Consider the following 144,179-nt stretch of genomic DNA (forward strand, 5'->3'; position numbering starts at 1 on the left):
TCTATTTTAAATATAAATAGCTAGTGCAGGATAATGTGTAATTTTATTGGACATTAAATGGAAACTGCAACCATAGGTAGGTTTAAGACCTCGGAGTATCAAATAGTATAACATGCTGGAAGAATGCTGCTCATTGTTCCAAAGATAGTAATATCAGATTCCTCCCGGTTTCGTTTACAACATAAGTCGATACAGAATACAATGCAACCAATATGAACATTGATTTAACTCATTGCTGTGGTATCAAGTAAACGAGACTCTGGAAAGCTTACTGTTAAATTCCATCATATGAAAGGCGAATTGTGTCATTTGTATAGACGAGAAACCTTTAATCGTCTGGATTGTGTAAGCTATTACGTATTACGAGCTAATCCCACTTCTCGATCGACTCCCCATGATGACTGAGTACCTGTAGGAGCTACAACCAAAATCCCCACCTGTCAATAATTTAACTCCTTGTTCGTACTTAAATGTTTCGATATTTCCTCGTTGAATTGCATTAGAAGAGAATGGACTAGTCTGTATTAGCTTTTATTTTCAGAAATGAAAAGAATAATCAAACCATTAGGTCCACTTTATCAAATTATCTAAAACACAAAAAGTATCTATGGATACAAGTAAGTAGACTTCATAGTGTAGTTATGAGTACAACGGTCAAGATATTTGTTTACGATTTGCTTTACGTCGCACCGACACAGATATGTCTTATGGCGACGATGGGATAGGAAAGACCTAGGAATTGGAAGGAAGCGGCCGTGGCCGTAATTAAGGTACAGCCTCGGCATTTGCCTGGTGTGAAAATGGGAAACCACGGAAAACCATCTTCAGGGCTGCCGACAGTGGGGCTCGAACCCACTATCTCCCGATTACTGGATACTGGCCGTACTTAAGCGACTGCAGTTATAGAGCTCGGTATTTATTAAAATAAGTACGGTAGGTATGTAATAAGTAATAACTGTTTGTGAAAAGAAAATTCTGTCAATTCTTCGTCGCAAGCCTTTACTCGTGTGTTAGAATAATAATAATAATAATAATAATAATAATAATAATAATAATAATAATAATAATAATAATAAACTGCATAGCTATGAAAAATTGCAGGAGGAAATCTCGTAACAAAACTCAAAGAAATTATGGATGAAATCTGGCGAACTGAAAAATCCCTGCAGAATGGAAGAAGGCGATCATACATCCACTGTACAAAAAAGGAAGCAAGGCAGGCCCCAACAATTAATGCCTATCGTAGAATTTCAGCTGGCAAGAGCCTATAAAATGCAATCCAAAACTCTCTTGAAGCGTGCAGAATCTCGACTGAATCCAGAAATCGGCGAATATCAAGGTGAATTCAGAAAAGGACGATCATGCGTGGAGCAAATTAAAAATCTAAAAAACTCTATGGAATATTTCCACAGTTCATCAAACAGGAATTATGTCATCACATTCGTCGACTTCAGAAAAGCATACGACAATGCAGATAGAGAATCACTTTTTCAAGTATTAGCGGTATTTGGACTTGATCAATAAACAACAAACATTATCAAAGGGACGCTTCTTCTTTTGCTACCGCTACCCACACCTGTGGGGTCGCGGGAGCGAACTACGTCAAATATGTGGATTTGGCCCTGTTTTACGACCGGATGCCCTTCCTGACGCCAACCCTATATGGAGGGATGTAATCACTATTGCGTGTTTCTGTGGTGGTTGGTAGTGTGGTATGTTGTCTGAATATGATGAGGAGAGTGTTGGGACTGACACATACACCCAGTCCCCGAGCCATAAGAATTAATCGGAAGCAATTAAAATCCCCGACTCGGCCGGGAATCGAACCCGGGACCCTCTGAACCGAAGGCCAGTATGGTGACCATTCAGACAACGAGTCGGATTATCAAAGAAACACTTACGGAAGCCAAATCCAAAGAAGTTTATGGGAGAATTGAACACAGAATTTCAAGTAGACACATGAGTACTACAAGGCGATGAACTATCCCCGTTGATCTTCAATTGTGCGCTTGAGAAAGTTGTACGAGAATTGAGAAAAGCTGGTGCACCAACCCACCGACTGGGGCCAAAACTGAAAGGCATACAATTGGACTGCTTGGCATTTGCTGACGACATGGCACTAATTGCCCAAGATATCTCTCATTGTTTTAGTAGTTTAATAAAAACACTGGTCTTGTAAACCAATATTAAGATTAACAACTTAAACTACTACAAGAACAAGTAGCGAAAATTGTATTACAAATCTCGTTTGAAAAAACAAAATTTATGGCCGACATCAAAATCGCATCAAATGAACTTCTAATTGGCAATAACAAGATATTTAGAGTAAACGAATTTAAGTATTTAGGTGAAGGGATTACAGCAAACTGTAACGAAAAGAAATCTATTGAATCCAGAAAATGGAGATTGCTCTTCAGCTAACAAACAAATATCTACAACAAAGAGAGCCTCTCCTGGAACTGCAAAATCCGACATTATACAACTGTAATCAAACCTGAAGCACCGGGCAAAATGGCCGTCCGGTTAGGGCCGCCCAGCTGTGAGCTTGCATCCAGGAGATAATGGGTTCGAACCCCACTGTCGGCAGCCCTGAAGACGATTTTCCGTGGTTTCCCACTTTCACGTCAGGCAAATGCTGGGGCTGTACCTTAATTAAGGCCACGGCCACTTCCTTCCCACTCCTAAGCCTTTCCTATCCTATCGTCGCCATAAGACCTATCTGCGCCGGTGCGACGTAAGAAAAATAGAAAAAACTGAAGCACTCTATGCTTCAGAGACACTCAATCACCAACACAAAACACTAAAACAGCAAGTAGAAGTGAATGAACTTAATGAGAAAAATCCTTGGGCCAAGAACCAAAGACGGTGTAGGCCTACGTTATTCAAAGCCTACCACAGAAATATGTTTTAAAAATCCCAAAATCACAGCCACAACGCGAATGCGAAGAATTCATTTCATGGGTCACTTAGAAAGAATGGACCCGAACAGACTAACGCACAAAGAACATATCATTCATAAAGAACAAGGCTACTAGATCGGATTGGTACAATGTTACAGGAAAAGACCTGAAGGCATTAGGATCACCAAACCTACTTGACCGGAATGAAATCAGGAAAATCACTCACACACGGGGTTTAGAGGAAGAAGAGAAGACTACGCAACATACATGGTCAGAGCAACGAAAACAGATTCAATCGTTGTACATGAAGGAATACTAGGCCATCAGGAAGGCTAGAAAGTGCTGATTCCGCGTGGTCCTAAGCGACCCATTCGCGAAGAAGGAGGAGAAGAAGAAGAAGAGGAAGAAATAATAATAATAATAATAATAATAATAATAATAATAATAATAATAATAATAGATTTAAGTCCCACTAACTACTTTTACGGTTTTTGGAGACGCCGAAGTGAGGGATATTGTCCCGCAGGAGGTCTTCTACGGGCATGGGGCTGACTTATTAGAACACCTTAAAAAATTCCACAAAACACTATAACAACAAGTAGAAGTGAAAGAACGTAAAATAATGAGAAAAATCCTTGGGCCAAGAACCTGGCAACTTGGACTCAGAAAGGCAGCGCCTTAAGTATCTGAGCCAGTCAGCCCGGCTGTGCTAGAAATTTATTCATCCTGCTTTCAGTTGCAGTTTTTATTCTTGATGCAAATTAACACTTATAGCTTTTGTTATTAGTCTTGCTTTCGGTTACATGTTTTTTTTTTTTTTTTTAAATGTTAAAACTTCTTACAGCTTTTGTTGTTCATGAAAATCTCGTGGTGCCATGCCACGAAATGCACCTCCGTGTCAGAGATCTTCCTCTAGCCGTGGTGTCCAGATAAAAAGATCTTTGTAAAGGCTGAATGGATAAACTGCACTGCATGATTTGGAAACGTTTGCTGCAGTGTTCAGACATTCTCAACTTCGGACTCGACATTGTTTAAACACCTAAATTCACAATGAGAAATGCAACTTCTTTGATTAAATGATTAGTGCAGTACAAAGAGTGTTTTAGAACTTAACATCACACGTCCTAAGGATGACTACGTACACCAAAACAAGTATTATGGTACCGGAGCGGCCCGGGTTCTTTAACCAGTCATTCTGGAAACTCGATCGGATATTAAGCTTGTCTGCCTCATATCTAAATCGCGGCTGTATGCTGTAGAGATTATCTATGCACTGGTGTATCTTCACACAAATGAATCAGCTCGTAGTGGTTGTCAAGTGTTGTGTTATCGTATGTTCAGATAGGTCTTCTTCTTCTTCTTTTCTTCTTCCGTATTTCCCACTCTGATGGGGCCGCGAGTGCGAACAGTGTCGCACGTGTGAATCTGGCTCGGCGTTATGGCGTTTTGTCAACACTGAATGAGTCTATTTGCTAAATGAAGACGCAGAGAGCAGTGTGTTCGATATGTCGACCAACATGAAAACAATAGCTATCTGACTCTACTCAGTAATGAATCTCAGCAGTTTAACTCACACGCCGTATCTGTCATCTTTCTTACGAATACCGCTACAGCTATCAAATTATGTATCGGCTCGAAATGTCTCGCTATTGTCGTAGGCTTTCACTCCAATCCCTTTGCAGTATTGGTCTAGATTTAGTTCGTACTCTTCCTTGCAATATTCTCACACAATCGGGTTACTCCAACATACGCTGACACTTTATGTGATGAACGCTCATGAACACTATGGGTTTCACGTCGTACAGGCACAGAAAAGGCTCAAGGCGACACTGAGATATGGCAGGCTAGCACTGGGAAGGAAGCGACCGTGGCCTTAATTAAGGTACAGAACCAGCATGTATCTGGTGAAAAGGGGAAACCATGGAAAACCGTCTTTAGGGCTGCCGACAGTGCGGTTTGAGCCCACAATTTCCCGAATGCAAGGTCACAGCTACGTGAATCAAACCGCGTAGCCAACTCAGTCGGTTATTTCATCTGTTCATTACTAGCGAGGAGGCCACCGAACAAAGCACGCGATGTAACATATTGACTGGTAGCGAACCAAGATTATATAAATGTTCACGTAACAATCCGACTGTCCTATTGCGTATTCGGTTTTAGACCCATATCATCCTGTAACTGTGGAAATAATGTACGTAACAGTTCGATGATGAGAGAGAAAGGAAGTTAAAATGATCGACATTGTATCTCTGCAACAGTGTACGAGAAGAAACGGCTTAAAGTAAAGCGTTACTCACCAGATACCATTGTTCCTTGAAGAGTGGATCGGGGAATAGGTTGTGTGGTCCAATCCCGCGGTACTGAGGCTGGTGCAACGATCCGGACTGAACCTGCCCTTCATGTTCTGGCGACCCAAAGAAACTAGGGTAGTCGCTGAAGGAAGGAAAGCTAGGGTCGAAGTCACGCTTCCTTCGTTTCTTTTCATGTTGTTGTTGGACCCACTGCACCTAAAACATTAAAACCAACATCAACTTAGCATCTCCCTGGCTGAGCATCATAACACATACTGTAACACACTTTAGAGTAATTGAAAACGGACATAACCAAAGAAAAACAAAAAATAAACTGGAGAAATTATGTAACGAATTAAACGGCCTCTATGGAACATCAAGGTTTATTTATCGGAATTCAAGGTGTGTCCAGTAAGATCCCACAGAGACCGGACTGTGGCTTTCATCGCAGTCTATGACTATTAGGTAACGTCTTGGGCTAAAGGCAACAAGAATAAAACACATTCTTCGAATAGCTCATTTAAGACAGGGGTTTCAAGCCTAAGTTGGACCGTTCAATGAATGTGTCTTCGCAAATGAGTTTATCGATTTAAGATATCTTAGAGTAAGCACGGGAAGAATTACAAGAACTATGTTCATAAATCATGTATGATCATAGAACAAGCACAACTGCAATCTACACTTCTCAAATACCAATAACGTAAAATTCCATTTACGTAGCTTACGTAGCTATTATTAGGAACTACCCATATAAGGCTATGCGAAAGCGCAGTGGTTTTGTTGCTAGCGTACCAATCCACGCGACAAGGGTTTGAATTTTCGAAACATCACATGGTAATATATTCAATAGGAGCTTCACGAGGCAACAGGAAGAGCTAGGGGCCTTAAATTTCAGAAATGAGCTGAAGTGGCCCGCGACCGTAAAGAGGAAGCTGCCATCTTAGCCACCGGAATTACGTGAAATGAAAACATAAGTTATATAACAACAAAAATACAAGAAAGTACATAACGAAAAAATACACGAAAAGAAATAAAAACGCATCAAAATTAAAAATTACTAAGATTAGTGTAACATACGAATTACAATCAATCGCATAGGAATTCGGGCAAACTTAAAATATTCCCTTATAGGGAAATTAACATAATTAAAACCTAGCCACCAAGGAATTCATGCAAAATTTACAAAATTCCATAACAAGTAGTGTAGCATAATAATGCATACTGCAAAGCTACAGAATTCACACTTATTCTTCTCTTTACTCATTCTTCTTCGACTTCAGCTTTTTCCCCACACTGGTTGGGTCATGGGTGCGAACTGTGTCACACACATGTTGACCCGGCCTGGTTTTACGGCTGGATGCCCTTCCTGCCGCTAATCCTAAGAGGAAGGAAGTATTCCCTATTGCGTTTTTTTTTGTGGTGATTTGCAGTGTAGTGTGTTGTGTGAATATGAAGAAGAATGTGTTGGGAAGAACATAAACACCCAGTTCCCGAGCCGTACGAATTAACTATACACAATTAAAATCTCCGGCCCTGTCGGGAATCGAACGAGGGGCCCGCTGACCATTCAGCCACGGAGCCGGAGTAAGATAAGAGCTGTAACCTCTATCAGTTGCTGAACCTGGCATGGGAATTGATAGCAATGATGGCCATATACTGTAGCAGATTTACCTACATTAATGCATTTTAACAAGGAATCAACAAAGCTATTTCGGAACCGTATTTACCAGCGCCTGACAGACTAACACAAAGGAGAAATAGAGAACACCCCCATAAACTTTCCGGGATGGAATTAGCTGGGAAGGGCAGCCATGCGGAAAGGAAGAGGCCACTGTGAACGGGAAGACGGGACAGGCCGGTTCAAGTGATATGGAGCTGTGGCTAATTGTGTTGTGGCCGGTCACAGGACGCTGGCCACACACCGCAGGGCGTCTAGACCTCATCCCAATGCTCTCAAGGCAGATGACTACAGCCCAAAAAGTAGTTCAGTATATGTTGTAGAAAGCATCCGTCTAAGTTGATATAAATTGATATTCCTAACGGGGTGATATGCTAGCTTCATGGGTTCATAACATTATGCATTGTCCAGATGAAGGCCTAATGTCATTTGGAGAATGGAGTATACAGAATTATGAGGCACAGATGAAAAGTGGAAAGCCCTGGGATGTTTTCTTTCTTGCGAACTAAATACTTCATTTGAAAGAATAAGCCTAGTGAACTTGATAATCTGCATTAGTGGGCCCAAATACCTTAAAATGTCTTGTACTAAACTAGCAAATAAAATAACAACTTCTAGAATGTTTCTCTTATTTCCCAGATCAGCTCACATTGCCCATGTGGCTAATTGTATGGTAAGGATGGTTAGAAATACGTATATTACAATTATTGAAGTTTTAGGTCCATTAAGCACACACATATATATATTTTTGCTAGTTGCTTGACGTCGCACCGACACAGATAGGTCTTATGGCGACGATGGGACAGGAAGGGGCTAGGAGTGGGAAGGAAGTGTCCGTGGCCTTAAATAAGGTACAGCCCTAGCATTTGTCTGATGTGAAAATGGGAAACCACGGAAAACCATCTTCAGGGCTGCCGACAGTGTGGTTCGAACCCACTATCTCCCGAATACTGGACACTGGCCGCACTTAAGCGACTGCAGCTATCGAGCTCGGTTATTATTATTATTATTATTATTATTATTATTATTATTATTATTATTATTATTATTGCTAGTGGCTTTACGTCGCGCCGACACAGATAGGTCTTATGGCGACGATAGGATAGGAAAGGCCTAGGAGTTGGAAGGAAGCGGCCGTGGTGTTAAAAAACAAAAACAATAATACAATAATTTTGTATTATTATTATTATTATTATTATTATTATTATTATCATCATCGTATTTCTACCCCCTCTCCATCCGCGTTTCTTAATATGGGATCAGGAATGAAGTGAGTTGACATTTTATGGCATGTTTTACGGCCGGATGCCCTTTTTGAAGCCAACTCAGTGACATGAATTATGACGAGCGAAACCAAATGAATAGATGGAAGGAATCGATTTTGGCTTATGAATAAGTACTTTCCTGGAAGTGAAAATGGAAAACTACAGATAACCATTCTCAGGACAGCCGACGGTGGGGTTCGAACCCACTCTTCTCCTGGAATGCACAGCTATGCTCACCACGAGAAGAAGAAAACTAGAAATATTAAACATTATGATGAATGGTTATAATATAGGTTTGGAAGATCAGCTATCATACCTGGGTGTCATACTAGACAAACACTTAACTTTCAGAGAACACCTGAACAAACTGCAGCTGAAATCTAGTAAATTATCACAAGGCCTATCGATTGCTTGCAGAACATCTTGGGGTCTTAACTCGGAGGTTCTACGAGTAATTTATTACACAGCCTACGTTCCACTAATTTTGTACTGTGTTTCGGCTTTTCGAAGTATTTTGGAAAGGAAATGGGCTCAAGTTAAACTGCTACAGATTCAAAAGGGTTTTGCCCTTCGAATCTCACGGGCCTACCGTACAACATCTACCGAAACTGCTCTGGTAATTGCAAGAATTGAGCCATTATTTCTAATTGGAATCGGTATAGGTGAATTGACTCTGTGTAAAAAAAGCAAAGTATCAATTCTACCAGTTTTAAACACTGTTGTTGAGAGAAAGTGTCATTTTCTGCAGTCTGGCCATCCCAGCTATTTCAAGAAACTTGTTTGCAACAATTGTTCACATTTTCATGACAATCATCTATACAAACGGCTCGCGTATACTTCATGCTGATGGAATTCACAAAGTTGATGTGCCTATTTAGTCTAACAGGATAGTGTTGAAATTTTTTCAGCCCAGTATAGGCTTTCAAATAGCTGCTCAGCTTTTCACGCTGAACTCTGGGCCATAAACAATGCAGTGCTGTGGTGTAAAACTAACAACAAGAATGTGAAGATACTCAGTGACTCGCAAGCAGCTTTGTGCTCCATTGACAACAAATACAATATGAATCCGATAGTAGCTAGTACAAGAGCAGAAGCAGAAGAATATCCTCACATCTGTATGTCTTGGATTCGTGGTCATACAGGATTTGATGGAACTGAAAGAGCAGATTCTACAGCAAAATTAAGCCACCACATCAAACATCGGAATTACATATGATGAACCTCCAATGTGCTATGTTAAGCAACAAATCAAGAAATATATTATACATCAATGGAACAATAGCTGGACCTCTAGCTTGAAAGTATCTGTTATATAGAACTATTCTACCCCCAAGTTACAGATCGACTTCAGAGTAAAGTATTGGTGCCTAAATTTGTCCTTACACAATTTCTATCGGGACATGGACAATTTAAATCTTACCCTGAGCGATTTCAAATCCAAATTACAGATGGATATTTATGCTTTTGTGGTTCAGCTCAAAAAGTGGATCATCTACTTTTCTCCTGCGCCGTGTTTGGAATAAAAAGGCATATTTTAGTACCACGTGAACAGTTGTGATCTTGTATTTTCCAAGCAATTGCGTGATATTTTCAGGAAGCCTTGTTGTTATAAGCAATTCTTAACATTCATTTTGCATATCTTTAACAAACTGAACTCTTAATCTTTCGTTTTAAAATATTTTAAGATTATAAACTACAGCCGTAATGTACTCTTGTGAAATAGGGCTCCATGCTGTACTGGATTTTCAATAATAATAATAATAATAATAATAATAATAATAATAATAATAATAATAATAATAATAATAATAACCAAATCTACCCACATGCGAACCATGTGACCTTGCCGCGGTAGGGAGGCTTGCGTGTTCAAATGAAGCAGACAGCCGAGCCGCAGGTGCAACCATATCGGATGGGTATCTGTTGAGAGACCAGACTAAGGAATGGTTCATCGAAAGGGGGGTAGAAGCCTTTCGGTAGTTGCAAGGGCGGCAGTCTAGATGATTGACTGATATGGCCTTGTAATAATACTCAACATGGCTTAGCTGTGTTGATACTGCTACACGGCTGAAAGCAACGGGAAACTACAGCCGTAACTAACTCCCGAGGACATGCAGCTCTCTCTGTATGAATGATGTACTGATGATGGCTTCCTCCCGGGTAAAATATTCCGGAGGTAAACTAGTCCCCCATTCGAATCTCCGGGTGGGGACTACAAGAGAGAGGGCGATCATCAGGAAGATGGATACTGACATTCTGCGAGTCGGAGCGTGGAATGTTAGAAGTTTGAATCGTTGTGGTAGGTTAGAGAATCTGAAAAGGGAGATGGATAGGCTAAAGTTAGATGTAGTTGGTATAAGTGAAGTACGCTGGCAGGAAGAACAGGATTTTTGGTCAGGCGACTACCGAATTATCAACACAAAATCAAACAGGGGAAATGCAGGAGTTGGTTTAATAATGAATAAGAAAATAGGGCAGCGGGTAAGCTACTACGACCAGCATAGTGAAAGAATTATTGGCGTCAAGATAGACACCAAACCCATGCCCACCACAATAGTGCAGGTCTATATGCCTACTAGTTCAGCGGATGATGAGGAAATAGAAAGAATATATGAAGAGAGAGAAGATTTAATACAATATGTAAAAGGCGACGAGAATCTAATTGTGACGGAAGACTGGAATGCAGTGGTAGGCCAAGGAAAAGAAGGTAATACAGTAGGAGAATTCGGATTGGGACAAAGGAACGAAAGAGGAAGTCGGCTGGTTGAATTCTGCACTGATCATAATTTAGTCCTTGCCAATACTTGGTTCAAACACCACAAACGACGGCTGTATACGTGGACGAGAGCTGGAGACACTGGAAGGTATCAAATAGACTTCATTATGATTAGGCAGAGATTCAGGAACCAGGTGTTAGATTGCAAAACTTTCCCAGGAGCAGACGTGGACTCTGACCACAACTTGTTGGTCATGAAATGCCATCTGAAGTTGAAGAAATTGAAAAACGGAAAGAATGCAAAAAGATGGGATCTAGACAAGTTGAAAGAAAAGAGTGTGAGGGATTGTTTCAAGGAACATGTTGCACAAGGGCTAAATGAAAAGGCTGAAGGAAACACAATAGAGGAAGAGTGGATAGTCATGAAAAATGAAGTTAACAGGGCTGCTGAAGAAATGTTAGGAAGGAAGAAAAGATCAACTAAGAATCAGTGGATAACTCAGGAGATACTAGACCTGATTGATGAACGACGAAAATACAAGAATGCTAGAAATGAAAAGGGAAGACAAGAATACAGGAGATTAAAGAATCAAGTGGATAGAAAGTGCAAGGTAGCTAAGGAAGAATGGCTGAAGGAGAAGTGCAAGGATGTCGAAGGTTGTATGGTCCTGGGAAAGGTAGATGCTGCATACAGGAAAATCAAGGAAACCTTTGGGGAAAGGAAATCTAGGTATATGAATATTAAGAGTTCAGATGGAAAGCCACTTCTAGGGAAAGAAGACAAAGCAGAAAGTTGGCAGGAGCATATCAAACAGTTGTATCAAGGTAAAGATGTAGATAATTTGGTTCTGGAACATGAAGAGGCTGTTGATGCTGATTAAATGGGAGACCCAATTTTGAGGTTAGAGTTTGACAGAGCTGTGAGTGACCTAAATAGGAAAAAGGCACCTGGAATTGATGACATTCCTTCTGAATTACTGACTGCCTTAGGAGAAACCAACATGGCAAGGTTATTCCATTTAGTGTGTAAGATGTATGAGACAGGAGAAGTCCCATCCGATTTTCGGCAGAATGTTATTATACCTATTCTCAAGAAAGCCGCTGCTGACAGGTGTGAAAACTACCGCACCATTAGTTTAGTATCTCATGCCTGCAAAATTTTAACACGTATTATTTACAGAAGAATGGAAAAACAAGTTGAAGCTGAGATGGGAGAAGATCAATTTGGCTTCAGAAGAATGTAGGAACACGTGAAGCAATCCTGACTTTACGTCTGATCTTAGAGGATCGAATCAAGAAGGACAAGCCCACGTACATGGCATTCGTAGATCTAGAAAAGGCATTCGATAATGTTGATTGGACCAAGCTATTTAAGATTCTGAAGATGATAGGGATCAGATACCGAGAACGAAGTATTATCTACAACCTGTATAAAAATCAGTCTGCAGTGATAAGAATCGAGGGCTTTGAAAAAGAAGCAGCAATCCAGAAAGGAGTGAGGCAAGGCTGCAGTTTGTCCCCCCTCCTTTTCAATGTGTACACAGAACAGGCAGTAAAGGAAATCAAGGAGAAATTTGGAAAGGGAATCACAGTCCAAGGAGAGGAAATCAAAACCTTGAGATTTGCCGATGATATTGTTATTTCATCTGAGATTGCAAAAGATCTCGAGAAGTTGCTGAATGGTATGGATGAAGTCTTGGGTAAGGAGTACAAGATGAAAATAAATAAGTCCAAAACTAAAGTAATGGAGTGCAGTCGAACGAAGGGAGGAGATGCAGGAAATATTAGATTAGGAAATGAAGTCTTAAAGGAAGTAGATGAATAGATAGATGAATATTGTTACTTGGGTAGTAAAATAACTAACGATGGCAGAAGTAAGGAGGACATACAATGCAGACTAGCACAAGCAAGGAAGAGCTTTCTTAAGAAAATAAATTTGCTCACTTCAAACATTGATATAGGAATTAGAAATGTTTTTGAAGACTTTCGTGTGGAGCGTGGCATTGTATGGAAGTGAAACATGGACGATAACTAGCTCAGAAAGAAAGAGAATGGAAGCTTTTGAAATGTGGTGGTACAGAAGAATGCTGAAGGTGAGATGGATAGATCGAATCACGAATGAACAGATACTGAATCGAATTGGTGAGAGGAGATCGATTTGGCTAAATTTGACGAGAAGGAGAGATAGAATGACAGGACACATCTTAAGACACCCAGGACTTGTTCAGTTAGTTTTTGAAGGAAGTGTAGGTGGTAAGAACGGTAGGAGTAGACCAAGGTATGAATATGACAAGCAGATTAGAGCAGATGTAGGATGCAATAGTTACGTAGAAATGAAAAGGTTAGCACAGGATAGGGTGGCATGGAGGGCTGCATCAAACCAGTCTATGGACTGATGACTCAAACAAACAACATCCACATCATTTGCTCATTTACGTGCCTAACAAACTATTTTATAACTGTTAGGTTATTCAGCCTGTCGAAACTAATTTCGAAATAAATAAACAAATGTAAAAACTATATGAAAATGAAAACATATGGTAACTGACTTATACCTGAAAGAGAAACAACTTCAGATAAAACACACACACAACTGTGTTGTGTGCAACAGTATTCCTGATGAACAGCTTTACTCCACACTCTGCCTTTCGCTTTTTAACTCCTGTTAAGGACACTTTACAACCTCGTACCTCTTCCTCGTTAATTCCCATTAACCGAATATCGTTAACTCCTAACACATCCAGAATCTTCCTTTTTGCTGACTCAGCAAGGGTTACTTTATTTCTTTCTTTCTTTCTTTCTTTCTTTCTTTCTTTCTTTCTTTCTTTCTTTCTTTCTTTCTTAACCTACAATAATATTTATAGCTCCCTATCGAATTTCATTTCATTCGCCAAGTTGTTTTCAAGCGGTGCCTCGCCTGTCAAATGGAAGTGGGACTCTGTTACTCCCATAGGTCCGAGGCTTGCTTAAAGCGTTCTGAGCGTATTTGTAAAAAACATTCTGTGTAGCAAATGCTACCCTACTTACATATAGTCCTAATGAAAAACCTTTCTTCTAAAGGGTCAAGGACCACCGGTGGGACTCGATATACACTCTCCCAGCCTCCTAAACTATTCTTCGGTTTGTGGCAGAGTCTGTCAGGCAGGAAGCTGGTATGCTAACCCAGCACCGAAATAGTATGTATCTGCACTGAGCTGAGGAAAATCCGAAGAGAATCTTCACTTAGGATGGTCATAATTAGTTGCTAAAGAAAAACTTGAGACCTTTCGTCGAACTGCACAACTACAGCTCTTCAATTTAGAGATAAATTAATTCTTAATTAAAGAATCAAAACAATTTTCAACATTTTAAAATCTGAAGATATAATTGAAAAAGTTCCACTTAAGAATACATATCTCTCTGTAAAGTATGAACGCCCAGACAACAGCAGTACACTAGAATTTGCCATAAGCGAGATGAGGGATGTTTGCCGCTAAAACAGCTGGTCGAATCGCAAACCTTATCCTACTCGATTTGTGGAGAAATTAATCAAGACTCATTTAACAACCAAAAGTATACTTCGTTATTTGTAAACGAAAGAGATGTCATTTACAAAGTTGGACTTTGTACGCTATCACCTCGTAAAGAGCGATTCCCTAATGACGGAAAAAGACTTGCTTTTACCAAGAGTTGAGGAAGAACCAAAGGATATCACCATTTACGATGGACATTATTAGCATCTAAATTCGACCTTCATGACCGTGATCAAATAGCACAACTAGAGTTCCTTCATTCAGGGAGCAATTAATCAAGTCCAATTTTAAATCCAGAAGAATCATCCACTATTTAGAATCGAAAAATGTCACCTTAGTTGTTTCATTTGAAGACTTTCTGTCAACCCGCAAAAGAGGAGGGGGATGAAAATATGCAAATTACTATCGTCCTTTGAGTAAGACTAGTGAAAAAAGAGACGTTCTTTGAAAGCTAGAGAGATAAAAACGAAATCAACCTTGTCTGAGAGTATGAGAGCACACGTGCATGAAAAACTTGTAGCGATAACGTTTATCAGCTCCGCTCATCAGTTTCCACCGCAATTTCGTTTCACAGAAGCGAGCACCAGAAGCCGATGATATTGACAATATTCTGTGAAAGAGGAAAAGTTTCCAACTTATATTAACGAGATGTATCGTAATAAACACGCTGTTTATACAAAAAGAAAAGGTCCTACGTAGGGGGGAAGTTAAGACACCCGCCTATATTACAGTATATAAGGAGAAAGAGGATTGAATGGTGAACGGTAATTTATTTTAGCAGAAAATGTTCCTACATCACCTTTACCACCACCACCACCACCATCGAAACTCTGTCGGAAGGCCTCTTTGATAAAATGAACTGTGGGAGGTAGCCTACTAGTGAACATCTTGCGAAGGTGCACCGATATAGACGTGAAAAGCAAGGAAATGAGCTTAATTAACAAATTTAATGAAAAGTATTCTCTTTCCCTATGTTCATTACAATACAGTTCATACACACATACTTCATTTCCCAGGAAATCGAGCATGGGAACTAATACGTGAAGTCGTACAACCGCCCTTTAATTAAACTTGCAAATTAACTCACTGCCGAGTGGTTTCATTTAATATTTCCGCTGAACAGAATTTTGTTCTCAGAAAATCATTGTAATTGTTACTTATGCGACCAGGTGTAACTTTGATGTTCTCCGGAAGAAAAAAAAGAGCTTCCAACCCCTGGTTTCCACCATAAGGTGGAGGGTAAATGTGGTAGAGACTTTACTAACAGAATAATTACAATTGTAACGCTTGGCCGGAGAACAACGCACAACATAAACAAAGAAATGTATGGTTGGATGAAAAACTGCAATACTGTAGCTCAAAGAAGTCGCAAAAGCTTTGTATACATTCGAATCGATTCACCGAGGGAGGTTTATACTCTCCATGTAAGTTGGAGTGCTACATAATTCTGAACTTTAATTTTGAAGATTAATGAGTTAAAGCACAGCGAGAAAATACTGTATAATCACACAATACAACTATTTTAATAAGGAATAATAAAAAAGGCAAACTAGGCAAACTATAACTCAGTTTCCAAAATTCAAGAGACAAGTCTACAATTTAAAGAAGCCAGAATTTAACTATTATTTTTATTCTCTAAAGTTTTTTTGGCAATTGTGACAAAAAAAAGGTCAGAACTGGGAAGAAATGGGGCCACAACTCATGATACAGTCCCAGCAATTGCCTGGTATGAAATGGACACAACGGAAAACTATCTTCAGGGCTGTTGATGGTGGAGCTCGACGCGTACAGCTACACAACTCGTGCTATGCAGCCAACTCGCTCGGAATAAATAAAAGACCTTTCATAATTAACTAATGTATTTACATCACAAATGCTACGCCGGATTCGATTCCAGGCTCAATGATTTTAATCCTGGACTAGGGGTAGTAACGGTGTTCCTCATCCTCTTGAGACCTACTAAGGAGTAGCGGAACCGGTCAAGAAAGTCGAGTCACACCGGCTGCATGAGATTCCAATAAATGTTGTTCATCTAGTCGAGAGCAGTCATCCTGGCACGTGGCGGTGATGGTTATCGTTGTAAAAGAAAGTACAACTAGAAACCCGTCTAACACCTACCAGAGAGCCCCCTCGGAGGATCAGCAGTTGAGTGTTGACAACGGATACCAAGATCACTGATAGACTTTTGAGTTTTGAAGGACAGGTCTGTTCTCGACACTCCATGTCGTACGATGTCGTCACGTAAAACATGTTTGGCCGACAACATTAATTAAATCTCAGCCACAGATTACCAGATCTCTACCGAGTTTAACATCCAGTACAGGACATGTATTCTCCCTGTATGGTAATATAGTAAGTGAGATTGAATCAAGGTGCAGGAAAGCTAATGCACTGTGCTCGCAGTTGCGATCAACAGTATTCTGTAAGAAAGAGTCAGCTCTCGAACGAAACTATCTTTACATCGGTCTGTTTTCAGACCAACTTTGCTTTATGGGAATGAAAGCTGGGTGTAATCAGGATATCTAACTCGTAAGTTAGAAGAAACAGGCATGAAAGTAGCGAGAATTATCGTTGGTACAAATAAGTGAGATGGCACGAAGGTACTCGGAATGAGGCGATAAAGGCTAAGTGTTGGGACAGTGACTTTCTTATATGTTTATTTAGACAATTGTTTTTATTGCATTTGTTGTGGTATTTGTATTATTGGAGTGATTGTTGTGTGTTCCGCTTGGCTGCTCTGCTGGACGCCCTTAACAGTGGGCTAGAGAGACTGTTGGACTTGTCTTGGCAACAATGGTCGATTGTAGATGTGAGGTGTTTCGCTTATCGCGCAGTTAGCAATGATCGCCGCGCGCTATTGTGTGCCTTAACTTCTTACGTAATTAATTAATTAATTTCGTGTCACTATTTCTAGCCACATGCAGCCCTTGTAAGGCAGACCCTCCGATGAGGGTGGGCGGCATCTGCCATGTGTAGGCAACTGCATGTTATTGTGGTGGAGGATAGTGCTATGTGTGATGTGTGAGTTGCAGGGATGTTGGGGACAGCACAAACACCCAGCCTCCGGGCCATTCGAATTAACCAATGAAGGTTAAAATCCCCGACCCGGCCGGGAATCGAACCCGGGACCCTCTGAACCGAAGGCCAGTACGCTGACCATTCAGCCAACGAGTCAGACAACTTCTTAAGTATTTGATGTAAATATGGTTAATAGTATTAATTGTCTTCCGTATATGTTTAAAAAAATTAGCTACCAGAGAGATGTTGTTTTACCAGCAAACAAACACTAAGATAGGAATGAAATCGACTGATGGAGCTGTACGCATTAACAGGCCTCGGTGGTGGGGTCATGTGAGGTGAATGGAGGAGGATAGGTTACCTAGGAGAATAATGAACTCGGCCATGGATGGTAAGAGAAGTAGAGGGAAACCAAGACGACGATGGTTATACTCAGTTTCTAATGATTTAAAGATACTAGTATAGAACCATAGGAGGCCACAGAGTATTATGGCGACATTCAGTAAATTCACTGAGGCTTGCAGACTGAACGCTAAAAGGTATTACAGTCTATAATGAAGATGCATGTATGTTAACAATTTGCTTTACATCGCACCGACACAGATCTTATGGTGAGGATGGGATAGGAAAAGCATAAGAGTGGGAAGGAAGCCACAGCTATTGCATTTGTCTGGTGTGAAAATGGTAAACCACGGAATACCATCTTCAGGGCTGTCGACAGAGGGGATCGAACCCACTATCTCCCGAACGTAAGCTGACAACTCCGTTACCCAAACCACCCAGTCACTTGCTCGGTATATTCTTTTCAATGCATTTCTAAGCCGTGGTGGTGGTTACGGATGTTTGAAGAGGAAATGCGAGGGTATTATTAGGTATCTTAATACTAGTCATAAAAGAAACTAGAAGTAGTCCAATGATTTTAAGAATAAAGTATCGGCTAAAAATAAGGGTAAGGTAAGGGTGTGTTCTGCCCGAAGGCAGGTCCGAACCTCCGCAGAGGTGTACCTGAGCCGGAGTTTACGTACGGTAGGGTGCCCAGTTCCTTTCCGCTCCTCCATTCCCTTACCCCCACCAACAGCGCGTGGCAACCCATCCATTTCTCGACCACGCCCAATGTTGCTTAACGTTCCTTAGCTACGGCCGTTGGCGGCTAAAAATAAGAAAGAGTGAAAATGAAGGAAGATTGAACGCTCCCTAACATTTCTTATCTCCTGGGGTAGACGAACGTAAGAGTTGGTCAAAGGTCGGACATGAAAAATGAAATAAAGGGAGCAATGCAAGACCCAAACGGAGTCCCATATTAGATCCCACTCTGCCAAGCTGAGAGCCTTTGGAAGACAGGTAATTCACACCATTAAGTGTTTACTTATTCACAAAAAAATGAGAATTTTCATTTAGTTGTACTTGCCCTTAAAACACTGATTAACCTACCACAAAAGTATTAAATATTTCAATAGTATAACTCTGTTCAATCGTTTCCCATTCTGGTATCTGGTTTACGTGTTATCGATACAGACAGGTCCTATGGCGACGATGCGACATAAAGGCCTAGGACAGGTAACGAAGCGGCAGAGCCCTTAATTAAGGCACAGCCTCAGCATTTGCCTGGTGTGAAAATGAGTAACCGTTGAAAATCATCTTCAGGACTGCCCACAATGGAGTTCGAACCCACTCACTACCTCTACAATGCAAGCTGACAGCTACGTGACCCAAACTACGTATCCAACTCGCTTGGTAGATCAAGTATCTGTGCTCCTAAGATTGCGAGAAGAAGTGCTATGGCCAAAAATGTAATAAATAATTTTTTTACAGTTTGAGAAAGCCACGTAGCACTTCTCTTTTTTCCGCTGAATACTGTTCACCTGTCGACCAAAACACTTCACAGGAAAATACGAATGACTGAGATCGTGAAGCTTGACGGTATTGTAAAGTCAAGTTCTCAACGAAGAGATTTAATAAAATCTTCAAGCAATGTGGAGCATGTTTTGAATTTATATCTTTAAAATCCAACAAGAGAGCTCTAGAAATGATTAGCTTAATTTACTTAATCCGTGTTAATAATTATATTTTTACTTCTTCCTTCCACGAATTGAGCTCTCCAGCTTAAACAGATCCAATCTGACAACTCAGTGATAACAACAGAGTAAATCTTTTGCATTCATTAAACGATTTCCATTTTAAATGAAGGTTATGTCGAGCTTCCCACGCTACATCAGAGACTTGCTTTGCCCGTGTCACGATGCGCAGAGCAACGAAGTGCATGACATGTCGTAAGCGAATATTGTACATAAATTGCTTCACAATACTGCATCATAAACGGCTTGGAGATCATAATATAGGATTGTTAAATCTTCAGCAAATTAAGAATAATGCTCCTCATCTAATGCTTCACTAGTTTTCTCGAAGAGAGATTCCATTTTCTCAATAATCCAAGAACACAATTACTGACTACCTACTGATTCAATCCTAAACCCCATTATGAGTATTTTTGCCACGCAACTTCTTGCGTTTCTGTATCGTGTAGCTCGCATAAAACAGGTTTCGAGCAATGTAAATTACAGCACAGCAGGCTATCGATTATTGGTTTGAACCACCTAATTTTACAGTTTTTGAAAACGCCGAGGTGCCGGAATTTTGTTCCGCAGGAGTTCTTTTACGTGCCATTAAATCTACTGATACGAAGCTGACGAATATGAGCAGCTTCAAATGCCACCAGACGGAGCCGGATCGAGCCCACCAAGTTGGGGTCAGAAAGCCAGCGCTCAACCAATCAAGCCACTCTACCCGGTATCTTAGGTCATCAGTCCCATGCCTTTTATGTATAAAATCAATGGTTAACGATTATCATTTTGATAACTTCATAAAATGCGACTATAATTATGGCTATGGCCCGAAAAAATGGCAAATGACCAAAGAAAAACATACAAGACAGACCTGTATAGAACAACAAAAGAAGTAGCTCTCGTAAGAAATTATCCCAGAAACAGCCTCTTTGTTTTGTTTTATGTCACACCGATACAGGCAGCTCTTATGGCGACGATGGGACAAGATAGGGCTCGGACTGGGAAGAAAGAGAACGTGGCCTTAATTAAGGTGTGAAAATGGGAAACCACAGGAAACCATCTTCACGGCTGCCGACAGTGGGGCTCGAACCCACTATTTCCCAAATGCAAGCTAACAGCTACGTCTGTTGACGAGTGATATCGTATATGAACTATTATCAGTTGCGTGTTGTACAGTGTTCATGGGCTGTCTATGGCCCTGCTGTCCAGTATGTATTGGCTGCTGTCTGTTGACTGATAATGTGTTGTTACACTGCTACAGTCTACGGCCTTAGAGGCCGATGACCTTAGACGTTGGGGCCCCTTTAAACAACAAGCATCATCATCATCATCAGTCTACGGCCTGGTTTCGAGCCGTAAGAGACAAAGTGTGCTTTGAAAAACGAGCAGTATAATTATACAAGTGTTAAAATCAACGAGTGGCTAAAATGGTCAGGTGATCCGACGTATCGGTGGAACAATCTCTGAAAATCGTGTATGTTGCACCACATATAGAAGTGCGTTGTTATCATAGTTCAATAGCATTACTACAAATATAAGTAAATACTAGTGTTTGATTTCCCACGTATTTATTACAACTTGAGTTTTGTGTTTATAATATGTTAGTGTGTTAGGGGAAAAAATTCTTTTTTTTTTTTTTGCTAGGGGCTTTACGTCGCACCGACACAGATAGGTCTTATGGCGACGGTGGGATAGGAAAGGCCTAGGAGTTGGAAGGAAGCGGCCGTGGCCTTAATTAAGGTACAGCCCCAGCATTTGCCTGGTGTGAAAATGGGAAACCACGGAAAACCATTTTCAGGGCAGCCGATAGTGGGATTCGAACCTACTATCTCCCGGATGCAAGCTCACAGCCGCGCGCCTCTACACGCACGGCCAACTCGCCCGGTGGGAAAAAATTCTAGTCTTCCGATAGTTTATTTGGAAAGATTGTTTATGTATTCGTTGGACGGGTTTAATGAAACGGAACTCCGGGGATAATGCCATTTTAGAATATAGCCAGTTTTTTCCAAGTCAGTATGGAGTTTTTTTAAGCACATAATCTTGGTTTAATCGTCTTCAGAAGGTTAGTAAGGCCCCTAGCGGATATACCAGTATACGGCCTTATGTACAAGCCCTGGGATAGAAGAGCAAATGCTCTATCTACATTCCACGGATCCGCTTTGGAGAGCTCTGATGATCAAATTACGGACATTTCGGATTATTATGATTTTTTAAAAAATTTGAAGTAATTTCAAATTAAGAACTATTGTTAAGGTTACAAATGACGTTTAACTGTAAGACAAGTAGAATCAGTCAAGTTCCAATAGTGCCACAATATCTGAGAACAGGAAGCTATGAAGGTCATAGAACGCTGTAAAATGTTGCCGTTCCATAATACCTCACTCCGTTTCAACTGGACATTTCACTTCTTAAAAGCGGTACGCTCAGTCACGACTCATGTTGGAAATTGCCACAAGTGAACTTCATACAATCTTATAATTTGTGGGACAGGATACCTAGAGCAGATTTCACCGCAGAGAAGACAAAATTTAGAGCGTAAGGTAACGGTTATCGTTTAAATTAGCGTACATTTCCGTTACATTAAAATCTCGTGACAGGAAATGCCGATTTACTGCCTCTTTCCACAAATCTGATGCCTTGTTTGTCACTGCACTTCATGAAATTGCGTTATCATCGGGGAGTCTAACTTAAAACGTCGAAGATAAAATATTCATGAATGCTGGGAAGCTGCTGACATTTATAATATATCTTGTAGAGGCAATGGAAGTTAATATAGACCGGGATGGAGTTAAGACACGTCGCGTTGAATGACAGGGGGAGGAGGGCACAACCTTGGGCTTCGTTCTTAGCATAGATACAAAACCACTCAGGCTCGTACTTCCACAGAAAAATTGCCAACTTGAGATCAGAAGGCCAGCGCTCTACCGTCTGAACGACTCAACCCGGCTTTTCTCACATTTTCTTTTCTAATCAGCATTTCATTATTCCATCGTTCGTGGTCCTTTCTTCTCTTGATAGCCTACTCTTCAGGAAATTCTCATCATCACCATCATCTTCAGTCATCGAGCTGATTGCCTCCAAATCAGTCCTCCATAAATGAAATTATCGAAGATAACACGAGAATAAAACCGGTGCTAGTGAAATAATAATATTAAGAAGGAGAATAAAAATATGCACAGTTCCTTCAGCAACGAGCGAGCACGCATAGTTTCGTTGTAAAAGTAATCTCTAGATCTTCTTAAGAACATACTAACTTGTAAGTAGCACATTTGAGACAATAAGGTGTACCTTTTTCACACTAATTTTATTGTCCTAATTGTTAATGTTGTTGTTGATTCGTCTCGGGAAGTTGTCCGTGACTGTCGTTATCGTGATCACGGTCATGTGCGCGGAGTGTAGACGTACATGTACCATGTAGATTGCACTGCGTTAGAATAGAAATATTAACACTCGAGTTATACAGGTACTCTTTTTTCTTTATAGAAAGAGTTTTTAAGGAAAGGTATACATTTAGTAAAGAGAAACGTAGATTAATTTCAGATCTCTACAGTTGTTCGTGGCAGGCTTCAAAATCAAACTGCAGTGAGACTTGTCCTAAGCACAACGAGCTCATCACTACGTAACGTAGACGTAGAAGGAGGCAGAAATTATCGCACTTACATCGTACACGCAGTGAACATACAATCGTTTAAATGCATGTGGAAATACAATCGTTCAGATTCATAAATGGGAAGTAGAGTAGGAGGGATATGATCCGTGGAGAAGGCAAATAAAGAATATATAAAGTAAAAGGGAAAGAATGATTTATTCATTAAGTGAATGCTGATTTCAGATATTCATAATTTAATTCCTCCCAGAGAACGAACACTAAACACTTTAGAATTACTTACATAATTTGGTCAAAACCGCGATCCCTTGTAATGACTAGACAAGAGCATTAAGTGCCATGAATATGAATTAACAACTTTTTACAGGGATATTTTCTTAAGATGATATATAAAAGCATTAGTCTTATTAACGAGAGGTTCACTCTTATCAAACAACATAGGTTTGGTCTGTCATAGTCACGAACGCTACATGTTGCCATGGACAGAGGATACTAGTCCACAAACAAGCCTAATACATTAAATAAAATATAATCAAATAGTAGTAAGCACTGGCTCGTTCCAATGCATTGCAGTATAAAGACTAATGAGATGAGAGGCAAACCCCTATTAATGATAACATTGGCATAAATAGTGACACAAATGCCTAAAACATACGGTTTGGAAAATACGAATATTTACAGGCTTTAAGAAAGTGCCTTCAGAAATAAATAATACTGAGATGATCTATGTCTGATTTTATAAATTAGTTCACAATCCTTATCAACATTCGTATTACGAGGAGTAATCTTAATTAAACTTTAGAGTTCTGTTGAAGAACTAAGCCTATTTTTTAAAGGATCTCAGGTACATAAATAGCTGTATCAATACATCCAATGGGAACTATAGACGTAGTTTTACAAGCTTTGTTTACAATAATCCAGCTTTCAAGAAGAAGGAAAATATTCTTTCCACATATAATTTATTCCTCAAGACTACTACAAAAGGGATGTAAAGTGAATTGGGAAGAAAATAAAGCAGGGGGAATGAAAATCCTACAACTCAACACACCAAGAATAAATATAAGACCCTTGGATAAAGAGCTTCACAGAGTTCTTGGTTCGAATCCGCATGAGGTAATAGGTACAATACTTGTGTCAGAAATTCTATCCGTAATTTCATGCCCCCAATGTTACATTTTAAGGTACACGTAGAACACTCGTAATTGACCGCAATATTCACAATTGTACCCGCATCTCTAAATGCCCATATTTAATAATAATAATAATAATAATAATAATAATAATAATAATAATAATGCTATTTGTTTTACGTCCCACTAACTACTCTTTTACGGTTTTCGGAGACGCCGAGGTGCCGGAATTTTGTCCCGCAGGAGTTCTTTAACGTGCCAGTAAATCTACCGACACGAGGCTGACGTATTTGAGCACATTCAAATACCACCAGACTGAGCCAGGATCGAACCTGCCAAGTTGGGGTCAGAAGGCCAGCGCCTTAACCGTCTGAGCCACTCAGTCCGGCAATGCCCATATTTAAATGAATGTTTAAGAAGAAAGCAATTTCATGAGAGGAACCGTAAATTAAATTAGAATCATTATGTAGTGGCTCTCTCAATCTCTCACTCAGAATAAGGATGCTGAAGAAGACGGAGCAGAGATCCAGCCTCTCTCCGAAAGCAAGTCTGCTCTGGTCGAACACCCCACAACATTGGATAAAGCTAACTAAAAAAACTAACTACGAAGTTAGTGGACACACAAAACCACAAATGTTCATTCTCACGCGCCACAACAAGGCCTCCTGCTTCACGTGGAAATCGAGTCCCATCGACGTGGGGTGCATTTCAAGAACCCCACATGTACTGGCCAGGATAAGAACCACGGCTCTTAAGGTTACCGCCTTCCTAGGGTCGCCGCGCCGAAACGAATAACTGAGAAAAGGAAATTCCGACAGGTACTTCAGAGGACTTCGCCCACCTGAGCGCTCCGCGCTGAAATGGTTCGTCTAGTGAAATTTTCTTTCTGCCCTCTCTCAACTCCGTGCTTCTCGTTTCTCATCACAAACTCTTTAGCTGTTACATACGTTTCGTAAAGGGAATACATTGTTTTTTTTATTATAATTTTCTTTTAAACAGTTTTTCTAACTGTGGGCTCCAGTTCAGAAGAGAATATTTTTTATTGCTGCACTCCTTACATCTGAAGGAGAAGAAAAAGAAACTTGAATCGAAAACAAAGCGCGTGAGTTCATGAAGTCAATGGAAAAAGGGAAATTAATGGAAACTTACATCATTTGTTTCCTGATCTATTAAAATACTATCGTAATATTTTCATTATTGTCGGCTATCACCAGGTAAATACCAGAAACTTCTCAGATCAGTAAAGCCATCCATAGAATGAGAAAATACCAAATGTCATCGTTCTGCTCCATGTGACGAAAGCCTTTTCACCCTTTCGATTCGTTCCACAGCTAACAACCACCTGACCACGCCGAACCGAAACACTTCCACTCTAGAAACTTCCAAGACTCAATATGGAAATTCTCTACGGCATGTCGGCGTGGTTCTACCAGGTGGACGTCATGCATTTATTTTAAGAGACAGGCATCAGCATATTCTCCAGTTTGATTCCGCTCGGCGCGGTACGCTAGGTGGGCGATAAGTTTTAGTGAGAATTTAATTGGCACCTAAATGCACCTAAACTCAGCTGTTCTGGTGTTATTATATCTCTGCATTATATTTTGCTAAGTATATTCGAAAAAGGAGATTTCAAAATACATTTCAATACATATATTCTTATGAACCGTAATGCGGAATATACAAGGCGTAACAAAAATGTCCGGCACAAATTGCAGGACACATTCCTTACACATAGACAAAGAAATTATGTTATATGACCATGGGTCCGAAAACGCTTTGTTTCCATGTTAGACCTCTTTTCTCCAACTCATTAATAATGGGAAACACACACGAACAGAACGTGGCAGCATACCACATGGCACTCTTTCTCACAGGAAATGTTAAATCAGTGACCTTGATACATGCTTGCCAAGATCGTACTGATCACTGAAACAGTTGATGTTACCCGTAAACAAGTAATGAAGTAAGTCGCATGGCAACAGGGACATGTAAAACAAGACACTGACGGTACACCTGTGGTAATGACACCATAACCAGACGTAACCAAGAGTCCATAGTACCCATGATTCTAACGTTCTGTTCTCATGTGTTTCCCATGGTTAATGAATTGGAGACAATGAGGTCTAACATGGAAACAAAGCGTTTCCGCAGCCACGTCTATACAACATAATTCCTTCGTCTACGTGTGAGGAATGTGTCTTGCAATTTGTGCCGTATACAGTATATTTGTTACATCCTGTATAGAAATAATATTAATTATTGTAGATGGCATATTTTATTATGGACTGTTTGGCCTTTGAGCAATTGGTCTGTGAGCCTCTGTATCCAACTTTCTTCCTTCACTATTGTATTATTGTCTTTGCATCAAATCTCATGTGTTTCCAGGGTATAATTCTCGTTCGTGGTTTTTATTCGACTGTATTGACATTGAACAGTTGCACTGTTTTCAATATTATATTGTACCGATATTGTAATTGTATTAGGGATATAATCAGCTCCGCGACTATAATTAATTATCTTTCCCCGATGCATCACACTTATAATCATCACAAAACATATTTACCGTGATGGTCTCGTTCACACGGTAAGACAAAATGTATTTAATCAGCCTTATGCAGGAAAAGAAAGACTAGTATCATGTGAGAAAAGGAAAGGTCATTATAAGAACAAAAAATAAGATCCTATGCTCGGCATAAATTACGCCATAATCAGAAGGGGAAAAAATGACAAAGGAAATTCGAGCAGGAAAATAATGCAAAGTAAGTGAACGTATCCCTGGATTCTGTAGAGTCTCTTATTCAAAAATCACGTCTCACTAACAGTGAATCCCAAGGAGTTAGTGGGGACATTATATTTTTAGAAAGAACAATTTCAACAAGAAGGAATAATAATCAAAAAGGTTACGGCTCCGAATGTCGTATTTCAACTCACCAATAGGATGGTATTTTTATAAGCTATATCCGGTTTCCGTTCACTATAATCACTTTAAAAATGTACCTGACTACAACTAAATACATAAATCGATGCATCGACTTAGGCTCCGCTCAAATTAAATCTACCTGGCTGAGTTAGTTCTGAGACAACGGTAGCGAGAGGGACGTTCACGAAACAACACCGCTAATAAAAGTAACCTCTTGAAGGGACAGCAGATTTATGGCGGCAAATTACGCGGTGAGCGGTAGACAGGACAGGACTATAGGTTTCACACAAGAGTTATTGAAGCTCTCCGGTCGACCTCGTTCTTTACTATTGTCTTGTTCTCCGACTGCTATACAGAACAAAAACATCGCCAAAATACATTTGTGGCCGATGAAGGAGATCACTTGCTTGTCAGTGCTACTATGTTTTTTGTGTCATCAGGACCCAACATCTAGCGCCAACTCGACGCGCATCATATGTCGTGAAATCGACCTACACTACAATGCTGCTTCTCGCTTTTCCATTTAACCTATCAAGATACATTTCCTGCTGCTCCATTTTTATGTTTCTGATGGCTTAAATATTTTCTTTTTTCTATCTTTCTTTGCTTCCCTCATTTCTTTCTCAGGCTATAGTGTCAGAATTTTCAAACCACTGTTAACGAGTTTGTGACCTGGGTACACAATTTCGTACACCGAACAAAGAAATAGGGCGATCCTTTCGTAAGTTAAAATCAGAGAGGTGCTAACAATTTCAGGCATCAAATTACATGATATTCCGGTACCACGTAATGAATGCCATTCAAGATCTTGAGGACTGAAAATTCCAAATATTCACATTTCAGCGCTCTATCCATTAGTAAGACGCCAACAAATGAGCACAAATAGCTACTAAATTTGATCAAACTAAGCAGTACTTCCTCATTCACTCAATGCGAATGCCAGGAGGGTACTTATGTTCAAGTGATAAGCTACTATAGTGGCATCGTCCGATGTTCCGGGTCGTCTAGCTAGAAGTCGCATGGATGCGGGGTTAGAGGTGCGAAGGGAAAGTATGGCTGCCGCGCACGCGCCTATCTCAAGCCTCAAGTCCTGACAATACACATCTCTTCCGTCCGCGGCATATCTTGCGAACTGAGGTGCTGTCGTGAAGTTTCAAAGCGGTAGTGCAATTGTGCTTTAGTTGCACATTTACTGTATGTACCGCACAATGAACAGTTTGATAATGAATATGCAATGATTCAAAGAGCTCGCACAGTCTGTCATGACTGATGTTTGTAGTATCTGTTACTCGTGCCGTACCTACAAGGTGCTGCGACTTCTCGACAGACGCAGTAGTATAAAGTGTGTGTTCCTTCTAGCCGATGGGGATGTAGACTCGTGGCCTCATCCCGAGGTCGTGCAGCTCTTTTCAACCACACCCCCAATAAAGGTAAGCTGCATGTACAATTTAAACCACATACCAGCCCTCCTGCCATTCTTAAATTTCTAGCAGTATTGGGAATCGAACCCGGGCCACCGATGACGGCAGCTAATAATACTAACCGTTACGCTACGGAGGCGAACGATGGGGATGTAAAACTTGCATAGATCACAGAAGTCAGGCGGATTTCTTCGAATCACGTAGGGAGTGGTGATGATTGTTGATGTGAGCCTGTAGACTCGCCAGATCTTCGGAAAGGTAATGGTACAAAACTCGTACTCAACAGCAATATAAACATTTTAGTTATAAGATAATACCAACACATGTGCTATCTTAAGAGGACTGATCTTTTCGCGGGAGCTTCTACGACGAGGAATATTCACTTCCTACCAATACAACCGAAAGGGAGAGAAGGAAGGAAGGAAGGAAGGAAGGAAGGAAGGAAGGAAGGAAGGAAGGAAGGAAGGAAGGAAGGAAAATGAAACGGCGTATGGCTTTTAGTGCGGGAGTGTCCGAGGACAAGTTCGGCTTTCCAGGTGCAGGTCTTTTCAATTGACTCCCGTAGGCGACCTGCGCGTCGTGATGAGGATGAAATGATAATGAAAACGACACATACACCCAGCCCCCGTGCCAGCGAAATTAACCAATTATGGTTGAAATTCAGAACCCTGCCGGGAATCGAACCTGGGTCCCCGTGACCAAAGGCCAGCACGCTAACCATTTAGCCATGGAGCCGGACTGGAAGGAAGGAACACAGAGAAAGAGGGACATGAGAGGAGTTCCCAGTAAAGTGAGTAAATTAAATAATTAGGGTATCAATCAAAATAAAAATTATTGTCGACATGAAGTGCGTGTTAATTGTTCTTGTTTAATTTTAGAGATTTATAACACAACATTGTAGTCAATATCCCCATATAATTACAGCGTGTGAAGTCAGTCTGATAACCTGCACAGCTGTAGAGTCTGTATTAGGTATTGACATAAAATGACTGATTAAAGACTTTCGCTTCCTACTGAAAGGAAGATAGTTTACTAATTAAATAATATTTTACCAATGAGGCAGTGAAAAAAGTGCTGGCATATAAGGTGAAAACAGTTGAAAGTAAGAATAACGGGAAAAATACACACCAGTTGCTGTTGTTATGCTGTTTTATATCGGACAAAGAGAGAGAAAGAGATTGATTAATTAATGATTACATACGTAGGGCTAAGATGCCCACTTAATCCACTCTCAAATTCTACACGGTAAAATAGTAACCATAACAATACAATACAACATATATATATATTAAGGTAAGTGATGCAGTATAGCTTAGCATAACATTCTGGATTGGAACAAATAGACTGAATAGGTATAAGGATGATACACTTCATGATGTACTATTAATTACCTTAGTAAAAAAAAATGCACATCCAACCATGGAGGGTGGAAGGTATCATACACAACCTGCGATAGTCTGAAATCATTCACAATGCAGTCTCACATAATCTCACGTAAGTATTGTATACACAGTTATATACTGGTGTAATGCAGGCTATGTAATACTGGGAGAAGAAAACTATGATAAAGATCACAGTTAGACCAATGCAAAACGTAATTTTTAATTGTGGTGTTAAGCATAATATGAGATTAGAACATTATTAAGGTATCTCTCTACTACCGAGCGGCGAAAGCTTTCACAATTTATTATATAAAATGAAGACGCTGTATATGCGTGCCGCAGAGCAATTAAAGGAATTATTGTACTTCGATGTCCGGTGGTGCATTCTCCGCATTGTACTACGTGTGAGGAGAGAGAGAGAGAGAGAGAGATCTGTCTTCTGTTCAGAAATTGAGCCAATACATTCGTATTTTTCACTGGATAAGCAGAAAGGTATCAGAAAGAAGAAGAAGAAGAAGGCATTATTATTTGTTTTTTTTTTGCTAGGGGCTTTACGTCGCACCGACACAGATAGGTCTTATGGCGACGATGGGATAGGAAAGGCCTAGGAGTTGGAAGGAAGCGGCCGTGGCCTTAATTAAGGTACAGCCCCAGCATTTGCCTGGTGTGAAAATGGGAAACCACGGAAAACCATCTTCAGGGCTGCCGATAGTGGGATTCGAACCTACTATCTCCCGGATGCTATTATTTGTTGGGACTGTGGAAAATGTCATGGAAACAACCATGTAGACATCAATAGAACCACCAAGAGATGCCAAGGGACGGGATCAAACCGCTCAGCACGGCTACTTGGGCCACTAATGGTTCGTGTCTTACAGAAGATCAACGAACCTTGACAAGCACTACGGCACGAGTCTTCAGAGGCTTAAGTTTGTTTATTCGAACGCACAATTCTTTGCAATAAACGAAACAAACTCATTTGTAGAGCAATTAACCCTCCCTGCAGAACCCAGACAAGGAGGTACTCGGCTGTTTACGCTGGCAGAAAAGTAACAAGCATTTCGTGTTCCTTTGCTTGCAAAGGCACCAGCCTGTTACAGAGCTAAATAAGCTTATCACTTCAAAGAAAGCAAGCCTCTGCCGGGTGGGCGGGGGAAAGGAAAGGAGAGGACGTCGCACTCAACTTGTAAATCGCTTGTTGCGTCTATAATCTACTGCCTTTAGAAAGAGTGTTTGCCACTGACAAACATTTCACGCCCACTATATTCCAGGGTACACATTGTCAAACAAGAAATCCGCTGAATTTTCAACACCACCGCTAACAACGAATTCTCCACAGTTTTGCTATTTGCCCTCACAGCTCAGTGAACTGATTACAGCTCTCCCTGCAATACACTCTGATGTCCACGTCGATCGAACAATCTCAAGGGAATCGTACTAATTTACTGTAAACTTTATGATACTTAGACAAGTCGTAAAATGTTTAATCATTTCTGTCTCATTTCCTCTTTGAGGAAAGAAAAATAAAACTCATTCAATTTTTCTCGATAATATCATATATCAAACACAGCATACTGCGAAGTCCATAAGGGCTTTGGCAATCGACATTGTAACAGTCAACGGCTTATGCGAAGAATAACTGCAGCTGATCGTGTGCGGTAAGCGGAGAAGCTCTAAATAACATACATACATACATACATTACATTACATTACATTACATACATACATACATACATAATCTTCATTACAGACTGTTACGTCTTTCAGCGTTCACTCTGGAAGCCTTTGTGAATTCTCCATAATTCTCTATTTGTAACTAGCTTTGTGAACTCGTTTAGTTCCATATCTCTTATATTTAAATCATTAAAAACCGAGTCTAAAGATGCTCAGCTTGGTCTCTACTTCTCTTACCCTTCATCACATAGTCTATTATTCTCCTACCGTACCTATCCTCCTCCATTCGCTTCACATAACCACACCACCGAAGACGGTTTATGCATACAGCTTCATCAATCGAGTGCATTCCTCCTAACTTAGCCTTTCTCTCTTCGTTCCAAGTAACTTATCCTCCGGGCTTTGTTCCCACCTGTTTGTACCAGCGACCATTCTCGCTACTTTCACGTCCGTTACTTTTAACTTTAGATTAAGATATCCTGAGGCCATCCAGTCTTCACTCCCGTAAAGCAAAGTTTGTCTGAAAACACACCGATGTAAATATAGTTTCGTCCGGGAGCGCAACTGCATTAGCTTTGCTTCAACTTGATTCAATATCACTTACTATACTACCATCCTGGGAGAATTGATTGATTGATTGATTGATTGATTGATTGATTGATTGATTGATTGATTGACTGATTCTTGTTGTTTAAAGGAGTCCAAAATCCAAGTCACCGGCCCCTCATAATGGTACTTATCGCTAGAGAAGTACAACCACGGTATTTGTCATGTTGCGGTACTAATCAAGAGTAGCGTAGATTCGCGGTATTCCACACATTATGGTACTACTCACAGGTAATGAAATTCGTACATGTATTACAGACGTACTGTGTTTCGCACACTGCGGCGCCATTGACAGGCAACGCAAACCTATGGTGTTCATCACCTAAGTGTACTAACCACAGGAACTCGTACTATCCCGTGGTGTTCCTCATATAGTGGGTACTAATCATAGGCAAGTCAGAACCATGGGTTCCGTCATACGATGGTGTCGCTCATATAGTGCTACTAATCACAGGTACTGTAAAAGCTCTCGTTTGCTACTAATCACAAACCTATGTGGTACCTAACATAGTGGTACTACGCGCAAGTAAAAGGACCCGTGATGTTCCCCGCGTAGTGGTACTAATCACAAGGAGTTTCATGGTCCTAATATAATCATCCCTTGGTCGTCCCTTTTAGTCGTCTCGTACAACAGGCAGGAGATACCGTGGGTGCATTCTTCGTCTGCATCCCCCACCCACATGGGGTTGTGTGTTTGGTCCACGAGAGGTATTTTATTTCCCTCAAGTCCGCCGGCAAGCCGGTTAGAACCCCCCTATCCGCCACCTGGGACGCGCCACGTGGGAGTATCACCTCTCCCCCTGCTACGCCAGCGTAGTAGGTTCGTGGCCTGAGAGAATTAACATACTAAATGCTTGAAATGATCTACCAGTTCCAGTTTTATATTTCCAATCTAACGTTTAATTCTCTTTTGTTTCTTCCGTAATGATTTCAATTTAGTCTTGGAAAGGCTAATTTTCATATCATTGCACCTATTTTCAGGTTTCAAGATATTACATTGCAGGCTTTCAGCACAGTCTGCCACAAGCAGAACATTGTTATTAATTTTCATCATATTCTGTACAATTCTGACAGTTCATTAAATATATTTGCATATAATAGGTAGTTATACTTGACTTTTGGATGATGATGATAATAATAATAATAATAATAATAATAATAATAATAATAATAATCAGCATCATTGCAATAATAACGATGGGTAGCGGATAGAGACCCTCTCTGCAGCAGCTCTACTTCAGGATTTGGTGACCCTGTCCACATGCGACCCAAAACACACTGACCCTGCGTGTAGCACCTGGTACTGGTCGCAGCTAAGGGTTACGAATGAAGACCTCAACAGCATCAGCATCTGCATCTGAGAAAGTGAGCTTCGGTATGGCATAGATGGCGATGGAGGTAACCCAGGGTCAGGGTGAACATGGTCAACGTTTGTGAAGGCGGAAGAGGAAGAGGAAGAGCACGCCCAACGGCAGATAAAACGAAGCAACTATCTTCAGTTAGCAACGTCTGTTCTTCAGTGAACCGACTGCGAAGGGTGCGTAGTTCCAGAGGAGCGGCCTGTTATCAAGCTCGGGGCTTACAACATCAGTTCTATTATCGAGAAGGAATTATCCGACTCACGCTTGCTTGAAAAACCAGTATTATCGTATTATCGAATGTCATCAAAAAGACATTCGCAGTAATCCACTGCTGCTCCTAGAAGTGCAGCCAGGCCTTTGGATTCTGAGGAGCCTAAACCTAGAATCTTAGAAGACATGATCGGAGGTACGAAACTCAATACTCAATACGAAACAGAATTAATACTTAAGGACGCTGAACCAATTCACTATTGAAAGGTGGGAAACCGACGATAGTGATGGCTTGACCATCTAAGCAACAAGATACCTTGGAAAAGACATAATGGACAAAGAGGGATATACAGGATCCATAAAGGCACAATGAACAGCTACCACGGCTTTAAGATGGTCTCAAATTCCAGAAGACGGAGGGAACCTCTGCCCGAAGAGCACAAGAAGGCGATAGTTGATGGGTTCAGAAAATACTGGCAGGAAATCAAAGCCAGAAGAGGAACAAGACTTAAACATTAAAGTGAAATTGGTTGTTGCCACGTAGCCTATAGCTACTCAATTCGATACACAATATAATAAATAATAATAATAATAATAATAATAATAATAATAATAATAATAATAATAATAATAATAATACACAGTTCAAAAAATTATGGGAACAAGTTTTGTAACGTCTGGTATGGGAACGTTAATTTGGTAGATGGGGTTCCAATGGTCGTAACGTACCTTGAGACCTTAGCTACTCAGGGCATGTCAAACAGAATTTATACTCCATCTGTAGGCGAAGCCATGAATTAAACTGGCAGGTGACCCTTCAAAACGAAGTGAATAGCACAGACTACTGCGGTCATTTGAGTACGTTGTACGTAAACCAGCACATCCCATCAAACATCTTACTGAGGTTCAAGTCGCAAGGGCCGTCACTTCGATCCAGGAAGGATGGACATTTCGCCGTGTTGCTGTGGATCTCAATGTCTCTCCGTCAGTTATTCAACGCTTGTGGATTCGCTACAATGAGACAGGTCAGTTCACAAGGAGGTTTGGACAAGGTTGTGGACGCATGACAACTCCACAGCATGACCGATACCTGACGATCTGTGCCTTGCGGCGTCGTTCAGCAACTACCAGAGAACTGCAGCAAGACCTCAGGAGGGTCACTGGAGTCACAATGTCTGAGCAGACAGTAAGGAACAGGTTAAGAGAAGTGTCCTTACGACCCAGACGTCCTGTTCGAGTGCCCCGTTCAACGCAGCAACATCGCGCAGCTCGCCTTCTGTTTACACGTACCAACGTCAACTGCCGACTTCGCCAATGGAGATCTGTATTGTTCACAGACTTGTCGAGATTTCCCCTGACACAGCGTGATGGACTTCAACGTGTATGGAGACTTGACTTGACATAATTCCTGTTGTTCCTTGTGGAACATAGGGCATCAACAAAGCATCTCCATCTGATCCTGTTGCCAGCCAACCTCTTCACCTCTCTCCAGGTCTTGACTTCTTCCATTGGTTCCATGTGTACAGATCTTCGCCACGTTTGTTTGGGCCTTCTTCTCCTCCTTTTACCCTGCGGGTTCCAATCCAGTGCCTCTCTCTCAATGGCTTCATTCTCTTTCCTCAACGTATGCCCTATCCATTTCCATTTCCGCCGCTTTATCTGTATGGCCATCTCGGTTTCACTGTATGGAGACGCCGTTGCATTTTTAAGGCAACCGATTCGGATAATTTTCTATGACAGTGTGGGGTGGCATCAGTATTGATGGCCGTACGGATTTTGTCATCGACCATGGTAATCTTACCGCAGTTACTGCTACAGCATGTGTTGGTTGCTGCATACGGTGTGGCGCTGAATTCGTACTCATGCACGACAATGCCAGGACTCATGTAGCGCGCATCACCAGAGCTGCTTTGCGAGAACTGGACATTCAAGAGATGGAATGGCCAGCAGTGAGTTCCGACCTTCATCCTATCAAACAAGTGTGGGATAGGCTTGACAGAAGTGTTCGTGGGCGTCCTGTTCCACCACAGACTCTCCAAGACCTCGGAACAGGCTCTCACTGTAGAATGGGACCTGATACGCAACGTGACCTCCGTCGACTTATACACAGCATGCCACGTAGGTGCCAAGCTGTGATAAATGCTCGAGGAGGACATACACCATACTGAAGCTCTCCAACTGTAATAAAAATCTACCTTGGAGGACTGTTTCACTTTGTTTTCGCCACTACTTGAACATTTCCGTTTGTGTTCTGAAAATGAACGCGAATCCATCGATGTTCTTTTGTATACTTCAACGGTAAAGAACAAAGGTTTAGCTGGTAATATACCTGGGTGTGAGGTATTGTTTTGTGGAGCATGGCATACGTACAAAAATATGTTCCCCTAATGTATTTGAACTGCGTGATAATAATAATAATAATAATAATAATAATAATAATAATAATAACAATAACAATAATAATAATAATAATAATATACTTGTATCTTCCTTATGGACTCAGACTCCTTGCAGCATTCGGTCTGCTAGGTTCTGTGAATGAACTATGCACCTCCACAATCTTCTATTTGTTACTAGCTCTGTGGCGTCGTCTAGTGTAGAACTAATTTGAGACTAGGCTGTGGAAAGTAATATTTTGTGTTTTCTTCGCTTTGGAAAGGTGCTCTAATACAACAGCCTCGTGTCTGTAGATTTACCGACACGTTAAAGAACTCCCGGGACAAGATTTCCGTCCTTCCGCGTCGCCGAAAATACTGGGACGTGAAACCATTATTATTATTATTATTATTATTATTATTATTATTATTATTATTATTTAGTCTAATATCTTTGTAGCTTAAAAAGAGGTGAAACGAGTATGCTATGGAAATTAGCATTATCAAGACTAAAGTGATATCGGTTGAAAGAAACCTAAGAGGATTGAGTGTCATGCGGGGAAATCGACATATGAACAGGTGGATCATGATTAGTACTTGGGATGCGTATGTTCCCAGGATTGAAGTAGAGTAAGTAAAGTCGAATAGAAAAGTAACAGAGCTCGTAGTTGCAATCACCGGTAATTTGTGTAATAAATAGAAAAACAGTTCTCGGACGAAATTATCTTAACATCGGTCTGTTTACGGACCGACTATGCTGAACGTTCTATAATATGTCTCGCAAAGGATTCCAAAGTAACGCAAAGGCCAACCAATTTCTTAAAACTCCTGCCTAGGTTACACACAGGGTGTTGCTAGACAGGGTACAAAGAAGAATATATGTTTACAATCGGGAAGTCCGTACATCTCCCTTCATTAATCATAAAATTCGGACAAAGAAACTGAATAACCAAAGATGACACACTATCAAAGCTTGGTTACCGCCTTCGTGGACCCGATGATGATGATGATGATGATGATGATGATGATAAGTGCATTCTGTTCCTTGAACAGGTGATTGCCTTACAGAGATGCCGGCGTACCGTGATACAGAGCCATGAACGTAATGTTTAAACGTGTTAGCAAATCTAAAACAAGGTTCAATCTCACAATCTTGAACAAGGTAGCGATCGCCGAATCACTGCATTATTTAACTGGCCTAACCATTTAAAAAGAGTAAACGCAAAACTGAATAAGAAAGATCGTATTTTTATGTAACTGTTGATTTGAACGTAGCCTCAGGACCTCCAGTTCTACGTGGAATTTGAACCACTGGGACGTGACTTTTCATTTCAATAATCCCACGTGCATTGGCTGGAGTTCAAGCCACACCCACCTTGGCTATCACACCCCGCAAGTAATATGGAATTATACTTTATTTTGATCTACATTATACACTTCTGCATCCAAGATATTCTGTGACTATCAGGAATAACACCACAGAATGGAATATTCATCCCAGTTCCCAACTGTATTTTGTTACAGCACGTTGCGTGTTGTCGGCGGCAACCTTTGGCCAGGTACACATCTTAAACTTTATTTATGTCCCGAGCCCTGCACGTCACGCGCCCTGGCTAATGACTGCTCTACATTTTTATAACATGAGTACACACGGAGACACGGCACACCCAGTGGAATGATCCCCAGATGGATACTACCGTACAGAAGAAGCCTGTTGCGTGCGAACTGCTATTAAGAATTTACATTTCTCTAAACAACGTACGGAAACAAATGAAAATATGTTAAGGAGATACAATAGGCGTTTGTGTAGAAGGCACAAATCTGGTAAGCGTATGTCAGGAAGGAACTGCTGAAAACAAATCCATCATCATCATCATCATCATCATCATCATCATCATCATCATCATCATCATCATCTCCACATCTCAGTATTTCGAATCCATCACCTGCGGGCTGTACTGACATCTCCTACTTATTCGATAATATTTGACAATAATTCTAGGAATCTTCTTTAACACATTCTCTCGGCGTAATTCTTCCACGGCTCTTTATAATTTCAGCCGTTCTGCTTTGTTTAGATGCTCAATATTTTAAAAATTCTTCGTTCTCTTTTAAGACTTAATCATATAAATTCTGAAATAATAAGAAAACATAAAACTTATCTCTAATTTTTTCCTTCTTGTCTCAGAGCAGTGGTTTAGAATTCCACAGTCGTTCACTTGCGTGGTTTTTCCTCCTCAACACTGGGTGCATGCTAGGATGTTGCCCTTTTTTTTTTTTTTTTGCTTTACGTCGCACCGACACACTCTTATGGCGGCGATGGGATAGGGAAGGCCTAGGAGTGTGAAGGAAGCGGTCGTGGCCTTAATTAAGGTACATCCCCAGCATTTGCTTGGTGTGAAAATGGGAAACCACGGAAAACCATCTTCAGGGCTGCCGACAGTGGTATTCGAACCCACTATCTCCCGGATGCAAGCTCACAGCTGCGTGACAGCACGGCCAATTCGCCCGGTATGGATGTTGCCCGTCATACAGGCCACGGTCGCTTTCCTCCGCCCAGTTAATTACTACAGGTTAGAAGACATTAATATCATACTGTACGGCTCATGCTGGAGCGAAGAAACTAATTCCTAACTACTGGTCACAATGATACGTAATGAGACAATAATTAACTTGAGGCATCAACGCAATGAAAAATGCAATAACCATCTTAAAACACCACAACTGTGCCACCAGTATTCATTTTATTTGATCGTAAATAATAAGTTCGTAATTTTTTCGCAAATACATTTAATATTATTATTGTATTATTATTACTGCTACTTCCTAGCCTTTTCCTTATTTACTTGGGTTTGAAAATAATGCTAATTAATCACAGTTTCACAGCCGGATGCCCTTCTTAACGCCAATCCTATGCGGAGGGATATTCACTATCGAGTGTTTCTGTGGTCTTTAGTAGTAGGATGTGTTACAGGTAAATTAATATGTTCATTAAGACTGTAATAAATACCCAGGCCCCGAGCTCGGCCCGTTTGGGAATCGCATCCGGGACATTATGAACCGAAGGTCACTCCTCTGACCTTTTCGTCAAGGAGTCCGATATTCTTGTAACAAAATTAATTATGTAATTACAGGTTTTTTTGTTTGTTTTCGGAGCACTGTCGCGAAGAGCTTGATTGGTGTTCTTTGCTATTTTCAAGGGTGTGAAGAAGAAGAATAAAGTTAAACACTACATCAATACACGTCACTGGGCAAGAAATCTTTATAGACGCTGTATACGGTGGTGATGATCAACAGGCCCAAGCCCCTAATATGCAGCAAACCTATTACTACTACTACTACTCACTAAAGAAAAATAGTTAAAATCCAAGATATACTGAAGAACCTTTCTATCTCATCTAAAGGTAATAGTATCAATACATCTTGCATTAAAACATCGTCACTCAGAACATACACAGAACAGTGTTTCAAGCTGAAACATTTCAGTGTTATGTACAATTTTGTCAACAATATACCCACAAGATGATCTCTGCCTATCGCTGGCATTGATAAAGTTGTTCCACTCAAAGCAAAACGTCAAAGTGTTTAGTTCTGAACTAAGTATGAAAGGAATCCAAATGTGACACTTCAGTGCTCTCGGCAACTTCTCATCCCGAAATTATATCAATTCTCATTACCTCTTTAGCGCCTTCTGGGGAGGATTTCTCCAAAAATTCGTTAAATACTTTAAGGTAACATCAGATTGTCACGCTTACCGTCAACAAGACTGTGCTAGAACTGCTATTTTCAATGCTTTAAAATGAAATAAGGCGATCTGCGGTGGATTTCTGAGCAAGAGATTTTTATTAATATATAGGTGATAAAGGAACTATAATAATCAGAATGAAGATGCAAATCATCTCTCTCGATTGTGCGACTCACTGCGTAGCATAGTTAGGTGTTCACCTCCTTTGCCCAGGATAACGGGATCGAAACTGGGCACAGCTAGTTGGCATTTAAGAGTGCTCAAATACGAGAGACCCGTGTCGGTAGATTTACGAGCATGTAAATTTAGTCGAAAATTTGGTACTCTCGTAAGACATAAAACAGTTTAGAAGATTCAAACTTATGTGAAATTAGCAGCAATAACACTCCTTCGATAATCACTAGACAGTAAATTCCAGAATGGATCGCGATGCGTGCTTAGGAGGTTAATGAGGAAGTTAGAAAAAAGGTAATTGACGGAAACATTTACCGCAAATATAAGTGACTGCCACAGGTTATAGTTCCTGCACGTGTAGTTCCAAATCCATTTTGAAGGTAGTTCATAGTAGGCCTATTCATTTACCAATTTCCGTGCGCATTAGGTGATTGATTAACCCTTATCTTCCTTATTAACGAGATAAGTCTATGGCTCAGTAGTTGATCTTCAGGTTGCTGGTTCAAAACCGGCAGAAGCAGTCGGATTTTTGAAAGGCGGATACATATTCATTCCGCACTCCATGTCGTATGATGTTGGCCTGTAAAAGATATCTGATGACACAGGCGGTGTTTGCCCGACAAAATTAATTAAAACTCAGTTGTATATCGCCCAACAGACTTCCGATTTCTCTGACATTTGGTGGAGTAGAATGGAACGTCATCCTAAATAGTGTCAAATTGAAATGTGATGATGTTACAAACTTTCAGGGATGATGGAGGACGGCAAATGGATCGAGTCAAAAGTTAAACAAAATTCTACTCGTCTGCTCGTCGGGTTTGTCTCCCCTATTGTACACTTTTCTTTTCTTTCTTTTTCTTTCTAGTTGCTTTACGTCGCACCGACACAGATAGGTCGTATGGCGACGATGGGACAGGAAAGGGCTAGGAGTGGGAAGGAACGGCCGTGGCCTTAATGAAGGTACAGCCCCAGCATTCGCCTGGTGTGAAAATGGGAAACCACGGAAAATCATCTTCAGGGCTGCCGATAGTGGGGTTCGAACCTACTATCTCCCGAATACTGGATACTGGACACACTTAAGCGACTGCAGCTATCGAGCTCGGTATAGTGTACTCTTAGCACATGCAGTATACAGTACAGTCGGAGGTATCAGACCGATTTTTGCTTTAACTTTTGACTGCCGGTCGCAGTGGTGGTCTACTAATCCCAAGGTAACGGGTTCAAACCTGACTGAGGTCGGTGACTTTTAAGGGTGTTTAAAGGTGATAACGCCATGTCATTGGCTTCCGGCACGTTAAAGAACTACTGCGGGACGAAATTCCGACACCCCGGTGTCTGTTAAGAACGGACGGGCGTTAAACAACTTGGATTAATAACTTTAGACTCGAACGTTTCCGGACTACGGTTCCTTATCTCAAATTGATCCATTTGTCGTCCTCCATCATCCCTGAAAGTTTGTAACGCCATCATGGATACACCTTGTGTAGTAGCCATTGCCAAAGAAGCTTTGGGTGTCCCCTGAGTTGCATCTAGAAGTGGCACAGAATGAAGCATGAATTAAGATGAGAAGCCTGGTAATAAATCACCCCACAGATATTCAACGTACAGAGAGACGTTCTTGAAATATGGTAATCCATATAGTGAGTGCATTACTGTACGTACCGCTCTCACATGTCCGCAGTTATGACGCTTGTATGATATACGGCACCGTAACACACAAATGGCACTGAAAAAAGAGAACGACTGATGGAAACACGATGCAGCACCATTTAGCTGACAATTAAGAAGAACCACAGCAGGGGCAATATATTCTCAAAATATTGAGTTTCGAATCTATAAATCTTCAGTGAACGTCAACATTGATGAAATATAGAGACAAAGAACACATTTCGCACATTAACTATGTCTACACGGCTAGAATCATAACAAAGTATAATAATAAGAGAATCGATAGACGAGGAAAGGAACAATGAATAAGAAGATTATTGGAGAAAATTAATTTTCTCTTACTAAGTTCTTGGTCCCTCATCCCCACCAAAACCTCTGAAGTGGAGCCATGTTTGTCCAAGTGGCTTAAAGCAATCAATCGCATGCTCGCGGGAGGGAAGAGCCACCACTTCAGGGTCGACTTTGAGAAGAGGAAGTAAAGAAGTGTTAAAAAAAAAAAAGGTTATTTTATTCAAGAGAAGAGCTTCATAAAAGTAATCAAGGTGGAGCAGCTTCATTAAATGCATTCCAGCAAAAACACACATAAACACTGAAATAATGCATTCCAGGTTTACGACGATAATTTTGAGTTATTACTGCGGGAAGAGAGAACGTAACTGTTATGGTGGCGTTTCTTGTTTTAAAGGGCAACGCAAGGAGATTAGATATTATGCTAAATACGTAAAAGGAAGCAAATAAACACTCAGATTAAAAGTTAGTCACCTAATTAGGAGTCCGGCTCCATGGCTAAATGGATAGCATTCTGGCCTGAAGGCTAGGGGTCCCGGGTTCGATTTCCGGCCGGATTGAGGATTTTAACTTTCATTTGTTAATTCCTCATGCTCAGGGGATGGGTGTTTGTGCGCCTTCAGCATTAGAATTCATTAGAGGTAGGGCCCCGTCTTCACAGACAGGTAGATCGCCTAACGGCGACGACTCGAAAAACCTGCATCAGGCCCCTGTGGAGGCCACACGCCATTATTATTATTATTATTAGAAGGAAACTACTCAGTGAAATATTACAATTGAATACGGACATAAACACCGACGGTAAGGTTTAACTGGACTGGATTATTTTAGATCACGGTCGTCATGTCAAGTAAATTCCAACTCTGCGATGACTTAATAACAAAGCAGCAGTACCTACTGAGCAGCATCTACAAAAACTTTCCGATTACCGTACAACTTTCCCATGCGTGCTACACCATAATGGCATAAATCAAGTTGCAATTAATCGCCAAGAAAGGAAAATGAGAATAAGTAGCTGAACACCGAATTTGCATAGATAGAAACAACAGTGCAAAGATAAAGTGTATAATCGAGTGCCTGTCTTCCCTTTGACAGCAACATTTAGGAGTAACAAAGCAAGAGAAACAACTGCGTGACGACATGACTGTTATCTGCAAACAGCTCTTCCAACTCCAGTGACAGGGAGAGTACACAAGGGACAATGCAGTTCTAAAGCAAGCACACGTACGTCTTAATTCAGAGCACTATACGTGCTAATGATAACACTCCAAATGCAGCCCTTCAGGAACACATTAACGCATACAATCAGTCTCCACCATGCAGCATCTCGCGGGGCGACATTTACTCGGGAGATTATTCACGGTTGAGTTCATCTTCTTGTACAGTCGAGGATCGACGACAAGCTGAAGGTATGGCGGGGTGAGGTTTACCACGCAAATACTACGCGAATAATCACTTCTGGAATTTCGATTATGAATGCCGTCCTAAATAACGCTCGTGTTGTAATGATAGCTGCTTGAATATCACAACTATGTCAATTTCGGTATGGATAGCATTAAATAAATTTATGCCATGGCATCGTGGGTTCAGATTTAAGGGATGTAGCAAACAAACGACGCCTGTAAAAGATGCAGTGCGCCAACATGTATAAGAACAATACTTATTATTTTCTAAGTTTGTAATAGTAATTTATGTTACAAGCGCCGAAAGTGAGGTTTTACGTACGAGTTGAGATAGAAATTACGAAATGAATACGTGGAACACTTTCGCTGCTGTAACACACCATATTTTACTTCATACTACGTTGATTTTTTAATTTAATGATATTAATTATGCCGAGTTCAGGCCCCATAATGCCAACACACGACGCCATCGATGTCAATCTCAGAATCAGTCGATAGGTGTACTGACTCTCCCATATGACGCTGTATTGTCATCTGTTAAGTATTTAGGTACGGTAACTGTTTTATGTTGGTACAAGTTGAGTGCTGTAAGTAACTACTCTCCCCAAGTTCCATATTATTCTGAAGAATAAAGACATGAAATTAGGTATAGTATGAAATAAAACATGTTTCGGCTTAGTAACAGTTACGCATAAGGGGCTGCCTAGCTGAGGTGGTAAAGGCCTGCTCAGTTCATGCGGAAGGAAGGGAGTTCGATTCCCCACCAGGAAGTCTAAATATATAAAAAACGAGATTTCCACTTCCGGAAATACATATGTCCCTGAAGTTTACTCAGCCTACACCAAACATGAGTACCAGCTTACTTCCTGGAGACAAAGGCCGCCGGCCGTCGAGCTAAACCCTCTACCACAACAAGTGCCGAGGTTACGGATAGTGGAAGCCTTTAGCGTCCACCGCTCCAAGAGCCTTCAAGGCCTGTACGGAGATGACTACGTTGCTTTGCAATAGTAACACGTAAGAACTACTCAGACTGCTTCTTCGTGTTCTACTACTACTACTACTACTACTACTATTACTACTACTACTACTACTACTACTATTACTACTACTACTACTACTACCGCTTTTCCCATACTTGTGCGGTCGCGGGTGCGAACTAAGTCGCAAATGTGGATCTGGGCCAGCTTTACGGCCGCATGCCTTTCCCGACGCAATCCTATTTGGAAGGATGTAATCACTAATGCGTGTATGGTGTGTTGTCTGAATATGAATAGTATTGGGACAAACACAAACAGCCAGTCCACAAGTCAGACGAATTAATCTGACGCGATTAAAATCCCCGACCCGGCCGGAAATCGAACCCGGGCCCCTCTGACCCGAATGCTTCAATGCCGATCATTCAGCCAAGGCTACTCAGACTTATTTAACAACAAAAAGGAATTCCGAAAGCTATAAACGTAATTTGTGAAATGTAAAACCAATAGTATAATTACAAAACCAAGGTATATTCCGGGATTTGGTCATTAAAGATCACAGGCTGAAGTTCATTCTCAAGAAACGTAAAAAGCTACGTTTATTCGGGTGATTATTCATAGTGATATTGATCAAAGAGGCAATCGGATTAAGATGAGATGGGATGGGATAACGTTTAATTTAAAATACAGATTGCATGAGTAATGTATCTATGTGAGGAATTTCTACATTTCTATCGCGCCTTCATAACAGAAGTATAATACTTGATCTGGACCCTCTCTCACTATTGCTGCCCATCACTAATCGACGTAGTACAATTTATCTGTTGTGACCAGCTCCAAATTTCAGAATCCGTCTTTACTGGTCAGAAACACAGATGTAATGATGGAATTTATGGCTACATGCGGAGACCAGCTGCAGAAAAAAAAATATTGTGATGGATTTCCTGCTCTCTCTCTCTCTCTCTCTCTCTCTCTCTCTCTCAGTATAGAGTACAGATATCAGAGAGAGCCGGAAGAGTCCTACTTCGTCACTCTCGAAAACGTATAAAATAAATAAATAAATAAATAAATAAATAAATAAATAAATAAATAAATAAATAAATAAATAAATAAATAAATAAATAAATAAATAAATAAATAAATAAAAATTTGCATAAGGAGACACAAATAAATAGGAATATTCGCATATTAAGGCTCCATTAACAAGTTAATTTTTTTCTCTTAGTGTGTTGTAATATAGGGTAGGTGGCGTACGTAGTATAGTGACGTAGTAAGCAGTATACGCAGACAGAAGGTGATGGGGCCCAGAGGATAAGAAAAGGTTAGAATAGAGAGAAATAGAATATTAACAGTAGAAATACATATTTTTAATGATCAACAAGAAATATAACTTTCAAGGGCTAAGTTTTGTTTTTTTTTTTTTTTTTTTTTTTTTTACAAATTGCTTTACGTCGCACCGACACAGATAGGTCTTATGGCAACGATGGGACAGGAAAGGGCTAGGAGTGGGAAGGAAGCGTCCGTGGACTTACTGAAGGTACAGCCCCAGCATTTGTCTGAAGTGAAAAATGGGAAACCATAGAAAACTATCTTCAGAGCTGCCGACACTGGGGTTCGAACCCACTATCTCCGGAATACTGGATACTGGTCAATGGATAAGATTAGGACACCAACATGAATAAGCAAAACAATGTAAATCGTAGGAACAGCTCTGAAGCCAAGCGAAAATATGCCACATTTACAAAGTCATACGTAGTGGAAGTACATCCAATTAGTAAATATAAATTTGGGGATGATACAGATATAATTACGTTAGTAGTGAAGGAACTCCAAATAAAAGGTAAAAAAGAAAGAAGCAGAATGATTCGATGGAAATACATGGAAAGGGGAGCGAAACTAGGAGGAAGAGATTCTTCGCCGGGGAGCTTTATTTTCTGGATAATACGAGAGTTGATGAACCAGTAGGTATTGCAAGCACGTAAAATAGGTGGTTTCAATTAATGTTCTTTTGTCCAGAGTATCGTTGCCATAATAAGTTAAGCTGAAAAGAATTAAGTTTGCGTACTGAGTGTTAACACTGACACTGGCTGGAAGACAGAAAAGTACATAAGAAACCAGATATAAAAAAAGAAAATAAGGCCAGACAGGCCAAGGAAAAATCTAAAAGTCAAAATAACATTATGATTTTTCTTGCTCACCAAGCTGTCTGATGTAAATAGGCTAAGATGGTAATGGCCAAATATGATGATGATGATGATGATGATGAATATGCTTGTTGTTTAAAGGGGCCTAACATCGAGGTCATCGGCCCCTAATGGAACAAAATGAGACGAAATGTTAAGACAAATTAAAAGTCCAAAATCCTCCACTGACCAGAATTCAAAGCATGAGGACGAAAAATGAACGAATGGATGGATATGAATTTAAAACGATCAGTGGAACCGACCCACAGTGCCTCGCTGGCACAAAACAATAGTATTACTGACCAAGGGACTGCTTCTATACCACGATGCTGAATCGATTATGTTTGTAGTCGAAACGGCTCCAAAATCCAGGTCATCGGCCCCTCATAATGGTACTTATCGCTAGGAAAGTAGAACCATGCTATTTGTCATTTGCGGTATTAATCAAAAGTAGCGTAGACTCGCGGTATTCCACACATTATGGTACTATTCACAGGAAGTGTAATGCGCACATGTAACACAGGCCTACGGTGTTTCGCACATTGCGGCGCTATTTACAGGCAAAGCAAACCTGTAAAGGTAACGCAAACCTACGGCGTTCCTCACATAAGTGGACTAACCACAGGGACTATCCCGTGGTATTCTTCACATAGTGGAAACTAAGCATAGGGAAGACAGAACCATGGTGTCGCTCATCCCATGGTGTTGCTCATATAGGGGTACGGTCACAGGTACTGTAAGACCCTCATCCTGATTCACACACTGTCGCTACTAATCACAAACCTACTGCGTACCTAACACAGTGGTACTACGCGCAAGTAAATGCGACCCAAGGTGTTCCCTGCGTGATGGTTCTAATTTGATCATCCCTTGGTCGCCCTTTCAGTCGCCTCTTACGACAGGCAGGGGATACCACGAGTGTATTCTACATGTGCGTCCCCCACCCGCAGGGGGTAGTGTGTTTTGTCCTCGAGAGGTATTTTATTTCCCTCAACTTTGCCGGCAAGCCGGTTAGGACCCCCTATCCGCCACCTGGGACGCGCCACGTGAGAGTATCACCTCTCCCCCTACTCTGCCAGCGTAGTAGGTTCGTGGAATGGCCAAATAATTAGATGGCACACAGGTCTACGGTGCTCTACCACTCCGTAACGATGCGAGACTGACTTGTGAGGGGTGGAGCCCGGGTTATACAAGGTGTTTACAAACGAATATCGCAGTTTTAGCACGATGGAAAACTCTAGAAGAATAGATGAGAGAGAGAGACAGGATTATCCAGAACAATTACGTCACGATCACGTGTCCATAGTTGTACGTAGCTGCAGTCGAGCGAGGCAATACGTAGCGAAGGGAGCAGCAGAACAATCAGAAAGAGAAGCAGCGACAGAAGGTAGGAATGTAGGAAACTTGCATATTTGTAGAGAGAATGTTGCAGTGTCAACGACAGGTCTGGATTTAGGCTGCTTGCAGCCCTGGACGGACACAGCATATTTTGGTGCCCCCTCCTATGCTACTGTAAGTGAAACCAACAAGATAGTAATAAAACTCCATATTTAAGGATAAAGGGCAGTTGATTATTATTTGTCAACAAAATTAGCATATGCAATGTTACATTATAAGGCGAGTTGTTAAAAACATGATCGTTTTATATTTTTGATATATTAATAAAAAAATATCCTCCTACCGGCCAGAGCAAAGTATAGGCCTAGCTTCCACCGAAGTCTCAGTCTCATCCATGGTTGTGACAATATGGAAGTTCGTCGGGGATGCGTGGTGGTGAGTAATAACATTCGGAGGACAAGCAGTGCGTCTGAGTGTTATGAAAGGTGTTGCTCATAGGATTAGTCGTGCAAACGTAGCATTGTCTGGCCCAGTGAGGAAAGCAATGGCGATCTACTTCATTTTTCATCTTGCCTAGTACGCCTCATTTTGGTGCTGCCATTGGTTTTTGTGGTTATCTTATAAGTGTATAGACATTAGTGGTGCTATTTGAGGATCCAACCAGCCTCTGGGCTGTTGGCCTAACAGACCTTCAAAGTACAACAGTTAATTGTAACATAAATATATAATTATTGTAATTCATAGATTAAAATAATATTTTAGGATCTGCAGCATGGGAACAGAGCGCATGTATTGGTATTGCCATTTGTATGAGCCAACTCGGTAAGTTTATAATATTTTGTTGTTTGTCCAACCCTTGTCCTGTTTCCCTACGGGGTCGGGTGTGAGGTGAGATGAATCTGTCGTGCCGGGTTTTTATGACCAGATGCCCTTCCTGACGTCAACCTCATCAGAGGAGTTAATGTGACGAAATGAATGACTTGATATATGATAGTAGGGAGAGGGTGAAACCCGGTGCCGGCACATAGCCTACTCCTGTCGAATAGCACCAAGTGGTCTGCTCAAGGCTTAACGTCTCCATCCGACGGACGAATCACCATCAACAGCGTCATATGCCCTCACCCCATATGAGCACTGCGGAGAGGTTTGGAATTTAATCCAGGCTTTTGGCACGCAATCTAGTGATTAGAAATTGTATACCACCACCTCCCCTACCCTGCCGGCCAACATTCTGATGGTGAAATTTTTTTCGACCAACGGGACTCGAACCGGCTAACCTCGGTGTCAGACCGTTTAGACTTCAGCGCCTTAACGATCATGGCCACCAGGCGGGCAAGTTTATAATATTAAGTAAGGTTGATGTCCACCTCTGTGGTGTAGTGGTTAGTGTGATTAGCTGCCACCCCGGAGGCCTGGGTTCGATTCCCGGCTCTGCCACGAAATTTGAAAAGTGGTGCAAGGGCTGGAACGGGGTCCACTCAGCCTCGGGAGGTCAACTGAGTAGAGGTGGGTTCGATTCCCACCTCAGCCATCCTGGAAGTAATTTTCTGTGGTTTCCCACTTCTCCTCCAGGCAAATGCCGGGGTGGTACCTAGCTGAAGGCCACGGCCGCTTCCTTGGCTCTTCCTTGTCTATCCCTTCCAATCTTCCCATCGCCCCACCAGGCTCCTGTTCAGCATAGCAGGTGAGGCCGCCTGGGCGAGGTACTGGTCATCCTCCCCAGTTGTATCCCCTGACCCAGAGTCTGAAGCTCCAGGACACTGCCCTTGAGGCGGTAGAGGTGGGATTCCTCGCAGAGTCCGAGGGAAAAACCAACCCTGGAGGGTAAACAGATTAACAAAGAAAGAAAGTAAGGTTGATATATAATAATGGCGCGTAGCCTCCGAAGAGGCCTGGTGCAGGTCTTTCGAGTTGACGCCCTGTAGGCGACCTGCGCGTCTGTGAGGATGCGGCCCTACCTGTGATGAATGCTAATGCTGAAGACGGCACACACACACACCCAGCCCCCGAGCCACTGGAATTAACCAATGAAGGTTACAAGCCCCGACCCGGCCGGGAATCGAACCCGGTACCCTCTGGACCAAAGGCCAGCACGCTAACCATTTAGCCATGGAGCCGGACGGTAAGGTTGATAAAGGACGAGGACGTCCGCCTCTGTGGTGTAGTGGTTAGCGTGATTAGCTGCCACCCACGGAGGTCCGGGTTCGATTCCCGGCTCTGCCACGAAATTTGAAAAGTGTTACGAGGGCTGGAACGTGGTCCACTCAGCCTCGGGAGGTGAGTAGAGGTGGGTTCGATTCCCACCTCAGCCATCCTGGAAGTGGTTTTCCGCGGTTTCCCACTTCTCCTACAGGCAAAAGCCGGGATGGTACCTCACTTAAAGCCACGACCGCTTCCTTCCCTCTTCCTTTCCTGTCCCATCCAATCTTCCTATCCCTCCACAAGGCCCCTGCTCAGTATAGCAGGTGACGCCGCCTGGGCGAGGTACTGGTCATTCTCCCCAGTTGTATCCCCCGACCCAAAGTCTGAAGCTCCAGGACACTGCCCTTGAGGCGGTAGAGGTGGGATCCCTCGCTGAGTCCGAGGGAAAAGCCAACCCTTGAGGGTAAACAGATTAAGAAGAATAATAATAAGAAGAAGGACAAGGATAGACGAATATTGGACGTATAGAAGAGTATTTCAGAAAATGAATTAATGAAGAAATCTGAGAAGACAATTATAATGCCTGGAGCTGAGGTTTCTATGACATTAGTGGACAGAAAGCAAGCAAGGCCGATAATTGAAATTAAGTATGGAAAAGTTGCTGGTCATGAAAATATCCCAGCTGAAACGTGGGAAGACTTATTGTACGTTCCATTAACTACTTTTACGGTTTTGCAGACGCCGAGATGCCGAAATGTTTTCTCACAAGAGTTCTTATAACGTGCCGGTAAATCTACTGATACGAGGCTAGCGTATTTGAACACCTTCAAATACCACCGAACCGAGCCTGGATCGAACCCGTGAACTTGAGCTCTATCGTCTGAGGTACTCAGCCCGGCTCATAGGAAGTATGTTGGATAATTAAGTATAACATGAGTTCAGAAAAAATGCATTTTAATATTGAAGAAAGAGTCTCCTTGTGTCCATCTAGAAAGGTATGCGACCGCTTCCTACTGCAGTCGGATGAAGGAGACGAGCCACGCCATATTTTTTAAAGGCACGATCAGGAACGAGGGCAAAATATGTACTAACAATCTGGATTTAGGGCTACGCTAGGGGAGGAAATGAGGCGACGGCAGCAATATTTATCTGCTGGTTGATTTTGATATTATGAAATGCAAAATGTGTTAGTTACACAGTGTTTTCATTTACTTAGAGAATGCAGTATTACCAAGTTTTACGACCCAAAATTTGGATCTTCATGAGAGTAAAATGGAACATGAGGAATATAAATAAGATGAATCCAAGACGGAAAAGTGACATAAGAACAGGTGTGGAAAACTCATATTGGTGATACACCATACTTAGGGGATGTCATTTTTCGCAATAGCGATAGTACGCGAAATGCTCATTCAGGTTCGTACATTTGTATGTTCATTTTTACATTTTAGCAACAGTAAATTCATTTTATTATTTTATCTAATTCAGTTTTTAATGTGTTTTGAAAACGAGATATAACGTTGGTTTTACTCAAAACGAGAAATTTATACTGAAATGCTATTTAAACGCAAACCCGACGATTTAAAGACAAGAAATATTTGTGTTTGCTCTTTTCTTCTGGAAACGTTAAGCGAGGAGGTTTTTCACACTTGGACTGCCTGCTGTTAAGCTCAAATACCCAGAGCTTGCCCAAGCAGCTCTGCAATGTATCTGGGATCCTACCCGGATTGTACATGCTGAAGCAGGTTTAAGTAAATACAATTTAAATGTAAGTGGTAGGAGAACATGAATCACAGAACAAAATGTTCGGTTATGTTTTCCCTCAACAACTCACTGATTCATGAACATGATTAAGTTGTATATATTATTTTCATAATTCTAATTTTGCATTATTTTGTTCTTCCCTCTTTGGCCTATAACAATTTAAACACACGTACAATGCTATTACTATTTAAGCATTGTTATTTTACTATTAGCTTTCTGCAAATGCGATTTTGATTTCACATTCATATTATCAAATGATATTAGCCTACCGTACGTATTTATCAGAATTAACTCCAACTCTGTTTTTGTTCAAAATGCTAAATTTCTGAATTCAGAATGTTAAAAATCACCCTCCTTAGAAATAATACAAGGTAGGTGTCGAAGTTCAGCTCCTCGTCCGCTGTTGTTTGCGTTACTCATAGATTCCATGCCGGAAGGAGTACAGTTAGGTCCTTATGAACAATGTATTATTATAGGTTATATAGGTTTGTGTTACATCTAGTAACTAAAGGGAAGTAAACCTGAATTATGCAGAATATACTGTATAGTTTGGAAGGGATTCAACACAGTACGGGTCGGAAATAAAATTGCACTAACGAGAGAACATTTTAAATATTTAGGATCTGTAGTTCCAAATAAAGCGATAGTCAGGAACTAAGCAATCACATTTGAACGAATAGAGAACGAACACTAGTGTGCCCCATTATAAGAGAGAATTCGAGAGAAAAGAGTACGGATGTATGATTTGGGAGCTGTGCTTGTTCCTTCCAAAGCAATAGAAGAGAAACTTGAGGACAGAGAAACTAGCGGTAGGTGTAAGAAGTGACTAGAACGCTTGTTGTTTAAAGGGGCCTAACATCTAGGCCATCCGTCCAATCTCCGAGTGACATGGACAACGTCTTAGATTGTATGAGAGCGAAATTTTTCTTTTGGAAGGATAGTACTACAGTAGACATGAAACTACCATGAATGACAAAAGGTGGAACACTACGAACAAGATGAAGACACCGTGTTAATATGGACATGAATGTAGGTCTGCTGGATCTAAAGAAGGATGTAGTATATAACCGGAGTGAATATAAAAGATGAATCCACGTCAGTGACCCTACTACTTACAATGTTCGTAAAGAAGAAGATATTCTATGGCCATTAAAGAGAGGATTACATGTTAACAGTAAGTTTATTTTACTTCTATCTCTAATAACAACCACGGATCAGTGAATCTTTGAGGAGACTGTAACATAAACGTTCTCATTGTCTCAAAGATTGAAAAGCAGGGCACACGGGGAGAGTCAACCAAGTTAATACCTCACTGCTAATGCCTCTTTTTTCTTGGATCGGAAGCAGACGCGAATCTGAAGCTGTTGTTGAGGTCACAATGCGGTAGCGCCTTGGGCCTCGCCAACGGAAACAAGACTTAATTAAATCTACACAACGAACTGTGTGAAGCAGTAGCAGCAAGAGAGGTTAAAGGAAAGAGTTTTCCCTGCGCGTTAAACAGCACAGGGATCCTGCTCAGAGGACAATCCACGGACCGCACCTTAGAGAGCTCGACCGGTATTTAAGATACAAAAATGTCGCTCAAAGGGATTTTTAAAACAATTGAAGAAACTCCAGCTCGAATCACATCAGTTTGGGAAATATGCCATCAGTACCTGTACAAAACTGCATATTTTATATTACTGAATTTCTTCTGTTTTCTTGGCCAATAATGTTGAAACCAAAGTTATATCAACAACCCCAAGTAAGAGATGGTTTTCATATTATTATTTCCTTTCTCAGGCTAAACCTTCTCAACAATTTACCTCCACATAAAAAACTCAGTATTTTTTTTAGGAAATCGTGGATATGTTTCCATTATCTTTTTATTCTTTGTTCCAAAGAGAGAAGAGATTCAAAGATAGCCTATAAACAGAAAATATACTTATAAAAATATATATGAAGACTGGTTATATTTGTATACATCCGAAGATAAATTGACAGCCTTCGGGGTGTAAAAAATACCGATATTACTTTTTGAACCACGGCAATTAACGCGAGGTGGTTATTCACATATTGCTCAGTCTCTCTCTCTCTCTCTCTCTCTCTCTCTCCCGCTGATACGATCTAATTTCATAATATCGGAGTCTGAACCCTTGACCCTATATCTCAAAAACTATCTATCGTCAACAACACCAGTAACATATGTGAACATCTCACCCGTAAGTAAGGTTATCAACTTAATGGTACATACTGAAAAAAATCTTCATAGTTTACTCCATGTATTAACGCGTATCAATTAAGGTGCATTGTATGTTGTGGAAAACATGAGTAAAATTCTGCGCACTGAGTGAAATCATCAGTGCTGCAAATTGCCTAAGAACCCAATATGAATTTGAACTTTTTACTCGAGAATTGTTGAAGAATTTCAAATCAGGCGAGTGTTTGAGTAAATAGTTCATACTGGCGCACTAAGATCATGATGATCAACACATTCATACCTCTGAAATGTATGAGATGAAACAAAAGTAGATAGATAAAAAGGATGATTCACTGGCATAACTGCTATGTATCAGAAAGTAAGTATATTCCAGGTTTCATTCAGCCATAGCTTAGACATTATATCACATCAATATTTTTAAATGTCGAAGTCTGGTCGAAAGTTTACCAAAGATGAATCTCTTATCAAAAAATACGGTATTCAATTACGTCAATGCCCTTTATTTTGAATGTAAAGCCCATTTTGTCATTTTATCAGGCAGTACCTCATCAATATCAGATTCCCAAACTAACTTCAGGAATGATTTCTCTTCTTATCGAGCCTCATGTCTGTGATGTTCGTGCCATATAGCTGTAAGCCTGCGTTCGGGAGATGGTGCTTTCCAACCCCACTTTCGGCAACCCTGAGATTTTTTTGTGGTTTCCACATTTTCACACTATAGAAATACTGTGGGATGTGCCTTAATTGCGGCCACGACTGCTTCCTTCCCAGTCCTAGACCTGTGCTACCACAGCGTCACCAAACTACCTGTATGCGTCGGTGCAACGTAAAACTAATACGAAAAAGAGAACACTTCCCCCCCCCCCCCCACTTTTCCCCTAGATAGTGAACGTTGTTCTAACACAGGAATGATTTTAGACTAGAAATAAGAAGGTGGTGCGGTGCCCACGGCCGCATTTACAGTAAGACAAAGAACTCACAATTCATGAGTTATATTTTATGACCACTAGGCTCCAGTCGAGTGACCACTTAGTGCCTTACTTCTTCCGCCATTCACAAAAGACCGGGCGAGTTGGCCGTGCGGTTAGGGGCGCGCGGCTGTGAGCTTGCATCCGGGAGATAGTGGGTTCGAATCCCACTGTCGGCAGCCCTGAAGATGGCTTTCCGTGGTTTCGCATTTTCACACCAGGCAAATGCTCGGGCTGTACCTTAATTAAGGCCCCAGCCGTTTCCTTCCAACTCCTAGGCCTTTCCTACCCCCATCGTCGCCATAAGAACTATCTGTGTCGGTGCGACGTAAAGCCAATAGCATTCACAAGAGAAAAGATAACCTTTTCTACAATTTCTTATACTGAAAATTAAAATTCACATCTTTGAATTGAATAGGTAGGAATTACAAAAGCCTGAGGAAGTTCGTGTATAAACGAAATACGTTAGTCAATTCATGTCTTCGTGGTAGCTCCCAAAATGTGTGTACTGATCACAAAGTCCTAACAGAGTCTGACCAGGCTCGGCTATTTCACTATTCCTCACCGACAGCCTGTCTCAACACTTAGTACATTCTTGACATCGGCTGAGGTGGGCTCGTAAGGCCTATTTAGTGCTTCAATTTCATGTTTTACACGGTACCACTAAATTTAACAAATGTTTTGTTTGCATTGCATCGCGTATCTTGTAACCCTTTAACCTTCACCGTTTCACTAAGAATGCTTACTGTACACAACTAAAGCGTTCTTAACATCTTTTCTGGGAGGAGTATGCAAAGAACTGAGAATTTTAAACCTGTGTTTCTCAATCAAAGAGCCGGATATTTTTAAACAGCTGTTTTAATTACTACTATTTATTTTTCTATTCTTGTAGCCCTAAATAACTTGAATAATGCTTTAGTCTGAAACAGAGTATCATGTATGTTTCAATGTAACTCAAATTGATATCTGTACAAGCACAATCTTATTATAAATCCATTTTAAATTTAAGCTCTTAAGTCTTCAGGCTTTTTCGATCGTGAAATTACCAGTGTTTCGCCCCAGCGTAGAAGTAGGCTCATCAGTTGCAATGCTACACCTTTCCAAGACGCTGGCGCTAGTGCGCCGTTGAGACACCAATGCAAACCACCTACGTAGGACACAGCTGTGACGGTGCACTAGGGGAAGCATGTGCCTTCACTTGTATAAATGCCTGCCTTTGGCCTATATAAAAAATAAGGTTCTTTAATGTTTACTTTAGTTAATATAATAATTTAGTAAGTATATTCTTAGAACTGTATCTTATTTTATGTAGACGCAGCACAAAGGGGCTTTTTAGCGTCAGTGACATATAAATCATCAATAAATTCAAATTCAATGATCCATTCCTTTATTTATTCTCATTTTTCGAGCTGTCGAAACTCTTCGCTTTCTTCAATCTTGTGGATGTATAAAATAACAAAAATATAGAAGGCAAGCGATGAAGGGAAACGCCTGTTGGTATTCTAATTGATAAAATTAAAGTGTTTATGATGCTATTTGAATAGCATAGATCGGTTTTAGTTAAATATCGAATTTACACACAAAAAACAATACACATGGAGAAGTGTAATTACGAAAATTGACAAATCTTTCAGTGTAGCCAACTGCACTCAAGGTCACTAGAAATTTCAACATCCACTCAGTAATGAGTATATCCAAATCTACACTGTGTCATTACTGTGCTACTAAGGTACAAGTCACTTTCAATGATCCTTTATAAAAAGTTAATATTTATTCTTTATATCTCCTTGTTTTCTCTCTATTTCTGCCTAATTATAGAGACACTGAAAATCGTGGACGAAAGTCCCCTGTACGCAGGGAGTGTGAAGTTGTTTTGTACTGGTGTAAAGTTAAATTACCTCTTGATTTTCAGAAAGAAAGATATTCTGACTAGTAAGCACACGAACATAGCGGTTACGAATAGTTTTGTAAAATCGTTTGTATCTCGTACCGACTGGTTTATGGAAGTAAACGCTGTACATAAGGGGAAAATGAGAAGAGCAGCTTTGAAGCAGAAGAAATGTGAATATGGACAAGAACGATCAGGGCTGAACGAAAAACAAATCGAGGAGTATAGAGAGAAGTAATGAAGAGCATAAAATTTTTAAAAAAAGGAAACAGGAAATGTAAATATATTTGACATATCAATAGACTCAATATCTTCATCATCTGAGTCAGAGCGATATAAAACCAACAGAAAAAAAAATCGAAAGCGAAGTGTTAGGGAACAAGTATCTGAAGGTCATCAGAAGAAGAATGGGATGTGTAACAAGCTGCAAAAGATTGAGGAGAAGAATTGTTGTAACGACAAGGCGTAGCCTTTATAAGATGAATAAAACGAAGGAATGACCGAATGATTGAATTTCATTAAATAAAAGTAAGCTCCTTCGTTCTTCATAGAACATCTTCGTTCACAACAAGCTAAAAGTGGAAGTAGATAATTTTTGGCGAGGCATAATTCCAATGTTGAATTCCGATCAGGACAATTTAGTGTGTAGCTAGTATCTACCATCACCACTCACTTAAGCTGTTTTCCATAACTCAGTCATTTATTACATAGATAAATTCCACGATGATGCTTGTTCTCATTTTTGTTACAGGTTTAGCGTCACATTAACTCAGACAAGCTTTCGGCGGCAATAACATAGGAAGCGGCCGTGAACTTAATTAAAGTACAGTCCAAATATCTACCTGATGTGATATTGGGGAAAACAAGGAAAACTATACTCAGTGCTGCCGATAGTGGGATTCGAACCCACCGTCTCCCAAAATGCAAGCTTACAGCTACGTGGCGCGTACCGCGCAGTCAACTCGCTCGGTTGATGTGTCTGCAAAGTTTCACAACATTGCACTGCGTTTTACACACACCAGTAGAGATACACTTACATATGCAATCAGATTTTATACATGCTGGTGACCACGACCAACTATCAACTATCCTTTATTATAACTTTTGTAACCGTCCAGGCTTCACCAGCCGTACTAATTTAATATAATATCATTTTACGCGATATCATTTGATATCAAGTTTATCCGCCATCGGCAATTATTCGTAATATCTTTATTCTATGTCAAGCATTTGTAAATAAGGTTTTTTGCAATCATATTGTATATATTATAACATCATTTATTATTTATTATTATATTATGAAAGATAGGAATTTATTATGTATTGTAAATATGGTCAATATGTTGAGACATAGTTGTTGTCATTTCATCTCATATTTGTGTATACGGAAAAGGTTATTCTTGAGCGTGGAAAATAACACGACTCACTGGGTTTAACTCATGAGCCAAGGCTAGTAAACAGCAACCCGCGCGCGAGGCTTGCTATGCGGAAAGCTACATCATCGCCACGCCTACTGGACTTGTCAAGAAAGAAGAAAAGGGGAGTTGATAATTCGATCTACGAATCAGATACTTCGTTGTATATGAGTTTTGAGATTGAACTGTTACCAAGAGTGTAACGTTCCAGACGTCACACTGTAATTATGTTAATTTTATTATGTGTAATTAATTCAGGAATTTAACGTCATGGTATTTATCTTGGTATGTAATTTTATTATAATTCATGTTTAATCATTTGCTCACTATCATTTCATTACTTTGTAACTACGACTTGTAAACGAGGGCTGAATATCCTAATATTCACTTAGATTCTTGCGACATTCGTTTAAATTTAACTTGCAGTAGATTTCCTCTATCTTGCCACATCACCGAGGAAGAAGGAAGGACAAATTTAGACATCAAATTCTGGGAAAAGCGAGCACGTGTTCAAGCGTTGTAACGACAGCTACCGTATTTCGACCAGAATAATTCAAACTGATCACCGCCTATATTTTCAAAGGAGCGTCATGTTGCCATGGATACTGAGTGAATGGGCTAATAGAAGAACAGTTGATATCTTGGTTGGGACCCATCAACTCTAATATCTGGAGTGGGGAGAGACGTGTCAACTGATTGGACCACGTGTAGCGACCTGGAATTAGAGCCAGAGAAGGTTATAAAAGGGCGTGTTGGAGCTCTTGGCATCATTCTGCATTCGGTATCATTAATCTTCTTGATTCTTCGATCTTGTATTTCGCTGTAGGTCTGAGAACTTGTCTTATGGTTGTTGTACCATAGTGGACTAGTGTGATAGTTTATCACTTCTACATTAATTACTTCGTTACCACGACGTGGTACTTAGGAATTTCTGAATGAGGGGTGTATAGCCACTCTCATCAGGAAGTACGTACAGCTCGGCTACTAGACCGGTTTGTACCAGTCTAAGACAATAGGTAGTATTAAACTAGATAGAAATGAAACTTCAGGGCAAATTTTCAGTAAAGTTGGAAGGATTATTAATTGAGTATCCTCTCCACATAACCCAAGGAGGTTTTTCTAACTATGACTTAGGGCTCATCTCCAATATATGGGATAGAGCATAATAGGGAGTGTTAGTGTCGAAGCCATCTTCCAATTAGTGGTCGGTGCACTTAGCAAGGCAGGAATGGTACTTAGCTGCAGATGAAGAGATCTCAAAGTCGACCGGTGATGTTCCAGCTACAAGGATGGAAGCTTTCCAAGGACCAGCAGAACAAGACTACATGGTGAGCAAGCGAGTTAAAAATATTGCAAGTTTTCGCGAAGTAGAGTCATTCAACTTTTTGTTAAATTCATTTCCTATTTTAAATTCAGTTCGCGTTAAACCGTCGTCATTTATATTCAATATAATAAATAGTATTTTTCTAGTTCACTTTAATCAATCTGCCTTAATTAGCCTTTTGATTTCTAATTCTCCTGCTTAATGATTAGTGCACTATCACCCCACCCCTGTGATAAGAGTCCGTCCAAGCTTGATTATAAATTTTTATCTTTAAGTCATCAACTTAAAGATTGGCGCCCTTAGCTTGCATGGTTGCATTTCTCGTTCAATGATTGTTCTCCAAGAGGGGAAGTCACAAGAGTGGGGGGTGAGCCCGGATATATAGAGATTCTCACCACGAGAACAGCACCTAACTACAATTTCTGCTGTAAACCTAACTACTACTTCTGCTGTGATCCTAACTACTATTAGAACATCTACTGTAAACGACGTTATTGATTTTGAGACATTGAGTGGTCGCTCCGCGACATAGTTATTTTGTACAATGTGTTGTCGCTTCGATACAGTACTTAGCTGCGGTTATGTTATCGGATCTACGTGAAACGAAACAAGCTTACGGCTTGTGTTATATTCAGTAAATCTTCTGGACGAAGAACTATGTTTAGTTCAAGTCCACGGAATTTGGTACAAGTCTGTACCGTATAAATGGTATAGCTCAGTTGGATTGAGATTTCTACTAACATGGAAAAATTCATATCTCTGAATTTTCTCCTCATAAGCTCAACGCTGATCAGCTTTTACAAGTATAGGACCAATGTCTAATTTAAAGACTAGGCAATTAGGGAGTGCTAGTCCAGATAGCCCGTACCATATCAGAGAAGGAAGGAAGGATGTCCATGGAGCAAATTCTACATCGAAAAGAAGAGAACGAGTAACCACGGAAACCAGATGACTTCAACGGAAGCTGCAATTGGTGAGCTTCAATTAGATAAAGCAAGCAATTAGTAAATTCAGTAAAGTAAATTCTAAATTCCTCCACGCTTTAAGGAACTTTCCCGATTCATCTCATTTTTTGTATAATAAATTCATTTGTATTTTATATTGCGTTAATTTTCTTTCTTAAGCGATACTTAATGGTTAATTATTTAAAATCCTACCTCTGTGATTTAAGTATAAGTCTCTATGCTAGTAAATATAAATTTTGGTTTACAGTTTTGTTTAAAACTGTAACCCTGGAGCCCAAACATCACATAGAAAAATGGGAAACCATGGAATGTTAATTGTTTCTATTTGCGTGGCAATTTGCGGGCAAGCCACATATAGTTTATTTGATATTCAAGTGTCCCAAGGTAATAACTTTCATCTCCCCAAGTGTCTTGATGAGGAGAGCGAACAGTTACGCTTTCAACACTGACTTTGCTTAACCTTTGAGTTTTATTTCGTGCATTCATTTTAATTTGGAGCCAGTATGTTACATTGGAAGAAATATACTAGCATAATGAAATCACGAGAAGGACGTTACTGAATATATTTAATAACCAAAAAACTGGGAAATGCACAAATTATGACCGGTCAAGAGCTAATCTCTCGAGACATGCAATTCTACAAAATCACCTAATATGTCAGAAGAAGCATTCACGTACTATAGAGAATATTGAAATTAAACTCGGGACATAGTAGTGAAATAGGCATTCATGTATAGAGAGAATGTACTAGCATGTGCACTACAATTAGTAGTAAGGTAGAGTATTCATGGAAGGACTAATTATGACCAATTATAAGCTATGATTCAACCACCCTATATGACCGAGCATGCACGTTAATTCCCGCTGGGAACTGGCTATTAGCTGAGGATGAGAGGGCGTGGTTAATCCACTCGCAAGAGGATTATTTCAAGATTATAGCCTTATTGCACGACACATAGTCTCAGCATTCACATAGTGTACAAGAGGGGAACGTACACAAGAACTTAGAAGGATCTAATACGGCATGAAAGGTTTATGGAGTATATTTTTCATGAACTGTGATTGGAACTTAAATGCAATTTCTTCTTTCTCAATTTTCACTGTCAAGAAGTTTTATCGACAGTCCATTCGTTTCTTCCCAATATAGGCAAGTTTCGAAAACGTGTGTGATTTAAATAGTATTAACAAGAATGAGTTACTTTCTAATTGTTAGGTTTTACATAAAACTGTACATTCTGAGGAAACAATAACATAATTTCGGAGACTATAATGCGGTAATCCTAAGCTTCCAAAAATATTTTGTGTGTGTGTGTGTGTGTCTGTGTGTGTGTGTGTGTGTGTGTGTGTGTGTGTGTGTGTGTGTGTGTGTGGTTTTCCTTTTTTTAGATCGTCGGCCTGGAGAGGCTAGTTGAATATTCACTACGAAGGGATTATGCGGTTATACAGAAATTACAATATTGGGAGGCAGTGATATGGGGCATACTAGGCAAGGTGAAGAGTGAGTCGTTTGCCACTGCTTCTCCTCAAGTTAAAAACAAGGAAGGAACTCTCACACCACACACAGAACAGACAGATCACACAGTGAGACAGTCCAGCCTGCTACTTTTCAGTGGAGAGTTGGTAGTGATCATGACTATAACAGTTTCTTGACCGATTTTTTCCATTTATTTATCCTATGACAATATGTAGAGTCTGGCTTCTTTGCTGAATGGTCAGCATAGTGGCCTTCCGTTTGGAGGATTCTCAGAGGACCCGCCGGGCTGAGTAGCTCATATGGTAGAGCGCTGGCCTTCTGATTCCAAGATGGCAGGTTCGAACCTGGCTCAGTCCGGTGGTATTTGAAGGTGATGAAAATACGTCAGCCTCGTGTCGGTACATTTACCGACACATAAAAGAACTCCTGTGGGACTAAATTCCCGCACCTCAGCGTCTCCGAATACCGTGAAAGCCAATAACATTATTATTATTATTATTATTATTATTATTATTATTATTATTATTATTATTATTATTATTATTATTATTGCACTAGGTGCCGCTTCCTATTGACAACAGAGGTGACATTATTAATACTCAGGTCCTGTTTCGCAAGATCTCCCTGTATTCTCGAATCAGAGCAAATTTGTCTGCGCAGGTGAAGTGGCATGGTATTGCTGATCACTAAAAGCCAATAGGTGGGAGTCGGTTTGATTAGGTCAATGATTAGTCGCATGGAATTGTTAAGTTGGGTGTAGACTAACTTAACATGAGGGGCTGTTGACCAAACTGGGGGACAATATTCGGTCGTAGAAAAGACCTGACTTAAAGCAGAACACCTGTTATAGGTGTAGTGCGATTGGATATGCAAACAATCACCATTGTTCGTAAGTTCGGTAGTATGGTGTATTATACAGGGTCTTTATTTCAAAACCTGTTCGGCTCCATTGCTAAATGGTTAGCGTGCTGGCCTCTGGACCAAGGGGTCCCGGCTTCGATTCCCAGCTGGGTAAGGGATTTTAACCCGCATTGGTTAATTCCGTTGGCTCGGTGGCTGGGTGTGTGTGTGTGTCGTCTTCAGCATTATAATTTTCATTACAGATAAGGTTCCATCCTCACAAACAAGCAGGTCGCCTATCAGGCGTCAACTGGAAAGACCTGCACCAGGCCTCTCCGGAGGCAACACATTATTATTATTATTATTATTATTATTATTATTATTATTATTATTTATTATTATTATTATTATTTCAAAATCTCCTGGCCCAAGCAACTATTTATTTCATTTTAATTTAAACAAAATACCATCAATTTAGATATTTAGGGGGAAGTTTTAACCAGGGTTAATTGCATTTTAGTTTTCAGCTCCTTACACTCTGTTTGAAATTTCAAATGACTTATTTTTGAAAAAAAACATTAATTTGTTAATTAATTAATTAATTTGTTAGTACATTTCATCCACTTGTTCTTACACATATTTTTTTATCTTCTTGGCAACCTGGAACCATTTGAATATGAACAAAAATCGAGTAACTCAGCTGGATGAAAACATGGTTTATTTTGGGATCTTTTCTGGATATAATTAATTGAACACGTGCTCCACTGTTTGCCAGACATTAGTACAGCCATTTCCGGAACAGTTCGTGAATATTCTGAATATTGGCACTATCTGGTCACCAGCCGCCAAGTGGCACCGTTGTCTACGTCTGTGGTAGGTTTCAGCGTTATCAGATCAGTACAGCTTGCGCTGTTGGGACGTAAAGATGGCCGCGCCACTCTCTATTTGCACCAAGGAAGAACAGAGTTTCCTGATCCGTTTTTTTTTTTTTTTTTTTTTTGTCTGCGAGTGTACCAGGAACGGAAATTCATAGAAGACTTTCAAGGCGGATGCTTCCATTCCATACTCTGACGTTTGCTCTCTGGTTCGAAGTAGTGAACCCATGTTTCATCTCCAATGACGATCCGTTTCATAAACGTTTCTCCTTCGTTAGCATGACGGTCCAGTAGGTGCTGACAGATTCTCACACGATTGCTCTTCTGCTCTTCATTGAGTTGTTTTGGAACTCATCTCGAACAGTTTTTGTGAAAGTTAAGCCTGTTATGCATGTTTTCATATGCAGAACCATGGCTAATGTGCATATGGTTTGCCACGTCATCAACAGTCACTCATCTGTTACTCAGGATTATATCATGCAGTTGTTCAATATTGGCATCAGTCGAAGCTGCAGATGGAGGCTCGGATCTTTCCTTACCCTTCACGCTCGTGCGACCTCTCTTGAACTGTTCAATCGACTGGTAAACACCTTCGCTGTGGCAAAATATTAATCCCATATTGTGCAGAAAGTCTTCTACGAATTTCCGCTCCTGTAGTCCCTTAGACCACAAAAAAAATTACGAAATTCTTTTCTTCCTCAGTGCAAATATAGAGTGGCGCGGACATCTTTACGTCGCAACACAAGCGGTACTAATCTGATAACGCTGACACCTACCATAGACGTAGACAACGGTGCCATCTAGCGGCTGGTGAGCACACAACGCCATAGAGCCAACCTAAAGTTAATTAGAGCAAAATTGCAGATACGTATTGACTTGCCTACGTATCTGATTTCAAATGACCCCACAGGAAGAAGCCGAGAGGTCTGGTGATTTGGTTTCCTAGCGATATTGCGGTATTTGGATCAAATCAGTCTCGTAATATGTTCCGAAAAAAAATATCCAGTCAGGTTTTCTTCAGTCCAGGTCGGTCCAACGATGTCATCTCAAAGAATTCCAGTCCACACATTGATCTTTTCAGGGAACTGAAAAGGTAGGGATTTTTACTGTCTCAATATCTGCAATAGTGTCCGTTGACAAATCCATTCAGGAAGAAAATCACTTCGTCACTGAAACAAATAGCTTGTATCATATTTAGCTCATCTTCAACTGAAAACCCTGTACAGTTACCTTCAGTTCTCATCGACAGTAAAGAAGTGTAAGAAGCGAGCTGCTTAACTTCTTTCTTAACTTCTTTTTTACCTTTACTGTACCGAGACGTGCAATTGCAGCACCACCACCGCTGAGCCTATGAAAACACTTCTCGTCTTATTTTCTTTACAAAGTACTTTACGTCACACCGGCACAGATAGGTCTTATGGTGACAATGGGATAAAAGGGCTAGGAGTGGGAAGGAAGCGACCGTGGCCTTAACTAAGGTACAGCCCCAGTATTTGCCTGGTGAGAAAATGGGAAACCATGGAAAACCATCTTCAGGGCTGCCGAGAGAGAGGTTCGAACCCGCTATCTCCCGAATGCAAGCTACGTGATCCAAACCGAACAGCCACTTGTTCAGTAAGAGAACACTTTTCGCAGCATCCAGAAGCAGTGGACACATCATGCTCTGCAGTACCGCTGTACTCCAGCTTCTGTTCTATCGCAACAATACATAATAACGGAAAGCATACTTTTTTCAAATATACTCACATTATATCCTATACGATCACTGCGAGTATCGACTGTTCGGTTAGGAATTAATCTAGCAATTAATGCAATGAAGATTGCAGCAAAATCATGAACAGGAAAAAATGATGTACAGTGGAAGACTTACTCAAGAAAGAATATGAATTAAAGTGCTACTAAATTCAAACACATTTGCTTGGTTAACTTATCTACAGTTCTCTTTCCCATTTCTTACCTTTATCCCAATTTACTGGGTCGACACTTGATACGGAATTTGCCCATTTTAAGGCCGGATGCCCTTCCTGACACCAACGCTATGAAGAGGGATGTATTTGCTATTGTGTTTTTCCTGTGGTGGTTGGTAGTGCGGTGTGATCTGTTGTTTATGTGTGCATTGAGACGAACACAAACACCAAGTCTCTGTCTCGTCGGCCCAGTTGCGAATCATATCCTGTGAACCAAAGGCCGGTATGCTGACAATTCAGCAAAGGAGTCGGACTCTACAGTTCTGTTCGAAAGAAAGAAATATTGATACACCGATGACTGATAACATATTCAAGCTTACGGAAATTATTATTAATACCATCACCCATATAAAGAGCTCATTAGAAGCAGAAGAAGAAGAAGAAGAAGAAGAAGAAGAGCGCCTAGCCGTATAGGATACAAAAGAGTAATGGCATGCTCATAAATATCAAAATGACGAAACTTCGTCTGGTTGATCGATAGAGGTCGGATAGGAAATTTGTAGATCAGCTTTACACGTGTGATCTACATTCAGCTTGGTCCCGTATAAGTCATCACTGCAATACAGTAACACCTCAAAGATATATTCACTGAACTAGTAATTCCATACTATCCACTTATATGGTAGACTAGGAGTAAATCACAACGTAAGATTATTTTGTAATTTACTGCTGGTGATGGCCCATCGTTCACTAATAGAACAGTATCGGTAGCGCAGGTATGAGCTTCAAGCTGGAACTCATTAACTGTATCAGGAAAAGTTATTAAAGTTTCCACGCAGTTAATCGATTAGAACTAATTGTAGGTCGGAACTTACATGCCGCAGTTGAGTGTAAGATGTTCATCCACTCGTATAGTGCATTCCTGGGCTCATCGGAGCAATACGCAGAAAACGAAGTGGCTGGGACCATAATTGAGTTCAGCCCATTAATGCCAGACGGCTAGGCCAAGCCAATCATTCTGTCCCTCCTAATTACAAGCTCGTCAAGTTAAACTGTCGACCTTGCTCCACCTTCAGGAAGCCACCCACACTCAGGTACGAAATAATTCTGGAGTTTCGTAAGTTTACAATCTTCGTCCATAACATAACAGACGAAGATACCAAAAACATTCTATTCCGTCCATTGTCTACGTTCAACCGGACACCATTGTCGATGAAGGGAGGTCGAATGGGGAAAACTGGTCATTATTGTCAGGAAGGAGGAAAGAGTTCCCGTTATATTTACTGTACTGGATGGCGATCCATTGATTTGAAAGTTATTTAAGACAACGAGAAACGGACATAAAATGTTATACTGTAATATAAGAACCCCCAAGCCAAATTCATTGATTTATCGTATTGTAGGCTATTTCGATTTCAATCCTCGACTTTGCTGCGAATTTAAGACTGATTTGGGTGATAGTGATGATGGTGACAGAATAATGGATTGCGGAGACTCAAATAATCATTTACGAATCATTATCCTAAGAGGAAGAGAGAACAAGAGTTGATATGGAGAGATCGACTACTGCATACTTCTCACCTGGAACCCTGGGACCGCCACACATGACTCACGAGAATGTTAGCCGTAGAGTGACTTGTCCGAAGCTACGCGAATCGAAAAGGTAACGGTCGTGATAGAATGCTCTATTCCGTCATGCTGATTATCCATTTCTCCTATCCGACCTCCCTCGGTCAACGTCTGTTCATTTGCGACCCCGACAGTATTAGAGACCACGAGGCCTGGAGAGTCTTTCATTTTCACGCCCTTCGTGGCCCCTGTCTTTCTTTGGCTGATGCCTTCGTTTTTCGAAGTGTCGGATCTCTTCCTTTTTTTTTTTTCCCTCTCTCTGATTAGTATTATATAGAGGATGGTTGTGCCAGTTGTAATTCCTCTTAAAACGGTAAACACCACCACCATCTGACACTCGGTCCCAAGAAAGCAGCAAGTGGTCTAGATTACTCGGCCCAGTATTTGGGAGACGCGTGTTTGTAGTTTAAATGGGCTGACATCTAGGTCATCGGCCCCGAAGGGAAACTTACAGATAACTTTACATCGGAGATATTCCCAGAAAAAAGAATCGTTTCATAAAAGTGCAACAGACCTACCTCAATACATGGAATAAAATGGTCAGTAGACGGCCGTATTAAACATAGGCTATCTTTTTTAAATTTCCACAAAAACTCCAAACCAAGGCTCACGATTCTCGCGCACAAGAGTGTGGAATTATATCCCGCGGAGTCGGTTAGCCCTTTAATGCACGAGCACATATTAGAAGATTTACTGGCACGTCAAAGAATTCCTTTAAGCAATTCCTAAGACGGATGTCAGTCGAACGCATTTAAAGGCACATTATTATTATTATTATTATCATCTGATTAACGGCCCTTTATTTATTATTAATATTCTAAGTCATCGTGGTGTCGGAACGTTGTCCTGCAGGACTTTTAACGTGACGGAAGCCGAAGTCGTCACATTTGAACACCCACAAATGCCACCCATCTCGGGAGGGATGGGATCCCGCTTTCTTGGGAACAGAAGGAAAGTGACTGACTACGCCTCTGAGATCAGCAATTTAAACAAAGACAGGAAGATTAAAGGTAACAAGAACCTATACATTATAGGTTATTTTATAAATAACATAAGCATGTACGTAGAAATGTGCACAACTTGGGGAAACCGCAACAACTTAGTGGCTCATGTAGTGTATCAGAACTGAGTCAGTACCCTGAAATCTCTTTAATATTCTAAATGCAAAAGTACACAATTAGCAGCACAAAACGAGATGCAAGAGTTTTTAATGTTCTTTATCCGTGTGAACATCCCTTAGACTTTACTGTTCGGTCACGCCGTTTGCATTATCTTGATCCAAATGTAGTGGACCGCTTATTTCATTCGATTAATGTTTACTTGGAGCAAATCTCTTCAAATATATTTGGAGCACGATAAGAATCTATATTTCAGGATTATAAAATACCAACAAATTCTACAGTGAAGCACGAAAGTCAATAATAGATAAAATCAAAATATGGTGGTTTTATTGTTTATTTGATAAAACTGTAGCAACGTATATACACAGATATAAAATCAATTTGTTTTCCAAATGGCTGTGTACTTGAGTATTATCCTCTCACTTCCACTTCATCATAATTATCATTACATGATGTTCTAAAATATCATGCAATTAGTGCGTTCGCAATTAATCTGATTAGTCCAATTTATATAATACAGATGCATAATATGTTTAAGTAATTACTAAAGTATAATTAATAGCCAGGGATAATAACTGGCGCTATAAAATGAGCATAATTGAACATTTTAACGCTGTGGATGAGCGTGGTCTGATTTCAGAAAGAGGCAAGGAAGAGATGCAGCGTTTGGACTTGCTGAATTATACAGAGTGGTCGGAAACCACGCGAACCGGGTAAATGAGCTTTGGAGAGCGAGCCATACCGATATATATATTTGATACCTCGGGCTGGTGTAATTTTATCAGCTGCTGAAGTTAGACAATCAGATCGCTTCGCGGGGTAAATTGAATGATCTTTGCAAGGCGATGTTGCTAAATCCGCACGTGCATTAAGACCGGCTTGAGAAGCACCAGTCGAAGAAAATCCTACCGGGAGGGGGATTTGAACACGAACCTCCGAGCTGACAGGATCGCTCAATAAAAGGTACGCTACGGTATTTTGTGTTTGATTCTGATTTCTCGAGATGGCTCCCAAGCTGGTCTTAAGCCACGTACAGTACATATTTGCAACACCGCCTCGCAAAGCCAATTTGAATTCGTCCGCGAAGTGATCTGATTGGCTAACTTCAGCAGCTGATAAGATGACAACGGCACGAGATATCGAATTATTTTTCCAAATTATTTATGAGTGTGACCAACCCTCTAAAACTTATGTACCCGGTTCACGTTGTAAATGGGAGACAATCTTATTTTAACCTGATATCCTACGAACGAATTGCTAAGCGAAAAATATGAAACACAGAGAATAGAAATTGCCGCATGAGCACAAATACCAGTTATCGATTGGAGTTTGCTACACAATACATGAACTTACTTACACCCTTCAATAACGTTGGATACTTGAAGCAGATTCGTAGTAAGGCCTGGTCATGATGAGGACACAGTGACGAGAAGATACTATCATTGCTTGAAATTCGCAAGAACGTACGATCAAACAAACAAACAAACAAACAAACAAACAAACAAACAAACAAACAAACAAACAAATTGTCGTTTTTAAAACATTAAGTGAAGTTCTCTATATAATTATACTCTCAAATAATTAAAGAAAATGGTCACAATGGCATAGTCCAGATGTACAGGAACAGTAGTAACTATGAGATAAATTTTTTAATTCATTATAGAAGCATATGAAAACTTCGGTCATCAAGGCCACGCGGCATTATTCTGGTGCATATAATGTGTGATAACCTACGGTATTTGAGTATCTGAAATAGTAAATGTAATAATTACTCGAGCTAAGAATGCGATCATGTGTTCTGAACTTGAAACGGCTTTTTTCCAGCATTAAAATTAAGAAAAAGCAGGGATAACTACAAATAACAAATCCGCTGGATCAGCACTAGGATTTTATTCCCGAATATCTGAACGGTATAGTATTCCAATCCTATTGTGGAATGGATTTAATCGTTTGGCAAAAACGTGTATCCCTATTCAAATATTTAATCATTTCAACACTCTTTGTGACGAATCCTTCAAACGTTGACATATCCACATTATTTCAGGGGTGACAGGAAAAGACGAAGTATTAGCAGACATGCTCCCAGATTGCGCCAAACTCAAAGGTATGCCATATCGCAGCATGCAGCCCCACAGACACGGAAGTGAAATTCGTGCTTGCATTGCACATTTTCCTTCAGTTGCATCGTAGTTTATGCGTTAGTAGGGAGCGGTGTGCATTGCCAGCGGCAATCAAGTATGTTCTGCTCTCACTCTTCACTGCATTTTATTTCTGTACGTTCAGAGAAGATGAGAATTAAAAATAGCAATTGGAACTATGCTTAATTTCGGGATAGTTGGCTGAATAACTTTATAATTTTAAACAAGCTTTATTAAATTACATGCAAGAACGTGAATTTTGTACTCAATGCAATTCCTTGAAATGTTGTTAATGAATTTACGAGTAGAACTGCGGGAAACATTAAACGGAACAGTAACTAAGAGTGATAGAATTTAATTTTACTACATAGACTCCCTTACAAAGAAGTCTATCTAACTATTTGAATTTCATCTGACGACTGTGCTGCCTTTTATGGTTCCAAAACCGCAAAATCAACGAGTAATAGCTCAATCTTAAAGTGAATGACAATCGCTCGAGAACACCATTTTTTAAAAAGTAATTTTGTTTAGAACCGGGCTAAGTTGCCCCGATGGTAGAGCGTCGGTCTTTTGAGCTCAGTTTATTATTATTATTATTATTTTTTTTTTTTGCTAGTGGCTTTACGTCGCACCGACACAGACAGGTTTTATGGCGACGATGGGATAGGAAAGGGCTAGGAGTTGGAAGGAAGCGGCGGTGGCCTTAATTAAGGTACAGCCCCAGCATTTGCCTGGTGTGAAAATGGGAAACCACGGAAAACCATCTTCAGGGCTGACGGCAGTGGAATTCGAACCTACTATCTCCCGGAAGCTCACAGCCGCGAGCCCCTAACCACACGGCCAACTCGCCCGGTTCTATGGTTTCGACACTATTTTAGATTATTTTAATATACGCCACCCTCTCCCGACCACAACCCGTAGGGGTGGCCTACCCCCATAGTGCTTTTTTCCAAGTAGCCATATGTGTAGCAGAATCTCTCCATGGTCTAGCCTACATTTACGCACGTGCCTACTTCGAACACAAGATCTGTATTCTACTGCAGAATCCTTGAGCTGACGTTGCCAGGGTTACTGCTGGTCATTTCTTCATCCAATTCCTAGAGCGGGGTAATGTGATGCCAATATCTCAGAGACGGTTGGTTTTAGGCCCTTAAAACATGGTTTTCGGGGCCCATAGGGCCTAACCGAGTTTTGTCTTTACGCGTCGTGACTTTTAAAATGAGCGTTGTCTTGTCCTTGGACGACAAATTGAATATTTCGCCTATATTAGCCTATGTTAATGTGCCAAAGGACCTAAATCTAGGGAATGGAGAAGGATGTAGATAGGGTTAGCCGTAGGGTCCTAAAAGGTAAGTATACAAAATTTGGTTCAGATTGGTGGAACGGTATGGATTTTTATAAGAAGCGGACGTACAGACAGACAGACAGACAGACAGACAGACAGACAGACAGACAGACAGACAGACAGACAGACAGACAGACAGACAGACAGACAGACAGACAGACAGACAGACTTTCTGCTTTATATGTAGTTGAACTTCGTTCTTTGTCCGGTTCCTTGCCTCAGTGGTCAGAAGGAGGCCTCTCGAAAGCAAGAACCTATAGTTCAATCCTCCACCCATAGAGCTTATAGTACTTCGCAAGTATTTCCACGGCACGCCGACTCATATCTTTTGGTGACGATGGGATAGGGAAGGTCTAGGACTGGGAAGTGTCTAGGCTACTATATAGAGTGTCCTTGAAAAAAGGTTGCAATATCTACAGAGAAGGCAGCACGCAACAAACGAATGCAGGAAGGTCCTATGAACATTGGTCGCAAACCCAACATCTTCGGAGTTACAGTCCGCTACCAGTACCATCAAGGATCACCATGTTCCAATAGTTAATGGAGGATCGTACGCAACAAAAGACTGAAATACATTCCTACCTAAACATTGGTCGTAAACCTACTAGGGTGTTGTGTTATGGTCTTATTATGATTGGGCACAGGCCCAATTTCATCGCAGGGTTAGGCGACACCTAACACGGGTCTTCTATAAGCGATGGATTGGTCCGGGAGGGCCAATGCTTGTACTTCCCGTTTGCCTGACCTTAACCCTTTGGGGACAGGTTAAGACCATGGTGTATGCGGTCCCCATAAATTATGCGTGTACACTAAAAGAACGCGTGTTCAGTACCTGTGATGCAATCCAGCTACAGCCTGGGGTGTTCCAACGAATGCGTGATTCCATGCGACGTAAGGTGGGAGGCTGCATTGTAATGGATGATGGTCACGTCATGAAAAGTAGATCAAAGACAAAGTGATCATTGATTGTAGTGGCCGCGGTCCATACACCCGAAGATACTGGGTTTGCGATCAATTTTCATCGGACCTTTTTTATTTTCTACGTTTGTTGCATGCTGCCTCCCCTGTAAATATTGGAACCTTTTTCAGGACACACTGTATATTTTTATCTCTAGGTACACCCACCCAACATATGAAGAATATAGTACACATCTTTCACTTGTAGTAGTAACAGAACACTCCATTGACGTCAATTAATACTGCAGATTTTAATGTTTGACCTTAAAACCTAATATTCATATTATGCAACTATTATCACGTTACACTCTGAGCAATGTGTATGAAGAGTAAGAAGAAAGTCTATTCTGGAGTAAAGGAATAAATATGGAACGAGCGAGATAGGTGGTGCTTTTGACGAAGGAATGCATGTTAAGGCGACATGTTCCAGTTTCCTCTTGTTTGTGTAAGCTCCGTGTACGTACCATCACCGGTGACTGATATCACCAATCCAAGACGGCAAACAAATTCAAAGAGCTCCGAGATTTTCATGACAGATGATCATTCATACAGCTGTCTGTCGCGCCATCAGATTGGAGCCAACAATAACACTTTTATATTTTCATCCATGTTCCAGACGGAGGGGCGTGAGAACTGAGCCACCTTGCCTTCCGTAAGATCATTGAATTGATCCGGCTTAGAGCACATGCAGTTCCGGAAAGCGAAGTGCAAGAGAGAGATTGCGGTTACAGGACTGGTTGCGTTAGAGAACATGCTTCAATGCTCAAGGTAGCTTTATTATTTTAAGGGGAGTACAGGGAGATAATCGATCCCTCTAAATTCTAATCAGAGGAGAAAGTTGGAAGAACGCCTCCTTTGGAGCAAAGATAGGGCAATACAAGGCGTACAAACGAAAGCAGGGTTCGGAAGAAAACTAGAGTTGAACAAAGGTCGGATAGGGAAGGGTCATGAAAAGAATAAAAAACGAAATCCTACAAGTAGAAGAGTCCCACTTCAGTATAAAATTTCAGAACATTACAGATTTTGAAGGAACGTTGAACATGCAGCTTATTATGATATTAATATGAAATATGGAGGGCGATGAAAACAGGGTGAAGGCCTGGAGCTGATTACAAATACGGGGTATTTTGTCAACCACCGTTCGTCTCCATCCTTTGACCAAGCTCCGTGGGGGGTTAAAGGCAAGATCACTGTTGACGGAAGGCTCAAGGCTCCGCCCATTTGGTGTTGCTCTGATTTGCTACCAATCTGAGAAACAGAGCACGGAAGAGCGAAAAAGTAATAAACAACGCCTTTAGGCCTATATCCTTCCTTCAGTATTACGATGTTTGTACCATCAAAATGTCTATACCTTAAGTGTACAACATAAGGGCAATATGGGACAGATAAAATGAAAGGATAACCATCATGGAAGGAGATTAAAATCTGCCACATGTGCACTAAGAAGGAATTGATAAAAGGGCAGATAATGACTTCGATAACTATAAGCGGCCCCAGCTATAGACTTTTAAAGTATAGACATACTGTAAAACGTATTTCAAATGTCAGAGTTAATCTTTAACAGGGCCCAAAATGACAAACGTGATTTTCTTTTTCTCAAGTTAATGGAATAAAAATTAGCTCTGTATATTTATTACGTGTGGAAGTTGTCCGATTGTTTGTTTTACCAAAATTTAGAGCTGTACAGGCCATGAAGGTCTTTGAGGAGAGGAGGGTAAAGCTTTCCGCTATCCGTAAACTCGACACTGAGTGAGATAGGGATGTTAGCCACCAGGAATTAGCATGGTACTTATTTTGGTGTAGGCTGAGTGAACTTCAGGGCCATGTGCCACTTCAGAAGTGGAAAACTCGTTTATACTGTAAATGTTTCAACTGCCTTACTGGGAATTGAGCCCATTGCTCCTCGGGCGAACGGAGTACGCCTTTACAGTCGAGGTTAGGCAGCTCATGTTTACTAAACCATATTGCTTGTACTATAGTATGCAAAGCTAATAAACTTATTTGTATGCGAGATCGAAGACATTTAGAAACTACCCACTAGACTGGACAGCTCCAGACTTGACCCATTTGAAGTAGGTAGTCAAAAGAGGTAAATTAAGTTTATTTTTAAAGAGTTGTTCTAGAGACATGCTGACCTAACTGTTAGGGCATCGGGTGTCTTTACTCTAAAACGAACTGAGGCTTAATACTCGACAGGGGCAGAAGTTGTACTTAACGTATTCATAAAAGTCATCAGTAGCAAGAGAGGCAAGTGAAATGAAGAACGTGCCGAATACGAAAATTGAGAGTACTGAAAGGTGGTTACAGAAAAGAGCGATACCCTACAAGTAAAAAGGAACAGGAATTGATCAAGAGGACTCGGTGAAGAAAGACATAAGAGACGAGTTTAACAGAATGCCACACTAAACTCTGGTTCCTTTTGTATAGCACATTTCATCAGCTTTAAGCCCTTGAAAATTCGCTTAGGAAAGAAGAAAAAAATTAGCCGTAAGGAAGTGAAGCAACGTCAAGTAAGAAGTCTATTATTTAATAGTAATGTTATTTGCTTTACGTCCCACTAACTACTTTTTTCGGTCTTCGGAGACGCCGAGGTGCCGGAATTTAGTCCCGCGGGAGTTCTTTTACGTGCCAGTAAATCTACCGACACGAGGCTGACGTATTTGAGCACCTTCAAATACCACCGGACTGAGCCAGGATCGAACCTGCCACGTTGGGGTCAGAAATTTGTAAATTTCAGCCCGGCAAGTCCATTATTTGTCACAAACATATCAGCATTGTGAATCTGTAAGGGGAAAAATAAAGTATTACATTACAGATACTAAGGAAAAGAGTAGACATATCAAACTACGTTAAGGAAAATTATAATAGTAGGCTATATTACACAGTAAATTCAAACAAACAAGGGCAGTTTTACAGCTAACGCACTGGTCAGTATTGAGTGTATCGTTGGATTTTTATTTATTTATTTATTTTTTGGCTAGGGGCTTTACGTCGCACCGGCACAGATAGGTCTTATGGCGACGATAGGATAGGAAAGGCCTAGGAGTTGGAAGGAAGCGGCCGTGGCCTTAATTAAGGTACAGCCCCAGCATTTTCCTGGTGTGAAAATGGGGAACCACGCAAAACCATTTTCAGGGCTGCCGATAGTGGGATTCGAACCTACTATCTCCCGGATGCAAGCTCACAGCCGCGCGCCTCTACACGCACGGCCAACTCGCCCTGTTATCGTTGGATTAAAGAGACAGATAACTTTAGCTATCCGTAAAATGGTTCTCAGTGGTTAATAATAATAATAATAATAATAATAATAATAATAATAATAATAATAATAATAATCAACATTATTTGCACTATCATCATCAGCAGCAGCATACAGCCCCAGCTACCACGTTGCAAACATTTTAATATGACACCATTCACACTGTCTGCGTGTCAATTTCAAAGTTACTTTTTATTCTACCAGATTACAGAGAATTCTGCTGGTGGATCTATAGCTGAGGATTAGTTAATTTTGTACATACCAAACGTATCACCAGAGATCTTTCATATGCCGAGATCGCACGAAATGGAGTGCCGAAGGGATTTCTTTCCGGCCTTCAAAAGTCCGACTATCTCTGCCAGGTTTGATTCCACGATCTTGAGATCCGGAAGCCGACGCTCTACCACCGATCCACATAGAGTTATATATCTTACTAAAGGCTAGTCACGATATTCCCTATCACTTTCCCAATTAAGTACATATTCTAGTGCCAGAACAGTGACCGCTGTAATACAGTTACCAGGTTGTTCAATAAAAAAAAAAAAGGCAGGAAAAAGTATAAATGCGGAGATCTTAAAAAACAGCTGGTCAAAAGACGCGAGAGTAAAATACTGAAATAAGTTGGAGAGCCCGAATTCGGTGGATTCGTATATTCATCTCTTTGTAAGCTGAATGTATGGAAATAGTGAGAATGATTGCATAAACAATAGTGAAAACGATGAGAGTACAGTAGAAGTACTAAGAGATAAAAATTGAACACAGATGCATGGTGCTGCGAGAATGACTCGACCAAGATGGAGGGGGGGGGGGGGGGGGGTGATACGATTGAAAGTGATCCTAGGCATAGGCACTTCAGGGTTACGTGGAATTCCTATCACAGGGACGTGACTTTCAATTTAAAAATTCTACTACAAAAGATACTTCGCTATATTTTTATTTTTGGGAATACATCTTCAATCATAGAGATGTCCAAATATTTCGTACAGCTGAAAGCTGACTAGGTTAATTATCACTCCAAGAGCACTATTACTCGCCAGTTCGAGTGTGAGCCACGTTGGCTGACGTCCACGTTGCCACCAAGAAATCAGCGGATCTTTTCTTATGAGCAGACAAGGGATAAAGGATCGACGTTCCTGAAGTGAATGTAAACGGGAGCTACTAGCTCTAATTTCTCAAGTAGACCATTGCAGTTCAGCAAGGGTAAAATAAGCGACGCATAAATTACCTTTGCATCCACATATTACTAGAGTTTCTTTTGAGAACAGCCCGGCAAAGTTCTAAATTTCGATGTCTCTCCTGTTCTTGGCATAATAACTAGAATTGAAGCAGTTAACAAGAAGCTGTTAACGCTCACCATACTGTCTCGCTCCACATTATGAGACAGGTAACGAGCGCTAACGTGCTCTTTCCAATTCCGCAGATCTAATTGGTGTAATGTATTCTCGCACACGGTCAGGTCGGCAGGTCCATTATGTATACAGCAGGTTCCGCACATGGCGGATCCCACAGCGTCGCTTAGCGACAGCTTCCCATCTTTCTTCTCCGGAATACTGACAAGTGAACATCGAGCAAATGACTACGGCACGATACTATTATAATAATCTTAAGATGAAATGACGTCCGTCTGTCTGGCTGTCTATCTGTCTGCCTGCCTCCCGAAACGGCATCACGTCTAAAACGCTGAATATAATTTCATGAAACTTTGCAGAAACATTCTCAAAGGGATCTATCACAAACTGCGTTTTTATTTTTTCAAAATATAGACCTGAAAATTTATTATGATGTTTTAGATGTAATTTATACCACAAATTAATACGACTCAGGGACTTACGTTTCGACTTATCTTCGACTTATACACCCATATCACAGCCAAATTATTGGAAGAAAAATATGTTTTACGTCATTTTGTTTTCAGGTCGACTTTGTTGTACAGAAGTGAGAGCTGAATGGACTCGGAATACCCCAAATTAATGGCACTACAGCCCTTAAAGGGCTTTGGCCTACCAATCGACCGCTGCTCAACCCGAAAGCCTGCAGATTGTGAGGTGTCGTGGGGTCAGCACGACGAATCCTCTCGGCCGTTATTCTTGGCTTTCGAGACCGGGGCCGCTATCTCACCGTCAGATAGTTCCTCATTTCTTTTTGCTAGTGGCTTTACGTCGCACCGACACAGATAGGTCTTATGGCGACGATGGAATAGGAAAGGGCTACGAGTTGGAAGGAAGCGGCGGTGACCTTAATTAAGGTACAGCCCCAGCATTTGCCTGGTGCGAAGATGGGAAAACACGGAAAACCATCTTCAGAGCTGCCGACAGTGGGATTCGAACCAACTATCTCCCGAATAATGGATACTGGCCGCACTTAAGCGACTGCAGCTATCGAGCTCAGTTCCTCAATTCTAATCACGTAGGCTGAGTGGACTTCGAACCAGCCCTCAGGTCCAGGTAAAAATCCCTGACCTGGCCAGGAATCGAACCCGGGGCCTCCGGGTAAGAGGCAGGCACGCTACCCCTACACCACGGGGCCGGCTGTTTTTACACCCATATCACTGCCAAATTATTGGAAGAAAAATATGTTTTACGTCATTTTGTTTTCAGGTCGACTTTGTTGTACAGAAGTGAGAGCTGAATGGACTCGGAATATCTTATAGGCTACATAAGTTAAAATTAACAGTTATGAAAGTAGCTATAGTGATTGGTGATACTAAGATATGGAAAGAATTGCACGGAGTACTCGAAATTAGACGATACAGTAAAGGCTAAATTAGGAATAAACTCGCTGGATGAAGTGTCAACCGACTTCGACGATGGGAAAAAATGTGAGATGAATGAGGAGGGGGACGGGTTACATTGAACAGAGATCGATAGCTGCAGTCGCTTAAGTGCGGCCAGTATCCAGTATTCGGGAGATAGTGGGTTCGAACCCCACTGTCGGCAGCCCTGAAGATGGTTTCCGTGGTTTTCCATTTTCATACCAGGCAAACTCGCACGTTAAACAAAATACTTGTAATTGGCAACTGGCTAGTCATTTCTCCAAATCAAGCCAAGCAAGTGTACTTAAACTTCAGTTTTCTACAGAAAACTCCATGCATATTTCTTTGTAAGTCTAATAGTTCTCCAAAAGTTTCGGATTTTGTGTGTTGAAGTACGCATTCCAGATCATTCACCAGCCCAGAGCTGTTCAGCTATCTCGGCCGGTTTGCAGGTTCTGCTAATTCAGACTGGACATCCGAGAGTGCGAAGGTTTCTGCTTAAAAATTACACGTCAACGAAGAATACAAACAGAAGTCAGCGACAACACCAACTATTGGCCAATCAAGGAAGGGTACAGTCTTCTCGTATCTAATAATTTTGTATGTTATTTTCTAACAATAAATACGAAGCCCATATTGAAAGGTTATTTAAGACTTAAATACGCCGTGTACACAGCGGAGGAGAAACAAGACTGCTGTCAAATGAGATTGTCATAGTGCAGTCAGGAGAATTGGAACATTAACCAGTATGTGTGAAGCAAGGGTGGTTTCTTTTCCCCTACAGAGTCAGGTATGAGATTAGAAGAATCTTTGTAACGAGTTTTTCCGACCGGATGCCCTACTTAATGAAACACTGTTGGTATTTGTAGAATCCAATAAGGATGAATGAAGGTAGTTTCAATGTTTATTATACACTTGAAACCTCATTCCCCTTCTAGTTTCATTTCAAGCAGTGCACTCAGCACCGCATTAGGTACCAACGAAAAATTAACTGAAATTCCAAAATTTTCCTGGCTTTATCTCAAGTACTTCGGATCGCACTAGGAGTGAATTAAGCCAAGTTTTACGGCCCGACGTCTTTCGTGAACCAACCCTATGTAAAAGAATCTAATCACTTTTGCGTATTTCTGTAGTGGTGAAAATGTGATGTGTAGTGTGTAAATGGAGATATGTAGCCTATTAGGACGATCACAAAAACTCAGTCCCCGAGCTAGACGAATAAACCAGACGTGGTTAAAAACCCTGGCCCACCCATAAATCGAACCCAGAGCCCTCTGAACGAAAGAACACTGCGCTGACCAGTCAATTAAGAGTCCCAGCTGTAGTAGATGTCCCGTTCTTGATACCTAAAATAAACGTGAATTCAAGTCAACAATAACATGTCAAAAGTTCAAGGATCATATAAGCCCATCAGACAGGTCTGGTGACTGCCGTCGGTTGATTTGTATAGCTGTAATGCCTGTGCTTATACACTGCTGGCCATTAAAAATGCAACACCATGAACACATTGGAAAAGTTCATCAACTACAGCCGCAGGTGGTACGTGGTGTGTTAACTCGCTGTGTGATCACGGATTCGACATGTTCCGTAATCTACAAATTCAATAAACTCGCGGGTCAAGGAGTATGGAGGGCATCCAGGTATTGTCAGATGTTACGTGACACTTGCGTAAGCGCACTGTCCCACTGATAAACAGCCCCAGGCTAGCCGTGAGGATGAAAAGATACTGTAGCAAGTTCAAAAACCTCATAGATATAACTGACATTGGCTGGTAAAAGTTCTGGGAATGTATGCTAGGAGCGAGCAGCACTGAAATACACAGTTTAAAAAAAATTATGGGAACGTGTTTCGTAACGTCTGGTATGTGAACGTTAATTTGATAGATGGGCTTCCAACGGCCGTACACCATACCTTGAAACCTCAGCTACTCAGGGTATGGAAAATCGAAGTTATGCTCTATATGTAGGCATAGCCATGCATTAAACTGTCAGGTGACCCGTCAAAACGGAGTGAATAGCGGTATGTCCGTGTGCGTTGTGAGGTACACAGACTACTGCGGTCATTTGAGCACGTTGTATGTCAACCAGCACATCCCATGAGACACCTTAACGAGGTTCAAGTCGCAAGGCCCGTCACTTTGATCCAGGAAGGATGGACTTTTCGTCATGCTGCTGTGGATCTCAATGTCTCTCCGTCAGTTATTTAGCGCTTCTGGAACCGCTACAATGGGATAGGGCAGTTCACAAGGAGGGTTGGACAAGGTCGTGGACGCATGACAACCCCACAGGATGACCGATATCTGACCATCTGTGTGTTGCGGCGTCGTTCAGCGACTGCCAGAGAACTGCAAGACCTCAGGAGGGTCACTGGAGTCACACTGTCTGGCCAGACAGTAAGGAAAAGGCTAAGAGAAGTGTCCTTACGACCCAAACGTCGTGTTCGAGTGCCCCGTTTAACGCAGCAACATCGCGCAGCTCGCCTTCTGTTTGCCCGTACCCACGTCAGCTGGAAACTTCACCAATGGAGACCTGTATTGTTCACAGACGAGTCGAGATTTCCCCTAACAAAGCGTGATGGATGTCCACGTGTATGGAGACGCCGTTGCATTTTTAAGGCGACCGATTCGGACAAGGTTCTATGATAGTGTGGGGTGGCATCAGTATTGATGGCCGTACGGATCTTGTTGTCGTCCATGGTCATCTTACCGCTGAGGGGTACATCGAAGAGATACTGCTACAGCATGTGTTGGTTGCTGCATATGATGTTGGCCCTGAATTCGTACTCATGCACGACAATGCCAGGGCTCATGTGGCGCGCGTCACCAGAGCTGCCTTGCAAGAACTGGACACATTCAAGAGATGGAATGGCCAGCAGTGAGTCCCGACCTTAATCCCATCGAGCATGTGTGGAATAGGCTTGACAGAAGTGTACGTGGGCGTCCTGTTCCACCAAAGACTCTCCAAGACTTCGAACATGCTCTCATTGACGAATAGAACTTGATGCCGCAACGTGACCTCCGTCGACTTATACAGAGCATGCCACGTAGGTGCCAAGCTGTGATAAATGCTCGTGGAGGACGTACACCATACTGAAGCTCTCCAACTGTGATAAAAATCCACCCTGGAGGACTGTTATCACTTTGTTTCCGCCCCTATTTGGACATTTCCGTTTGTGTTCTGAAAATGTTCCCCTAATTTTTTGAACTGTGTACAACGGCACCCGTCACAGTAATGTCAGGTGTTAGACCAATATGGCAATGCAAAATGCAGGACTTACCAGTCTCTGCAGAAAGACGATGTCATGTCATGTGAGACATTTTATGCACCACTGCAGTCGTAGACGTCTACTGTGTGCAGTCAAGGCAGCCAGAGCAATGAGCACCTTGAAACAGTGTCCTGATACTTCAAATGACGTTGAACAGCGCATGCGATGAGTGATTACTGTGTAACACATCAGCATTCTTGAGAATTTTTATGATCCGTATGATGCGCACAAGGTATTATTTGACACTCGTTCGATGATATGATGGAGAAATTGGAATCATTCATGACGGAGAGTTCGTGCCTTTTCGACGCTTCTATTTACTGTTCATAACTCTAGGGTTCACTCTGTCGAACATGAGCATCAATATTCCCGACAGCCCAGAATTCTCCTTCGACGATCAAAGTTGGTATTCTGCCGATGTATTCTTCAATGAGGCAGACATAATTTTTTTCTGTTATGTGAAGGTGGTGGAGATTGTTGTTTTAAGAGAAAGTATCCTCGTTTTTTGTTGGTAGCTTAACGTCGCAGTAACACATCGAAGGTTTTCGGTGACTTAAGGATGGGAAAAGGCTAGGATTCGGCGAGTAGCGGCCGTGGCATTATTTAAGATTCAACCCATGCATTTGTCTGGTGTGAATATGAGAAATCACGAAAATCTATCTTCAGGGCTGCCGACGGTGGAATTCGAACCCAACATTTCCCAAATGCAAATACGCAGGTACGCGACCCTAACGGCACGGCCAGCTCGTTCGGTGAGCCATACGTAAGTCGGCTGAGTACTCCAATTGCGGGTAAACACATTTCTACCTCTGTCGTGCTCTTTTATACTTCTTCGCGGGATGTATTTCAGGCACGTAATTTCAAGCTCTGCTACGCCTCTAATCATGGACCTTCCATGATGTACACTTCATGCATATGCCGGGTCGATTGGAGGTTTCTTTGCTGGTAATTAAAATTGCTATAGCAATATTTTATTTTGAGATGGAGGTAATGAAAGGCATCTGCAACTTGATGTGAGATTATCCACTCAACCTAGACAGTTCCAATCCTAGCTCCAAGATTACTACAATAAAGTATAACAGTATAGGCCTAGTGCTTAATGATGGCCGCACTACGCAAATAACACGTCATCATAAAATACGTTCCCTAGACTACATGTACAATATTGGACTGTTTAGACTACATTAAAAAATTACTAAAGAGATTTTTTAAATATACCTATTGATAGGATATATGTATTACTCTAGCGTAGGCGAATAAGCCTTAAAAGTCAAGAAGTTTGAACTTCTCTATCGTAGAGACACCATTAAGTAAGACATCATCCATATATCCTAAGAACGCAATACCTAGAGTAATGCTCTTCTTATCTAACTGCATTCAGTCGAAGCCATTATGAATGAACCAAACAACTCCACGATTCTTTATTTGCAGCTAGCGCTGCTACGCCTGTTAATATGAAATCATAAAAAAAAACACTGTTAAACCACCGTATCCCAGGTCTCCATCTGCTTCGCTTACATTTTAGATCTAAGTCATTAACTTCACGTGGTTTCGCTATTTAAAAAAAAAAGAGAGATCACGAAGGCAATTGGAAGAGTGGTAGGTCAAAGCGGTCGGGCATAGGGTCCCTTGGAATTAACCTGGTAAGCATTTTTAGTGTACGTTGAGTGAACCTCACGACCACGAGCCTCTCCAGAAGTGGAAATGTAGTTTTTAAGTGTTTCGACTTCATGATGGGAAATCGAACCCACATCCTTCCAGATGAACTTAGTAAGCATGTACCGCATCAGGTAGAAACAATAAGTTATATACTTGGATGAAACACAGATACTTTCTACGCTAAATACAAGAGAAGAAATGAAGCATTCAAATTAAAAATAACAAAATTAGTATAAATCAAGAAAACTTCTTTCATTGAAATAATAAAAGTAATTACAACTCCCAGGGCTGTCGTTGCACTATTGTATCATACAAATAGCGAATATTAAGAAATGATATAAGCGTAATGTATTCCACAAGAACTGCAACCTACACAGAGCGGAGGCAGCGGCAATACGACGGGACTAACAGAAGAAAGCGAGGTGATTACCAGGGTGTTCGATACGCAAACAGACCACCATATGCAACACTGAAGGTCCACAACCATGGCAGAGGGAAGCTTCTAATAGTCAACTCGCGTGTCTAATTGTGAGAGAGCATTGCCTCCATATACATATTTCACTCACTTTTGATTGATTTCCCCGATTCATGTCTCCTTAGCAGACTAATATTACATGAACATGCAGCAGGAACAAGTGCGCTAGTTTCTTCAATCTAGACATTAATATTTAATAAACCGTGCATGTAAGGCAACAGAAATCTGCTACGACAGTGAATGGCCATCAGACGTCAGTAGCCAGCTTAGTGGAAAAAAGTAGATGATAATGATGATGACGATGCTTGTTTTAAGGGGCCAAACATCTACGTCATCGGCCTCTAATGGTACCAAATGAGATGAAATGTAATGACAATTCAAAAGTTCAGAATAAAAAACGCGATGATGAAGAATGATTGTATGTATGTGAATTTGAAACAGTCAGTGAATCCGACCCAGATACTATCATAAACAATAGTATTCCTGACCAAGGAACTGCTTCTAAAGCACAAACCCGGTCGAATGACTGGAAACAAGCTGAGGATTTTCATTACATTATCAACTATGTCTACATATTCAAGAGAACACTCAGCTGTACAGTACACATGCCATTTGGTACCTTACAACAAGTAACCTCGGCAAGATCTCTTCAAAGGAGGGCAGAAATTTAAATTTAGAGGAAATGTACTGAGACGAGTTGCTATATAGGAGTTTATGAATTAATATATGCGATATTTACATTTTGTCAGGTTTTAGCCAGTGAAGTTCTTGATAGTAAGGAGTTATATGCATATCTTAAGTTAAAAATGAATCGGAGGCAACAGCTCAAACCTCGCTGCAGTTCATCGTTTGTTCCTTAGATACGTCAACAAGGATTACGTCACAGTAGTCGAGGATAGAATGAATTAAGGTCTGGACTAATCCGTCGCATGTCCGGTGGTAAGACGTCGTTGTTTCTTTTCAAGGGATGTGTGAAGCAAAAATCTTCTGGCATACATTTGTGGTTCGTTCCGTCCAATTTAGAGTTTCAGACATAGCCACGCCAGGTTTCTCACTGTTGTACTGTGAGGAATGATTTTGTCGTTTATTAGCAGAGGTGGAGTACGTGCACTGTTAATCACGCGTAGTAGCTTCCGAGAACCGACAGTGATTGCTTGTGTTTGTTATGGGTTTATGAGAAGCCTGTTTGTTCGTGCGTATTCACTTAGGTGTTTCAAAACAGCTTTTACGTTGTGCTCTGCATCTGGTGATTGGTTTATTCTGTAGAGGCTATATATTTGAAGGTCATCTGCATATCGGTGATAACTACATGATTTTACTGTAGACGAGATGTCATTGATGTACAGCGAAAAAAGTAGTGGTCCCAAAACACTACCCTGCGGGGTGCCTATTTTCCTAGGTCGCCATTCCTAAATGCTGTCAGGAATTGTTATCCGCTGCCAACGATCGTTCAAAGAACGTAAGCGTTTTAAGAGTGGAACCATTAAGATTCTAACCAATTGTTGTAAGTCTACTGTGTCAAAATCACCACTTAAATCCAACATGCTGTGATGCTTCGATTTTGATAATGGCATATATCGATCTCGATGCGTTTCTGTTCTGAGCCGCCACCCGGTTATCTGTTGACCTTGCAGAGTACACAAACATAGCCGAGCATGATAGCACTGTGCACTGAAACTGTGCACATGTACTACCTAATATAATTTTCTATTAGCGTGCTTCGAGGCAGCATGAGATGTAAGGCTTCAGGCCACAAATTAAAATTAAGATTGTAGTTATACGTGACAGTTGATACCGTGATCACAGCTATAGGACCTCCAAATTTACGCAAGATTCAACCCCAGCAACGAGATTTTCCATTTCAAAAAGTCAACATGCACTGGCCTTGATGAGAAGACGATACCACTCAGCTACGATACCACGTCAAGAGATTACGTATCGGGGACCTGTGTCGAAAGATTTGCAGAAGAAAAGGAATCAGCAGCAGGAGAAGAAGAATAAAGAGAAGAAGAAGAAATAAGGAAAATATGAATGTAGTTAGGCTGAAATAAATTTGCCCAACTTTCATACTGATAAGTTTATTCAACGAGGTAGGCGATTTACTCTTCTTCATCGTAACATATACATCTTTTAAAGTCTCGTGAAATGGAGATCATTTGGCTAACAGCTCCCTATTTGTGAATCACACGTTAACTTCTCTCTTGTTAAAATATCTGGTCAATAGAAAGGAAAAGGAGGACGAGCGGGGATGAGGAGAGTTGAAAAAGTTGTAGTGGAGTCGAGAAGAAGAGTCGGCTCGAGTTTATACGATTCACTAGATTTTGAATGGTGGACAACATTATAAGGAATAAAAGTTCTCCTCAACAAAAAGTTGCAAAAACTTGACCGGAACTACACAGGGCATGAAAAATAGAATTAAGAAAACTTACACATCGTAGTGAACAGTATTTGGCTGCAGTTCAGATAAACTTATAGAAGAGCTTTATCGAGTATTCTTCTTCCGAAGGGAATGTGTCTTCCTTCATTGAAGAATTATTTTCAACATCGTATGTCAGCATTCAGTACCACTGAGTACAGCACATAAGGATTAGAGAAAAACAGGATAGTGCAGTGTGGATCCTAAATCTTAACTTGCATAATCTGGAAATGGCAAATACTCTACGACCGTACTATATACACAGTAATTGCTATACTTAACACATTAATTAATCCAAATATCATATCGCAAACACAAAGATTAATCACCATATATAACACAAACTACTTTCCTTAATTAAAACAAACAGTTCCCTCACAGAAATTCACCCCTCAACGCATTTAGCTTTATTCTTGAGTTACAGCTGATCGGACGGTGCTTCCACTCCGTGCATCAGGTATTGAGCCAACAAACATTCCTTGTGCTGAATTACGAAACCAATATTAACATGACTAGCAGAATACAGGATCAGGAACATATTCACATGACTATAGAAATTATGAATCAATAACAATAAAATGAAGGATAATTCGAGCCGCGATAGGCACACTTTCTAGGATGCAGTTTAAAAATTAGTCACGCTATAAATTTACAATCATTAGACAGACTTCAAACTATAACAAGAGTAATTTCAGAAAGACAGTAAAAGAAAGTAATGAAGCTTCTAGTATCATATTAGAGTGATTTTCGACATCATAGCCACGGTGTATCATATTTTGATACGGAAGTCGAGGCACAGTATTTTCAAAAATCTCACGCCCCTTGGTCGATATTCGAACCGCGACCGTCGTGGTGGGAATTCGGTAACTATGTCACTCAGTCAACACGAACTCTTTGAAAAAGAAACTGATACAAGTGATGGCAAGGCTCTACCAAGATGTAGACAAACACATTGACACGTTAAAAACATAAGAGGAAAACAGTGAGAAATACTTTTCAGGGAGTATTTTGTATTTTACTAAATAATGTGTACGAAGTATCATGTTTTCCAAGCACACTGTCTTGTTTCACACTGTACAAACCTTAAATTAAACATATCATAGTAAGTACTACGAAAGTCTTTTGAACAAAATCTCTGCGTTTACGTCACACAGCCGGAAAACTAATTTCCTCATATCTGTAGATCATTTAATGGCAAATCTGTAGTGCATGGACTTCATTGTAACTTAACACTATTATTACTCTAAGGAATAACTATATTTTAACTGGTCGTAGGCCATGAATATCCATACGACATTTCATTTCATCTATGTTCATTATTTCCTGTAAGAATGTTAGAATTTTTTTTTTCCTTGCTAGTTGCTTTACGTCGCACCGACACATATAGGTCTTATGGCGGCGATGGGACAGGGAAGGGCTGGGAGTGGGAGGGAAGCGGCCGTGGCCTTAATTAAGGTACAGCCCCAGCATTTGCCTGGTGTGAAAATGGGAAACCACGGAAAACCATTTTCGGGGCTGCCGACAGTGGGGTTCGAACCTACTATCTCCCGAATACTGGATAATGGCCGCACTTAAGCGACTGCAGCTATCGAGCTCGGTTTATAATTCTCTATAAGGCACAAAGATCCTATTGGAAACCTACAGAAATTCAACAAGCGTTAATTAAAACTAGTTTTTGGTATAATGTTGAATATATTTTGAAGTCGTAAAATAACACATAAGCTAGGAGGATAGTTTCGTGGCCCCTCCTTCAACGTGTTCATTGTGAAGTGAACTTCTGCTTCTTGTAGTACGACATAATCAGGAATCTCGTCTGGAACATCTACGAGAAACTCCAGACTTTATTCTCGTTTTCCTCCCACAATCGTTAACAACGTAATAAAGATACCTAAACATGAAAAGATAAGTGACCTTTCTTTGCTCATAGCTCAAAACTGCTAACAAACAGAAGATACCACGAGGAGATTGTTTTTAAACCTTTGTCATTCAGGGATGTACGCGGCGTGTTTTCTTAAGTAAGGGCCGTTTGAAAATAACTACACAACGAAAGATGTTTTTCAAACACCACATTTAATTTCAGATTCTACATACTTTACTCTATTTTTTAACATAACCTCCAAGTTTGTTTAAACACTTATCGTACCTTACAACTAAGTTTTGAATACCCTCTTCATAGACACTTGCCGACTGCTTCGGCATAACGAGTCAAAAACGTCATCGAATACTCAAATCTGTACAAAAAACAAAAGATTCGCCTGTAAAGGTGAAGGCCAAACAGACTCTGTCCCAGCGCAAGATCAAGATCAAGAACTCTTGGTTATCGGAGCAGGCGGCAAGTGTCTATGAAGAGGGTATTCAAAACTTAGTTGTAAGTTACGATAAGTGTTTAAACAAACTTGGCGGCTATGTTGAAAATAGAGTAAAGTATGCAGAATCTGAAAATAAATGTGCTGTTTGATAATCGTCTTTCGTTGCGTAGTTATTTTCAAACGGCCCTTACTTTAAAAAACATGTCTCGTGTTATGTGTACGGAGATATTCAACCTACGAAAGTATCACAAAACATACTGAAAAATAAATACGACTTTTTGCTTTGAAATGATACTTAATATGAGTATGAGAATAATAATAGGAAGAAGAAAATCATCAATTATATTACCGAACTAAACACGACCACAAATTGGTTTGAAGAAACAAGAAATGACACGGAGGAACATGGAATCAATCAGAAGGAGATCTGGAATAAAGAAATATTACGAATGAAATCCGGGGGGGGGGGCACTCAACGCCCTTCAAAGGGCCTTGGCCTGCCCAGCTACCGCTGTGCAGATTACGAGGGGTCGTGTGGTCAGCACGACGCATCCTCTCGACCGTTATTCTGGGCTTTCGAGACCGGGGCCGCCATCTCACTGTCAGATAGCTCCTCAATTCTAATCACGTAGGCTGAGTAGACCTCGAACCAGCTCTCAGGTCAAGAGAAAAATCCCTGACCTGGCCGGGAATCGAACCCGGGGCCTCCGGCCGAGAGGCAGGCACGCTACCCCTACACCATGGGGCCGGCTATTACGAATGAAGGTTGAAGAATTTAAGGGGTACGAGGAATAGCCTATCAGAGCCCAAAGCATGTGGTCAGAAGGAAGAATCTCAGCGAAAGGAATAAACAAATAAAGAAATTCTGGGAGAAGAAGAAAAGACTAACCATGACACCAACAACTGTTTCTCTTGGTCCAAAGTAGACCAAACTCCAAGAAATAATAATAATAATAATAATAATAATAATAATAATAATAATAATAATAATAATAATAATAATAATAATAATAATAATAATTGCAATTTTTCGGACATATTTACAGAATGGATGATTCCAGATTAACAAAAAGGATTTTCAAGTACCTTTGGGACAAAAAGGCAACAACTAGCTACATTCAAGATGTAAGGAAAGATTTAGAAAGAAACAATATAAGAAGAAACTATGGACAGAGAAATTTTTAGAAAGAGGGTAGTAAGTATGGAAGGATTCCAAGGAAGATTGAACAAGAAGTCTGGTGCAAAGTGGTCCGAGGACAGAAGGAAACAGCATAGTGAAAGGATGAAAGAATAATGGAAGGAACGGAAGAGAAAACGACACAGTATGAAGAACTGAATTGAAATTGGCAAGTGGTCTTTAGCAGGCCTCATCGGAAAGAAGAAGAATAATTAGATAGCTATTTGCATCCGATTACGACTTTACTACCTCGAACAAGTCAGTACATTCAGGTTAATATAGAGTAACTTATGCTCTAAAAATTCAAAAACAAAACGAAATAAGCACAGTACATTTGATTAAAATGATTAAATTGCGTTGCATACTAAACGGCCCATGAAAAATGAAATACCGATTACCGAGAAAGTAAGCATATGAAAACTAATATAATCGGAAAAAATGGCAAGCTTGATGTGAGAGAATATTAATTTCATACGGACATGAACACAGAGCAAAGCATAATATAATGTTATCACTTAGTTTTTCCAAATACGCAGCATACATTCAAGGACCGCGAGGAGGGTAAATTATACTTGCTAAAATACACTTGATGTAGTCTGCAATATATTAGTAAATCACTCCAGCAAGAAAAGAACGGAATAGCAATAAACTGTGGAATATAATAATGATGAAATATCGTTCTTCCATAACAACTTGCAACAATAATCAGCAACCATAATCATGAAAGCTTCCCAGAGTTGTACAATCTGTTATTATTATTATTATTATTATTATTATTATTATTATTATTATTATTATTATTATTATTATTATTATTATTATTATATTTGCTAGTGGTTTAACGCCGCAAGAATGGGAAAGATCTAATTGGGAAGGTAGCGTGGCCTTAATAAAGGTGTGAAAATGGGAAAACATCTTCGGGGCTGCTGACGGTGGGATTCGAACTCATCATCTCCCGAATGCATGCTGCGCGACCCTACCGGTAAGCTAACTTGTCTGGTATTATTATTATTATTATTATTATTATTATTATTATTATTATTATTATTTCTACTTTTATTATCGGTTGGAAATGTGCGTGTATTCCACAGATTTTCGATGATAATATCTGATCGGCAGTGAGGTAAGTAACCTTAGGTCTAGGATAGAGAAACTGAATCCTGTCTGCATACGAATATCATTCGAAAATCTCCAGGGCCCTGTTGCATAAACATCTTTCACTAATATTATTAGTAAGAAACCAATAATAATAACTAATAATATTAGTATTATGTTTCATAAAATTATTAGCTAATAATATTAGTTATTAGTTTATGAGTCGAAATTATTAGTAGCTGTTCCTAATAATATTAGTAAATTGTTTCATAGACAACATGACTAATAAAAGTTACTCATATTATTAGGATTATTTCCATGAGTGTATTTTGACTCATAATTCATATTATTAGTGAAACCAAAGTGAGCGGTATTTTAATATTTTGGCATAAAATCATGAAGATCACTGAAATGGTCGACTCTGATTCAAAAAGTGATAAGGAACGAGTGTAGGTTTTCACCGTTCAATGTCAAAAACAGCCTGCACTGGAATATAACAAACATATGAATACAATGGGAGATTTAGGTTAGAGTACAGAACTACTGAGTATTTGCTTGATAGGATTGGTAATAGAACGTTCCACTGCAAGGAATGAAGCATAACCTTAAAATAGCAGCTTCGCATTGTACTCCACCGGTTGGTAGTGATACACAGTATCATTGTGTTTCTCTAGTGCAGTTCTGCTCGGACACTCCAGGTATCCTTTAAAATCTTGGCTTACATCACAAATAAACCAAGATGATGCTGGTGATGATTATTGTTTTAAGGGGAAGTAGGCTACAACTAGGCAACCATCATCTATAATAACACTAATCAGAAAAATGGAAAGGATCCGATATTTAAAAAATGAAGGTATCGGCTAAAGAGAAGGGCCACGATGGGCGTGAAAATGAAAGACTCTCTCAGCCTCGTAACCTAATACTGTCAGGGTCGGAAAAGAACAAGAGTTGAACAAGGGAGGTTAGGAGGGTAGATGAAAATGAGCCTGGCAGAAGTAAGTTAAAGGAATGGCAGGACTCATCTCAGTGCCCCATGTTCGCCAGCACACGCTCCCAAGTTGAGAGCCCTGGGACCCCTTTTAGTCGCCTCTTACGACAGGCAGGGGATACCATGGTTGTTATCCTGCCGCCCCCACCAATAGGGCGTAGTAAAAGATTTTGCTAGTCCATCTCAGAGATTTTTAAGAGCACATGGAATAAAAAAGTAAAAGGAACAAGGAGGGTTATAGTGTGCAAAAGGCTGCGAATAGTTAACTCTTTAACTCGATCACTTTCTGCAAAGTAACTTTCTTCTCTCACATTATTTTCACTTCTTTTATCCATTTTCACACGTATCTCATTCATAACAACGAAAATATCAAGTGAGCCTTTTGAACATGTGGATTAATATTCGGTTGTAGTCAAGCATTAGCCTACTGCGAGGAACAAACCCAAACCAAGAACATATGCAACAGACCGATCCTAACCTCCATTATTTTGTATCAGCTGACTAATGAACTAATATTATTAGTGAAGATATTTTATTAGTCATGTGTAAATCTTTATGAAACAGAATTTGGTTAACTAATTATTATTTTTATGAGTTCTAATATTATTAGCTAATATTATTAGTTAGTTTTATGAAACAGGGCCCAGGGCGAGGAATTTAAACAGAAGTACATGGGCATTATTAGTAAAAAATTCCAAACAGTAGACAGTACTGAGGTTCAGGACATAGATAGAGATGGCGTGGCATACAGCAATGCTATAGTAGAAACATCAAGGGAATGCCTCGGAACAACTGTGTGTAAATATGGGAAAAATGGATGGTGGAATGATGAAGTGAGGGCAGCTTCGAAACCTAAAAGAAAGAAACAGAGCAAAACAAGTAAATGTAGAATCAAAGAAGAAGTTATGAGAATATTTCGGTAATAATCTAGAAAGGCTTGCTTGGTCAAGCGGCAGGAAATCCTTTCGGGACAGTAGTAATGAATCTTAGAACGGTACGGAAAAAATAAAATAAATAGTGTTTTGGGCAAATAAGGTGAACCCACAGTAGATCCCAGCGAATCATTGGACAGATGGAAGGAATATTTTGAAAATCTCAACGTAAAAGGAAATATTTCTATTGACGTGGCGAACAACAGAGCTCATGGGAAGGACAAATATGTTAGTGAAATCATGCTTAAGGAAGTGGAAAGGATAGTAAATAAACTCCATTGTCATAAAGCAACAGGAATAGAAGAAATTAGACCTGAAATGGAGAAATATACTGGGAAAGCAGGGGAGAAATGGCTTTATAGCAAAATAAAACCAGCAAGGGGTGATGGTAAGGTACCTTCTGATTGAATGAAAGCAGTAATTGCACCTATCTGTAAGGAGAGGAACAGGAAGGATTGCAACAACTATCGAGGCACTTCATTGATCAGTACACCAGGCACGATGTTCACTGGCATTTTGAAAGGGAGGCTGCAATCAGTGGTTGAGATTAAGTTGGATGAAAACCAGTGTGGTTTTAGAGACCACAGAGGTCCTTACAGGGGTGGGACAAGGCTGTAATCTTTCACCTTTGTTGTTCATAGTTTACGTGGATTATCTACTGAAAGTGGCAGAGAGGGATTCTCTTAGGTGGAAATGTAGTAAGCAGTTTGGCCTATGCCAATAGCTTTGTCTTAATGGCAGACTGTGCCGAAAGCCTGCAATCTAATAACTTGGAACTTGCAAATAGGTGCAGCCTGTCCGAGACTAACGTGACGTCAGTAGGAAAAATAATTTAAGAGAACTGAATGTCAGACTGAGAACATAAAACTGGAACAGGTAGATCATGTCAAGTATTTAGAATGTGTATTTTCTTAGGATAGTAGTATGGTGAGACTGAATCCAGGTGCAGTGAAGCTAATGCAATGAGCTCATACTTGCAATCAGTATTATGTAAGAGGTCAGCTCCCGGTCGAAAGTGTCTTTACACCGGGTCTGTTTTCATACTAAATTTGCTGTACGGGAGTGAAAGCCGGGTGTACTCATGATATCTTATTCATAAGCTGGAAGTAAGAGACATGAAATATGTTTTATTCTTGCTATTTCCTTTACGTCGCACCAACACAGATAGGTCTTATGGCGACGATAGGATTTAAAAAAAGAATGGGAATGACCGACTGTGGCCTTAATTAAGACACATCCCCAGCATTTGCCTGGTGGAAAAATGCGAAACCACGGTAAAAGGTCTTCAGGCCTGCTGACAAATGGGTTCGAATCTACTATCTCCCGAATGCAAGGTGACTCAGTTTCTAACGATCAAAGATAAAAGGTACCGAGCTCGATAGCTGCAGTAGCTTTAGTGCGGCCAGTATCCAGTATTCGGGAGATAGTGGGTTCGAGCCCCACTGTCGGCAGCCCTGAAGATGGTTTTCCGTGGTTTCCCATTTTCACACCAGGCAAATGCTGGGGCTGTACCTTAAGGCCATGGCCGCTTCCTTCCCAGTCCTAGCCCCTTCCTCTCCTATCGTCGCTGTAAGACCTATCTGTGTCGGTGAGACGTAAAGCAAAAAAAGATAAGAAGTATGGAACTAAACGAGGCTTCAGCTCTAGTCACAAATAGAGGATTGTGGAGACGTTTAGTAAATTCACAGAGGCTTGCAGACTGAACGCTGAAAAGCACACTAACCATATTTTCAGATATGGCCATTTCAGAGAAAGGCAGTCATCGTAAGCATTGGTGGGAGGAAAAGGGAGAGATACACTAGAACTGGAAAGGAGAAAAGAGCAGGAAGATGATATATGAAACAACAATAAGAATGAGATATATAATATCGAATGGGTGATAATAAATGGGCTTGGCGCTGTCAAAGGCAACATGTGCCTTCCCAGCAGTGCTACGTGGATGTGCCCGTAGCCTATACACAGGCGGAAGTGGCCGATCGGGCAAATGAAAGGAGCAAGCGTACAGAGGGAGACTGTAACCGGAAATTCTTAGAAAAATATTAATCGCTGCTGAATCTGCGCTTTGAAGCGTAATGTTCAAGATGACTAATGGTCTGACCACCAACAGGGCTACTCTCACAACTCTCGAAGGCTCGGAGCTCTATTCCTCGAGGACAGCAAAGAGGTCGGATAAAATTCGCGATGCCTAGCGGTTAATTCACCAACTACTAAACGGTTCAAATTTTAACACTTTACATTAGGAATTTAATAGATCACGGAATAATTTGAAGAGTAATTCGAGAACGTGTTTATAGTCCAGACCAAAGTGAATTTCTTTCGTGCTAACCGTAAGTAACCTGGCCCACACAACGATCACGAGTAACTTCATGAATAATTAATGCTGTTGTGTTACTCCCCCCCCCCCCGCTGAACAGGGATCAGGAATGGTTACTAAGGTATAGCGATTAGCGTTGCCGTCTACTGATGCCCTCAGTCCGATTCTAGCACCTAGCCAAAATACAATCGAGAAGTAAAATACGCCAATGCATTCCACTATTTAAGCTAACACAAAGGACGCCAGGAAAACTGTTTTCAGTTAAATTATTTCTTCTTCTTCCTTATAATTCCCGTCATTTACAGAATAGCCTATCTCCGTCTCTGTTTTCCAGCACTTTTCTTCCCTTTTGATCTTCCATCTCTTTCGTATTTTCATTTGATGTGCCCATCCCCCCCACCCCCACTCTCTCGAGTGAATGGTTCAATGTTCTTATTTCCTTTTTTCTGTCGAATAGTGCATGATATAATTTTCTTCAAGACCCCATATCCCCAACCCCCATGTTCCAGGGTGCGTTTTGTTTCACTTCTTGTTTCTCCTGTGTATGCCAAAACAGGCCTTATTAATGATATGTATATTCTAAAGTTTGAATCCTGCCGCAGATTATTCTTGCCCCATGCCACGTAGATGAGGCAACCCGCTATTCTATTTCCTTTCATTAATTGCTCCATAATTTCTTTTTTTTCTGTCTTTTCAGAACATGTTATTGTCACTCCAGGTAATTTATTTGAAGTACCTGTTCCATTATCCAACATCAATTTACATCGTGCACGGTCTCGTCATGGCTTTCGTCTTCTGACCGGAAACCTAGCTATTATACCACTTTTATGCCATTGATTCTAGCTTTTTCACACCTATCTTTTTTTTTCTAGTTGCTTTACGTCGCACCGACACAGATAGGTCTTATGGCGACGATGGGACAAGGAAGGGCTAGGAGTGGGAAGGAAGCGGCCGTGGCCTTAATTAAGGTACAGCCCCAGCATTTGCCTGGTGTGAAAATGGGAAACCACGGAAAACCATTTTCAGGGCTGCCGATAGTGGGATTCGAACCTACTATCTCCCGGATGCAAGCTCACAGCCGCGCGCCTCTACGCGCACGGCCAACTCGCCCGGTCACACCTAATCGACGTAGTTACTAGATAGATAAATTGCTTCTAACCTCGACGTTCAACGACGATGAAGCTTCCCAGTTCACTGCAGTGTATGGCAATGTGATCGAATATTTTCTTTAGTCAGCATAGGACAGCCTTAAAAAATATCTTAAAGAACTGCTTACTCTTATACAGACTAGAGTGCCGTAAGTAAGATTTCAAACACACGAGGCCATAAAACCAATCGTAAATTTAAAGTCATTAATCTCATACCGACATCAATATTTTCCCACAAGCCTATTACACCATGGTATTTCTGTGGAAGAAAGAAAACGTAAAATAACTTATACATGTTCTCTCTTTGTAGAGCATTTACAAACAGCAGCGAGACTCAAGCAGTATAAGAAAAATCAAACTTCTTAAAAACTGTAATATAAAAACGTAAAGTAACTTATACGTGTTCTCTCTTTGTAGAGCAGCGAGACTCAAGCAGTATAAGAAAAATCATACTTCTTAAAAACTGTAATGCTCTTCACTTAACAAGTTACTTCGCCAAATTGAGGTAAACGGGCGTGAATGAATTATGTTTTCTTTCATTCATATATAGGCTATGTAGGTTTTGAAACATTTAGCTCCAGTTTCTTAAGTGCGACCAGTACCTAATATTCGGGAAATAGTGCTTTCGAACCCCAATGTCGGCAGCCCTGAAGATGGTTTTCCGTGGTTTCCCATTTTTACACCAGGCAAATGTTGGGCATGTACCTTAAGTAAGGCCACGGCCGCTTCCTTCCCACACCTAGCCTTTTCTTATCCCATCGTCGCCATTAAGGCCTATCTGTGTCGATGCGACGTAAAGCAACTTATAAAAAAAAATGAAAAATTAGATATCCTTTGAACATGGTGACATTCGTCCAAGGAACACTACTGCTGTGTACAGCAAATGAAAAACTGTGAGTTGACTCATTCATTACTTTTTTTTGTTTAATATTAGGGTTTACAATTTTAATCTTCGAACTTCTTCCGCTAGCGCTATGTGACTGAAATAATCAAATACTTCACACGATTCCAATGCACCGGACTTTCGAGAGCGAATTCTGAAGACCTTAACTGACGGAGAATAACGTGTTTCCTTAATTTTTATTTCATTCTCCAAATCGAAGTTGATTTAACATCATGTACAGGGGCGCGCAGCTGCGAGCTTACATCCAACCCCACTGTCGACAGCCCTGAAGATGGTTTTCCGTGGTTTTGCATTTTCACACCAAAGGCAAATGCTGGGACTGTACCTTAATTAAGGCCACGGCCACTTCCTTCCCACTACTAGGCCTTTCCCATTCCATCGTCACCACAAGACCTATCTGTCTCGCTGCGACGTAAAGTAAATTTTAAAACAAAACAAAAACATCACGTAGCTATAAACTTAATCGAAGCTCAAACATAGCTTCAAGGTACTGGGCGTTTCGTAAAACCACAATAACCACTTACGGCTTATCTCGGAGAGTTTTCTAGATTTATTTCTCCATTACAAGGAAACGACCAAAATAAATTTTCTTAAGGGAATACGTTCTCTAATTCCTGGCCTACAAAAGATTATATCGTAAGACTAATGTCAAATGGCTTGGATGATGGGAATAAACGTCCATTCCCTGTAACAAAGCTCCGAATAGTAAATAATTCAGCTAATAGCCCGGTCGATAGCAATCGGTAGCAGCAGTACACAAAGCAAGAGCACTACGGATCCTACTTAACCTTCTATTCAAGATCAGAAAGTAAACAGAAATTACATCCCTCGTGGCTAGGTTTTTATATCTAATTAGCTGATAGGAATGAGGAATATTGAACGCACGAACAGTTTTAGGGTGAGGAACTCTTCAGTCGATTACCGCACAACCAAGTTGTCACCCACAATGAGATTTTTCCTTTTCTTTCTTGGTTTCACGTCACACTAACTCGGATATTTTCGGTGACGATGGAATAGGAAAGGGTTGGGATTGGGGCTGGGAGGGAAGCGACCCTGGCCTTAATTAAGATACCTGATGTGAAAATGGAAAACCACGGTAAACTATCTTCACAGCTGCAGACTGTGGGTTCGAATCCACGTTTACAGCAGCGCGACCTGTACCATACAGTCTACTCGCCCGGTACGAATAAACATCGGGTCAAAACTTCATAGAACGGCTCAGAGACGCAGTTGATCAAATTTGCGAGATGGAATCCTGGTCCAGACAGGTGGTTATTAGCAGTGTGCGAGAGTCCCGTATCGATAGATTTAATATAACATAAGTAGATCCTTCTAAGAACAAACTTCCGGCACTCTTTAGCTCAATAGCAATTACTTGTCAATACTTTCGTAAATTGAAGTGGCAATGGTATCTGTTTAAAAGAGTCAAAACAAGGAGATTTGTGAGTGGCAAGAGACGTAAGCGAGATCGTAATTGGCTTCTCACTATGAAGACTGGGTTTGGATCTCAGCAATTTTTTTTGCTAGTGGCTTTACGACACACCGACGCAGATAGGTCTTATGGTGACGATGTGATAGGAAAGGCCTAGGAGTTGGAAGAAAGCGGCCGTGGCCTTAATTAAGGTATAGCCCCAGCATTTGCCTGGTATGAAAATGGGAAACCACGGAAAACTATCCTCAGAGCTGCCGACAGTGGGATTCGAACCCACTATATCCCGCATGCAAACTCTCAGCCGCGCGCCCCTAACCGCACGGTCAACTCGCCCGGTGATCTCAGCAAATACAGATGGGATTTTTGAAACTGAAAGTCACTTGCCTGAAGTTCGGACTATACGTAAAACTGGAGGTCCTAGCTAATGATATCATCACGTGAAACTGTATGTTTGTTGGCTTTTTATATTTTTTTGACATGCCAGGATTACGATGCACTCGACACAACACGACGTGATATGACGTAAAGGTAAGAAATAATATTAAACTAAAGGTGCGTCAACGGTGCACTTAAAGTAACTTAACGGTATACTGTGTAACTAATGTTGGAGTGGCAGTTGTTTTAATGGCCGGCAGACATGTTTACTATTCCGAACAGTATTAATTTTTTACTTACCGAGTAGGCCTATATGGCTGAAACAATAAATGAAATGAAAGAGAGTCCGAAAGTTTGGGTTAAGATATATTTTTAAGCGGCGAATACAGACTGGAGATGACCATAACCTTCTTAAATAACAAACTTCAGACAGCTCTGACAGCTTCATTTAAACAACTACTGTCCATTTGATTGCTTTATAATACTACCCTAAGATTTGAACTTCCTGGCTGCTATATGCCTACACGAACATGATCTTCCTGTGCGAAGAATTCTGTCGCATCTTCTTCACAGAGGAACCAATTTGTTGGGATCAACGTTGGAAAAGAGAGATTCGAACTGCTTATGCTTCCCGCGAGATGTTTACATTACAAAAAGAGTAGAAGAAAAAGAACAGCAAGCTCTAATTCCCCAGAGTAATGCAATTTATTACTTCATGCCTCTCTTCCACGCCGATTCGTTCGAATTATTCACGTTGCAGTAAAACGTAGGTAACAGAAGGGAAAAACTGATATTGACAAACTTGTAAGTTAAACGAAGAATCGTCAAGACAGTCCTAAATAACATACTTCAATGTCATGTGCTGTACGATAACGTTACGCCGCATCACATTGTGTAAAACGTATCGTAATCCTGGCATTACAGTGTTTACACTGTAGAAAGGTCTTAGGTACAATGTGCGTTGCTGAGGTACAGACTTGAGAAAAGTGTTTTGACTGATTAAATCAGCGATATGCTCTTAATGGAAAATAGTATAGCCCGGTCGAGAAGGGCAATAATTGACCTCATTACTTTCATCTTGTGTGTGAAAAGGTAATATGAGGAAATCTTTCCTCCACATTCCCCACTGATTACCATGTCACGTGCAGTATTTTGCCTTACTTCATCAAAAAGTCACAATCTTCTATTATTATTATTATTATTATTATTATTATTATTATTATTATTCACATTCAACGTTTGTCATTCATCAAGTATCTGTAGCCTACCTCTTCTCACGGAGCATTCAAGGCACCTTAATATGGATCGTACTACCAGTTTATGATTTTTTTTTTTTTTTTTTTTTTTTTGCTAGTTGCTTTACGTCGCGCCGACACAGATAGGTCTTATGGCGACGATGGGACAGGGAAAGGCAGGGAGTGGGAAGGAAGCGGCCGTGGCCTTAATTGAGGTACAGCCCCAGCATTTGCCTGGTGTGAAAATGGGAAACCACGGAAAACCATTTTCAGGGCTGCCGACAGTGGGGTTCGAACCTACTATCTCCCGAATACTGGATACTGGCCGCACTTAAGCGACTGCAGCTATCGAGCTCGGTATGAAATTATTTAGTGTTAATTGTCTATTTATATACGGTTATGGAAACACCTCACCAACTAAATAACTGAAGCAAACATACCAGTGAGGAGAGAAATTAAAAAAAACTCACCAAGATTACACCAAAAATAAATATGACTCAAACTCCAATCATTCTTTTGACTTCTGAATTATGTCAAGATGGGTGAACATGTGTGTAGAAATAGTATTAGTAGTGGTATATTTTGTGATTGTTACCTTAAGGGTGTAAAATAACATAGAAATTAACAAACCCCCGAGGATCTCAGCTGGAATGTACAGAAGGCAGCTGCTGCGTCAAACAAAGAGTAGCACGAACTACAAGACAGTTAAACGAAACGTATACATCTTAATTAATGCAAAGTAAGGTAACAAGTTCAGTGCAAGACAATGTAGCAAAATACAAAAGCAGGAGAGGTGAACAGTAGAGACACTGCAATGCAGTTGCACTTCATGGTGACACTCAAGCCGTTCTAAATGAGGGCAATAAGGCCAGAAGTGTCTAGCATACCATCTGCTCGATAATACAAGTAGGACTGTTTCGGGAAACTTTCGAGACAAAATTAATCCTCGAGTGGAATTAATCTACAAACGTTATTTATGATACAGAAATAAATTCAAAGAGTGACTAAGTTCAAAACAGAATACACATACACTAGACAGCTGCGTTCATAACATAGTCCTTTTTTTTCTTCAATATTACCAAGAGCATGAAATTATCGTATATAGGTACGAGTAGTAACAGCACACGACTTATTTTTACAACCGTATTATGCAACTAATTGTTGAATGCAATCTTCACCTTCGGTAATGTGTGGAAGATAACGTACAGCTATTCGTACCTCAGACGTTAGGACCTCCTGGAGTCTGAGGAAAGCAAGTTTGACCTCCTCTCTTTTTCATCATCATTCAGCCCACTACGTACCTCCCTCCAACTCTGCCCAGTTACACATCAGTTTAGAGGATGACCTAGATATTCCTAGACGCCTCACCACCAATGAACGTGACATGGAGCCAATTCCAGTTTCGTACCCAATGAACGGAATCAGGTACGATCAGATTATTCTCGCCAGGGAGTTCCAAAAATAGTTTACAGGACAAAGAATTATAAATCATAAATAGTCCAATATTTTTACCTCATCCATTATTTTCCCTTTTCTTCGGTCACGAAGACCAATATCAACGAAGGTTATACTTTATGTTTCCTGACAGGTACTGTATGCAGTCAACTTCGGTGTGTCCCGAAATGTGGCAGACGCGGCCGTTACAACATATGAATTTCATTTTTGTGTTCCGTATTGCCTTACCATTCTAGACAGAAATTTTGTAAAAAATAAAAATAAAAAAAACAGTATTAAAACACGTCCACCTATTCAATACAACTGTCAACTATTTAAGTATAATGAAGAGTTTGTTTGAAGTTGGCCTAAGTTTTGATCCTCATGGGGCCATCCTCAGAATCGTAACGAATACACGTTAAAATAAATTAGATACAAAGACTTTTAATTATTAAAGTATGTATTTAACAAACTCATTAAAACCATATTGTAAAATATATTGCTGCGTCATTCGTCCAAAACTTATCATAAATTCAGATCTGTGAGTGTTAACTGAGCAAGATGATAAAATGTGGAAGTGCGAAAAATTGAGGATGAACGTTCTCCTTTCGTACGGTGGAATGTAACCGTCATTGCATATTCTTGTTGTACATATGGAACTTCAAGTAAAGAGTTGTGTGGAAAATATCCGAAAAGTGAGAACAATCTGAGAAAGAAAAAAACAGAAGGAACGAAAACGTAAGAAAGAATAAAATGGTTAGTTAAAAAAGGAAAATAATTTAAGTACTGCTCTTCTGAAAATGCCTGTTTTAAGAAAAAAAGACTCATGCTGTAACATTAGAACAGGTTCTATCGTACACTAGAAAAACACAGGTATGCGAGGCGAATAAACGGGCAAATTTCTGAGTCTTTTCCTCACGTTGTGGCAGCCCGCTACCATGAGAAGAAAGCCGTGTGGCATGCTGGTACTTTCTGTTCCTGTGTGTTTCCTAAGAGTAATGCACTATGTAGAGTTGAATAAAATTAGTTCTAACATGGAAATATTGACCCATGTCTATACAACATATTTTCTTCTACGAGTGAGGAATTGTCCTGAACGTTTGGCCGAACTTATTTTTACACTCCCTACCGTCGCATAGCCTATACATGCATTCTTATTTGTAGCAAGATCATAATATGAAGATGAAGTTGGAATTCAAGAGGACAAATTGGGACAAATATTCATTTATGGGACAAGGAGTAAGGGATTGGAATGAATTATTAAGGTAAATGTTCGATAAGTTTCCAAGTTCTTTGAAAATGTTTAAGAAAAATTGATAGGGAATCTGCCGCATCCCCACATGCAAATCAACGATGAACGATTCAGACTGATTGATTGATTGATTGATTGATTGATTGATTGATTGATTGATTTTGCGGCTAACCAATCGCGCGATTATAAATCACAAGTGCGCGTCTAGCTTAAATGAATCAGAAAGTCAAATGTAGTGAACAAAGTCTTACTTGTCGCTGCCAAGACTGTCAGCGATTATTTCTTGATAACAAAAATAGCATAAGGCAAAACAAAAACACTGAAAAGGTAAAACAAAATCATTCCGAATATTTAAGAGACTACAGAAATATTACAATAAAATACATCAGCATTTATACGAATTTATTCAAGGCATTATATCAGGATAGAACAGTTGTCAGGTTTTTCTCCGGATACTCCGGTTTTCCCTGCCATCTTTCATTCCAGCAACACTCTCCAATATCATTTCATTGCATCTATCAGTCATTAATGATCACGTTGGGAGTGGCGACCCCATTGTAATACTAGCCTATATGCGTTTCATTCATTACATTCCTGACCCGGTCTAAGACTGAAAACAGGTTGTAGGTTTTCATTTTAAGAAGAGTTTAGGCAAGAGGTAGTTCTACTATAAAAATATTCACCTACCCTCATAACACTGGTTAGCTTTAGATTTGTTATGAGAGTCGTTGGTTTAGATCAAAGCCACAAAGAAGAGCTGTGATGGAAATATTTCAAACGTTTGCAGTTCACTGTCAGAAACATTATTGCCGCGAGGAATTGGCTTTTGTCTTTCTGGGGTAAACCTGGATATAACATATACATTTTTGGTTGATGCTGGGGTATGTTGCACATAAAATAAGGTGATATTTTGCGACATAAACAATAAGGGCTACCTGCAAATTCAATGTCAAATCTGATGATGAACGTATAAATAAATCGAGAGCCCATCCTTCAGTCGCACAAGAACGTAACAATAGTGGTTACCGAATTAATAATCTCAGACTATCTCCACCGTAAATAATAATAATAATAATAATAATAATAATAATAATAATAATAATAATAATACGGCCTTAGCTTTAATGTTCAGACATTTCAATCTGACGCCATTTAGGCTACTTGCACGTAAATTTTGACCTTCCGTTTTACTCTACCGTATTGCACAGCAATAGGTATCAGTAGCTAAGTTTGAATTGTTGTCGGGTTAACATCAAACATGTCACCAGATATCTCTTACATGCCAACATGGAGCCAACTTCATCTGCCGGGTATGAAACTCGCTATCTCGGTTTCTGGAGGCCGACACTCTCCAACAGATCTACAAAGAGAGTTGCCCTTCACCGCTGATGATATGAACAGCTTATTTGGATTCCCAGATAGTTCAATACACTCAGATACCAACTGGGAAACGAGAACATGATATAATGCAACATGATACGCCTGGGTGAGCAGCCGTCTAGTTAAGATACAAGTCTGCTGCGCATAGATTCCCGGTAAAACTGGTTGCATTTAAGACAGCTTATTTTTATCAGTAGAGTAACTTACAAAAAGGAACATATCAGAGCGTAATTCCACCAACCCTGCTTTTCTAGACAATCCTGAACATAGTAATTCTTCTAGGGATCTTAAAATTAAATGAGACAACTTCAATGTGACATTTCGTACATTAAAATATCCTCCGTTATTTGGAATCCTGTAACTCCGAAGCACAGAGATATCTCTGCCCCATTTCCATTCAAAAACACAAGTACCATTTTATCGTCCTATCATACGAGATTCTATGCATTACCTATAACACACACTTTGTTGGCCGCTAGCGACATATCTTCTCTAAACTCGGCAAACTTCACACTTGGAAGTCACTTTGCCCCTTCGCCGCCCTCTGGCTGACAATAACCGTACACGCGCTTTGTCTGCCTCAGATGTAACAGAGGTCTCGCTGAAAGCGACAGCTTAGTCTATCGCTTGCAGTAGGGAAGTTAACTTCCAATGACTTGGCCTCTTCCTCTTCACCTGGCTTCTCCTCACAAAGGCAGAGATCCGCGCAGCACGAGTTATGCAAAGCGCCAAATCTCGCGAGCATTTCCTCATCCCCCTGAATACGACAGCTCACTGTTGTTCTTGCAAGTCTCGAAGAGAGGTTGGCTAGCAAGGAATTGGAGTGAGAATGAAGTGTTCGAGCAATCAGTTCATTCTCCTCTCACATCCTTCACAATTTCGTTGTTGTAGATGATTCATAAGAATTTGGAATATTGCAACATTCGGTCTCATTTTTTTAATTTGGCAAACATTTCGGAAGTATCAGATCTTTTTTTATATAACAAAGCATTTTACAACTGTTTAACCTTATGAACACCGATTCTACGATAATTCAAGCATTCGAGCCCAATACGTGGCCAGTACCTGAACACTGAGATGTCGAGGTCTACAGTTCCTGTTACCCACTCTTTCTTCTCGAAGTTAAGTTTTAACTGGTGGTGGTGGTGGTGGTGGTGGTGGTGGTGGTGGTGATGGTGGTGGTGGTGGAGGTGGTGGTGATTATTGCTTCAAAAGGAAATACAACAGGGTAACGATCCTCCATTAACACTCACTAATTGCAAGAGTTCGGACCCTCTGAAGAATGAAGGATCGGCAAAGGGAAGATAAAGGTCATGAAATAAAATGGCGTATGGGTTTTAGTGCCGGGATGTGTCCGAGGACTTCGGCTCGCCAGGTGCAGGTCTTTTGATTTGACGCCCGTAGGCGACCTCCGCGTCGTGATGAGGATGAAATGATGATGAAGACGACACATACATTCAGTCCCCGTACCAGGGGAATTGACCAATTATGGTTAAAATCCCCGACCCTGCCGGGAATCGAACCCGGGACCCCTGTGACCAAAGGTCATTACGCTAACATTTAGCCATGGAGCCGGACATAAATGTCATGAAAGTATAAGACTACCTACGCCTCGCAAACCTAATACAGTCGGGGTCGGAGGAGAACAAGAGTTTATCAAGGGAGGTCGGATAGGAAAGATGAAAGTGAGAAATCTAGTACAAGAAAATGGGAGCACTGTCAGACTCAGCTAGATGTCTTGTGGTTGCCAACCCATGTTCCCACGGTAAGAATCCCTAGGGTTATCCCTTTTAGTCACCTCTTACAAGAGACAGCGGTTACCATAGATGTATTCTTAGCACCCCGTCGAAAGGGGGATACATTTCTTATTACCTCACGTAGTTTCAACATTCAACAACTTGGACTCTAAAAATGCTACAACTCTTTCTCTCTCTCAAAACACCGAAAAATCTCTCCCTTAGCTGCCCAGTCTAATTCTCGTTTCCTATAAACAATCCTTATTGCCAGTACTGTAGAGTTACACTCGAAATACAGGGGCATATTCCTCTTCTGTAGGTATATAAATACTCTTGGGCTAAGCTCACCCTATATGCAGGCAGATTTTATTTATTCAGCGGATACTTCTAATTAATTGTCTAACGTATACAATTCATTTCTTCTATTTCGTTTCACAACTCGAATTCAGTTACTGCGAATTATTTCTTGTTGGTTCGTTTTCTTTTTATTCTCACGGGCCGCTCTATTATTCAGACGACGTTAACACTTCAAAAAAACAAAAAACAAAAAAACTACGTGTGAAATTCCCATGATGTAACAAACAGATAATTAATCTGAACCAGATATTGGCCCTGCCCAACATACAAAAGATGGGTATTCAAAAGTAGAGACAGCACTTTAATTTTATTATAGCCTAAATAGACTATGTGCATTGATCGAAAAAATGACAGATTTGCGTAAAAGATTATAATGCGCTTCGGTCTTGTTGAAACGAATACTAACTGTGAAAAAGTAGCATTACTGTTTTCATCTTCCTATAAAACAATCAACCATTTCATTCTAATTTGCATCCTATAACGTTAATCTAATACGAACCAAGTGCCGAATCCACGTCGAGGCATAGAAAATTGCCGGTGGCGAAACCTGTCGTGCTTTTCCGACATTCACCTACTGCAACATGCAGCCTCAACTCACGGAAAAGCGGACAGAGTGTAAGGTCAGTACATTATGTGCTAGCGAGAGGGCATCCAGACACAGTTGCTTATCAGGCTGCAACAGCAGCTGACACGTAACTACAATGCGGTGTCGGTTTTTGTATTATAGTAGGAAAGCAATGCAATGGAATTCTAAAATATACTGCACTATACTGAGTTTTCTTTTCCATTTAATGTTGAGAACGAAAGGTATGTAGCTAGTATCACTGAAAGGATGAGAGTTCAGTAATTAAAAAGTTGAATAAGAGGTAAGAATGTTGAATGATCAAAACAATTATTTATTTATAAAAATTGTTGAATATGTTTAAATATAACTGGTATATCTCAAATATTTAATTTGGTTAATATTGAAAAATATTTCGTTTGTAATCAATCGTGCGTTTATTTCAAAACTTCCCATTCTAAGTACATTGAATGGCCCTTCTTTTTGTCTTTTCGTTTTCACTGAGAAGAATCACGTAAATTTAGTTTTTGAGGGGGAAGTTCAAAACCATTGCTGATTGAAATGTATGTACCACTCCTAAATTTAAGTGGTTTTCTACAATGTGTATGTCCACCCCTTAGTCCCGTTTCTTGATACAGGATCGGAGATGAGGCGAGATGAATTTATATGGCATGTCTTACGGAAGGATATACTTCCAGACGCCAACCTCAACTGAGGAGCTAATGAAGATGAAGTTAATTATAGTGAATGAAACTGAGTAAGGAGTGGAAGGATTCGGCAGTAGCCTATGAATAGGAAATTGTCCCGGCATTTGCCTGGAAGTGAAAACGGGAAACCACAAAAAAAAAATCTCGAAACAATCTACGGTGAGTTCGAATCCACTCGTCTCCCGATTGCAGATATTGGCTCCATAGCCGTAGAGTGTTAACAAGCGCGGTCACTCCGCTCGATAGGTGTTTTTCTTCAATAAGAACCGAATAACCGAAACAAGACCAGTAAATGTATTCAAAGTGGGAGATTTCAAAATGAAAGAACGGTTTTTTAAGTGTTAACATCAGTGTAAGGTTAATTGGCTCTAATATGAACAACAATTGTCACAAATGAAACTAGGTGGCACTGCTAACGTTCTCGTCAGCACAGCGCCCGCTTCACAACATCGGGCGGTATAGGGCACTGAGCTAAGGCTGAAGTTAGGTAGAAATTTGGCAAGCCATTTCTCTACAATAAGAACATCAACAGAGTTCGACACTAAAGAACTTCACATCAATATGTCACCTAAAGCACATAATCAAGAGACGTTCGTTGAAAGAAGTAATTAATGGACTTAAAAGTATAGTATTCAATCATCAGTGTAATTTCTGCCTGGGAGACTGATTACCTCGGATCGAGTAGGGGTATTTCAGTCGCCTTGACAAAGAATACTGCAATGTATTCGAAATGTCGGCAAACTGTACGTGATGTGCGTACAACACGGTTCAACCCGGAAATTAAATTAAATTAAATTAAATAATTTAATCAGCTTGTTTAGATATATTAATAATAATAATAATAATAATAATAATAATAATAATAATAATAATAATACTCGCATGAACGTAGCCACCGTGTGCAGACATTTTGATTTGACGCCTTTAGGTTGTCTACGTGTAAATCGATGTTCTGTTTCATTCCACAACAAAGCAGAGAAACGGATCTCTGTGGGGCGATTTAACGATGATGCTTGTTGTTTAAAGGGGCGTAACATCTAAAGTCATGAGTGATTTAATTGCTTTTGCCGGATAAACACAAAATTTGTTACCAGCGATCATTTACATGCCGAAATCGTACGACATGGAGTGCCGAAATGAATTTTTTCCGCCCTCTACTTCTGCCGGATTTGAACCCACTATCTTGGGATGTGGAGGCCGATATTCTACCACTGATGCACTGAGGAGGCTACAAGGGAACCATCTAAAGGGATAAATCAACGAAATGAGTTGTTCAGTATACTTTCAAAACGTAGAACTTCAGTACTAACTCCAGGACGTGTTGTAACACTGCACCATCTGTTACGTGTAGTGGAAGTTCCTTACAGCTCACTGACCGCGCTTACATCTTCCTTCTCGTTTTTTACCTTCTCCTTTTTTTCACGCATTTCTGAGCTTCGGAAGTTGGTTGGGTGCGAATGAAAAGATTTTCAACTTGACGATGAAGCATTAACTGCAGCTTAGCTTTTTAATTAAGTCCCGAGATCACCTCTCCTCACCTCGCCCCCTTTCCTGTTCTTGAGCAGGAATGTTCGGAAAGTTTCAGCCGCTAATCGAGAGAATTGCCTTTTCCAAATTTCTGGCGAAATCTGACAGATAATGACGTCTAGGGATGAAGAATCCCAGGCTCTCCAACTTCTATAGGATATAAACACGAGATATGTCATTAAAAGCTGATTAGCATAGTCATTCGATAAGTCGATATTTAGATCGTATTAATTTAACAAGAGTAGCCGGACTCGAGAGACTCGAAGATCGGAGGTTTGAATTATTCTAGATACACTTATATTCCTACAATAACGGTTTTCTTAAGCTTTTGCTCGACTTTGAGGGTTAAGTAAATCGTCATGAGCTCCTTGTGCACATTTGGAAAATTTTCTGTATGAAACAACAAATATCTGGAATAAGTGTGAAGATGTCCAACAAAAACCTCAATCAGAACAGCTGAGTAATCATAGTCCACGATGAGACTATTCTGAATGCATAGTCCTCACATATACGAGTTGTTGGCTTCCTTAGTTTTCATCTTCCGTGACCAAGATTCCATCCTCTATTTAATTCTCCTTCCAAAAGCAACCAAGTTGATTGTTTTACATATATTTCAAACAACTAATTACCAATCAAAACCAAATCCCATGGCGCAAGAGCCCTCAAGGGCTATGGCGTACCAAGCAACCGCTGCTCACCCGAAGATCTGCAGATTACGAGGTGTCGTGTGGTCAGCACAACGGATCCTCTCGGCCGTTATTCTTGGCTTTCTACGCCACTAACTCACCGTCAGATAGCTCCTCAATTATAATCACATAGGATAAGTGGACCTCGAACCAGCCCTCAGATTCAGGTAAAAATCCCTGACCTGGCTGGGAATCGAACCCGGGGCCTCCGGTTAAGATGTAGGCACGCTAACCCTAAACCGCGGGACCGGCTTAACTAATTACCACTTCGTGACTGTTATATGTTGAAACCACAGAAACCTGATTTTTCATTACGAAAATTCAATACGCTTTAGACAAAACTCGAATCACAGTCTCCATGGTAAAAGAATATCGACAAGGAAAAGTTTCTTAAAGGAATATCCAGGGTAGGAAACTAGGAGATTTACACGTAAGTGACATTAACGAATGCTTTTTTTGTTGTTGCTATTTGCTTTACGTCGCACCGACTCAGAGAGGTATTATGGCGAGGATGGTATAGGAAAGGCCTAGGAATTGGAAGGAAGCGGCCGAGGCCTTAAATATGGTACAGTCCCAGTATTTGCCTGGTGTAAAAATGGGAAACCACGGAAAACCATGCTCAGGGCTGCCGACAGTGGGGTTCGAACCCACTATCTCCCGGATGCAAGCTCACAGCTGCGCGACCCTAATCGCACGGCCAACTTGCCCGGTCATTAAACGATTTCTGACATGCTTTGACCTCTATGGCCTCTTAAGACAGAAATCACCATTACCGTTAATCCTTTTCATTTTTAGTACTTGCAAAGAAACAGTACCCAGTAACATTATTAAAATATACATTAGCAATGAAATACCATATATTAAGTGTTCTATATGGTAGGTAATTCAGAAGGACGAATATATGAAATATTAAATAAACCAAAATAAATAAATAAGGATGAAAACCTGGTGGGACCGCAAGAAGACAAATAGCTGAGATCTCGCGGTCCTTAGTGGCCCTAACGTTGAATAATAATGATAATAATAAGAATAATAAGTGCATAAATAAACAGAACAATTTTTCTCTGTAAACGCCATAATGGTCCCTGGAAGAGTGGAAGAAAAAGGCTTCTACTATCCGCAACCTCGGTACTAAGTGGTGAGATCTATGTACAGTCCGCAGTTGCCCCCAAGAATGGTACTCTTTTCTGATGGAGGGTGATAGATCCAAAGGAACATGTACTTCTCCAGAATTTTCCGCCTTCCAGATGGGGAATCGAACCAACGTCCTTCCGGATGAATCGAAAGCAACTTCAACATGTAGGCAAGAAAGTTACAGTACCAATAATCATAGCATGCAATGGTCCTATTCCAAAGGCATTGCATAACAGCCATCATGTTCTCAATTTCTACCCCTTCACTTGTATAGAACTATACAAACAACGTCATAGACTATTAGCCACGTGCCATATCGTCTGAAAGTCCTTCGAGATGAAACAACCACTGCATGACTCCACCACATGAATGATCAGTAGCTGTTTGTAAAAAGTTTACAAGTAAACGAGTGTACATTCCTTGTATCTGCTACCAAAGAGGTACTAAATACCAATTGTAATATTGCCAAATGTTGTAAATAAAAAATAAATTACACAAATGTGGTGTGTGAATTTCAGGGGTAGTAGAAACGCCCAGTTCCGCTGAACCAAAGATAACTACGCTGATCATTTAGCCAAGGAGGGGAACATAATAATAATAATAATAATAATAATAATAATAATAATAATAATAATAATAATAATAATAATAATAATAGCTGTCTGTATGCCAATTTCGACGTTCCGTTTTACTCTAGAAGGCAGAGAAGCCGAAACATAGAATATTTAATGGCGACATCGTACGACATGAAATGCTGAATGGACTTTTTTCCGTCCTTAAAAAACTCTATCGGGTTTGAACCTGCGATAATGAGATCTGGAGGCCGCCACCAAACCAGTAATCCATAGAAAGCTACCGGGTGTGTGCATAAGTTTTTGCTGGTTTATGTGGTAAAGAAAACAAGTAATTTCCAAGTGAAATTCATTTTTTGTTAATTCAAAATATTGGCCATCGGCTTCTACACACTTTTCCCACCTCTCAGGTAAGTTATGAATACCATGCCAGAAATACTGCTTGTCTTTTGCGGCAAACCATTCGTCGAGCCATTTTCCAACTTCCTCGAAATTGCTGAAGTGCTGATTTGCGAGCGCGTGGCCCATTGATGCGAAGAGGTGATTAGCTGGCCCCAGGTCGGGAGAGTACGGCGGGTGCGGAAGGATGTCCCATCCAAGCGATTTCAAGGTCACTTTTACTGGTTTTGCTGCGTGAGACGGCGCATTGCCATGTAAAAAAATCACATTGCCATGTATTCTGGCCCATTCCTGTCGTCTTTCGATTAATGCGTGATTTAAATTAATCATTTGTTGGCGATAGTGTTGAGTTTGAGTTGGGCCATCATCCAGTAACGCCTGCAATTGCTCGTCTTCGCACTTTTGTAGTCTACCAGAGCGCACCGGCTTTCACCACGTTTAAATTGTCGAAACCATGTCTCACTAGTTCAAATCGATGGAGCGTGTTCAGCATATGTTTCTACCAGCAAACGATGACTTTCCACAGCCTTTTTCTTTTGATTAAATAAAGAGAAGCAATGCGTGCCGCAAATGTTCTTTTTCAGGCACATACGTCGACATGATCACTGAACAATACAACACAGACGCTAGTGTTTGGCGACTCAACTTGTGTGTTTTGGTAGGTTAATGTCAGACGAACAAACTGACGGATGTGTCAAATTCATACGCTGCGAACTGTTTCCTGGCGCCATCTCTTAGTGAAACCGGAAAAGACTTATGCATACACATGGTAATGATTTGCTAAAAAGGTTTAACTGCAATATCAAAGATAATGTAGGCTGATTTCAATATCACGATAAGGAATACACCGGTCATAAAGATATATGGGGCTAAAAAGAATGAGAAACGTGTATTTGATTTCTATATTAGTACGATATTTCGATTAGTTGGGAATTCATTCGTAAACAAAAAATACGCAGCAACACACTTTAGTGAGTACTGGATAATACGACAGGATCATCGCAGAGCGTGGACAGAGAAATCTGTAACGAATGTGAACGAATTTATGGGAATTAAGTGGGATAGAATGAGAGGAGCTTCACACACATACGTAAACAATTTGTCAGGCAAGAGAGAGTGATAGTCTAGCGAAATCGCTTAGAATCCTGGTCAAAATAGGTCGAATTGTTTCAATAAATAAATAAATAAATAAATAAAATGTCACGTCACTCTCCGGATTCCACGTGAAATTGGAGGATCTGTGCTATGCTGCTGCTCAGAAGATTGTGCCTTGCTTCTTTTAAGTGACTTACCTTCTACTTCTGAATTTTACAGTGCCTATCCCCGTTGTTTTACATTGCATTTTCAATTGTTTTTTGTGGGGACTTGATCTTTTATTTTCCTTCTTTCTTACCTACGCATTATTTTTTGCGTTTTATTCGGCTGATGATGACCCGGATTGGGGTCGAAACCGGTACCGATTCCATTTATAATTAAATAGGAATGTAACACTACATTTCGTATTTATTTGTATTGAATAGGTTGAACTACCTTATTTATTATTTCAATTTAATTGTGATACATTTCAATACGGAACATTATGAAATTTTTATCTTTAAATCCCCATTTCATTGTCAGACTCAGCTTAAGCTCTCATGATCATCTTACTGGAATCCTCAAGAAAAACTAAAGTAGCTGCGGTTCGCATGTAATCGTAGCGGTCGTGTTGGTAGTGGTGATTATTATTATTCTAAGAGGAAGTGAAACTGAGCAACCATTCTCTTTCAGATAATGAAGACGAATTTTTCTCCACACACAAGGGGCGAGGCATTACCCCATCGACCCTCGCAGGATTTTCAATAATCAGTGTAAGCTTCTGAATTCATAAAGCACTCCAAGAAACGAGAACAGTTAAGTTGATCGTAAAGGTGAACGCTTTGCGAGAACAGCATGCTTTATGTCAATGGGGATTGCTCCACATCAAGCTGAATTGCCGTAGAAGCGTTTACATGACTAGGGACATCGTGATGACCAGTGTAATTCTATTTACGCTATTCCGGCTAGTGGTAGGCTTATACTTGGCGGGCAATTAAACAGAACCAGATCAAAACCTTTCTGCTTAATGGAAGCTTTTATGATTAATGAACTCTATGACGGTGATGTTCAAAAAGGGAAAAATGACATAGCTGGGCAAGTGGTGATGTTGGTGTCAGGTCCTACCTACTACATTTCGCATACATTGTCACTCACGATAATTTAATCTGCATAGCATTCTTGGTTTGTGCTAAAAATTGTTCAAATGCAAGAGCCTCTTCCTCGTGATTTTTTTTTCGACTGTCAAGTGGATGTTTGTCGCACACCAAGTATGTCGGTACTTCTTCACGAGTTTATGAGAAAGCTAGGCGTCATAGTGAGAGGTGACGGAAGACAAGGAAATGGGACAGAGTGCATTTAATTATACATTTTTAAAATATTGAGGCCTTCATCGCTAGCCTTTCATGGCGAGAGCTCACTGGCGCTGGTGGTTGTTTTACCCGCAAGCTCACAGCTGCGCGCCCCTAACCACACACCCAACTCGCCGGCTCTTACGAAAATGTGATATACACACTTCTTTGAGGGCGGTCTTCAATTTAGAGTGACGAATAATTTCTGAGGAAATTAAGTCTCTGTAATCTATGGAATATGATATTTATTTTTATTTTTATGGAAGCTGTGTTATATCACATTAATTTTATACAGTCCGTATATTCATTATTCAACCAAGCACGATATCGAACATACTGAAAGTGGTTTACGACCTAAATTTGCATATGCGTGTTGAAGAATATTACTTCTACACCACTATCTTTCCAATGACCTTACACAAAACGAACTGCAGCTGTATGGAGCATGTTAATTCATTTTCCTTATAACAGTTAAGGAGAAAATGATGCCACTTTTGTGCTTCGATATTCGCGATGATCATTAGAGCAGTTGCATGCAAAATGTGAGCAATGTACTTTCAATAAGTCAACTGCAAACGCTTTTGTCGTAGTGAGGATCTTGAACAGAGAACTTCTTGTTGTGACATATAGCTCTAAACGTTATACCATTGCCGCAAAGGTAATTATCAAAAACTCATAAAGGAAAAGCATATAGGATGGCTCTAAATCCATTCTAGTAACCATAATTTCAACATTTTAGAAGTTTTCGTGCGAGATATCACTACTATATGCATATAAATATATGTTATACGGGTGCCTGTCCGTGAAACCTGCTTTTTTTTAAAGGTCATTCTGTAGGTTCTTATCTTAGTATCTGTTCCAAGATAAACTTCCCTAACCATTTAACACCCGTTTCCTAACGCCATGCGCTAAAGCCCTGATGGGCCTTGATCTTCCAAGCAACATCTCTTCAGCCCGAAGATCTACAGATTACGAAGTGACAAACGATCGGCGTGACGTATCTTCTCGGTTGCCATTCTAGGTTTTCTAGGCCGGGGCCACTATCTCAACGTTAGATAGCTCTTCAAATGTGCTCAACGTAGGCTGAGTGGACCTCGAACCAGCCCTCAAATCAAAGAAAAATGCCTCATCTGACCGGGAATCGAAGAAGACTTGCTACCCCAAGCCGTGGTGCTGGGACCTTTTTAACTAGGGCAATACACACAGAATAATATCAACTACCTCTCCCCATTAATTCACCAGAAAGGAACACTTAAAAAATTCAAATTTCTTCCACAACTTTCAATACAAATTTACGAAAGATACTTTACGGTTCATTTTGTGCAAGTTAATAACACTAGTACCTACAATAAAGACTTACAGGTGTATCAACAAATAAGAAAAGTTTGGAGGTCCTTAGCGTCATACTACAGTACTTATATTTTAAGAGAAAAGCAAGTATTCCTTGTAGTATTTAGGCAATTACAGACGTGTACTCACAATTGGAGGCTACAGATATGAGTTCACCGATTTCGTTCAAACTTTAGAAGGTTGATCTACGTCACAATTAACGGATATGTGTCTAAGGGTTTGTGCCATTGGCCTTCATTTAACGAGAATATGGCCCTTTACATTGTTAATGCGTACGCAGACTATTACATTTAAAGGGCCATTTTCTGACTGCGTAAGGGCCAATGGCCCTAAACCTCGTACACGAATCTGTTAATTTCGACGTAGATCAACCTTCTGAAGTTTGAACGAAATCAGCGATCTCGCAGTTGAGGTCTCCGCTTGTGCTTTGATTGACCTAGCTCTTCGGAAATGTAATGTTAAAACTCTAAAAATCTATCTACCTATATAAGAATTTGATGACATTCGGATGTAAGTTATTTCAAAGGATCTCAGTTCTCCAACGCGAAGAAAACGAAATATGTATAGCCCAAATGTTTAAACGGCGAGATACAACAATGAACAGAAAAAGGTCCATATATGTTGCGAAGTATTTTTAATGTACTCAGGATATACCGGTATCTGTTTTCGGAGACATGTATGTAGTTTAAATTTCGCAGAGAAAAATATTCTATTATGAGAGAGAGAAAGTAGTGTGGTAGCCGTCAATAAAAGCCACCCTTTGTCCTTGGCCTCCCCATCAATCCTGTACCGCAATAAGCCGTCACAACATTTGCATGCGTCAAATAAATCGCGACGATAAATAATACTTTGCAGGGCATAAACGCTTATGTCAGCAAACAGCTCTCCCTGCCCGGTGGTCACCGGGCAACAAAGCCATTGTCCATGAGTGTAGAGGGGAGAAGACGTAGTGCCTAAGAAACGGCCATGTAGATATGTCTAAGTTAACCATCTGTTATCGTTTCAGGAGCAGGAATGTGAGCGCTGGGAGGAGAAAGGATGAAACCGCTCCCCAACTTCAATTTGTCCCCACGCCACGGAGATTCATAGTTGCCATCAATAAAGAAGAGAATAGACGAGGAGGGGGCGGACCACACCTAGGTAGAGAATAACCACAATCTTTCCCACCACGTCATTCTTTACACCTCAATTCATCCAAGAAAGTTAATATATTCCCCACTTACAACGCTTTGTTTAAGAAACCATTAGGTGATCCTAATATCAATTTGAAGAGAAATGTAAGCCCATTGAAAATAAGACATACAATTATAACACTCCTATTACGACAGAAGAAATGAAAGCCACCATTTTTCAGTTCCCTCAGAAAATTCTGCTCGTATGTATGAGATTGAAATTCTTGCGGTAAGGAAATGATGGACCGCTAAGAAAAAACGATGCCTTGTGTGAAAATTCATTTTAACTCCAAAGATTGTCCATCATGCCTCTACATAATCAATAATTGCATCCTGCATCATTTCCTCCTGTGGATAGGATCACTAGAATATGCCCATGGTACCCTCTGCTACTCGTAAGAGGGGTAATCCGACGGGACTCAAACTTGGGAGCGTAGGTTGGCGACCACAGGTCCCCTAGCTGAGTATAGTATTGCTTCCAGTTACTTGTACCAGCCTCTTCACAATCATCTTAGCTATAATACCTCTCTTGGTCAACTCTTGTTTTCTCCCTGCCCCGATGGTACTATTTTTGCAAGGCGTCGGGATTCACTTTCATGCCCCTTGTGGCCCTTCCCTTTCTTTTGCCGATACCTTCATTCTTCAAATGATTGGACCTCTTTTCACTTCTGATTACTGTTCAGATAGGATGGTTGCCCAGTTGTACTTCCTCTTCAGTAATCACCATCACCATGCTCGATCTCAGTTGATGATGAGATATCCCTGGAACTACAATTTGAAGGTGACTGACAAGAATTTTAGTTGTCATACCGTATAATGTTCATTTTAAACCTGTAAATGTGCTCTATACCGTAACATTAAAATTATAAGTTATGTAACATTTTTCAAAATCACCAGACCTTCAACTTAGGTTTAAGATACCATATGCTTTAGTGCGACATTTGGAAGTTAGATAGTAAAGAAATTAAATGCTATATTGAATATTACCTGGAAGTAGCTGTGTTAGTGTATGTATGTCCAACCCTTGTCCCGTTTCTCTACGGCAGTGCCTCTCAGGGTGCATGCGCTTGGTGCATGCAATGTGCACGGTGCAAAAGACGACTTCGCTTGGTTGACCAGAGTGCAGACCCCCACTCCTCGATTTGGAGCAATAGCGCTGTCTCTCCCTTTCCCCACGCCTGTCTCGCTCGCTCCCCCTGTCTCCCTCTTCTACACTTGCTGCGTAGCGTTCCAAATCCGTGCCGAATTGATCCGAGTTGAGCCGAGCTTAGCCGAGTAGCCCAGAGACGAAGCGTTGGTACGAGCCGTGCCGAGCGGGAGCGATGCACAGTGCACGGAGCTCTTGCGCCTCGATTTGCAAGCGTGGGATTTTGGGCGTTTGAGAGGCCCTGCTTTACGGAATCGGGTGATGAAGTGAGATGAATCTTCGTAGCGAGTTTTTATGACCGGATACCCTTCCTGACATTCTTATCAGAGGAGTTAATGAAATGAAATAAATGACGTGATATATAATAGCAGGAAGGTAGAGGGTGAAACCCAGTGCCGCCGCACAGCCTACTCCTGTCGAATAGTACGAAGGCTTATCATCCCCATCCGATGGACGAACCACGATCAACAGCGTCATATGCCCTTACTCCATACGAGCACTGCAAAGAGATTTGGAATTTAATCCAGGCTTTTGGCACGCAACCTAGTGATTAGAAATTGTATACCATCACCTCCCCTACCCTGCCGGCCAACATTCTGACGGTGAAATTTGTTTCGATCAACGGGACTCGAACCAGCTAACCATAGTATAAGACCGTTTATACTTCAATGCCTTAACGATCATGGCCACCAGGCAGGCAGTAAGTAGTTGTGTTAGTCTGTATTTAAAATAAAAGTGATAGTGAATGATGATGCATTGTCTCCTACACCGTTTGAACGTTCGAAATATACGATACCAAAGGTAGATGAGCTTGATTTCTTCTCATCCTCCAATACCCATGGAACTTTCCTCCACCCTCCCCAATTGCATCTTTTCGCTAGTGTTTTGATGTTGATTTGTGTTTGGAGAGGCCTAACATCTAGGTCATCGGCTACTGTTTTAACGCCGCATTTACTCAACAGTTTTTGGTAACGCTGGATATGGAAAGACTAAGATTGGGAAGGAAGCAGCCGTGGCCTTAATTAAGGTTCAGTCCCAACATTCGCTTAGTGTAAAAATGGGAAACTGTGGGAAAGCCATCTTTAGGGTTGTCGATGATGGGGTTCTAATCCACCATTTCCCGAATACATTAGGGAGATGGTGGTTCGAACCCACCGTCGGCAGCCCTGGGAGATGGTTTGCCGTGGTTCACCATTTTCACACCAGGTAAATGCTGCGACTGCTCCTTAATCAAGGCCAATTCCCAGTCGTAAGTCACAGTCCTTTTCTATCCTATTGTCGCATAAACCTATCCTAGTTAGTGCGACGTTAAACCACTAGCAAAATAGCGAGTTGGCTGTGTTGAACGAGCACTGTCGTTGCAATCGTGCATTCGGGAAATGGTGGATTAGAACCCCACCATCGGCAACCCTAAAGATGGCTTTCCCATAGTTTCCCATTTTTACACTAAACAAATGTTGGGACTGGACCTTAATTAAGACCACGGCTGCTTCCTTCCCGATCTTGGCCGTTCTATATCCCAGCGTTACCAAAAACTGTTGAGTTAATGCGGCGTTAAAACACTAGCCGATGACCTAGATGTTAGGACTCTAAAAACACAAATCAATATCAAAACACTAGGCAAAAAGATGCATTTGGGGAGAGTGAAGGGAAGTTGCATAAGAATTGGAGGATGAAAAGAAATCAAGCTCATCTACCTTTGGTGTCGTATGTTTCGAAAGTTAAAACGGTGCAGGAGACAATTTACTAAAACAATTCAAATTACCAGAGTAACGAATTGGATTCGACACGACTGTACTACATTCATGTTCTACAAATCATGTCATTAAAAAGCGTATCATTAAATTAATTGTCTATACATAATGGTATAATATTCGCGCGAAAATAGCAAAACAAATATCAAATTGCATTAATTATGGCTGCCAATTAAGATTACCTATGTATACATACTACTGCAATGGGTGCGAATAATAACAACCGTCCTCATTAACATTTACGTTCATGTTTCATTACATGAACCTCCTTGGAATATTGAGAAACAATACCACTTTTGACTAATAAACAACCTGTTACAAACGTATATGTACAGCCATGCATCCATATGAATACAATTCTTTCATACAGGATGGTCGGAAACAACGTGAACTGGATATTGCGGCTTTTGTGTTGGCAACTGGCTTGCCGCATTTCATTCGTCATTTGTCACAGTTGGCAACGTGCTGCTGCGTCCATTTAAATAGTGAGACTGAACATGGCGACCGGTAGCAGTACACGCATTTTGGTGTACCTCTACCTTTTGTTGTAGCCTACATATGTGTAAATATGTAGTGTTTATTCATGTGTAATAAATATTTGATTCACCTTCTGAGTGATGTGTTGTGTCTGCTCGTTTGGGGCAGTCTGACTTGTTTCAAAATTGTATTTGCGAACCTATGGAAATTAACCTTATGTGCGTCCGATATGTTGTTTTGTCGTTCGTAACACCGGCTATATGAGCGTTAGAGGGTTGGTCATACACATAAATAATTGAGGAAAAAATAATTAGATATCTAACGCTGTTGTCATTTTATCAGCTGCTGAAGTTAACCAAACAGATCGCTTCGCGTGCGACATCAGGTGGGCTTTGCGAGGCGGTGTTACTAAATTTGTACGCGGCTTATGGCCGGCTTAAGAGCGCCAATAGAAGAAATAAACTTCTCCAGGGGAGGGACTTCAACCAAAGACCTCCCTGCTGATAGGCTGGCCCCATGGCAAGCACGCAATGGTGGTAATGGCTGAAACCCACGGTGTGTTAGTGTTTGATGCTCATTTCTCGGCATGGCTATCAAGCCCGACCAAATCACGTGAAGATTTAGCAACACTGTCTCGTAAAAGCCATCTGTATTCGCCCGCGAAGCGATCTGATTGGCTAACTTCAGTAGCTGATAAAATGACAACGGCGAGATATCGACGCAATTTTCCAGATTACCTATCAGTATGAGCAACGCTCTAACGCTCATATACTCAGTTCAAGTCGTTTTCGACCACCTTGTAGTATAATAATAATAATAATAATAATAATAATAATAATAATAATAATAATAATAATTTTTTCCCTAGGGGCTTTACGTCACACCGACTCAGATAGGTCTTATGGCGACGATGGGATAAGAAAGGTCTAGGAGTTGGAAGGAAGCGGCCGTGGCCTTACTTAACGTACAGCCCCAGCATTTGCCTGGTGTGAAAATGGGAAACCACGGAAAACCATCTTCAGGGCTGCCGATAGTGGGATTCGAACCTACTATCTCCCGGATGCAAGCTCACAGCCACGCGCCTCTACGCGCACGGCCAACTCGCCCGGTAATAATAATAATAATAATAATAATAATAATAATAATAATAATAATAATAATAATAATAATAATAATAATGACATGATACTGTATAGGTTTTAGGACTTATGCCGTGTCAAGAAAATAAGGTGAATTTCTTTACGTTTCGCAGAGAACTGTGCTCTGCGTCATCAGAAGAAAATCTCGACTGTCCACGAGAAAGGCTTCTTAAACAATGACATTTTTAAATTTAGACGTTATAATAGAAGTGGAAATGGTACGTTCATTCGTCACAAGATGGCTCCCCGGACGTGGCGCAGCGCTAGCGTTCGAAGCGGAAGCTGACCGAACCATCAGAATCAGTCTACGAGGGTCACATAATATGTGTACATAACATATGACATTGACACAAGCCTGGAATGAAACATCTGGCGATGAGGAACGTACGAATTTGGAAAACACCGAGACGAAATAACAATAGTGAAGGGAAAGGAAAGGGAACCACCTACGTAAATCTTAATGGCTGGCAACCAGGTATTACTTAATTGATAGCCAGTGTTCCTGTTGAAATTGTTAGGATTTCTACGTATTTTCACAGCTTCCCGAATAATCCTGTAGTTCTTTCATTATTTAAAACATAAAAAGTATGCTCACAATATCGGTATTCCCAACAGAAAGAACACACAGAACTAAACCATAAGCTTCAATACGACAAGCCGTCATTTGCAACAATATAATGCAACCTTGGGTCGGAGCTGGCCGATAGTAATTAAGTTGAACTAGTGTGCCGATGTGTGTAACAGGAGTAGCTAAGGGTAGAGATCTGTCGTGTCTGACACGACGTGCACTCATTACAGAGCCCGCATAGCAGCGCCCGAGCGGAACATACGTGCTGGCATGCCTCCATTCTGCAATCAACGACTGCATGGATATGCAGATTCTCTAGCAACGCCCGTGACCGAATACCTCGGACAGTGAATTCGACTCATCAAACTTGACCTCAAGTGATATGTTCATTGCTGATATAATAAAGGCTATTTTAGCTTTGGTATTAATCAATCCAGGAATGACCGGGCGAGTTGGCCGTGCGCTTAGAGGCGCGCGGCTGTGAGCTTGCATCCGGGATATAGTGGGTTCGAATCCCACTGTCGGCAGCCCTGAAGATGGTTTTCCGTGGTTTCCCATTTTCACAACAGGCAAATGCTGGGGCTGTACCTTAATTAACGCCAGGGCCGCTTCCTTCCAACTCCTAGGCCTTTCCTATCCCATCGTCACCGTAAGACCTATCTGTGTCGGTGCGACGTAAAAACACTAGCAATCCAGGAATGCTCTTTGATAAGTTCGTCGGCAATTGTAGAAGCAAGAAATTCCATTAGCTAATTGTTTTCTGCACAAGTTAACTTTGGTACATTGTATCAACCAAAACACGAATTTAAACAATTTTCTCCGAAACCTTGCTGATATTCTTTTTGAGTATAAACAGCTCTCAGTACGACGAAAGGTAGATGATGTAACTCTAAGCAATACTAGTAGAATGTCTGAAAGAAGTAACGATCTAACAACAGCTCCAAGGAATTGAAGGAGTAGAAGTAGGATTTCTACATGGATTGTAAGATAATAATGTCAATGGCTTTATGATCCACTAACTTATATGAGAAGGGCTGCCTGGAGTAGTACTGTATTAAGAATAGGTTAGAACCTCCCGCATACTTATCGAGAAATGATCGTAACCATAAAATTAAGGCCAGAAACCAGCATACGGACGTGGCCAAGTTTTCTTTCGTAAACAGAACCATAAGGGATTGGAATAAATTACCGATACCAGTTTTTGATAGATTCTCTTCCGGCATCAGGTCATTTAATACGACCGTTAGTGCTAGTGTAAAGTGAAAAGTAAAAGTAGTACATTACGGACACTGAATTTGTGATTTTCTGCTTGGTTTATATTGTGAAACTAGTAGTTTTTCTTGTGGTATTTTCTTTCCAGGCATTGCTTGTTCTACTTGTGTTTTTGTAGTTTTTGTTGTTGGGTGATTACCTATGTTTTTAACTTTTTTTAAATGCTATTTGTTCGGGGCGTCGACCTATAGAGATCATTTGCCCCTACTTGCACCATATTGTATGAACCTGCGTGTAATTGTAATTGCGGAAGTGTGGTGTGTTGAATGTGAGGAAAGGAACGTTAAGGACGACACAAACATCCAGTCCCCAGGCCAGGGATATTAATCATTTACAATCAAAAAACCCTGACCCAGCCGGGAATCGAACCCACCGCGTGACAGGCGGACGTGTTACCCCCTACACCGTGGAGCCGTTTAATACTTTATTATCACGTGTTATGTTAAGCTAGTGGTAGGCTTTGCCTGCTGCCATTTCTTGATGGATACAGTACTTTTGTATCCATCTCTTGGCACAGGCCAGAGTAAAGTGTAGCTTCCACCGAAGTCCCAGTCTCATCCATGGCTGTGACAATATGGAAGCTGCTGGGGTATGGGTGGTGCTGAGTAAAGACATTCAGAGCACGACTAGTGCATCCGAGTGTTATGAAAGGTGTTGCTCATAGGGTCAGTCGTGCTGCAATAGCACTTTCTGACCCAGCGAGGAGAGCAATGGCAAACTACCTCACTCCTCGCCTTGCCTAGCACGCCACATTTTGGTGCTGCCATTGGTTTTTGCGGTTTCTTTATAACCGCATAACCTTTGCTGGTGCTATTTTAGGATCCAACTAGCCTCTGGGCTGATGACCTAACAGACAGACAGACAGACAGTGGTAAGCTCAACGTATAGTACTGTAAGCTGTAGTGTTACGTACTCGAAAATACTGACGTTGTGTGTTAACTTGTATATGATGATGATGATGATGATGATGATGATGATGTTGATGATAATGATCATGGATTTAGCATTTTAAACTTACACTAGCAGTCATGATATTGTATAGGCTTTTGGGCTTGTGCCGTGTCACCTTATTTTCTTGACACGGCACAACCCCAAAAGCCTATACAATATCATGTCTGTAAGTATGGGCCGTGAAAGCATTAATGGCAACATTACACAAGTAGTATATTTCTTGTATTCTTTTTCATGGAATTGCTTTTTGTACTCTTGCCGTTCGTTTGTTTTTTGTTGTTGCTGGGTAATTATGTTTACTTTATTATTACACTTCTGTAAGTGACCATTACCACCGGGGTATTTCCCATTTGCGATGTATTTGTTAATAATAATAATAATAATAATAATAATAATAATAATAATAATAATAATAATAATAACAATTTTGGACGCCGAAGTACCGAAACCTGTCACATATGAGTTCCTTTAAGTATCGATAACTCCATTGGCACGTGGTTGACGTATGTGAGTCGAGATCGAAGTCGTCAACTTCGAGTCAGAAAGCCAGCGTTCTACCACTGAGTCACTAAACACGGCAAGTGTAAGATAACCATGTGAAAGTTGAAAGAGGCTGCTATGCGTGAATAGAACTTAGTTATCCCGTAATGTACTCAACACATTCATCATTCCATCATCTTCATCATCAATAGCAACAACAATGGAACTGTAATCATTTTAAATCTATCAATATTCTCAAAAAAAATTCGAACTTTAAATAATTAGGATTCAATGGATAAAACGAAAATTTCAAACTAAACCAAACACAAAATATGTTACATGATTCTCAAAATTATATTGCCATTGCCGCTGTTTCACATGAGGGATAGAGGTACGGATGCCTGATCAGCCAAATGAAAAAAGTAGTTTTTTTCAGTGACTCGTGGAAACATGACCAGATTTAATACTGATGGTGGTGTATTGATTAAAGACAGAAAGACTCCTTATTAAAATGGTCAGGCCTGTCCTCAATATACACTGAATAATCATATTTTATATTGTTAATCTTATCTTTAGTTGTATTCTGTAGAATATCTAATGTTATGAAGTATATCTCTGTTCCCCGAACAATGTTCATAAAACCAGCTAGTTAAGTCTTCGAAACTGAACTGAGCCAAAAAGGAGTTTTTTACTTAATCCACTGATGACCCGTTTCTTTCTGGTGTGCACTGTTCTTTCATTAAACAAAACAAATTCTTTCCACACTAATATTGTGAGCAAACAGAACTATATAACACACCCTTTCCCTCTCAGGAAACTCTTCAAATTTGAAAAACTGATAAAAATTATCTTCTCCCTGCTCTTTTCCGAATTTAGTGGGGTCAGCACTTGCTGTGGATTTGGCCCAGTATTCCTCAGTACTAATAACTTCTTTCTCCTGCATTAATTCTACTGATCAGTAGCAAATGACGTCAGCTGTGTGAGAATAGTTTTGTTTTTGCTAGTTGCTTTAATTCGCACCGACACAGATAGGTCTTATGGCCTAGGAATGGGAAGGAAGCGGCCGTGACCTTAATTAAGGTACAGCCCTTGCCTGATGTGAAAATGAGAAACCACGGAAAACCATCTTCAGGGCTGCCGACTGTGGGGTTCGAACCCACTATCTCCCGGATGCGAGCTCACAGCTGTGCGCTCCTAACCACACGGCCAACTCGCCCGGTCGTATAAGAATGGCTCGCTGCTGGTAACTAATCTGACTTCGCTAGCAGTGCTGTGGCTGGCTAACGTTGCAACCTCAGCTCTGCCGTATATTCCATCACTTTTAATTTGTTGGTTAGGTACTTAGTATAAGAAAAAAATACGAAATAGTACTCTACCGGAAAAAGAGACAGCACAAAAGTAGACTCGTCAAATAGTGTACTCTTAACCCTGACAGTAACACGTCTATAAATATCGCTTTGGTTACACCGCACGTCTCGAAGACGTGCCACTGAAAGCCTATTGTTTAAAGTTACGTTTCGGTAAGCGTTATGCTCTAGAAATAGTTCGCACCAATTGAATTCGATCATTTTAATTCACAAGGAAATGGAACGACTGAAAAATAAAAGAATTGTTTCAGCTTGCATACCTATATTACCATTTGATATTGAACAATTTAAAAACTTTCGTTGTAAGGAGTGACTACAATAAAAAGTCTGAATTTGATATAGGCAAACGAGAAAAAACGTGCTAAATGTCATTCATTCGCACGATACGTCAGAGAGTCGTATGGTGTAATTGTCAGGATTAAAGAGTATGGATTACTCAGTAAGACATCGTGGTCAATACTGCCATGTAGGCCTACTTATCAGGTGCCAAATTGTGAAATAAATTGAGAATGAAATGGGACAAAGAAATTCAAATAAGGCATTATAACATCATCGCTGTCAGAAGAGAGGGGAAGATAAAGCAGAGAGAGGCAAGAAAGAGAAGAACTATACTAAACTGAAAGGTTATAGGCCTACGCTTAAAAATGCATTTACGTCGGCCAAAGGAATTCAAATCTTTTAAGTTCATAAGGATATACTTGCTATTGATCTAGGAGCTTCAGGCAACCTCGTAGCGTGACCAGCGAGCTCGCAGCAGATCACACAAATGAGATTGTCCCCATGTTATCTTTTCTCAAGAGTTACGTGCGGCCCAAGGGCTCGACTAGGGCGAGGTCGAATGGACCCCAGCAATTCACGCGGAAATACACCATACCAAGATGCGGGCAGGACATATATAATAAATAAAACGAGGAAAAGCTTCTCCGAGAAAATGATGCAATAAAACGCAGAGAAAATGAAAGTAGAAAAAGCAATAAAACATAAAAAGAAAGAGGAATTCCTCTCCGAAGTCGTGAAGAAGGACGTTTTCCTTTTCAAGTCATTGCATCTCAATGAGCGGGATGTAAACATTACTTCAGCATCACCTACGTACTCGGCTATACATTAGTAATGTTTATATGTAATGATAGGTCACCTCGCCTCTAATGGGTTCGCCTCTTGAATCCATTTCCACAGAGTTGGATGTTTCTCTTGAAGTGCGGTCACTCGAACGATTTCATGTTCCAATCGACCGGTCACTTGAGTATGCAGGCAAGCAAAAGGTTCACATTCATGCAACATGCCCCTTCTAACGAAAGCATTCAGGGAGCACGCTCTTATAAAGTGGAGAAAGACGCCCACTATTCCCTAATTATGATTAAATCTGTCAACATTCTACTAGAACACGATGGACCTTGCGAACATAACTTATGTGGCTCAATCCAGACTGCAGTAACTATCATCAGTGTGGTATTTCCCAGAAATGTTATCAATTTTTACCACATAAGACACGGACTTAGCGCAATTACACGTACTTACATTATTTCGAACGTAATGGTCCTGTAACAACGTTACCCTCCTACGCAGTAAAAAACAGTGGATGAGCAGCATCTAATACACACACGGGTGGTGTTCTGGCTAACAAACTATTAGACCAAGGTAGCGGAATTTAATTTGGCACAGTCAATTTGCATTACTGAGTGCCGAAATGCGAGAACGCCCTGCAACTAGGTTTACTGGAAAGTTTGAAAGTTTCTTAAGGCAAATTTTCGGTGCTCGTTTTTAAAGATTGATAGGAGCACAGGAGCAGAAGAGGCGCCTACTTTTCAGTCTTTGCTGGAGTGAGTAGCTCATGCAGTGGTACCTGAAGGTACGCTAGGCACAAATCAATACATATACAAGCACGTAAAAGAACTCCATTATTATTATTATTATTATTATTATTAATTTTCCCCTGGATTCTCACTTCAATTCAGGTGAATGTCGGACGGAATGGTGCCAGCCATACAGGCCTCAGTTTTGCTTCCTTCCCAATCCTAGTCCTAATGAATTATTTACAAATGCAATTAAAGCCGCACAAATTATCACACACATTTTACTAACGAAGTTCTTAAGTGTGTCAAAAGAGCAAACGTCTGTTCTTTTTTTTTTTTTTTTGCTAGTGGCTTTACGTCGCACTAACACAGATACGTCTTAAGGCGTTATGGCGACGATGGGAGAGGAAAGGCCTAGGAGTTGGAAGGAAGCGGCCGTGGCCTTAATTAAGGTACAGCTCCAGCATTTGCCTGGTGTGAAAATAGGAAAACATGGAAAACCATCTTCAGGGCTGCCGACAGTAGGATTCGAACCCACTATCTCCCGAATACAAGCTCACAGCCGCGCGCCTATAATATAAATATATTCTTCTTCTTCATCTGTTTACCCTCCAGGGTCGGTTTTCCCTTGGACTCAGCGAGGGATTCCACCTCTACCGCCTCAAGGGCAGCGTCCTGGAGCTTCAGACTCTGGGTCGGGGAATACAACTGGGGAGGGTGACCAGTACCTCGCCCAGGCGTCCTCACCTGCTATGCTGAACAGGGGCCTTGCGGGAGGATGGGGAGATTGGAAGGGATAGACAAGGAAGAGGGATGGAAGCGGCCGTGGCCTTATGTTAGGTACCATCCCGGCATTTGCCTGGAGGAGAAGTGGGAAACCACAGAAAACCACTTCCAGGATGGCTGAGGTGGGAATCGAACCCACATCTACTCAGTTGACCTCCTGAGGCTAAGTGGACCCCGTTTCAGTCCTTGTACCACTTTTCAAATTCCGTCTCAGAGCCGGGAATCGAACCCGGGCCTCCGGGGGTGGCAGCTAATCACACTACCATACACTACAGAGGCGGAGATATAATCTTTAAATATATCAGTCCTGATTGAGACAGTGGAGTGAGCGGATGTGCTGAGTAGAGTGCTGAATATGGGCGATTCACTAGTGCAGTACAGGGCAGCTATAGGAAGGTGGAATGGAGGAGTGAAATGTGAAAAAGTGAGAGGAGAGATGAAAAATGGGCAGCAAATGTTGGTAGCCGCAGTGATAGCAATCTTATTGGAAATTGGTGAAGTTGAGCTAAACCTGGGGCCTGGACCAGTTGGTGGAATCGGATGGGAAGAATTCGAAATGATTAAGGAACTGATCAAAGAAGCATGTCAGGACGAGCAAATAAGAGACCTAATTAGAGAACAAGCCAAGGAAATAAATAAGGAAATACAAGAGTTAAAACAGTGTGTTAAAGAGGAGATGAATGTGATAAAACAGAGAGTGGCTCATAACACGGAGGAAGTAGAACGACTGAAGACCAAAGACAGGGATTTAGAGGAGGAACTGAGGCAAGTAAAGTGGTCTGAAAACAGGAATAACCAAGACCTAAGGAGGGAAAACCTTCTTTATTTATGTTGTGCCGGAAGGAGACAACGATAGCAAGGCGGAAATAGTATTTAAAGTGGTAGAAGTAATAGAAAGTAAAATGAATATAAACTTTAGTGAGGTGGACACAGACGATGTATAGAGTGGGGAAAGTGAAGTGTAGGAGACCGATTAAGGTTAATTTAATATCATTAAAAATATATTGTGCACTCTATGGACTGTATTACGGAAGATGTTTCAATGCGCTATTCTGACGACCAAGTGCACGAAGGTGTAATGAAATGAAAGTGATAACATGAAAATGATCAAATCGTGGCGATAGACAACTACTGATTGGGTGAAGTTCCTAATTTTCTTATACTGGATTGGTTATTGGAGCCATGAGCTAAACAGTCAGAGAGTTCTTGGGTAGTTAATATATCGAGTTTCATCTACATTTTAAGAATAAAAGGGAATTCGAATTTAAATTATATCATTCGCAACTTATCGCCCGAAACGCTGCTTATCACTTTCCAAGCATAAAAGAACTACGCAAGTTTACTGATAAAGTGTGTTTGTCAAATAATAAAACATCAATATTTTATTAGGATAGACCATAGCGTGGAACGTTGATTCTTCTGTGCAGGAGTTCACGGAGAGTTGTCTGAGAAAGTGCATTCTGTCTGCGCAGGAACCGTCTAAATATGGTCATTATTTGGAACTCAGATCGTATTAGTGCCGCCAGGAGTGTTTAAATACTGTAATTACCAGAGTTAATTTAGAGTACAACCCAGTTCCTTGACAATCAGCGTCGCTGCCTACGGTTCAGATGATCCCGAGTTGAGGAATTTAGCCACATTTGGTTTATTCCTGTGACTCGGGGACTGAGTGTTCGTCTCAATGCACATCTCTTCATTCACACAATACACTGCACTACCAACAACCACAGAAAGACGCAAAAGTCGATATATCCCACCACATAGGGTTGCCATCATGAAACCCATCCGGCCGTACAACAGGGCCAAGCACACATGTACGCACAGGGTATATGGAAAAACAGAAAAGAAGAATATCGAGAGAACCAGGAAACTCATACCTAGGAGAACTGCTCTCAGCGTTTAGATCCGAGCATCAGATCTTCGAGTTGTGCAGCCTGCCACTGATGTAACGTGCTTATCTAGAAGCGTGAGAAAGAGTGAAAACGTGCTTTTGTGTCAATTTTCCAATGATCAATATTCTATCAGTTTGTTACACAGTGACGTGAAGTTGCTGACCCTCCAGTTGTTCATACAGCTCGATAGTGCAATAATGACGCTAACGGCATATGGTAGTTGGCAGCCAAGTCGTGGTAATGAGACACGGTACACAGTGTGTCGCTGTTTGCTCTTCATTTCGCCTTGCAATGTACAGACCGCCTGTGCTAACAGAGTAAACAAACGCTGGAGCTCTTGGCTGCATTATACTCTGTCCGTTCCTAGCATAACCTCTGCGTCTTCAAATACTTCCCTTCGTGGACCACTAACATTCACTTCGACGAAAACTAGATATTTGGTCCTAAACTATGAGGATAAGTACCGATGATAACAATCCAAAGAAAATGCATTTTGTTTAATATCCTTCGATTGTTAAAGGATTCACTAGAAGCCAGGGTGTAAGAATTTCCTCATGCAAGAGTTCATAAACGTGCCAGAAGCTGTCTACAATAAGGGTGGTGTGTCTTTAAAAGGAGGAAAATCGCACTATGAAGATAAAGCTGGAATTCAAGAGGACAAATTGGGGCAAATATTCGTTTATAGGAAGGGGAGTTAGAGATTGGAATAACTTACCAAGGGAGGTGTTCAATAAATTTCCAATTTCTTTGCAATCATTTAAGAAAAGTCTAGGAAAACAACAGATAGGGAATCTGCCACCTGGGCGACTACCATAAATGCAGATCAGTAGTGATTGATTGATAAAATGATTAATGCCACACAAGAACCATATGCAGATATTAAATGCACTAATAAATGCATGGTAGGAGAGACACACTCAAATACTGGACTAAAGCAAGGGTCCAGACTATCACCTATAATGTTTATACTTTTTATTAATGATATTTTGGATAATGAAGGGAAGAGGGATATGACAAGCCAATAACAATAAAGAAATTCCTGGACTGGTTTTCGCAGACGACATCCTTATGCTCTAATATCAGTTGGTATTCAAAGCAGCATCACAAAACTGGTTATTATTGCAGAAAATGCAATAAACGTTAAGACAACATTGGTATGTAAAAAGGGAAATCAATTAAAGAAAAAATGAAGTGGTGGTTAGAAGATGTAGAATTTAGAAGTAGTCAATTAAACAGAATAATTAAGAATCAATTAAACATAAAAACCGGAGCATCTGGTTCCACGGTTCATCTTTGGCGGTTGGCATTGGGTCAGAGCGCCGCACCCGTCATTTCACTATATCCCACACATTTTCGATTGGCGACAAGTCCGGTGATCGGGCGGGCCAGGGCAATAGTCTGGCATCCTGTGACAAGAGGGCACGTGTTCGTACAGCAACATGTCGTCGTCTATTGTCCTGCCGAAATATGGCGTATGGCGTGTCGTACACAAAGGGTATGGCTACGGGTAGCAGGATGTCATCCACGTAAATCAAACTGGTCACAGTGCCCTGGAAACGCACCAAGTGTGATTTGTGGTTGTACCTAGTAGCATCCCACACCATAAGGCCTTGGGTTGGCGCTGTATGTCTTGTGCGAATGCAGTCAATGTGATGGCTCTCCCCCTGTCTGCAGCGAACCAATATGCGACCATCATTTTCAATCAAACCGAACCTGGATTCATCCGAAAACACTATCTGCTGCCATTGCCGTCCATGACGTAGTTCCATACACCATTGCAGTCTAGCATGTTTATGCACATTAGTCAAAGGTAGGCGGAGAATTGGACGACGCAGACCGTAATAAACTACGGCGGACTATCACTCCTGATACTGTACGATATGTTACACTGTTCCACTGTTGCGCCAGAGCTGATGTGAACGCAGATCTGTCCTGCAATGCCATTCGGATCAGGTGTCTATCTTCTCGGGGGTGGGGGGGGGGGTCTGGTCCATCTCGTCGTGTTCTACGGCCTTATGTGAACTATTCTGTACACACCTGTTGTACTGCCGACACACTTTATCCCACATGAGCAGCAATTTCCCGGATGGATGCATCACGTTCTCTCATGCCAATATAATTAAAATGGCGTATGGTTTTTTGTGCCGTGAGTGTCCGAGGACAAGTTCGGTTCGGCAGATGCAGGTATTTTGATTAGACACCCGTAGGCGACGTGCGCTTCGTGATGAGGATGAAATGATGTTGAAGACGACACATACACCCAGCCCCCGTGCCAGCGAAATTAACCAATTATTGTTAAAACTCCCGACCACGCCGGGAATCGAACCCCTGTGACCAAAGACCAGTACGCTAACCATTTAGCCATGGAGCCGGACTCTCATGCCAATAACGCACCCTCTTTCGAACTCACTCATTTGACGGTACGGTTCTCGCATACGTCTGCGAGGCATCCTGCACGTCTGCTCAAGCCACACTGAACCATTACCTTCGGTTTATAGCGACAACGAGAGCTGCAGGCACATTCTACCAGTCGGTGGTGGTGCGCCGAGGGCCGGAGGGTCTGAGGGCCGAGATGGTAGAAATGCTAATCATTTCTTCAGAACATACTAATGCACATATCCTGTGAATATCAACTATCTCTGGACTTTCAAGGTGTTCCGGTTTTTATGAACATGAGTGAACAACGGTAAATGGAATGAAAAAATAAGACGAGCAAAACTGAAAGGGCTTACCACTCTATCTAGTACGAGATGTTTGGAGAGGAAAATATCAAATACTGAATATAAACTACAGAAAAATATTTTAAATTCGCTTGTAAAATAAACAGCATTGTATGGGGCAGAAGTATGGGTCATAATAATAATAATAATAATAATAATAATAATAATAATAATAATAATAATAATAATAATAATAATAATAATAATGCTATTTGCTTTACGTCCCACTAACAACTTTTACGGTCTTCGGAGACGCCGAGGTGCCGGAATTTAGTCCCGCAGGAGTTATTTTACGTGCCGGTAAATCTACCGACACGAGGCTGTCGTATTTGTGCACCTTCAAATACCACCGGACTGAGCCAGGATCGAACCTGCCAAGTTGGGGTTAGAAGGCCAGCGCCTCAACCGTCTGAGCCACTCAGCCCGGCAGTATGGGTCATTGAAGAAGACATTAATGAGCTAGATATACAGTAATAGGCAATAAGTTTTTCAAAATAATTAGTCTACCAGAATGTACAGCTAATAGTGAAGATAGTAAATATACAAACAGATATACCTACAAAGGTAATAAAATATTCGTTAAGAAGGGGGAACGGGAGGGTAATATTGAATTTAGCACGCAAACATATGATGAAACATTTACATGATGATATCTGATTAATCAAGGTGGAAAGGATACTAGAAAGAATATGAATGGGAGACTGTTGGGATCCAAAGATTCAGAACGAAAAGAATATTAGTAACTATTAAAGTGAAAGACAATGAGAACCTGATGATCATGTCAGAATATAAGACCAAAAGAGCATTACTAAAATTCCAAAAGTTGTCAATAAAAAAGTAAGAATGAAATGAAGACGAATAGAGAAATAAGAGATTTGGTGCGGTAGTTAATTGGTACCTAAAAGAACAAGGGTTAATAAAGGAACACGTTGAGAAGTGTTGTTTATGATGTGAAGAAACGCATCCATTTAGAGTATGTAGGGAGGCACACTCATTTACAGTCAAATATTTGGGCAGTGAAAACAAAGCAAAAATATACAAAGTACTCATACAATTGCGGGGTTGCCAGCAAGAACCCCACTAGTCAGAAAATCACAATTATGGGAAAACGAGAAAGACAGCATATCTTCGTTCCATAAATAGCTAATTTTTTTTGCTTTGTCTAAATACTCTGTAGGCATCAGGGATGTTATCAGAACTCATTGAGTGATTTGTATTCTCTGGGCCTGAAGAAGGAAAATGGATTGGACAAGTGTTTTTTTTTTTTTTTTTTTTGCAGAATTCAATACAACACCACTAAGATAATGCCTAATACTATACTTATACACCATAAATGATTATTTATTAAATAAAAAGGAGGAAAATGTGATATACAGCATACAATGACAACTCAAAACATTAATTTTCACATCCATCACCATTGTCATCATTGTCTGTTTCATGGTCACAACTGGTTGTATGTACATCCACTGATGCAGCTGTGCCAAAGAGGCTTGAGTAGTACTCTTTGCTTGGAGGATTTGCGACATATTCGGCAAGTTTTAATATGTACTTAGCCTTCGCAAGTTTCACTGCAGGAGGGGGTGGGAGAGCTCCTGGTAAGTTGATTGTGTCAGGAGTTTTGAACTTCGGATCTGTGATGATGTGACGGCTCCAAGGACCACAGTACGTTTGTCGCAATTATACAGCTTTACGTTTGAAATCACACCGCATAGATCGAACACACTGAATCCTGAATGCTGGCTTTGGTTTTTTTTTTTTTTGCAAAACAAACTGTCAGTTGTTCCTTCCAAATCCTTGAAATCATAGTGGGTGAATATCTTCAAGCCAAATGGAGATGGACGCGTTCGGGCCTTCAGAATCCTTTCATCCCAGTCTTCAGGAAGTTCGGCGATGGTAGTCTTCCTGCGCTGAGCAGAAATAAGTGAAAAGTCCTGGTCGTTTGGTAGGTAGCTATGACCACGAACGAGAAAAATGTATGTAACGCTTTTAAAAAGTTTTTTCGCTATTTGTTTTACGTCGCAACCGACACACTTAAGTCTTATGGCGACGATAGGATAGGAAAGGTCTAGGAATGGGAAGGAAGCGGTGTGGCCTTAATTAAGGTAAAGCTCCAGCATTTTCCTGGTGTGAAAATGGGAAACCACGGAAACCCATCTTCAGGGCTGCCGACAGTGGGGTTCGAACCCACTATCTCCCGGATGCAAGCTCACAGCTACGCGCTCCTAACCGCACGGCGAACTCGCCCGGTTTTAACAAGTTTGAGAATGTGCACTACACAGAAGAGGAAGTAAACCATTGTTTTATTTTTGTTTTGCCCAGGACAGCTGTCATCCGTTAACTCGGAGTGTGGGATGCTATTTATGAAATGTAGCAGCAATGAAATAACCTCATTGGACCATTTGTGTCCATATTAACGTAAAACCTTGGAGAACAGGAGTATAACCTAGAAGAACGCGGGCAGTTGTAAACAAAAGTGTAGCTTATCAGTGGTTTATCGGCAGTTGAGCAGAGCGCTCTCGCAGCATCTGCCTGAAGCACCACTGACTAGTGGTTTTCTCGCTAGCAACAATCCAGACTTGTGTTTTTTTTGCTGAATCGCCATATATTTAGAGGCTAATACAATACGACTTGAGGTGTTTTTGACATAATCGGTTTTGTAAGCACGTGCGTAATGCTGAACACTACAAGATGGCGCCTAACTCGTTTTTCGATTTTTTTGACTACTAGGGTTCTTGCCGGAACCCCTCAACTGTAAAATTATTAAAACAAAGAGTGGATCGCATCGAGAAGAACAGCAATTCCTTTGTAGAGCAAAAAAAAAAAAAAAAGTCACAAAAGAAAATAGGAGGAAATAAAACAAGCACTAACTTAACCAATGATGGGTGGGATATATATTTGTCCTACAACACATAGTATAACATCCAGAGCAAAAAAATGGTGAAATAGGTATAAGGACTTATTAGGTTTAATTATTCAGTTTAATGTAATAACAGTAAACAAACTTGCTGCAATAAGTAAAATTCAAATGCATGGATCACAACAATATATTTCAATAACTGAATACTCCCTCCTCAATTTCAGGTGATACATTACATGGAAGTATTATGTTCTATTTAACTGCTTTGTTCTAGAAAATGCTTTTAATCTAGTTCCCACGTCTCATATTATATGTACTGTATACTGTTGCTCTTAAATGTATTCCAACTAAATTGGGATTGATCCTGCGAATTTGAATTTGGAAGTCCAGTTGTACGGTGCAATATACTTATGCTTGGTCATTCAGTTCAAAGAACATAGCATAATGAGGTTACGAGTCCATTGACTCCGGAGGAAAGAAAAGACGAGTACGGACACTGGGAAGAACGAAGCAAAGCCTTAATATCGAAACGATCTATTGTTGCGGCCAGAAAGAAAGAACAGGTGACCAAGTGAAGGAATGCCGAATGAAACTAGACCGGCATCAGTACGTAGAAGCAATGTCAGATCATGTGATCGCCTCACACAGACCACAAGGGGATTGACCAGTATACCTCAGCACAATATGAAAATCTGTACCGTAAGCCCTCCTTGCTATGGTTTTCCACGGTTTTTCATTCTATGAAAATGTTTAGCTTGTAGTTTTACCATTATTACAGCCGATTTCTTTCTTATGCCAATGAATACCGTAAGTCAAAGGAAATTGTGAGTGATTCTAATAGCCAAACCGAGAATGATCCTTTCCTTTTAGACTATACATATCTACGCCGAATTGTGGCTTTTCATGTCCAGGGCGTTAAATGAAGAACAGTAATCATGAAAATGAAAATCTTCAGTCTGTTTCCAGTTTCAACCGGGTCAAGAATGGAATGAAAGAAGTTCCCATTTAGCGACGAGGATAGGAATTGTGCCGGCTGCCGAAGCCTGTCGCACTCCTCTGGGGCAATGATTAATGACTTACAGACAGCACGAAATGATATTGCAATGGGTTGCTGGGATGAAAGATGACAGGGTAAACCGGAGTACCCGGAGAAAAACCTGTCCTGCCTCCGCTTTGTCCAGCAAAAATCTCACATGGAGCGACTGCGCATCATTCGCTGTAAAAAGGCATCTGTTGACGAAATAGTCTTTATCGCCTACAATCAGCAGGTAAGTAATATAGTGAGTTAAAATATTTCTTAGTGGTACGTGGTGAATTTGTTTGTCGAATAATGTCGCAAATCAAGTTTATGGGGTCGATTAAAGAATAAATCGGAACGGCTCCAGTTTCAGATGTCAAAATGACCGAGCTCGATAGCTGCAGTCGCTTAAGTGCGGCCAGTATCCAGTATTCGGGAGATAGTAGGTTCGAACCCCACTGTCGGCAGCCCTGAAAATGGTTTTCCGTGGTTTCCCATTTTCTCACCAGGCAAATGCTGGGGCTGTACCTTAATTAAGGCCACGGCCGCTTCCTTCCCACTCCTAGCCCTTTCCTGTCCCATCGTCGCCGTAAGACCTATCTGCGACGTAAAACAACTAGCAAAAAAAAAAAAGATGTCAAAATGACTTATAACCAGAAACTCTCGTACTTGAACGGGCACTACTAATGCAATCAAGTCTGAGAATGATTCACTACGTTTGGTTGTGTTTGACCTGAGTGAGAGGGGAATCCCCAGAGGAAATCTCAACCAACGAGAACGTTACAGTTTGCTTGAGCTGGTCCGACCTACTTCTAACAAAGTAAAGAAAGAGGCAACATAGTTCACGTGAACACTGCCATCGCGATGTACGAAGCTTTTTTGCTTCAATTCCTCATGTCTCCACAGTTGTACCAGTCAGAACCTCTAGTGGCAGAGTAAAACAATATGAAGTGCCAACTTCATCTCCTCGGAGCTTGTCAAAATTACTCTGAAAGAAAATAATAAAAGCGGTGATACTGGAGTGCTTTGTTACAGGCTGCGATAAAGAATACTAAAAGTATCGATGTGAATAATAACAATGCAGAAACGAATCCGAGCAAGCTGGTCGCACAGCTGCGATAGTAGGTTCGAACCCCACTGTCGGTAGCCCTGAAGATGGTTTTCCATGGTTTCCCATTTTCACACCAGGCAAATGCTGGGGCTGTACCGATTCCTTCCCACTCCTAGCCCTTTCCTATATTATCATCGGCCCAAGACTTATCTGTGTCGGAGCGACGTAAAATAAATAAAAAATAATAAAAAAAAAGAATCTAAGAGATCTGCAGGTTCAGCATTTCTTTCACTCACTGGACTCGTCTCCTAGGAACAGGTGGTAGTGATTATTGTTTCACGAGGAAGTAAAACTAAGCAACTATCCTCTATTAACATTGTACATCCAGGCAACCATCCTCTCTTAACTGTAATCCGAGGGAAAACATGGAAGTGGTCCGATACTTCGATAAATGAAGGTACTGTCCAAAGAAATAAAAGGGACCCGAAGGGCGTGAAAATGAGACTCCGTAGGCCTCGAATGCTCTAATACCGTCGGGGTCGGAAAAGAATAAGAGATTACCAAGGGAGGTCGGATAGGATATATGAAAATGCGAAGCCTGGCACAAGAAAGTGGAAGCAATGCTGGAGCTCAGCTAAGGGCATCATGGTTGCCAACCCACGCTCCCAAGTTTAGAGCCACTTGGGCCCCTTTCAGTCGTCTCTTACGACAGGTAGGGGATACCGTGGAGGTATTTTACTACCCCCATACTCAGGGGGTATTCGGGAATCAGGGTCACGAGTTCGATTCTCGGTTAAGTAGAGGAATTTTAATCGTGAAAGATTAATTCCCTTGGATCAAGGACGAAGTGTCTGTGCAGTCTGCAACCTTCCTAGAAGAAAAGACACACACACACACACACACCTACCCTTACTACATACTAACACACAGCTTCCTACAAACGAGAGACGTCACCCACCCGCCATCTCCCTCCTAAAACAAAAGGCTGCAACAAATATTATTCATTTCATTTCGGCTAATTAGAGACCACGTCATTTCAAAAGTCTCCTTCTTTAGGCTTTGACATTTGCCCAGCACTCTCGCATTGTTTCTCGATGCTGTTCCTTTTTCTCCGTGTCCATGCCTTTCCGGTTTTTAACATCGACTTTTCTTGGCAGGATTAGAAGTTTCTTCTTGAGTGGGACATAACGTGTCATAACGTGTGACCGCCCCCCCCTCCTTCCCCTACTTTCTTCGAGATCTCATTTTACCTAAGTGAACTAAGCACCTTTGATTTTCTTCTCCTGAAAGTAGGTAGTGATCCGATTGGTCAATCTTGGTGGACTCGTTCCTTCTTTTCCGGATGGCGTCATTTATCTTCTTCATGTGGCCTCGTGACTGTGCTGTCTGGTGTAAAATTATTATTATTATTTATTATTATTATTATTATTATTATTATTATTATATTATCATTATTATATTTAATTCTAATAGGCCTATTGGTGTTAGAAGAGAAATGTTTATGGCCATTTTTGATTGAAATATAAAACTACAGTATTTTTTGTTCTACGATGTGTGAGTGAAGACCAGCCTATCGGAACAAAGAGCGTGTGATTAGTGACGTTTGCCAGCCGGGAAAATAACGCTACGTTGTCTAGAGTGAAACTAATAACTAGTTCGGCAGTGGCGATAAAGACAGCAATTCAAGCTCAAATCTTTATCTGGTGACATGTAAGTGTTTTGGTACATTATATTACGTTTGTTTATTATCTGTTACCGTCGGATCTTTGATTGTGACGATATAAATATGTCTAAATGACTGAGGTGTGACCGATGTTAGTACCATCCCATCCCATCCCATCCCATCCCATCCCATCCCATCCCATCCCATCCCATCCCATCCCATCCCATCCCATCCCATCCCATCCCATCCCATCCCATCCCAATCCAATCCATCCATCCCTCCCTCCCAGTTTACTGCCCTAATTCATAGCAGCTCGAAGTCCACTACTAGTTTAGTAAGATATTTCTCATACACGGTACAACAGTTCCCACACAGGTAATCTACTATTCGAGCTCTGGGTAGCACATTTTAATGTCGCTGGTAATAACTCATGTCCACTTTACCGCGGGTCAACCACCACACAATTACAACAGTACATTAGCGGCGGTCATAGCACAGAAGCAGGTGCACGGCTCTCATCTTTCATGGTCACCGTTCTTGTTTATTATTCAATCCAATAAATAAACCAACACAGTAAATCGGCATGAAACACTGAAGAGCCTTTCGTGGCTCAGACGGCAGCGCGTCGGCCTCTCACCGCTGGATACCGTGGTTCAAATTCCGGTCACTCCATGTGAGATTTGTGCTGGACAAAGCGGAGAAGGGACAGGTTTGTCTCCGGGTACTCCGGTTTTCCCTGTCGTCTTTCATTTCAGCAACACTCTCCATTCTTATTTCATAGCATCTATCAGACCTTAATAAATCACTTTGGGAGTGGTGACCCCATCGTACTACTAGCCTATATGATTTATTCATTACATCCCTGACTCGGTCGATGACTGGAAAACAGGTTGTAGGTTTTCAATGAAAGACTACTGAAGAATGTTTTCTATAATCACGTTCAATACGTTTCAAAGTCTGGTATACAACTCCATTTTAGAGCGTAATTTAATGTTCGAGTACTTCGGTTTACATCGGATGACTGAATAATTGAATATGTTACGCAAATAGAGGGAAGGATTGATTAATTTCAATAAAGGCTTACAAGCGCGGGCACCCGCTGGATGATGATGGAGGACGCTCAGATTTTTGTGTTGTTGAGAGAGGAAACGTGCCATGTTAATCGAACAAAAGTACGCACTCACGTTTATTTTGCGATAATTCGCAGTCTGGATTGTGGACTGGACTGGTACAAGAGATACAGAAATCAGAGAAACAGAAGTACTTTCCTACAATTTGTATACTTAAGGAAATCCTTTGAAAGTAGTAAGATCACAAAAACTGAGGTGGATTGGGTATGTCGCGCAGTTAAGTGATATAGCTACAGTATATCAAAATCGGAAGTTCTGGTGGACAAAGGAGACGAGTTCGACCCAGAACCAGATGGCTGGAAAGAGTTGAGGAAGATCTACAGGAAAAAGGATGCGAGAATTGCAAAGTACTGGCATGAGACTAGTATTCGCCGAGTCTTCAGCCCGGAGGCTGCCTGGATCCTCTAAGTGAGAAGTTAGACGGTTATAGAGAAAAGCCATAATGAGGCTTAACATGCCTTGTGAGGAGTGAGGTAATTTGCAATTCCTTTCCTCAATGGGCGAAGAAATATTGCAGTACATCAGGCCCCATTAGTAGCATCCTTCGTAACAGCTAGCGTCAACTCAGAGCGAAGCAACTTCGGAGCTAGTTTACTTCCCGCTGCTGAGGAACGAGAGTAGCTGGGCGAGCATGGAAGGGAAGTGTACGACGTAATACGTACCGAAGGCCAGTGGGGATGAAAGTTATCACACCACACGATGTTCAAGCGTATATTTCCTTTCAATAAGTGCACGTATCCCAAAACTTTAGCTGCTTAATCGTGTACATTTATTTATTCAGGACATATTGCACTCTGTTATATCTTTCCTTTTTCGATCAATAATTATCTTGCCCTGTTATACTCAACAATCTCTGTCCTGTTCATTCCGCATGATCCATACCTAAGTCATTCTATTATTATTATTATTATTATTATTATTATTATTATTATTATTATTAAGAGAGTGGTTGAACTTGAATATTACATGATTATTCAATTTCGTCTTGATTTTTTTCCTTTCCTCTTTCCAAAATCTCTTCATTCTTTGACTGTTCTAGTTTTCCTTGTTCAGTCCACACTTTCGCTGTTTTTTTACTCTCTTTTGCCTCAAATTTCGCATTCATAATTTTATTTCTGAATATGTTTCTTTCATTTATCATTGCTCTGTCGATATCTGCTTGTCGTAGATCATCGTCTATTTCTTTCAGACAATTGTTTTTCTTTACTGAGCTATTAGCTACATCAAAAACCCTCTTTGTGAGTCTGCTGCTATCCATTCTATGTAGGTGCCCATAGAACATCAGTCGGCGTTTTCTGATCATCTTTGTGAGTCTGTCTGTGTATTCGTATAGTTCTTTATGTGGGCTCTTCATTCATATACCATTTCTGTGTATTGCTCCAAAAATCTTTGAGGATTTTACGTTCTATTTTTCTGTCTCTATGATGTCTGATTTTCCAAATGTGGTTGTTTCTGAAACGCAAAGAGCTTCTAGTAGTACAACTGTATTGTGGTGCCTGAGTTTGGGCTGTCTTTTAGTGTGTCCGTGAGAGTTTGTACGCTTTCTGAAGTTGTCTGTTCCGTCTGTGTTCAATGCCCTATTTGATCCTCCTTTTTGTATATATTCCCCTAGACATGAATTTTTCCACTCTTGTGATATTTCCATATTTTGTGTGCATGGCTTGTGTATCGTTATATTTTCTTTCCATATATGTTTTCTCACATGATGTCTGTAGACCTGTTTTGATAGAAATTTTATGTATTCCAGTGCTCCTTGGCTATTGTTACTAAGTATTTTATGATTGTTCTGTTTGCACACGTTCTTCCTAAATGAATTCCTTTTTTTCCTATTGATAATTTTGTCCAAGATCGAGTTTCATAAAAGCGGTGAGAGCCCATCTCCTTGTCTGACCCCTGTACGTATCTCGAAAGATCCTGATATTTCACCCAAACATTTAATTTGGATTCTGCATACTTCATATTCTTCCAGATTGTCAAAGAAAGCCTGCCTGTCTATTATATCGTAGCCCTCCTTAAAGTCCACGAATGTGACTACAGTGTTATTCGTCTGTCTGATCTTCACGATTGTCCGCAGGTTCCAGATCTGTTCAATACATGATCTTCCTCTTCTGAATCCTGCTTGGTATTCATCTATCTTTGTATCAACTTCTGGTTCTGGTCTGTAAAGCAGTGCCTTTGAGAAAATTTTTGTAAGTGACCGGCAATAATGAGAGACCTCTAATTATTATGGTCTCTCTTGTCGCCCTTTTTATGCAGTGGATGGATCAATGAGCATTTCCATTCCTGCGGGATTTTCTTTGTAATCCATATTTCTGAGATAATTTTATGAATTTTCTTTATGATATTTTGGTCTCCAAGTTTCCAGATCACAGCGATAATCCTACCTTTTCGTGGTGCTCTGTTGTTTTTCAGTCCATTTATGGTCTCCTCTACTTCTGTGGTTGTGGGTGGTTTCGAATCTGGGTTTGGTATGGTTTTCGAGAAGTTTAATTTTTCTCTAGGCTTCTCGATGTTGAGTAGTTTATCAAAGTAAGTTTTAAGACTTTTAAAGTTCGTATCCGTATTTGTTTCCAAAGATCCCTCCCGTCTTTAGAAGCAAATATTAGGAGGCTGATAACCTTTGATTTTCTCTAAATGTTCTATAGAAATTTCTCGTATTGTTTCTCTTGAAGTCTTCCTCAATTTCATTTAGTCTATTTTTGTCGTATGTCCTTTTCACTGTTCTAATATCTTTCGATGATTGTTTCTGGACATTGTGAAAATTCTGCTATGTTTCAGTTGTTCTATTGCTGCTAAATTTCTTCCATGCCTGGATTCTTCGTTCAATTGCTT

The sequence above is a fragment of the Anabrus simplex genome, chromosome 1, assembly GCF_040414725.1.
Source record: "Anabrus simplex isolate iqAnaSimp1 chromosome 1, ASM4041472v1, whole genome shotgun sequence".
NCBI classification, from domain to species: domain Eukaryota; kingdom Metazoa; phylum Arthropoda; class Insecta; order Orthoptera; family Tettigoniidae; genus Anabrus; species Anabrus simplex.